Source organism: Panthera pardus, unplaced genomic scaffold (genome assembly GCF_024362965.1).
Source record: "Panthera pardus isolate Hobbes unplaced genomic scaffold, ASM2436296v1 HiC_scaffold_11, whole genome shotgun sequence".
NCBI lineage: Eukaryota > Metazoa > Chordata > Mammalia > Carnivora > Felidae > Panthera > Panthera pardus.
This window is the reverse complement of record NW_026526666.1, coordinates 37876195-38020373: the sequence shown is the minus strand read 5'-3', so window position 1 is coordinate 38020373 and position 144179 is coordinate 37876195. Positions and strand designations below refer to the sequence as shown.

The window sequence follows — 144179 nt, the reverse complement described above, 5'->3', positions numbered from 1 at the left end:
TTCTCAACAGTGGGCTTAACATTTTGAGTAAAGCATGTTGTAAACAGATGTGCTGTCATCCAGGCATTGTTGCTTCATTTATAGAGCATAAGAAGAGTAGATTTAGCATAGTTCTTAAGGATTCTAGGATTTTCAGAATGGTAAATGATCACTGGCTTCAATTTAAAGTCATCAGCTGCATTAGTCCTAACAAGAGAGTCAACCTGTCCTTATGAAGCTTTGAAGCCAGGCATTGACTTCTCCTCTCTGGGTATGAAAAGTCCTAGATGGCATCTTATTCCAGCATAAGGCTATTTTGTATACATTGAACATCTGTTGTTTAGTGTAGCCACCTTCATTAATTAGCTAGATCTTCTGGATAACTTACTGCAGCTTTGACATCAGCACTGGCTGCTTCTCTTTGCATTGCTTCACAGAGGAAGCTTCTTTCCTTAAACCTCATGACACAGCCTCTGCTGGCTTCCAACATTTTTTCTGCAGCTTCCTTACTTCTCTCAGCCTTCATGGAATCGAAGAGAGTTAGGCCCTTCCTTGCTCTGAATTAGGATTTGGCCTAAGGGAATGTTGTGGCTGGTTTCATCTATCTAGACCGCTAAAACTCTCTGCATATCAGCAGTACGGCTGTTTTTCAATTCATGTGTTTGCTGGAGTAGCACTTTTGATTTCCTTCAAGAACTTCTCCTTAGCATTTATAACTTGACTAACTGGTGCAAGAGGCCGAGCTTTCAGCCTACCTTGGCTTTAAACATGCCTTCCTCATTAAGCTTATTCATATCCAGCTTTTGATTGAAAGTGAAAGACATGCAATTCTTCCTCTCAGTTGAACACTTAGAGGCCATCGTAAAGGTATTACTTGGCTTAATTTCAGTATTATTGTGTCAAAAGGAATAGGAGGGCTTGAAGAGAGGGAGAGAGATAGGGCAACAGCCAGTTAGGAGAATAGTCAAAACATACACAGTATTTATCAGCTAAGTTTGCTGTCTTACATGGGATGGTTGTGGAGCCCAGAAGCAATTACAATAGTAACGTCAAAGATCACTGATCACAGATCGGCATAGCAAATATAATAATAATGAAAACATTAGAAATATCGTGAGAATTGCCAATCTGTGACATGAGACACAAAGTGAGCAAATCTGTTGGAAAAGTTGTTGCTAGTGGATTTGTTGGATGCATGGTTGCCACAAACCTTCAATTTGTAAAAAACGCAGTGTCTGCAAAGCACAATACAGTGGGGTCTGCTTCTACAAGCAGAGGTCAGGGTATGCAGGCTTTGACAAAGAGCAGGCCTAGTGGGAGGTGGACAGTATGAGAGGGAGGCTTCAGAAGCAGTAGAGGCAGACATTGAGGAGAATGTAAAGATGACCAATCACAGAGCACCAGTTCAAGACCCATTCTTTCTCTTCTTTCTCTCCTTTCTCCTTCCTTGCCTTCCCCTTATCCTCCCTCCTTCCCTCCTTTCCTCCATACCCTTCCTCCTTCCCTCTCCCCTCCATACCTGTTTTTCTCTCCCTTCCAGCTTCCTTTTCTTGGCCTTCCATTCTCCTTACTCCTGTTCTCAGCAGGTGATTGTACTTGGGATTTTACTTGGGAAATGTTGACAAACATTTTGACCATGTCTTCTAGTGGGCCAGGCATTTTTGAGATCTCAGTAACTTTCAAACTGCTTTCTGTGAAACCTGCATTTTCTACAAGATGCTTCTATTGAGTTTCACGTTTAATTCATCTAAAATTATACTTCATTATTTTAAAAGCTGTAGCCAAAACCACAGCAAAAACCCAAAACAAAAACAACAGACTCTACCACGTATTTGCCAATTTTTAGCACTTTAGAGACTATCAATTTTTAGCGTTTTAGAGACTATCAAACCATGTACACAGGGTTTAACTTGTTTTCATGAAGATTTTGTGCTCTGGTTCCTTTTGTTTATTTACACATATATTGGACCTTCCTCCAAACATGTAATTTACCAGGAAGGCTGGAGCTTTTCTCTGGTCTTTCCTTGAATTCAAGCCTGTACATGCCTGCTCATGTAAAATGATATGAGTGAGTTCACTAGTTCAGCACATGTGTGCTGTGCTCCAGTAAATGCCAGGCGAAGCTCAGGCACATCTGCTCCCTCACGCTCTTATCGTGGCTTATTAGACAATTGTGCAGTAACAGGTGAACTCTACACACTGCATCATGACCATATTTTACTAACAAAGTGTCAGATGTTACCTGCCTAAATTAAATATACACACAAGTGTAATTATTAAAATTGGGGTGGGATAATTGCTGTTCAAACTAGACATCACTAATTAAAAACAGGAAGTTTCAAAAGAAAATAGAATTTCATGGTTAATTCCATGAAAATTATAAGGATCAGATGACACAAGTCAAGTTATACCAGCCCCAAATCTAGTGCCCTCTATACAAAGTCCTCATTGTGTTTGTGAAATTAAATTTTGCAAAGTTCTTTATTCTGTGAATTCTGACATGTTCTGAAGTTCTGGAATAAAGGTTGACTATAAACATAAGTCTTCCAACATCTTTTAGTACGATTTGAACCACCATTTAATGTTCTTGAAAAAGTATGCTTGAAAATGTAAATCGGTCAATAAAAAAGTATTTATAGCACCATTTGAAGTCATCACGTAAGTAAGAGGAAAGGCACAAGATATCAGGAAAACACTCATTCAACCCTCTGCTATTGATTTTGCTACAGTCATGGTGAATGAGCAAGCAGTGAATATACACTTATTGCCATTCCTTTAAAATACTGTGTGAAAAAGATACTAAGAAGCTGCTCATGAAGAATTGTTTATTTCAAAAAGTGAATTATGTGAAACCATTGCAATTCAACTGTTTCAAGGTATGAACACTATGCATTATACCAATTTTTTTTTTTTTTTCAGTAAGATAGGACCAAATGAGTAAACACAAATGGTATATATTTACTGAGTAAAATCCTTGAAGGACATACAACAGGGAAAAGTGTTTAAGTTTTATTTTAATTTAAAAATGTTCTATCAAATCAGTTGTCAAAAATGGATCAGTGTTGCAATTAGCATTGAGAAAGTAAGGGCGGGAAAAACTATAGGATTTGCAGTATAGGAGCAGTTGCCAAAATGAGTTCAAATAATTGTGGTGTATTGAGTAGACAGTCATTTGCTATTAAGCAGATTAATGAGCATCTTTTAAAACAATCTTTCATTTTCTGATAGAAATCGCCAAATTTTAGAGGTGTACTCTCTGCAATGCAGAATTTTTGGTATTATGTGTGGAGATATATATATGTATATATATCTCCACACATATCCACACATATATATACATACATACATATACATATATGTGTATATATATAGTATATATAGTATATATAATATACACATATATATAATATATATATACATATATACATATATATATGTGTATATATAATATACACATATATATAATATATATATACACATATACATATACATACATATACATATATATACTATATACATGTATATATACTATATACATATACATATATATACTATATATAATATATATAGTATATATATATATATAAAATTGAAATTACTTGGTTCTGCCAAGGCCAAGCGCTGATACAAATCTTTCAAATGAGACAAGAAGTCTTTTTTTTTTCCTCCCTGGTAATAGCACCATTAATAAAGCCTCTCTTAAAATATGGTTTTGCTTGCTGTGTCTCTTGTTGTCGACATTTTTAATAAGCTGAAGAAACCCAAAATGACAATGCTAGCCTGCTATGTTATTCTCATTTACAACTACCTATAAAGTTTGTAATAAAATTGAAACTTAAAATTTGGATTCAACATAAAAAAAAGTAAATTTGCTTCTTATAAAACTCTGAGTAAATATGTGATAGAAATGGGCATTGAAATATATGAAATTAGTAACATTATTGAATGTCTCATATTTCAAGATATGTATATATGTATATATGCACATATTTTCATATATGTCAATGAAATTTTAAACTTGTTGAGAAAACCATTCATCAAATGTTATTCTGAGATTTTACTAGTTATTCAAATTGCAAACACAAATTTCGTACTACTCTTTCAAGATTCTGTATGTATTTAATTGAAGATTTCTGAGTTTACAAAGAGAGATGTTAAAATAATTCATTCGTCATCTGTGTAAATCAGGATTTTCTGTAGCCTGTGCAACCAAAACAAATGCAGAAATAAATTGGATACTCATGCTGAAATCAGATTACAACCATCAATTGTGGTGCCTGGTTTCAAAGGTTCATGTATAGTCCAGTAATCTTATTTTCTTATCGATTGGCTTCCTGAGTTAGTATTATGGATTCAAACTTATAAAATAAATTCATACTGGAACATCATTTGTATATTTTTTATGTTGGAGTGATTTGCCCAATATTTCATTTTGTTTCACTTTTTTATTTCTTTTCACTTCCATGGCTATGCTGTCTTTCATTTATATTCATTGAACATCTATTCTATGCCAGACAGTGTTCTAGGTTCTGGAGATTTAAGGGTGAACAAACCAGAAAAGATCCCTCATTATGTGGAGACTACATTTCTTTAGGAAAATAATAAAACTGCTATTGAAATTTTGAAAACTAGGTCCTTAGAGTTTCATTTCTGCAGCAAGGAGGATCCAACCTGAATCTGCAAGTTCTTCTTTTCCTATACATGCTGTATGGAGCAGACTTCCTAGAGCAGTTTGGAACTAAGCAGTGAGCAGACTTTAGAATAAAGGCAGGAAGAGCCCTGGATACATTTGGTTCAGAGTGAGTTGCTCAGAACCTCAGCTTTAAAGTCTGAGGTCTTCTGTGTGGGGCCAGAAGGAAATAACAAAATAAAACTGTATTATTTGCAAGCTCTGTAAGTTCCCAAAGCACACACACAGGTGCTGCTATTTGTAGTCTGTAGTAGCTTAAAAGTTCTGAACATGACCTAGAAGAACCAATCAACAAGTATTTATTAACCACCAGCACATTCCTAGGTATTCAATGAGAAATAAATAAGAAATATTAGATATTTTCTCTATCCTTTAAGAAGTTTGACAACTAACTCTAAAAGAAAACTAACCATTCATCATACCAGGCACAAATAGACAAAACTATCTGTGAAGCCACACTTAGAATGGAAAAATGAATCTGATGTTCCCTATCCTAGGGCTGGATGTAATCAGGATTACTGTAATACAACCTAGAATATTATATGGCCATAAAATAAAGACTTTCAATCAGTGTGCCATTGACTTTAAAGCCATAGGTATTTCAAAAACAGAAGAAAATGAGGTATAAAGTGTAAGAAAATTCAGGAGAGGTAGAAGGACACCATTTGAGTCAGTGGTATGTTAGAGCTGGCTCATGCAATCTCCCAAAGGTATTTTTTTTCCCAATTCTGCATTAAGGATTGACATGTTGATTGCTGAATACTGGTCATGATGGAAAATATTTATACTGTGGAAAATGGCAAATACTACAAATCATGGTTTTCTGTTCTTTCTTGATGTGCGTGTTTGTGTGTATGTGTGTATGTTTCTTTTAGTGGAGAGTTGCCTGATGAACATACCTCTGGTCTGTTTGCTTGCATAGTAGAAGGATAGGTAGTGACTGAGGAGTGGGGTTCCGTTTGCTGAATAGGATCATGGATCCGTGTTTGCCACTGTTGCCTAATAAGCTTAGGAAATGTTTGTGCATGAAATGAATAACTTAGAAAAGTAATAGGAAAAGAAAGTCTTAAGGCCAGACCCACTCTGAGGAATTCGGTTTCCCATGGAGATATGCCATTGTGCTTTTGTGTCCGTATAGTGCCTAAGAATAATCAAGAGCCATCTGCTCCCAATCTATGCGTCACTCAGAGGTGCCTTCCCTTCACTCTCCCTCATCAGTTGACCCTTTCTGAGTCTCTTTCCCTAAAACATTTGTTTCATCACATCTTATCAACATGTCAGTAGCTTGTAGGGGCTCAATGTGGAAAGCATTTCCTTGGATTATACTTTAGGATCCAACAGATTTGGGCTCAATCCTGGCTCTCCTTCTCATTTACTCTAGGACTATGGGCAACTCGATAAGGTGACTTGGCTTCAGTTTCCTCCTTTGTTAAGTAGAGTTAATAATATCTTCTTCATAAGATAAAGAGATATAAATGAAATAATATATGGGTGTAGAGGACCTAATGGTATTCCTGGAGGAATGCAGGAACTCTCATTATTTTATTATATATAAGTATAAACATATAAACACGTATTTCTAGCTCTTCTGGCTCCCTAGCTTTTTTCTTTTTTAGAATTGAGATATCATTAACATATAATATCAGTTTCAGGTGTAATGAATCAATATTTGTATATATTTTGAAATGATCACCAAGTAAATCTAGTTAAGATTTATTACCACACATAGTTACAGTTTTTTTTCTTGTACTGAGAACTTTTAAGATTTACCCTCTTAGCAGCTTTCAAATATATATAATGCAATATTATTAGATAGTCACTATGCTGAACATGACATCCCCAGGACTTATTTATTTTATAACTGGAAGTTTGTACCTTTTGACCCCTTCACCCATTTTGCCCACTACCCAACCATGCCTCAGGCAACTACCAATCTGCTCTCCGTATCTGAGTTTGGTGGTTTTGTTTGCTTGCTTGTTTTAGAGTACACATATAAATGGAATCATGTAGTATTTGTCTTTCTCAGTGTGACATTTCATTGAGCCTAACAGCTTTAAGGTCTATCCATGTTGTTACAAATAGCAAGATTTCCTTCTTTTTTATGGCTAAACAATATATTGTTTTTCACAGTGGGTGCACCAAGTTACATTTCCACCAACAGTGCACAAGTGTTTCCTTTTCTCTGCATTCTTGCCAACACTTATTATCTCTTGTCTTTTTAAAAAATTATTGAGAAAGAGAGAGAGAGAGAGCGCACATGAATGGGGGAGAGGGGCAGAGAGAGAGAGAGAGAGAGGGAGAGAGAGAGAATCTTAAGCAGGCTCCATGCCCAGCATGGAACTCTAAGCAGGGCTCAATCCCATGACCCTGGGAACATGACCTGAGCTGAAATCAAGAGTCAGATGCTCAACAGACTGAGATACCTAGGCACCCTTTTGTCTTTTTGATATTAGCAATTCTACAGTGACAGGTGATATTTTATTGTGGTTTTGATTTGCAGTGCCCTGATGATTAGTGATACTGAGCATCTTTTCATGTACCCGTTGGGCATCTGTATGTCTTCTTTAGAAAAATGTCTATTTAGATTCTCTGCCCATTTTAAAATTGGGTTATCTTTTTTTTTTTGCTATTGTGTTGTATGAATTCTTCATATATTTTGGGTATTAACGATATAGATATAGATATAGATATAGATATAGATATAGATATAGATATAGATATATAGTTTGCAAATATCTCCCACTTGGTAGGTTGGCTAGCTCCCCAACTTTTAAGGAAGTGTTTATGCAATTTTGTTATCTGGCTAAAGATTTCTTCTGTGTTATAAATATGACACAATGCCCTGTTTACCTCCATAGACTTTTGGAACAGCAGGAACAGTCTCATTTTTATTGAGATATATGTAGAAGGGGAGGCTGGTTGACAAAACATTTGCTTGACCAAAAAAAAAAAAAAAAAAAGTAAAGAAGTTTAAAGGATAGTTTTTGAAATAGTTTTTCCAAGTTTGTGAGATAATATCTAGATAATGCCAAAGTGAGATAATATCCAGAATGAATGCGGTACTGATGTAAGAGGGTGCTGTAGTTTCTATTTTTGTATACAGTCAGATTTATATAGATGCTTATCCTTTGATGCTAGAGTTTAAGAGTGGTGCATGCACTGTAATCTGGCATCACTCAGAGCAGTAAAACATCATCATGCACATTAATGTAACTGTGATAGTACTTTTGTGATATTAAACCAATGTATTTGTCAGCCTAAATCATGTTTCCTTTTAGCATTCTATTCCTAAGCCTTTAGGGAATGAGAGAGAATGGTTCATTCCTGGAACCCATAAGGTCATTGATGTGCTTTGAATCTCAAGGCTGGCTGTTTTGAGTACAAGGCAGTAATAGTGATATCCAGACAATCTCAAAAGAGAAAAGCATTTTCCAAACTCCTTTGGCCCTTTTATTTACAAGATTCAGACATGGATTACTAGATAGTAGAGGGTTTTTTTTGTTTGTTTCTTTGTTTTGAATATGTCTGGAGTAGATAAAATAATAGGATATAATAAGGAAATAGAAGATCTACCCTTTCCTGTGCTCAAGAGTTATGGGAAAAGTAAGACCAAGGTAAAGCAAAGAATTACACTTTGTGTTTTCTTTTCCTTGTTTTGGAGAGGAAATTCAAAGAAGGAGTATCAAAGAAGGATCTACATGTTGTTAAGGAGTCCAGGAACATGGCTGTGAGTTTATGTTTGTGTGTGTGTAGTAGCATAACTTTCTTGGGCATACAACTAAAGATTACAAACATTTAGAACAGGGATTAGCAAACTTTTCTTGTTAAAACTCAGGTAATAAATATATTAGGCTTTGTGGGCCATGTGATTTGTTGCAACTACTCAACTCTGCTGTTGTAGTACAAAAGCTGCCATAGACAATACATAAATGGATGGGTGTGGCTGTGTTTCAGCAAAACTTTATTTATAAAATCAAGTAGTAGGCTGGATTTGGCTTTCAGACTATAGATCACCAATTTCCACTCCAGGAGATACTGCATATGTGGATATTTCCAACATGTCACAGGGTTTCTGTGAGGTTATGTAGGGGTGCTATGAGAACCGGTAGACCACCAGGGGACTGGAAATCAAGACAGAGAGGCTACTGTTTTTGAGGGAATGATGACTGGAAATTAATGGCTGGGACCAGCATGCAACCCTCCAAAATGCCAGAATATGTCTTAGTCATCAGTAGTCAAAAGACAAGCAAAAGGGTCCAGAGGACACCAGGGTATCTGAGGTCTCCTCCATCTACAGAACCTTGAGATCGTATAAACTTCATCACAGCCTTGGCCACCCAAAGTATTCAGACATCATCCTGGCAAGAGGCAGGGGGAGAGGATGCAATTTGAAAAACTGAACTGTTACTGAACAGACTAAGTGGTCCAAATGGAATCAGACACAATTTACTGGGTTGCATTATATTTAGTTCTGTACCCTTTGCTACCCAGCAGAGAGAAAGTAATTATGAGAATTTGGTGATTTATGAGAAAGTTGATGTTAATAACAGAGAACTTAGGAGTCTATTCTCTTTGCATGTCTGAGTATAGTGCTAGTAAATTCTTGTCTTGCTTATGGTGTCTTGGTGCTGAAAGAGGCCTGCTCCCCTTGATAGACATGGTCATCTTCTTCTTACCCTACTCCCATTCCCAAACCATACTTTAATACCCCCAGAGGAAGAGCATGGACAAGGAAGTACTAAAAATATCTTTCACTTATTCCCACCAATAATACTTTGATGAGGTTTACTTTTTATATTTAATATTGGAACATTTTTTTTTCATATTTCAAATATGAACACAGTTTTTTAAAACACACTTAGTTTTGATTCTGATACTCATCTGTAGGTATGTCTTTCTTCCATGATATGTAGTCACTGCTCCCGACCACCTACTCTCCTCAGTGCTCAACTCATGGAGAATCACTGAGCTATCTGTATATTACTCAGTCAAGGGGAGGTGATGTTGCCTAGTGGAAAAAGTAATTTTTCTGGGAAACATACTTCTGTATGAATAGATTCTTAGTGTTTTTGAAAATAGTGTAATCCCTGTTATGGGTTGAACGTGCCCCCCACAAAAGATGTTTAAGTCTTAACCCCTAGTATTTCTGAATATGACCTTATTTGGAAATAGGGTCTTTGCCGATGATCAAATTAAGATGAGATTATGAGGGTGGGTTCTAATCCAATATGGTTGGTGTTCATATAAAGTGGGGAAGTTTTGACACAGGCAAATAGCTACAGAAGGAAGACTGTGTTGATACAGGGAATGCATCCCCCATAAGCCAAGGAATATATAAGATCATCAAAAGCTAGCAGGGAGGCATGGAGTAGATTCTTCCTCACAGTCCTCAAAGGGACTCAGCCCTTCTGGCAACTTGATTTTGGACTTCTAGACTCCACAACTGTGAGAGAATACATTTCTCTTCTTTAAGCCAACCCGATATGTGGTACTTTGTTAAGGCAGCCCCAGGAAACTAATATGGTCCCCTTCAATGTTTACCTTTGGAGAATATTCAAAAATTAAAGAGCCAGTGCTTCCAAATGAGCACACATGGTTAAGATGTCACCCTAACTCACCCTGTAATTTCCAGTTAGTTCTTGCCAAGTATCTTATTGAACACACTGAACTAATTCTATAGATTTCCATCTACCTCTAGATAAAAATACCTTTTTTTTAATCGGACTCTTATGCAAGTGTATACAAATCACAATAGAACAGTGTCATCAAATGCCTTCTGGTGTTTTTCAAGCCAGGACCCCTGGTCCTCAATCTGGCCTTTTTTTTTTTTTTTTTTTTTTCTTTTCTGGCTAGATCTGGCTTTTTGATGCTGGCACCCAGGGTAATGCAGGAAGGTCCCAATCCTGATACTTTTTTTTTTTTTCTCTATTAAGTTCTTAGAATTTTTTCCTGGAAGCCATAGAACAAAGACTTTTTGTCTTTAGAGTAAAAGAGAAATACAAAGTAGGTAATTATCCTGTTAATTTTAAGGGCATAATTTTAAACCCCAAGGTGAATACTTTTTATTGGAATTATCCACTTTGGCTGGGTGGAGAAAGCCAAAGAAAACAAGCATGACAGACTTTACTTTGGTTTCAAATCTGTGGCTTCTGCCCTCTCAGAGAATGATTTGAGTTTTGAGGCTGAATTTCTTGTGTTGCCAGGTATCCTGTTGGTGTACAGGATATTTTTGTGCTGTTCTTTAGCTTGTGTGCAATAGTATTATGTAAGCTGTACCATAGGGAGAAAGACATGATTAAAAACATTTGTGGCTCATCGTTAAATATAGAAATCATTATAATTGGATTAATTTAGGAAATACACAATGATGCCTGAGTTTCCCCTTGAGAACAAAATATACATTGAGAGCTACATTTTCAAGAAAGCAATTGACTTTCTTGCATAAAAATTACAGATTCTTAACTCAGACTCCCTTAATCCCAGGCCTCACTTAAAGAAAATGTAACATCTGCATGCCATGTTAGGTGATATTTTTGCTTGAGTCAAATCCATTTCTTGAAATGGTGAATCTGGATTTTTGCAGGTGAATGTAGCACTGCTGCATGAAAATTTGGTCCTAGAGGTACAACCGGAATTTAGCAAATGCCACTGGAAGCAGTTACATCAATCCAAGTAGGAGAAAGGAGAGTAGCAGATGCAGAAAATGTAAGTGATGGAATAGTCATATAACAAAATACTTCCAGCATATCTTTTGTTATGTAATGTTACCCATGACATGCCTATCAGTAATATTGTCAGAGGCTGTAATTGAAGAGATATATTAATTATTATCAGTCACCTCCAGCACTCTTATGGCTGGTGGAGTGATGTCTTCATAAAATAATGACACTGATATTGTCTGGTGTGCGGGAGGCTGTGGAGAAATTTTTTTTTTTTTTTTCTCTGTAGCGAAAGGTGCCTTGGGCTGGATTTCCTTTTCGCACCATTCCTAAACTCCTGGAGAGAAAAACTACTGGAGATGCAATGTCCCATTTTCCTCTCTCTTCTCCCTCCTTTTGGTTCTGCTCTGGGAAGAGAAAAATTAAGAGCACAGCGTGGTTAACAAGCCTGGTGACATAGGCTGGAAGAACTAATGTAGGCTCCAGCTCTTGAGCTGGGACCCCCTTCAGTTTGTTTGAGGGGTTTAGCTGCCTGCTTGTCAGTCTTCTGCCGCTCTCCAGTTGTGTGTCAGTACAACACCTCGTTGTGAATCGTAAAGGCAGTTCGAAGCCCCTGTTGTTACCATGTTCCCACTGAGAAGCTGCAATTTTGTAGACGAAGGTGGGGGGTTGCTACCAGAAAGCAATAGATTTCTCACAAGTTGGAAAAGGCATATATGTTTATGTCTGTGTCTATGTTTATTAGTATATATGTTAGTCTGTTAGTATATACTACTATCATCAATATCATCTATATAATGTTTTTTGTGTTTAAAAAATTTTTAAAAACATTTTTCAATGCTTATTTATTTTTGAGAGAGGGAGAGAGAGAGAGAGAGCATGGGGGGGAAGGGAAGAGAGGGGGAGACACAGAATCCGAAGCAGGCTCCAGGTTCTGAGCTGTCGGCACAGAGCCCGATGTGGGGCTCGAACTCGAGGACTGAGAGATCATGACCTGAGCAGAAGCCAGACGCTCAAACAGCTGAGCCACCCAGATGCCCCTATCTATATCTGTTTTTTGAATGTTTATTTATTTTTGAGACAGAGAGAGACAGAGCATGAATGGGGGAGGGTCAGAGAGAGGGAGACACAGAATCTGAAACAGGCTCCAGGCTCTGAGCTGTCAGCACAGAACCTGACGCGGAGCTTGAACTCACGGACCACAAGATCATGACCTGAGCCGAAGTCGGCCGCTTAACCTACTGAGCCACCCAGGCGCCCCCTATATCTGTTTTTAATTGGAATTGGCAGAATATGTTCAGAATAAAACCTGATTATTTTCAACTTCATTTTTACCCCAACAATTTGAGAGAGTGCCTGGAGTTATAATAAACTCTCGCATCCCCTGTATGGGTCAGCGTCTATTTGGCCAAAGTGGGAGTCAAAACAATTCTTTCAAACCTGCAGCAACAGTGTGACATGAGCACTGCTAGAACCATTTCCCAAAATTATGTGAAATGATTCTAGCAGGGTGGGATGAAAAACAGAAAAGACCTGCTTCTAGAAGGAGCGATCCCTGGAGCAAGGAGTGGGAGGGCAGGTTGATGGGAAAAATCTGTAAGTTTTCTTTAGCAGATCCTTTCTCTTTAAGTAGAAGTGGATTTTTCTGGAACCACATTTATGTCATTTTCTTGGGGTTGCTCCTGAAAATTTTCAGTTATTGAAAAATCAGATAAATACAATAAATAGATTGGAAGGTAAGTATTTACTTTTATCATATGAAAGGAGACTGGAGCCCCCTCCCCCCGCCCTCCCAAAAAATCAACTAACAGTTAGCTCATGACTAGTTCTTGATAACAACTTTGTCCTGTTAGATATTATCTGATTTCCCACTAATGGTACTTTTATTTTATTTGGTTATCACAATTACTAGTCTAAGTTGTTAATCTAATTATAAGATTATTATATCATTAAAATTTGATCTTCAACATTTCAGGCTATTTTGAACTGTCTGTCAGAACTGTATTTCGAAAAACTCCAATTTCATTTATTTTTGAAGGAGTAATTTTTATACTGAAGATTATGTGTAAATGTTGGAGATTCACAGATATCTTAGCAGTCATCTGTGTGTCCGCAGGTGGTCTTTGCCTAGAAATGTCATTCCCCTCAGACAGCTTTCTCTTTCCTGTGTCTCTGCTATCCCCCCCACACTTGCATGCAAGAACATATTACCTACAAGGCATTGGCATGTTTTGCTAATTTTGGCCTATAAATTTGGCTTATAGTCTCCCTGGCTGTAAAATGTTTTCATGTTAAAGTTCATCATCAGAGAATGGAGAGTTTGAGATTTTCCCAAGTATTTAGTATTGAGAAGTGTCTTTTGTACAGTCTTTAAATGTTCTAGTGAGATCTGTTCAGTATCATTAGAAATATTAATCCAGTACTATCTTTCATGTCTTCCAGAGGAATTTGAAAAGTACTTCTGGTCTTCAAAACTGCAGAACATTGCATGTTATAACTTTTATTTAAATCTTCACTGTAAAACTCAAGGAATTGAAAAATTAAGTTGCCTACGCTATTTTTTAAAACTTGTTTCCCCACATGAATGCCTCTTCTTTTCCACAGTACTCTTGCCTTTTATGGACTAATTTCTTCCAACACACAATTTGTCTTCACTTTATGTAACATGCCATTTGAAAAATTTTGAGCAATCAGAAATAGATGATTATAGGGATTCCTTCATTCTTCACTCTCAGCTCCTGGTTTCAGAATGTCACTGCCTTTCCACCTTCAAATTACATTATGACAATTCAGGAGGGCCAAGAGGGAGTATAGTGTAATGGTTAAGAAAATGGATTTTGAAGTTTTAAAGACCAATTTAGAAATGCTGCTCAGTTCATCTTAGGCAAATTATTTAATGTCTCTCTCTTTTTTTGTCATCTGTAAAAATGAGGATTCTAATACCCATCTCGTTGCCATGAGGTTTAAGTGAATATCATGAGTAAAGTGTATCACGCACCAGCTGCACTCACCAATTGTAAAACATTAACAAGATAATGGTTTATCACTAAAAAGGTGCTAGAGATTCTGTCCAAAACTAGAGATTTCTTTGTTGGACACAGTATTTTACTTTCCTACTATAGTTTACCATTTTATAACTATCATTCTAAATTATTCCACAGTTAATCTTGATTCCTGATACGTAACGGTGTTTTCCAACTATAATGGGGGAAATTACAATGTGCCCAAAGGAAACTGAATTACAGGAGACATGAGAGATCTCTGAGGGAATATAAACATGTTTGTGTGTGTGTGTGTGTGTGTGTGTGTGTGTGTGTACGTGTGTATGTGTGTGTGTGTGTTTTAAGATTCTAACTTCAAATTCTGCTGTTAGCCTTTCATTCTTGAAGTGGGTGAGCAGAGACTTCTGAGACTGTTGGCACATGAGTCCGTACTAAGCCATCTTGCAGAAATGGGAGAGACCTCTGGAGCAGTGCAAGGCATACTGAGCTTAATTCAAATCCTAACCAGTCACTTACTCCATGTATGGGGACTTTGGGACAAGTTATTTGACCTCTCAGAGTTTTCAGTTCCTAAATTTATAGATCAAGTAACAATTCGTACCTCATGGTTCTTTTTAGAATTAAATTAAGTAATATGCAAAACTGGTCAGAACCATATTTGGCATCAACAAGAACTCAATTGATAATAGTTAAAAAAAAGAGTCTACTCCACAGGATCCATTGGTGAATTGCCTTATCTAAGATTTTACTAGTGAGAAGTGAAACTTGTAGCACTTCGTTGTGTGCAAACGCTTTGCAGCTCATCTTTTTGGAACTCAGACTTGCCGTGTGTCATTCTGTGGGCACGGGCCTGCTTTGAATAAAGGGTTTTCATATTTGGGTAGCTATTCAGAGAGTTCTTGTGTTAGGACTCTCTGCTGCTCACTCTGCCTTTGTCAGAGCCTGCAGATCTGTTTGGAAGATGTGGAGAAAGAATTTGACCCATGTGTGAATTGCTGTGCCAAGCTAAATTGATTAAAATTCATTTAATGGTTTAGTGGTGCCTGGGTGGTGCAGTCTGTTGAGCATCCGACTCTTTTTAAAAAAAAAAAAATTTTATGGGGTGCCTGGGTTGCTCAGTTGGTTAAGCGTCCGACTTCAGCTCAGGTCACCATCTGACTCCGTGAGTTCAGGCCCCGCGTCGGGCTCTGGGCTGATGGCTCAGAGCCTGGAGCCTGCTTCCAATTCTGTGTCTCCCTCTCTCTCTGCCCCTCCCCTGTTCATGCTCTGTCTCTCTCTGTTTCAAAAATAAATAAACGTTAAAAAAAAAAATTAAAAAAAAATTTTTTTTACATTTGTTTATTTTTGAGAGACAGAGAACAAGCTGGGTAGGGGCAGAGAGAGAGGGAGATGCAGAATCTGAAGCAGGCTTCAGGCTTTGAGCTGTCAGCACAGAGCCCGACATGGGGCTCAAACTCACAAACCCTGAGATCATGACCTGAGCTGAAGTGGGACACTTAACCTACTGAGCCACCCAGGTGCCCCAAGTGTCTGACTCTTGATTTCAGCTCAGTTCATGATCTCACATTTATGGGATCCAGTCCCGCATCGGGCTCTGCACAGAGTGGAGCCTCCTTGGGATTCTCTCTCTCCTACTCTCTCTCTCTCTCTCTCTCCTTCTCTTTCTCTGCCTCTCCTCCACTCTTTCTAAAAAATAAATAAATAAACTTAAAAAAATTCATTTAATCATTTGACACATTTTATCAAATCTAGGATGACTTTCATTTTAAAAAGACACCCTGATTTCAGAGAATATATATTGTAGACTCCATGAAATATGGTCAGTATCAGTTTTCAAGGATTTATTCTCTCTGGGAACTGAATATGCTTTGTAATTCAAGTTCTTCCTCTCTCCTCATCACCAGCCTAATGGGCTGATTGGCACTTACAAGGATGGGAGAGCCTAGGAAACAGCTTTGACAAATATTTGCTGATGCCTCTGTTGGCCGAGCCAAAAAAATTCGCATTATTTTCAAGGCAGCTATTTTAATACTACATTGAGATAATTTTACTTTTTAAAAAAGGACAGTATAGTAACCCCTTCTATTAAATGTAACTGGGTGTAGTAATTTTTGTGTGTGTTAGAGTGTAGAATGACTCAAAATAATTGATAATACACTTAATAAAACTATATTTGATAAAAATGGACACATTGTTTATATACAAAAATTGTTATGAATATAATAAGCTATTTGTATAATCTTTGGAGTGCTTTATTGCTTTTTATATTACCATTAAAACCTATTATTTATTATAATTTTAATAAAACATATAATGAATTTAATATATATGGTATCTCTTAGCTAGCCTCATAAATGTATGAAAGTACATATATTTTTAAATTTTTTTTTTTTTAACGTTTTATTTATTTTTGAGACAGAGAGAGACAGAGCATGAACGGGGGAGGGGCAGAGAGAGAGGGAGACACAGAATCGGAAGCAGGCTCCAGGCTCTGAGCCACCAGCCCAGAGCCCGATGCGGGGCTCGAACCCACAGACCGTGAGATCATGACCTGAGCTGAAGTCGGACGCTTAACCGACTGAGCCACCCAGGCGCCCCGAAAGTACATATATTTTTAACAGCTTAGTTTGATATGGATGAAAAATGCATAGCTTGTATGGAATCTGGGCCTTTGGTTTTCCCACTGCTTATTGGTTCCAGACCTGAAGCTCTTGTCATACAGAGTTCCTTTCCAATTCATGATAGAAATCTGAGCTGTGGATGCTTTGGCCCTCAAATTCTCTATTCAGCCTTCTCTGATCTGCTGCTACATTTATAAATGAATCTGACAAATTGGCTAAAATCTGAAAAACAAATGCATAATGCGTAGGGAATTAAACTTTCTTTGTAGAATTATAAGTTAATTTATTGAAAATTATCAAAAAGGATAATACTTGGCTATATATAACTACATATATAATTATATAACTATAATTATATATACATATATGTGTTTTCACACATAGCAAAAATATATTTAATATCATACATCAAATATATAACTATTTTCAGAAAAATAAAATATTAAAACAACCTTCATAGAGAGGAATCCTGTCAGATGGGTGTTAAGACGTAGCATAGAGAACCTTGTGCAGGCTTTAAGTCAGAGAGACCTACTGAAGAATCCTACCTCTTGTTGAGAATTAGCTATGATCTTAGACAAGTCACTTGATCTTTCTGAATATCAGTTTTCTCACATGTAGAAAATTAGTAAATACCCTTCTTACAAATTTGTTAAGAAGTTGATTGAGATGAAGCATGCGAAAACAACAGCACATCTCAGACTACTCAAAACATTGCTTTGGGGCACCTGGGTGGCTCAGTCGGTTGAACGTCCGACTTCGGCTCAGGTCATGATCTCGCGGTCCATGAGTTCAAGCCCCGCGTCGGGCTCTGTGCTGACAGCTCAGAGCCTGGAGCCTATTTCAGATTCTGTGTCTTCCTCTCTCTCTGACCCTCCCCCGGTCATGCTCTGTCTCTCTCTGTCTCAAAAATAAATAAACGTTAAAAAAAAAAAAATTAAAAACATTGCTTTTGCTTCCTTCCTTTCAGAATCACATTGATGATTGTGTAAAAACATCCACGTACGTAAAAATGAAATGTACTTACTAGGATTCTCTCATCAAGAACATCAAACTGTAATTTTATGTACATAATGTGAGCCTTCCGTGCCCCTCCCATGTTTTATGTCTCCAACAACTGTAGTGAAGAGGGGACCACAGACCCCACCCATTCTCCAACTCTCGGTCACTCCAGTCTCACCACCATTACCTGCTCTGAGATCACAGATCAGATCAGGTTATACCTTTCATTTGTGTTAGGTTTGTCTCCGTAAAAAGCCCCAGAATCCAAGGCTACCCTTCATCTCCTGTACTTTAACACCCTGTATTAATTAGTTCAGGAAATCCAGCCACAGGGTCCTGGGGAAATCATGGATAACCATCCACAGAATCCCCTGTACATTCAGCACCTTCTTGAATGATGACCTCACCTTCTTCCTCTCCCTGGACACCTGATTCTTGACAGGGCTGCTTCTGCAACTCTAAGTGGATGTTCATTTTTCTCCCACTCCACTCATATATCTGTATGGTAGGTATCCACCCTGTTCCTCAAGACTGTTTCCTTTTCTCCTTCCAGCTTTGAATCCCATGTTATCTGTCATTTACCACCTTTCCTTGTTGAAGTCACCTACCAATCTCGCATTCACTCTCCTTCATTACTTAAAGACTTTTGCTTCTGGCTCATTACTTCTCAACCTAATGCCATCCTAAGTCTCAGTGACTTTAGTATTCTTATAGGTGGTCTTTCCCATAACATGGCCTCTCATTTTCTTAACCTCTTCCTTTACTGATTTTGTCTCCCACCTGACTGCAGCTATTCATTCACTCCCAGGGTCACATCCTAAACCTTCTTGTTAGCAAAAGCCTTTCCATAATCCCAACTTCATGTACCCCACACAGTAGGCATCACCTCCCATATTCTCAGCTCAATTCTTCTAGTATCTTTACTCCAACAGTCTTTAAGTCCTGATAGAATTTATATCCACTGATTCTCCTGTCTTTACTGTCCATTACATATCTCATGTTTTCACTTCCCTCCCTAGACAGCTTAAATTTCATGTTCAATTAATAAAATTATCTCCTTTCATTCACCCTCAGCCTTTTCACTTTATGAAAGATTGAAAAGACTGGTCTGGTAGGCTTGAAGAGATATGTTGCTCAGATCCTCCTTTGAGAAAGAAATTGTCAAACAGTGGGGAATATGGTTGACTGATGGTCTCCAGCTTTTTACACTTTGGGGTCTTCTGTGAGTGAACTCCTTGGAGAGGTCCAGTGACTTCAGCCAATGACTGAGTAAATGGTGCTGTCAAGGTCTAGCCATTTGCATTTAATGCAAGACTCCTCTAATGGGTTTCCTATCCCACTAGTGGAGTTTGTCAGTCTGTATCAGGGTCTGCCGGCTGCCTCTTTCCAATCTTGCTTCCTCCTCTTTAATTTCAGAGGCATTATTTCCCAATAAACCTTTGCACTCCAAATTCTGTCTCAACATATGGCACAGCTGGAAAAAGTATAGCCATAGTTAAGCAGGTTTCTCAGCTGATTATACACCTACACCTGGACTTTGCTCTCCGTCTCACTTTCAGTTGATGATCAGGTAGATAAGTGAGTGCTTTGTGTTGTTAGGCAGTTGTAGTAAATTTCCTTAGTCCATTTACTATTTAACTCTCTTACATCATTTCTTCATATTCTCTATTTTTCTCCCACTGTCTATATATTGACAGCTCTCAAATTTGTATCTCTATCTCAATTCTCATTCCCAAATTCTGGACTCCTTTATCTAACAGTCCACCTATCATCTCTACTGGAACTTTTTTTTTTTTTAATTTTTTTTTTTAACGTTTATTTATTTTTGAGACAGAGAGAGACAGAGCATGAACGGGGGAGGGGCAGAGAGAGAGGGAGACACAGAACTGGAAGCAGGCTTCAGGCTCTGGGCCATCAGCCCAGAGCCCGACGCGGGGCTCGAACTCACGGACCGCGAGATCGTGACCTGAGCTGAAGTCGGACGCTTAACCGACTGAGCCACCCAGGCGCCCCTCTACTGGAACTTTTAACAAGCACCTCAGTAGACCCAAAGTAGAACTGATTGCTCTTACTATCTGCTCCAAACTGCTGCTCCTGTAGTATTTCCCAGCTCAGCTAATGGCAACTTGACTATTCCAGTTGATTTACCAAAAATGTTATAGTCGTTCTCAGTGCTTCATTTTTTTCTTATAATTTACATTCAAGCTGTTACTAAATGCTATACGGTTTTAGCTTCAAATAAATCCCGAATCTGTCTACTTCCTACCGTATCTTCTGCTGCCACCCTAGCACAAACCACCATACCTCTTTTCTGGATTATTGTTTCAATCCTTCTGCCTCTGCTGTGTACTTTTAGCACAGATGCCATAGTGATGCTCTAGAAGTGGGGGAAAGAATAGGTTAGATTATGACACTTCTCTGCTCAATTCCCTTCAGTGGCTCCCACTCAGAATAAAAGCTCATAAAACCAATGGTCTAGGTGTTTGGCCTGATGGGGCACCCATTACCTATCTGACTACTTTCCCCTTGCTTTCTTGACTCTCACACTAGGTCTTTTTGCTGTTCTTTGGGCACCCCTCTAATCTTTCCACTTTACAGTTTTGGCTTCTGCCCAGAATTTTCTTCCCTCAAAAGTTTACAGTGCTCACTCTTGAACTTCCTCCAGATTGTTGTTAAAATGTGTAGCTTTGTTGTCCACCATATTTCAAATTAATTGTCCCAGCCTGGCATTTCAAATTCCCCTTTTCTTTTTCACTTTACTTCATATGACTCATCACCGTCTAGCATTCTTTCTATTTTATTTATTTATCTTATTACGTGTCTTCCCCCTAAACTATCAGCTCAAAAAGAAAAGGAATTTTTGCCTATATTCTTTACTACTCAATTTTCACTGCGCAGAACAGTGATGACATATAGCCAGTACTCAAAACATTTGATGAATATTAAAAAATAAGTGAATCATATATATATATATATATATATATATATATATATAATTCATTGCCCATTATATGTCTATTAGAGGTTCCCGTCATCCTATTCATAGTTCTAGGGTTTAAAAAACAAATGCATATCTAGTTTATGCCTTTGATCTTTTTATTACCTAGCCAGACAATTTTTTTTTATGAAGACATTAATTACATTTATTTTTTTTTCCAATATATGAAATTTATTGTCAAATTGGTTTCCATACAACACCCAGTGCTCATCCCAAAAGGTGCCCTCCTCAATACCCATCCCTCACCCTCCCCTCCCTCCCACCCCCCATCAACCCTCAGTTTGTTCTCAGTTTTTAACAGTCTCTTATGCTTTGGCTCTCTCCCACTCTAACCTCTTTTTTTTTTTTTTTTCCTTCCCCTCCCCCATGGGTTTCTGTTAAGTTTCTCAGGATCCACATAAGAGTGAAACCATATGGTATCTGTCTTTCTCTGTATGGCTTATTTCACTTAGCATCACACTCTCCAGTTCCATCCACGTTGCTACAAAAGGCCATATTTCATTCTTTCTCATTGCCACGTAGTATTCCATTGTGTATAGAAACCACAATTTCTTTATCCATTCATCAGTTGATGGACATTTAGGCTCTTTCCATAATTTGGCTATTGTTGAGAGTGCTGCTATAAACATTGGGATACAAGTGCCCCTATGCATCAGTACTCCTGTATCCCTTGGGTAAATTCCTAGCAGTGCTATTGCTGGATCATAGGGTAGGTCTATTTTTAATTTTCTGAGGAACCTCCACACTGTTTTCCAGAGTGGCTGCACCAATTTGCATTCCCACTAACAGTGCAAGAGGGTTCCCGTTTCTCCACATCCTCTCCAGCATCTATGGTCTCCTGATTTGTTCATTTTGGCCACTCTGACTTAGCCAGACAATTTTATATTGCCTTTGCATATACAAGTGAATTCATATTTTATTATAGCCCCTATTAACATGGGTTTGGAAGTCATGAGTATGTTAGACTTACAGGCATATTGTCCACTTTTTATACCACAAAGCAACACTTATTCTTTATTGTCATGACTATTAGAACTCAGTAATGTTTAATTCAGCCTTTCAATTTATATGTTTTGTCATGATTATTTAATAGCTTCATGTGGGTAATTCTCAATTCCAAAACAATAGCATAATAGTCTAGTTGAAATCTAAACTGTGTGTCTTAATCTAGACCAAAGGATATTGCAGTTATCCAGATTCTTGAGTATTTGAGTTAATTAAAATGATTTTCTGTAGTAGCAACTCTGATTAAAGCAGAAGGTCTAAATAATTAGCTTTCAGCATGGAAGTTTACACAGAAAACAATTCACGAACTTCCTTATTGAGCTATTGCCATTTATATAATTATGACTTTGTAACCTTTCTCTCTAGCCCAGATCCCTCCTAAATGCCTGACTCAGACTCATATACTCTTCTACCTACTATATATTTTCATCTGAATGTCCTTTAACATCTCAAACACGTAGTCTAGCTCCACATGCCTGTGGCTCCCTTTATTTTAGTTTCACTGAATAGCATCATCATCTACTCAGTAGCCCACGACAGAAATCGGGTGTCTTCATAGAATCATCTCCATGCATATAGTACTATGCTAGGTGCTGACAGTGCAAAGTTGATTAAGATACAGATCCTGTCCTTGGTTAGGTTGTATCTAGTAGGGGAAATTGACATAAAATTATAATTTCACTTTTATTGTGGTCAGTGCTAAGAATGATATAGAAAAAAATCTTTTTAAATTGGGTTAGAAATTTATTGAAAAATTCTTTTTGCTGAGTATTGAAGAATGGATCTGGAAGTTGAAAAGTAGGAAGAATATATCAAGCAGAGAGAGCAATCAAAGCAAAGACACAGATGAATCACAAAGCTTAAAGTTGAAGTGTGGTATAAGCTAATTGTATAATAAGATCGTGTCACACAACAAATACAATTTTTATGGCAGTAAGGGTGGACTGCGAAGTTGTGTGGGTAGATATGGACATACCATGCCAAGAAGCCATGGACATGGGGAACCACTGGAAGAGTTTAAGTAGAGGAATAGATAGTCAGACTTGATTTTAGATCTATCACTTCATTGTTGTGGAGAGGATGCAGCACCAAGTAGGAAAAACCAGAGGGAGTTGAATTAGAAGGCTATTACTTTAGTCCGGGAAAACAGGAGGGACCGATCTAGATCAGTGAAAAGAAAAATAGAAAGCAGGTAGTATATACAAGAAATAATCAGGAGAAAATTGTAAGTATTAGGTGATTAACCACATGGTGAGTGATGAAGAGAGAGGCAGGTTTCTGCTTTGGAAATTGAAGAAGATTTTATGTTAATATCTAAGAGGAGATTGGAGACTTACTGGAGATTTTATATGTATTTTATATATATATATATATATATGTATTATATATATGTATTATATATATGTATTATATATATTTATATATGTAAAGTTAATATGCAAATCTGAAACAGAGGTAAGGGGAAATAATTGTTGAGATGGAAACCTGAGGACAAACCTGGATTTGAATAAAATAGAAGCCCATGAAGGATATAAGGAAAGAACAGTCGAACAGATATGGAGAACGAGGAAAGGAACTAGAATGTTTGATTACTCACTAATCAAACTAATAGAGCTAAATTGCAAGAATAGGTTCACTAAGATGTGGGCTAAAATATGTCCACTGAGTCTGGGGTTAGAGTTTGACTTGGCCAAGAGTAGTTTTAGTTGTGGGGGTAGAAATGAAACTAGATTTTTCATACGATGGATTGATTATATGAAAGTATAGAAAAAAATGAATGTAGACTATTCATTCAAGAGGCTTGGTTGACTAGAAATTATATGAAATTGAGTTTGGGTTAAGAGGGATTCCAATTCTACAGATGAAGAAACCGCTGCTTATTAAGGTCAAATAATTTGTCCAAGAATACCTGATTGTGTGTGTTACATCCAAAATCATAACTTGGATTCCAAAGCCTGTTCTTGTTTTGACCTGAATAGATGGAGCAGCAGCATAAATGACATAAATAACAAGGTGCTGAATACTATCATCCTAGTGTCCTCTCCTTTTCGACCATACCACGTTTTCTTGCAGCTGTATTTGAACCTCATTTTAGAACGATGATTATGGCAACAAAGGAGTGGATGGATCGAAGAGGAGAAGTACTGCAGGCAGCAAAATGGAAGCTAGGGAGGAAGAGTTGTCAAAGATGACTTTGGGGTTTGTGTCTTGGTTGGCTGAATTAATAATGCTACTGTTGAGAGCAAAAGGCAGACCCACCAAATGTTGGGAAAGGAAGGCAGAAGCAGGTGCAGCGGAGAAGTTGTGAGTTTGTACAGTTCCTTGGCACCTGCCAGTCTCAATGTACTGAACATTCACAACAATGCATTTGAGAGCTCTGCAGCAATTGACCAATTTCTCATTAATGAAGTGAATTTCTGTATTCAGTGTTGTATCAACTAAAATATGAACAAAAACATTAAGACTTACCAGGAGCTAACTAATTTGAGACCAACTTAGCTGATTGTTGGTCTCACTTGTTAGCTAAAATTTTAAGCGGGAGGTGGTCCCGAAGAGAAAAAAAAAAGTTAAATGAAGTGGTTTTTGTCTGCATTTATCTAAAGTGATATTTGTACAAAGTAACAAATGACTTGGTTGAAATCACTGGGGAAAATTGTATGTTGCCTAGTCATATGAAAACCCTGTTTTTCCCTCTAGAGAGAGGACCTTGATACTTTAATTGTCATGTTTATCAGAGTCCAACTATGACATGAAACTCCTTACCTGGAATTAGGCTAGGTGGCGGTAGGAAATTTGCAAAAAATAATTTAAAAAGAATGACAGAGAACTGAAACCAGGTAATTCGAATCCACTATTCCAGCAATACAATTGGAAGACAATTTTAGAGTTTATACCCATTTCTTTTGAATCTTGAACCTTGAAAAATAGTTATACATTCAAACGCTTTCAACTAAAAGGCTAAGGAGAGGAAGGCAAAGAATATACACTGCCATTAAATTTAAAAATAATTTAAAACTTACCATCTCAGACTTCACATCAACAACTCTGTTAATAGGTGCTTCAGAAATCACAAAGTAACAAACAACCAAAAAATACAACATTAAAATTAAGAATATTTGATGAGTGTACTTTTTGCACTACTAACTTTAATCAAGGAAATGGCATTTGACTACCTAGTTCAAACATCTTATCAATTAGTTTGAATAAGTCTTGATGTTTCCCTTATGTTTGTAAAGTGTTTATATATCCTGATAGCAACATCTGTACTCATGACCTTTATTTCTACTGCCCTAAACGATCAAGGTCAGAACAGCGGCAGAAATCCTTTGTAAGGCAAAAGCCTGGGTTTTTACAACTTTAAGTATGCATTTGTTCTTCTGATATTCTTTCCTAAAAATTGGTATGAGAGCTACCAGTAAAGGAAGGGTCAGTATTAATTACAGAAGGTTTAGCTTTCCTGCATATTGCATGAGACACGAGGATAATAATAGTCTCCTATCTTCGTACTTTTGCATTATGTTAATGATCGTCAGGAAGGCAATGTGCCAGGAAGACTACCAGCCTTCTACTTCTGCCCGAGGTATCTGCGTTTTAATCCAAAATATCTATGTTTAAATTCAAATCCCAGAAGAGACTCAAATGAGTCTACTCTGTCTTATGAAACACTTACTTGTGCCAGTGAGTGGATTTTCATGCTGTGGTGCAGTCAGACGTACTTCAGTTTTACAGCAAGTGTTTCTTAAAGAGATGCTTCTGCTCTTTGCTTCCTCACTGGAGATAGCTTTGGCAGTGGTCCAGTGAGACTGAGAAAATACTCTCAAATTAGGCACGGACTGGTGATAATTGCTAATTATTGAATGTCAATGGGTGAGAAAAGAAAAATCCATGAAATAGCAGAGATGGCATGTAAAAGTGCCAAGCACACTGTCATAGTATTCGATCCATCAGTCTTTATTAAAAAAGGGGGGGGGGTAAATTCAATTAGGCTAAATAGATGGTTATTTAACAACAGTCAATAAAATATTTCTTTACCGTATAGTAAATAGGCTTATATTTAACCACAGCTTAGTGTATTCCAATGTTAATACCAGGGCAGTTTGTTTTCATAGCTTGATCTAAACAGCACTCTATGTTGACACTTCTATTGCGTATTTAATGAACTCATATCAAATATGCATGGCAAATAAATACTATGTTCCTGGTAAACCTTTATTCCTTCCCCACTCTCTTGATCTTTTCAAGTGAAGTAACGTGCTTTTCACAATATATTTCTTCTCTCATAAAAATGCGTATCACAACAGTGTAACTAAATCTTATTTCAATATTTTTGCAAGGCAGAAAAGAAAAATCTAGATCATTTTAAGTGCAGACTTGCTGCTGTTTTAAAATGCAGCTCAGAACTCTACCTCAGTTGGCCTCTGAGCAACCAGTCTGCTGAGAAGTACCCTTCTGAAAGAAAGGATTAAGGCTCCCTGAAAGTCCTTAATCGGCCGCCTCTATGAAAAAAACACTGTAGCAATGTGTGTGATGCTGCTGATCAGAATCAAGGCTGGCAGTGATGGCTGCCCTTAGCACTGTATGTGTGAGAGCATAGAGAAAATGGAGCTGCAGTGGGGCTCTGCATCGGGCATGGGAGCAAAGTATTGGTAATTTCCCCCAAGAACAAAGTCAGGAATGTTGGAAGCAAGAAATTAGGGTGGTTGGGGGTGCGTCTTTACTGTTATGAGATTGATACAAAATAGTATTGAAGTGACTGGGATTTCAAAGATTTGAAAGTGTCACATAACTGGCAGGTCCTGAGTCTCCTATTTAACCTATGCATAAAACACAGATAAAGTCTGCATGCTGGAAAGAAATAGATGAATACATGCACAACCTTCTGCCTCCTGATTTCTGACCAAGTCATGTTTAGATTGTGATGCTGCCATGAGCATCCCTTTCACTGAGGGAAGAGAGGAGGGCAATTTGCTCCCCCGGTTTTTAGAGATGTCATGTGGTTCAGCTCAACAGAGAGCAAACTAGTGATTTCTTCCTTTTTCTGTAGACACATATGAAGATAGAAACTGCTTTGCAGTGTTTGTCTGGCCCAGAGTGTGCAATCTGTAAAGGGTTTCCTGGTAATTAAATTTTGAAAAGGATATGAATCCCTTTATTTATATTGGGTAACTTTGAGACCAGAAATAACAAATGTTTGATTCTTTAGCTCAATGGACTTTGAAATAAATGCTTATTTTTGTTCATCTCTAGCTTTGGGTATTTTTTGAAATGCAGCTTTAAAGCTAGCCTTCCTTGTAATTCACTATGGGATGTCTTTATACACTGCTGACAGTAATACAACTCATTTTGGGTGATTAACTTAACCCCCAGTATTGCAAGTGTCGTGCTGCATTAGCATATCTTTCAAGGAATAGTTGCAGTGTGAGAAAATTGCCTGTAGGATTATTTGCAACTAGGAACCTGTGAAATGTAAAATAAAATTGAAGACTATAAAGTAAAACATCAAAGCTACCTAAAATATTAATAGCCAGCACTCTAAAAAGTAATTTAGAAGATTGCATGAGGTAGTGAAAATTACTAATTTAAAAACAGACTTAAAAAAAAAAGCAGGCAGGAGTTTAGAACAAACAACAGACAATAGAAATTCATTTTGTTCATACGATAAAAGGAGTTCAAGAGATACTGAAACCTTATCAGTTGAGAGGGTCTAAAGTTCAATATTTGACCATCCTGAACTTAAAGAAATATGAAAGCAAGGCTGACATTTTCTCCACTTCAAGATTGAAGAGAAAATATACTGTACCCTTAGTAAAATATTGTAGTGTATCGAAAGAGCATTTTCAGTCCCTCTTGGAAATTTTGTTTCACTGAAGCATTTCTTTTTTTAACTTGTTCTGTGATATCTCCCTGTGGTTCAGAGGTCATGTGATTGGCTATTTCTTAGGCATTTTCCAGGTTCGAAGCCAATTCTTCAGTACTCTGTCATTCACACTAGGTGTTTTGTTTTGAGAGGAAAAATGTCAAGTGACATGGTGAATGTACTTCCTTTTCTTAAAGGGTAGGATCGGGGTTAGGAGCAGAATGCATGGATTGTGGAGTCATATGTGTCTGGGTTCAACTGTGCCTGCCACCTTCCAGCTCTATGACCTTGGGGTAACTTACTTAACATCTCCAAGTCTGTGCAAGTAGGTCATAATATCTATCTGAATGTGTTGTCAAAGATTCTATGAGACAACACTCATAAAACTTGTAGAATATTGCTTGGTGAGTAGCAAACATCCAATAAATGGTAGTTTACTTTGATGATTCATTATTCAAGATGATAGTTTCAGAAGTGGCAGGTAAGGCCCTGTGAAAAGTGGCAAGAAGCTCCACATTACGCTTGTGACATGGCAGACCTGAGGTGCCTTTTTATGGTACTTTTTTACACTGGGAACAATTTTCCCCGCTTAGTTCTGTGATGGAGCTATGGGGAGAAAGGGGAATGTGTAAGGGAAGGAGTGCATGGTGGAGGAGAAGAGGGTTGCATCTCCTGCATCTGGAGAATGGGCACTCAGTGCTCATGCTGGGTGCTTATATTTGTTGAGCATCTTTGAAGTAATACTTACCTAATACAGGTAAAAATAAATTAAAACTGGGCATTTAAGTAGAGCCCATCATGTTACCAAATATTTCAAGATGTCTGATGAAGTGAGGAATTGTACTCACAGTAGAAGCATGAAGTTAACACAAGATTGGAGCAAGTGAGCATATTAAAGAAAAAACAATAGGAATAATAAAAAAAGGGAAGAAAGGTAGAAAAAAAGGAAAGGAATCACACATGTGAAAGATGATAAAAAAACTGAAAGAAAGAACATGGAACAAAGATGAAGAGATACTCATAATGATGATAATAACATTTTATGAACATTGGCTATATGCCAGGCTGTGTACTAGCATTTTAGTTTCAGGGTTTTTTTTTCTTTCTTCTTTTTCTTCTTCACTTCTTAATTCTTGAATTGTGAACAAAGATCTTATTATTTCCATGTATAGCTAGGGGAATGGGTTCAGGAAATTAATTTGCCTAAGATATACAATATTTAGAAAATCAGGAGTTCAAGAAATATGATGAAAATTATTTTTTAAACCATAGGCATCAAATAAGATTGTGTCATACCTTGAAGAAATTAGAATATCATCATAGGAAAAGTCACTGTTGAAGTCATTGTGAAGTTGAAATTAAACCATGTAAAGTCCATTGAATTATGGCAAGAATACTGTTGTTATAAATTGTATATTTATCATTCCATATTATACATATGTCAAATGTATATGCTATTAGATTTTTTAAATTATTGTAGCACAAAGAAAGCACATTTTTAATTGTTAAACAGATAGCCACTTTTTCTAAAATTATTAATTGAGCAATGATTAGAAGTACGCCGCTTAAAAAATGCTGAGGAATTAATAAGATGGAGAACACAATACCTTCCTTTACACCTTGGCATCAACAACTATTCTTTGGCAGGTTATAGTCTGTGTTTAGCACTGTACTAGGACTTTGTGTTCATGAAGAAAGACAATTTGTGATCCGTGTTGTCACTGAGCTCATAGTTTAGCCTGGGACCATGACAAACATGAAACACCATAATACAAAAATACTAAGAACGCAAATAATAAATGAGGTGAGCCAATCATTGCTGGAAGAATTCAAAAACAATCCATCATGGCTGGAATAGTTGGGGAAAATTGTTAACAAATTGTAGAAACTAATAAAAGAAAACAGTAAGCATGTAAGAAAACAATAAAGAAAAAAAACAATAGAAGTACTAAAATAAGACATTGGAAATCCTTCATAGGAATATGAAGTCTAACTATGATGGAAAATGTAGAAGTCAAAAAAGAAAAGGTTTCCTATATAAAAATGAAGATCATCTGCTATAAATAAATAAATAAATAAATAAATAAATAAATAAATGTCTTAACCCAAGGTAAAACTTAATGAGCAAGCAATTAGTCAATGTAACTAGTATACGAGACAAATGGGTTAATCTCTCAACTACAGAGAGTGCTTATAGAAAATGTTAAGAAGTTTGGACCCAGAATATGAACTGACAGTTCATTGAAAGGGAAATACAAATGGTTCTTAAGCAAATGAAGATTTACTTAACCTCATTTTTATAATACACACACACATAAATGTAAAATACACTGAAATACTATTTTTCAGTTATTGAATTATTGAAACTAGGAATGGAGTCCCAAATAAACCACATGGACTAGTCAGAAAGGCAGAATCTCCAAAGAAGTTTTGATGTAATGTCATAGGAAAAAGGGAATGGATATTGAGTAGAAGAAAAAAAAAAAACAACAATCTCAGCCATCTAGTGTAAATGCTAAAACTACACCATATCACTATTTTACCAGGAGCACTTTATGCCATGGTTGTTTCTAATGAGGAAGTTCTGTATTCTGTAAGAGTTCAGCATATTTTGTGTATTAAAATATGTTTTAAGACTGTTGCTTTCAATCAAGATGGAGTAATAGGACATCAGATTTATCCTCTCCACTTGAAATAGCTGAGAAAGTAGACAAAATACAGAGTTTTCAAGAACGTGAACATTAGAGAATGAAGGGCAGTGATTCCTAAGAATCAGGTTACATATGGGGTGAGTTTTATAATTATCCCAGCTTATTGGTACCAGAGGATTTCCAGGCTGCAGTACCTGGATGGGGACTCTAGGCAATGTATGGTAGACTTCTTGATTTGGGGGTAAAGGAGCTGTTTGGGAGTGTTGGGAGACTGAGGTGCCCAAAAACTCACCAACCAACCAAATAAAAAAAAACCTGTAGGTATCTGTAGGTAGTCTTTCTTGAGTAATTAGGAAGGCACTGTTCAGCAAATATGTGTGAGGAAACTACTGGAGGCCAAGCGAAGAACTAGCTGATAGCATTAAAAGCAACAGTAGTCAGAGCTCACACTAGGCCAAGAATATTGCTTATTTCCCAGACAGACTGGAAAATCATGTAATTCAGAGAATTGGGTAAATACTCAGAAGGGTCTCGCCTCAGCAGAGGGGAAAAATGAGACATCGACTACTGTTTTTACTTCAGCCTAACAAATCTTAGGAGCAAGACCCAGAAGGATCAAACAGTTTCCAAGTTACTTAACTAGATCCCAGAAGAAAGCTCAAGAAGTTTAGAGGAAAATAGAAATATCCAGTGCTTAACAAAGTATGATTTACAATTTCTGGCATGTAATCAACAAATTACCAGTTATGAGAAGGATCAGGGAAATGAAATACATAATGAGGAGAAAAATTAATCAATGAAAAGCAGCCCAACTCCGAAACAGAGGTTAGAATTAGCAGACAAGGACATTAAAACAATTATTATAATCGTACTCCATATATTCAAAAAGCCAGAGGAAAATTGAAAATGTTATATAGAGACATGGAAGATGCAAAAAAGACCCAAATCAAACTTCTGGAGATGAAAACTCTAATGTCTGACATGAAACGATACGCTGGATAGGATTAATGATAGATAAGACATTGCAGAAGAAATGATTAGTGAACTTTCAGATCTAGTAGCAGAAGCTATCCAAAATGAAAAACAGAAATGGAGAAGACTCAAAGAAAACAACAAAAAAATCAGATCGTTAGGAAACTGGGGACAGCTTCTCTGGCAACCTCACACATATGTAATTGGAATCCTGAAAGACAGGAGGACAGAAAATGTTTGAAGAAATAATGGCAAAACTTTCCAGAGTTGCTGAAAACTACAAACCCACAGATCCGTGATGCTCAATGAACTCCAAGTAGAAAACTGTACTAAGGAACAAAATAACCTGTTTACTCAAAATGAGTGATAAAATGAAAATCTTAAGGACAGCCAGATGATTTCTGTGATCTACAGAGGAACAAAAAAGGAAATATTGAGGCAGATTTCTCTTTAGAAACAATGCAAGTGAGAAGATAGTGGAGTGACATTTTGAAAGAAAAATAACTGCCAAGGAAGAATTTTATAACCAGGTCAGCTTCTATTTCAGCTTAGAGATGGAGAGACTTGGAAATAATAGGGACATGTAACATGCAACAGGAAAATACAAACTGCAAATTAATGATGCTTCTTGAATTTGCCAGAGAATTGAAATGTGAATTATTGGGAGTAGTGAGGCAGCTAGAGAGAGAAATAGGATCCAAGCATTTGTTTACCTGGGGCAGACACCACTGGCTGTTTAAAAGGTGGTAAGAGGATATAGCTAAAAATTGTTAACAAATTGCTAAAGATGGAATGAGCACTGGAATAAGAGTGAAAAAGCTCCTGAGGACTTCAGATAATACAACATTCTCACACTCTTGGAAGAAAAGCCTTAGCCCCACAAGGCACTAAGATGGATGATGGGAAGAGGCCTGAGATAGGTTTTCTCATGGTTCTCTTTGGGAGAAAGGAAAGACAGTCACTGCCATAACTCTACCCAGAACTATTTTTCCTATTTCCCTTTCTGATCAAAAGCCTTAATTAACCTTTGAGGGTGGGCATTGGTGGTAAAGAACAACACAAATGTGTTGCTTTAGGGCACTGGTGGGAACCCACTGCAATTTGGAAAAGGGAGTTTTTTAAAAAACACCACTTGAGGAGGAACAGAATAAGTTCCAGTTTCAACATTACAATAAGAAGAGAGGCAGTGTCCTTTCTTATGAAGGACACTAGCTGGGCTCATAGACACTGTCCACCCAGAATTAAGGCAAACAAGTGTTGAGTAAAAATAACAGTGGAATATAGCTGAGAGAGCTGCAAAGAATAGATTCTATCTGGGGAGAAGTGCAATAAGAAAACACAGCACTAATACCAAGGGGAGAGCAAACACTTTAAAACCTTCCTTGGCAACCATCCCATCTCTAAACCCAAGGTATCACTCAGGGAATTTGAATCCTGTGGTGAACCGAGACCCATCATAGCAACAACAAATCTCAAACACAGTTCAACTCCTGACTAGACCATCATAAACCCTTCACTAATTGGCAATAATAATAATAATAATAATGATAATAACAAACAAACAAACAAACAAAAACTCTGCTTATTTCCAAGCTTAAAAATATTTATTTCAATATCTCCTGTCCTACACAAGATGTCTGGCTTTCAACAATAACAACAAAAAACTGTGAGGCATCCAAAAAGACATGGGAAAACATTCTGAAGACACAAATCAATCACTAGGACTAGACTCAGTTGTGACACAGATGTTGAAACTCTTTGACAAGAATTTTTTTTTTTAATATTCAAGTTAGTTAACATACAGTGTAGTCTTGTCTTCAGGAGTAGAACCCAGTGATTCCTCTCTTACATGTGACACTCAGTGCTCATCCCAAAAAGTGCCCTCCTTAATGCCCTCATTGACAAGAATTTTAAATATGATTAATATATTAAGAATTTTAATGGAAAAAATTAGATTGCAGTGCAAGATCAGATGGGTAATATCCACAAAGAAATAGGAAGTAGGAAAAATCAAATGGAAGCACAAGAAGTGAGAAACATGGCTAATAGAGATGAAGAATGTGTTTCATGGGCTCATCAGTAGACTTGATACAGCCAAGAAAAGAATTAGTGAACTTGAAGAGAAGGCAACAGATAACACAAATTGAAACAGAAAGTACAAAGAGTTGGGGGATTAAGAAGTCAAACACCATAGAGCATACAAGAGCTGTGGGACAATATCAAATGGTATAATAGAGGCATAGTTGGAATTCCAGAAGGAAAAGAGAGAGAATGGGGCAGTAGAAATATTTGAAGAAAGTTTTCTAATATTATTGACAGATATGCAAACCAGTCCAAGAAGATGAGAGAACATGAAGTAGAATAAATATCATAAGACCACACCAGACATTTTATATTTAAGCCACTGTAAATGAAATACAAAAGATGACTTGAAGGCAGCCAGCGGGAAAAAGATACATTACGTATGGTAGAATGAGATAATAAATACACCAGACTTCTCATCAGAAATCGCGGAAGCAAGAGGACAAGTAATATCTTTAGAATGCTGACAGAAGAAAAACAAAAACCTGTTAAAACGAAGAAACAAACAAACAATAACAACAAAAAACCCCGTTAGCCCAGAATTCTATGCCCAGCAGAGGTATTTTCTATAAGTGGAGGAAAAATACTTTCTCAGACACACAAAAGTGGAGGGCATTCGTTTCTAGTAGACCTATTCTACATAGTCTATCAAAGGAGGCAGGTTATTATGTTTTTTTTAGGAGGGTTTTCAGGTGGAAGTATTATGATATCAATCAGAAAAACTGAGGAATATTGAAAAATGAATAAACTAAGGTAAAATGAAATTTCTATTTTTCTTATAGCTTAATGTCTCTAAGAGATCCTGGTTGTTAAGTCAGAAAGAGTAACAATATAATGTGTGCTTAGTGTATATGTTTTAAAAATAACAGTGGTGCAAAAAATATCAGGGAGCGATTTGGGATGTATTTTTATAAATCATAACATTACAACTTAAGTGGTATATTATTTGAAAATAGATTCAGATAGTTTAAAAGTGCATATTGAAAAACCCTATAGCACCCACAAAAATGGTTAAAAGAGACACAAATAATAATTCAATAGAAGAGATATAACAGAATCATAAAAACCGATCAACTAACCTAAAAGAAGGCAGAAAAAGTAGAAAGAAGAACCAGAGGACAATACGATCCAGGCATTCCAGCTTCAGGTATTTACTCAAGCAAAATGAAAACATATCCCCATACGAATATTTGTGTACACATGTTCATAGCTGCTTTATTTGTAATAGCAAAAACCTGGAAAAAATCCAAATATCCACCAACAGGTAAATGGATAGGCAAATCGTGTTATATACATACAGTGGAATATTCAACAATCAAAAGGAAAGAACCGTTGATATATACAACAATATGGATAAATCCCCAAAACAATTATGATAGATGAAAGAAGTCGGTCAAAAAAAGAGTTTGTTTTTATTTGTGTAAAATTCTGGAAAAGGCAAACTAATCTAAAGTGACAAAAAATAGATTAGTGGTTGCCTAGAAATGGGGCATGGATGGATAGGGTATGGAAGATAGCAATGTAGCAAGAGAAAACTTTTGGGGGTGTAGGATATGTTTCTCTCGATGTGATGCTTTTATGTGTGTGTGTGTGTGTGTGTATGTGTGTGTGTTTGTGAAAACTTAACCTGTATCCATTAAACACATGAAGTGTGTTGTATGTCAATTATATGTCAATAAAGCTGTTAAGGAAGTATGTTTTGTTTTGTTTTAAAGCTTATTTTTTTACTTATTTTAAGAGAGAGAGAGAGAGAGAGAGGACACGCACATGTGTGAGCAGGGGAGGGGCAGAGAGAGAGACTCCGTGCTGTCAGTGTGGGGCCTGACGCGAGGCTTGATCCCAGGATCTCAATGCCTGAGATCATGATGTCAGTCAAAACCAAGAGTCAGATGCTTAACCGACTAAGCCACCCAGGTACCCTGATAAGGTATGTTTTAAGCAGATTTATGATAGCATTTTCCAGTTTGCAGCAACTATATTTTAATTTCCACCTAACTTCACTGTGCTTCCATAAATTTATTCTTATACTTTCCTGGTGCAGGATCAGAATATCATGCCTAACTAACTAATTTATGCAAACATTATGGCCCCAAACTATCAAAACATTATCCTACGTCACACACTACTACTAAGTGCTGCAAAGTCTAAAATTCTGCCTTTTGATTTCCACCCACTGTTCTTTCTATGAAGTCATTTTGTGGCTAGCTGCTCATCAAATCCTTTCCTTCATCTTCCTGGGCACACAGCTATATTACATTTTCTGTCCTTCTCTTGCAGTGAGATGTGGCCATGTAACCCAATTCTATCTAAGGGCAAGTAAGCAGCAGAAGTGATAGGCACAACTTTCAGACCTGATCCTTAAACTTCTCTTGTACATGATCTTTCTCGCCTTTCCCCATCATCTGGCTGCCTGAGGACCCTTCCAAGACCCTACAAGAAGGCACAGCTACAATATGAAATGCCTTTGTGTGTAAATGAAAATGTAGAAAGCTGCATGCTCACCAGGGACAGCGGAATTAGACTGTTATGTGAGTCATGAAATAAATTTTATTGGGTTAAGCCATGAAATTTGGCATTTGGTTTGCTACAGCATCCATATTATAATAACTAATATACATTGCTTATTTTTACCAGCATTAGTGGAGATGATAAAGGTGACCCTTAACATAAATGTGTCTTTGCCTGCACAATTCTTTTTTTTAAGGCTGTCTTTGTACGTTTACTCTGGTGCCAGATTCACAGTGGATATTTAATAAATGCTTTTTAACTTTCTTGGACTTACTTTTTCCATTGTCATTTTGGAATATAGAAACAACAAAAAAGAAAATACATTTATTTGTTTCAATTAGCATGTCTTTATGAAAAAATTTAAAATGTAAGTTTTAGAAGTTTTGTCAAGACAGATATTTCACAACCGTACTGCTACACAGTAGCTTTCTCTATTATCTGTAAGAATATGAATCATAAAACATTGTGATTGAGAGAAATAATTACCGTTGAAATAGAGTGCATGTAAGGGTTTGTAGTTACTTGCAGAAAACTTATTCACACTTTTGATCAAAATTCCATTATACAATTCCAAATTACGTTTTCAAAAACAAGTTAGAAAGCAAAACACTTTTCTTTAGTACAAAATCATCTTGTAAAAGGATTGTGTTCATGAACAGTGATATTTCATTTCAGCTTGTGGGTGTTATTTCTAAAGAAACTAAGTGGCTCTATTTCTCTATAGGATTTACTAAAACAAACTTGACTACATGAGTAGGGAAGGAATATGGCCATTTGTCTCTACTGTTCAACTAACTGGTGATTGTTAAAAAGTGCTACCCATGTCATTCCTTTTCTGAGTAGCTTCAGAGGATGTGATACCACCTGCACAAGCCACTCACTCCACCTCGCTCGTGGCATAACCACTGGCTCTGAAGTGCACATAGCCCAGAGGAGGGAAAAAGGGGCTCTCTTCTCAAATTGCAAGAAATAACCTTTCTAGAGAAATTACTACAATCATAGAAGAATTGCTGTTTCTTTGAGGAATAAGAAAAGAAATATGTGGGCAGTTGGGCGTCTGAGGGGTTCAGAGTGGGAGATGTGAAATGGCTACTCTACGATGTAGAAAAGCCCTTTCTTGCAGCACATTTTTGAACCAGGCTCTTACTTGACAAGTACAGATGGGCCAGGAAAAAAAATTTGAGCTCACTCGGTTCAGAGGGTAGTGTTACCTGGGGGCTATGTACTTTACACACTGAGATCACAGATGTTCAGTGAACATGGAGGTGTTCTTGATGAAGTTCTGTCCTTACTGCTTTATTTGCTTATTTATTAGAGATAGCTGTTAATTAGTGAAGTAGGCACATATTTACTAACGGATAGACTTTATCCCATAAATACTGAAAATAAAATCTTCATCCAAAGAGTGGAGAGCTTAAGAAAGAGCTTGAAAAGGTTGGGAATACCCCAAAGAGAGGTTGAAGAGAGAGCCTTGAGGCAGTTCACGGGTCACAGACCTTCAGATGAGTGAGGAGTCACTCAAAACCCTCCTCTCTACCTTATTCAAAATATATCAATGGACTTAATGTGAATAAATCAACTCTATTCCTCTGCCCTGGAAGATCATAAATAGAAAATCAAAGAACTAAAATCAGAGGGCTAAGAAGGACTTAGAGAAGTCACAGAGTTCACCAGTTTGCCTCCCAGCATAGGATGGCATCTAAGTCTAACAAGGCAGGTGATGAATATTCTTAAAGGTGGCTGGTGGTTCACACTGTTCAAATGGATGTCCAACTACCATTTATTAAAGGAAAGAGCTTTTGTTCCCCCGCTGATATCAGTGGCAGGGCTGTTCTAACTAAAATATGTGTTAAATATCAGAAGCCATCAATGCACTTATACAGGATTATATTTCTTGGACTTCAAAGTAACGTTAGGCAGTGTGATTTAAAATTGTAACTTTTAAATTAAAAAAAATACAAGTTTTCACCACTGATAAAATTGTGATTTTATTTTATTTTATTTTATTTTATTTTATTTTATTTTACTTTACTTTACTTTATTTTATTTTATTTTACTTTACTTTACTTTACTTTATTTTATTTTATTTTATTTTATTTTATTTTATTTTATTTTATTTTATTTATTAGCTGCTCAGTTTGTGTCTTCTTGGCTCATCTACACTCAGGCAGAGGGTGCACAGGGGGTGGGTCTGTTGCTCCCTCAGTCCCGCCTCCCTGCTCCCTTGGGTCCCTCCTTGGACCCCAGCACCTATAGTAGCCTAAAATTGTGACTTCTTAATCATTGTTCTGTGCACTTATGGTACAATTTTTTTTTTTTAATGTTTTGCCTTTACTTTTCTCCCTGTCCTCAAGTAGTTGTAGCTGGATTGTTTCTAAAATTTTCCTATTTCCCTTACTTCTCCCTCTATCTTAATCCTAGGGTGTATGATTTGGATTTCGAAAAATCTGGCATAATGGAGAGAACCCTGGACTCCTGAGAGTTGTCTGAGTACAGGATGGGAGCGAAAGCAGTTTTAGGATAGTGTGGTAGAGGCTCTGGTGGAGTCATGGCAGCAAGCAAATCACCACTGGGCCAGTTAACTCTTAACTGGAGAGTCAGGGAAAGCTTCTTCGAAGTGATTTGGCTGGGAGGAGGGATGGGGGGCAAGGGGTGGTGGTGTTCCACTGAGGAAACAGCATATACAAAGTTGCAATGTTGCAAAGCTGTTAAGTAGCATAGTCCATTCACTCTATTTGTAGTAATCAGTTACTCATTACTGAAGTCTAGAATGAATAGCATGGAGAATCAGGAGATAGGCATAAATAGGCCAGGTCATAGAGAGGCTAACATCATTAAGGAGAAATTTCTGGATACTACCATTGACATGTTATTAGATTTTCATCTTTATGGATGTTCCTTCTTCCCATGAGAGTAATGAAGTAATTTACTAGCAGGAGGCCCACAATGGCTAAGAACAGCTACTACGGATATAGCTGGAACCAGAGTGGTAAGGCTACTGAGAAAGGAGCCTAAGAAATAAAGACTCTTTTATAACCCAGCCCAGCTGCTTTTTCTTGCAGCGATGCATTCTGATGAACCATCCTGCTGCCCAGAACCACCATTATATCTGTAAGGCTTAAATAGCTATGTTTATAATTTATATTTTGGTGGTAAGGCCTACTTTAATTCAAGTCAAAGACTGACCTGAATTTAAGAGGAGGAAGCAAGGTTGTTAGGTAACCAGAAGACAAGCTGGCACAGTTCTGTTGTCATGCAAGGAAATGTCCATTGCTTTAGATCCTCAGCCTTTCAAGAGACTGTGTTCTCCTTCTACTCCCTTCCAATCCAATGTGGCTTAGTGTTGCACCACTTCCTTAATTTGCTGACAACGGTCCCATAGCCCTGATGTATTGTCTGAACTGTGCTTTTTTAAAGCTGATCTGAGCTACACAGTAAGTTCCAACATTACTGGATCTCATCTCATGTTGCAAACTCAGTCTCCCTTTAATTATGGTGAATTTGGACAGCATTTATTCCATAGATAAGAATAAAGAAAGTTGAAAATGAGTTTCTGAGAGTTCATGTAGCAAAGAAGTGGAAACCCAGATGGATTCCTTCATTGTTATTACAGCAGCAAACATGCTGAAAGTTCAGGTCACTCTGTGAGTTGGTTTCCACTTTGTATTCATTCATTCATTCCTTCATCTTGTATTCCAGGATGGTGTAAGATGGAGGGCTCTCTTGCAGGCTAAGCAAGAACCTTGAAGAGCAGTGCAATGTCAAGGCACATCTGAATCTTCCCAAGATTTGCATTTTTATAAAGGTGTGTCAGGTCAGTCTGGTTTCAAGCATAATAGTAAGAATAAGACTAACTCTTTGTCCTAAAATACAAATAAGTAAATAAATAAATTTTAAAAAGAGGGAAAGAAATAAAGGGGGGAACCAGTCTCCATGCTGGATCCCAGCTTCTCAGAATTGTGCGAGCCCCAGTTTAGGCCTGAGTTTGTGCTTTACCACTCATCCCAAAGTTGCTGTTGTCAGTGCCATCTTCTGCTACGTGTTGAGGGAGCACTTTTTCTTCATCTTGTACTGTCCATAAATGTCTAAATCATGACTGAACAGAAATGAACTTTAAGGCCAATGGAGTTAGCTGGTGTAGTGAAATGTTTATTGCCAACTGACCTATTAACATTATTCTTGCTCAAGTAGTACCCAACTATGGACTCTTCCTCCCTATATATAAAGCCCTTTCTGTGAATATCTTCCAAATACCTTTGAGTCTCTAGAAATAACGTGTGCAGCGGTGCATCTGAGAAAGGGAAAGGTCTGGTTTGCATGGGAAGGTGCTCTAGATTAAGAGCCAGGTCAAGAAGGCTCGGTTTTACTTTTGGCCATGTGAACACCAGGTCAATGAATTTTTTTTTTTTGAAATAAAAATTTATGGTCTGAAATCTATTCCATACAAAATGATTCCATTTGAGATTCTATTTTAGAGTTCGTATTATCAACTTTAATAATTTTCTTTAAACTTTAAACTTTTTTAATGTTTATTTATCTTTCAGAGAGAGAGAGAGAGAGCTCACATGCAAGCAAGTAGGGGAGGGGCAGAGAGAGGGAGACAGGATCTGAGGCAGGCTCTGCGCTGTCAGCACAGAGCCTGATACGGGGCTAAAACTTACGAATCATGAAATCATGACCTCAGCTGAAGTCGGATGTGTAACTGACCGAGTCACCCAGATGCCCCTTAAATTAATAATTTGGAGATGATTTTTTAGCACTGTAGTTTAAGAAACACATCCTCTTAGCTTTTAATGGGTATGTTGTCTTCTATGATATTTGATTTGTAAGAGGTAAGTTATTTCCCATATCATTGTAGTTTTCTTCTTCTGACATAGGATCAAAGTAAGATCCGTTAATTTTTAAGATTGTGGTTGGTGTCATAAAGATTTATTCAGTTAGCTTTCGGGTTTTCATTTTTGTTAATATGAATTCTCACAGACTAAGTGGTATGAAAATAACTAATTATATAGTGTGACAAAGTAGGTTTGTACATTTCTCACCAAAAGTATTGTGCTGAAAACACAATTTTCATTTTGTTTTTCATATGTAAAAATTAAAGGAAGATTTTAGGACAAATAACTGCCTTGACTTCAGATAGCTTTCTTCTGTGTTTGGGACTCTCATTGCCTATGACAGATGAAGCGATTTCAGTGGGACGATTCTATTGTTTAATTTGATATCCTGACATTCTAATGGTTGCATCATGACATCTAGTTGTCCCAGATCTCTTTATGCTGTTTTGTGGGAGTGACAGTGTAAAAAAAAAAAAAAAAAAATACGCATCTTTAAGCTGCCATTCTGCTTAACTCCTCCTCTGCAATAACATTTGCATGCATAATACATCATAACAAATTAGATGTCGCAAAGACACACAACAGGAGTTATGTGAGTGTGCGGTAAGAGCTTGGCTGATGTAGCAGGAGAGGAGGAGACTGGAGGGTGAGGGAAAAGAGAAGAAGAAGAAAAAGACTCATGAATGAAAATGCCCATAGAAGATGGCAGCTGAAATTTATCTTCTCATCTTTTTAAGGCCAGTAATCAATTGCGGAAAAGGAAAGGAAAAGGGAAAATTCCAAACCAATCTGGTTACCACCAGTCTGATAGAAGATTGGAATTAAACAATGCTATTTTGTTCTAGAGGGGAACATATTCACTGGTTTGAAGGCAGTTAAAGTAACTATGACACCGAGGAAATCTCTTTATTTCACATGTTAACCTGGAAAAAAAAAAAAGGAAGATATTGAGGTTGTAATTCAAGCTTATTGGAAGTGTTTTCTAGTAGACTGGAAACAATCTTCTTGACTGAATGAGCCTAGGCTGGAATTACAGCTGTACCCATAAAGACCTCAGCCACTCTGCTTGGCTTCTACCTTATAATGACTGGATTAAAGTGTTTTTCTTATGTGATTGTATGTCTTCTGGCCTTCTGACACACAAAATTGGTCAATTTAGAAGCACTGCTACCTGGTGGTCATTGAAAGGCCATTGTCCCTGACGTGCTATTAGTACATGTCATACCTTGGCCAATAAATGGCACGAGGACCGGGTCCTTTTCTAAAAGGTTGGAATAGCAACTTCCAAAATGATGAGAATCAGTCAATATCTGCTGATGATTTTAAATGTTTTGTTTAGTCTGACAAAAGCACAAGAAAGAGGAATTGGACTCCTGGTTCCCTTTATTTTTGTCCCCCCCCCCCCCCCGCCATCTCTTTCCATTTTTCTTACTCATTTTGTGTCTGTTTTCCACAAATACATAAGGGAAATAATAAATTTTCAGTATCATGGAAGTTGGATTAAATTCAGGAGAAGCCCCAGATATTAGTGTGGTTACGATACATGCTGTAAATCTTTGCTTTCTGTCCTGCTCACCTTGGCTTCTATTTCCTTAGCTTGCCCCCTCCCAGCCCTCTTCCTTCTCCTCTGATCTCAGGCCAGGCGTCCCACTCTGCAAGGAGGCACGTAACAGATTGCTTCAGTGAAGCATTTGCCATTCTCCAGGTTTTTTCTCATCATTCTCTTGCAGCCTTTTTCCAATGCTCCTGACAATGTGGAAGAGCTCCCCAGCCAATCATTTTCTGGCATTCCATTGGTTCCATGGCGAGATCCGAGGAAGCCCATCAGCCTCTGCTAGGCTGATAACCATCATTGCTTCTAATGTGTGCTTCGGCATTTCTCATCACAGCATGCATCTGTTGGGCAGATAAAAGGAGAGATTTACAAATATATAATCAGCAGATGTATGAAGGCTGTTGAAGCAAAGTAGACTAAGAAGGAAGCATATCCACATTTTCTTGGGGGCAAGAGTAGATAAATATGCTGGCTTTTGTATGATTAGGTCATTACTAACACCTGGAGGCTGTCTCGGTCCTTGGAGGGAAACCATGGAGAATATTTGGTAACGAACACATTTGGTTCACAGAGGGGGTTATTCTAAGCCAGATTGGAAAACATTTTAAAATGGAATATTGCCTGCATAAAAGAGGCAGATATTTCAGCTTTGCTTCATAACAGGAGTTCTCTAGTGGATCCTTCTGCATAATGGAGCCGTATGGTGGGTCTATGGAATATCACGCTCTGATATCAGAAAAGCACACATATCTTCAGCCAAATGTTTGCATGTGCGTTAGAGCACATATAGTATTATTTAATCACTTTCGCCCAGGCCCTTGTGTATTAGCTCCCCAGCACCAATTGTATAAGGAGCCTCACTTAAAACCAGTGGGGTTTTTGAATACCAGTGAAGAGATTTCAAAACTATAGTCCTTGAAATATTATTTCAAGTCTGTCTCTTATTGATCTTTAGTATTCTCTTCCCCTACCCCCTAAATTTCCTACATAAGAAACATGGAAAATATTGGAAACTTAAAATAAATATTAAGATAATTTCATATTTGAGGCTTTCCTTTCACCTTAACTAGTATAAAACTGATAGATACCATCGTCTCGCTTCATAACACACACTTTGTGGATGAATTTCTCCAGCACATCTGTTAGAAGCCCTAATTTTTTAAAAAGAGAAAAAGGACACATCATAAACTTGTGGGAAAGGAAATAAATACCAAGAAATTAATTACTTAGCCTTTGCTTGACAACAAGAAAACCTTGGTGTAGTGATTTCTCACCATGGACCCAGATTTCTAGAAAACTGTACATAACCAAGAGAAGCTCTGTGGGTCACACTAAGTCATCAGGATATTGGGAAGTTGCATTAGGATGACACTGTCCGACAGAGAGGAATTGCTTGCTCTGGTAAGAGATTAAAAATTTAATACTGTAGGATATTATATCATTCTAGGCCTCTCTATTCCTTCTCAGTTTCTTTCTCACACTGTCTAGTTTTTTTTTTCTCCTTTCTGCTCTATCTATGGTGAATACCTCATGCTTCAAAAAATTTTTTTAAGGGGATCTTTCAACTTTTTCCTCTGTAAACTTTAATTTGTGGGTTACATTTTCTTAAACATGAAGCTTTCCTTTTCTGTGCCGGAATTAGAGGAAAGAAGTAACATGGGTGCTGTATGCTGTGTCTTCAATAAAGGTAAATGGTAGTGGTTTTTGGATAGAATTAAATGAATAGTTAGAGACACTAAATTAAGAGAGGCACAGGGGTGCCTGGGTGGCTCAGTCGGTTGAGCGTCCAGCTCTTGGTTTCGGCTCAGGTCATGATCTCATGGTTTGTGGGATCGAACCCTGCCTCAGCTGACAGTAGGGAGCCTGCTTGGGATTCTGTCTCTTCCTCTCTCTCTGCCCCTGACCTGCTTGCGTGTGCATGCTCTCTCTCTCTCTCAAAATAAATAAATGAACATTAAAAAAAAATGGTACAGAAAAATGTCAATGCCAGCCTCACACATGCAGGCTTCCTTGGCTGAACATCACCTAAGCTATTTTAGAACACAGATACATGCCTTTAATGATTACAAATCTTCTTCCATCTCCAAGTGAGATGAAAAAGAAATTGTATCTGTTTTTCTTCATTGTCTAAAAGATATATGCATAATCTGTATGATAAACATGTGGCAAGCAACTGGCGCATAAATAATTCAGTGATGTTGAACAGGGGATTTATTACAGAATGCCATTCCACATATCCCACCTCACCCTTCCCCCTTTCTGTGCTACTCAGTACCCACATGACCTCCATCGAGTAGGTATGTTCCGTTAAATCTAGGAACTTCTCAATTTCTGTTATAACTCCAGAAACAAAACAAAAGAGAAAGAAACAAAACTTGGTATTTTAAGGTACTAAAATACTAAAATGTATTCCTTTTTTAAGAGATAAGTTTACCCCCTCTCCTAGTGAAATGATTTTGAAATTCAGATAAAGCTGAAATTGGAGAGGATTTCTCTCCCCCCACTTACATCCTACTTCATAGAATTTCCATGAGTCATATTGTTTTAAGGGTTCATAAAAGAACGTACTTGGTATTGTACCAATTTAATGTTCCAAAGGAAACATTTGCCCTTGAGATTCTTCTAATATGCTGCATTTGGATTCAATGAAAGAGTTTATGTGCACAACTTTTGCTGTCTAATGGGAATTTTTTTGTGTGGTCTGTCTGATGGCAATTTGGGGATGAGAGAGGAAATGAGAATCAATATTATATTATCAATTTCTGTTCATCACCGTCAGCTTTCTGTCCCTCCCCCTAACACATTCTCACCCACCTGCACAGTGTTCTCCTTTTATGGTATTAGTATATGATAAAACTTTATTTCACAGCCTTAACATAATATTGTGGAAAAAAAGAAAAAAAGGAAGCCATTTCAGAACAACTATTGGTTTTGTAGCCAAACTTTTCTTCAATTCTTGATGTAAAAATACAAATTGTAACAATTCTAGTTTTCCCATACAGTCAATAGCTAATCACATTACTATTTTATGTGATAGATATGCCTATTCTGTGTGATCAAATGACTTTTCAATTCTTAATATGGACATATCTTTTGAACACTGAGAATAAAATATTAAAAATATTCAGAAGTTTATAGTATTGTAACATCTTCCATGCATGCAGCTTTCCCTCTGTGTTGGTATGGTGAGCAGATACTAACAATAACACTTGGAGAACTTTATTATCCAATTTTGTGTGCATTCAATAGGATTATGAGTTTTTGATCATACAAATGCAAAAGAGATTTGGCAGTAGCAGGAAGCAACATAGTTCTAGAAGCAAATTTCCATTTTATTAATCTGAGATAGAACTACTTTTTCCAAATTGCTACACAGCTTGAATTATCCGTTCAGCTTTCTCTGTTTATTCTTTGCACCACTAACCTCAGAATGTTAGTGGTTTACATAAATTCACAATCCTATGAAATCTGGGGGACTAGAAATCTTTGGATGCTATCCACACGACTAAGATGCAGCCAATAAAATTTTTAGCTTTCTTTGTAGGTGGTCTTTGTTAGTCTTGGTTAGTGACCTGTGTAAGTTAGAAGCAATGAAGAAGGCTCTCGAGATTTATTTAAGGTAAATAATTTTAGCAGCTCACAAATTTACTAGAAATTTCTCTAATGTGCCTTTGAAATCTATGCTGAAATCCTCCTTCTATATGAGAAACTCTTAAAGTGTGGTGTCTCAGTTGCTTCAGAAACCCATCCAAAATTTTTTTAATTATTTTATTTTATTGTTTTTTAATATTTGAAATTTATTGTCAAATTGGTTTCCATACAACACCCAGTGCTCATCCCAAAAGGTGCCCTCCTCAATACCCATCACCCACCCTCCCCTCCCTCCCACCCCCCATCAACCCTCAGTTTGTTCTCAGTTTTTAACAGTCTCTTATGCTTTGGCTCTCTCCCTCTAACCTTTTTTTTTTTCCTTCCCCTCCCCCATGGGTTTCTGTTAAGTTTCTCAGGATCCACATAAGAGTGAACACATATGGTATCTGTCTTTCTCTGTATGGCTTATTTCACTTAGCATAACACTGTCCATTTCCATCCAGGTTGCTACAAAGGGCCATATTTCATTCTTTCTCATTGCCACGTAGTACTCCATTGTGTATATAAACCACAGTTTCTTTATCCATTCATCAGTTGCCCATCCAAATTTTAATCTTTTTACCCCACATTAGTTACATGGCTGGCTAGGTTCCAGTAGTAGCCGTTACAAAAAGGTGAAGATCCAGAGTTCTTCCACCTTCTCCTGGCTTTCCCATCGCCTCTTTCACACCAAGCCACCTTTCCACGAAATACCCTAAGGCTCATGCTGCCTGGATGAGACTCTGATTGTCACCTTCTGTGTTCCTGTTGCCACATCTTATTGAGGAAGGTGGCATCATCTCACAGTTCCTCTCTACACCCCCACCACCGATAACTTCAGCCTCCATGTGGATAATGCACCTGACAACTAATTTCAATATTAAAAAAAACCAAACACTTTTTTGGCCTTTTAACAGTCCTCTCCCATGGCTACAACTGGTCTTTATCAGTACCCATGACTCTTGTACTTCATGAACCTACTCATTGGCTACAACAGAACAACCTGTGAGCCTCCCCAGTTCCTTTGATCCCTAATCTCACTAAATTTTCTCTTCCATCTCATTAATGTTTTTCAAGAGTCTATCATTAGCTCTTTGGCTGCAACCTCATGGTGCAACAATCTGTTTTTGGTGCAGGCCTGTTTTGCTAAACCCTCAAGTTTTGCTCATCTTGATCTTTTGCCAGATCCATTCTATACTTCTTCAACCTGAGGCAGGGGTTGTATCTGTTTGACAGCAACATTGCTGATTGTAGTGTGCTTGCTTAGTTACTCTTTTACTAAGATGAACTGGAATGAAGATACGAGCAGGAGATTTCAATGAATGAAGCTTAATCGTAGGCTTAATCGTAGGCTTCAATCGTGACTGGGAAAGTTTCTGGTAAAAATAGAAACTTTGGGAGTGGGGTGGAAGGTTGTGGCGGAGTGGGGTGGAGAATTGTTAATTCAGTTATTAGAATTCAAGGTGAATGTGAAGGTTCTGTTTGAAATGTCCCTTGGAAATTAAGAAGACTGGGCATTGCTGGGCACTGAGGACTGTGGACAGTGATCTGAAGTTGTTTGAATAGTTGTCACTTCACAACAACAGCAATAAAGGAGATTGACTCCACAACTCCTATGGTTTATGTTTTGTCACCGATTCCTTTATAAACACGATCTCATTTCATCTTCATAGCAATTGATTGTCATTCCTATTTTAAAGATTAGGAAGCCAAAGCTTAATCTATGGATGGAGCTACAAGATAACTCAATGGGAAAGTAGAGAGGGAAGAGAGTCCAAGTGACACAGATAGTTTTAGGGTATTGCTTGACAGACACTTGTTGTTTAATCTAACAGAGTTACAAATATATAGGGAAATGAGAATTTAAAGAAAAACAAGGTGGTCTTCATTGCTGAATGGCAAATGTTCCGAGGAGATTAAAAGATGATGACTAAGAAGAAATTGTTAGTTTGATATTCCCAGACCACTTACTGGTCATCCTGAGGAAGCAGGCTCAGAAGAGTGATGAGGACTGAAGTCAGTCACTTGACACAGAATGACAACTTGGAGAAATATGGCAGTGAGTGGATGGAGAGCTTGAAGGGTCAGAAAAGGTTTAAGGGAAGTTTTGCCTTAAATTAGTTTTGTGGATTATTATTATTATTATTATTATTTTAACGTTTATTCATTTTTGAGAGACAGAGAGAGACAAAGCATGCGTGGGGAAGGGATAGAGAGAAGGAGACACAGAATCCGAAGCAGGCTCTAGGCTGCGAGCTGTCAGCACAGAGCCCGACGCAGGGCTCGAACCCACGAACTGTGAGATCAGGACCTGAGTCGAATTCAGTCGCTCAACTGACTGAGCCACCCGGGCGCCCCAGGTGGATTATATTATATTGTGGATTATATTAGTTGGTGCAGAAAAGTAGACTTGGTGAAATCTTATTGGGTATCACAGAAAAGTGACCCTTTCAAGAAGTCACTTCAGATGGTGACACCAGGCCAGGCTTCATCCTTGCAGCCTCTCAGCAGGCCAACCAGCTTCCTGGTTGCTCAGGAAGCAGAACAGAGATTGTGAGGAACTCATATCTCATCATAAGTGCATCAGACCACAGTATGTCTTCAGCTCCCAGCCTCATGCCCTGAAGAGTCAGTGGCCCTAATGTACATTCAAGGGAGGCTGAAAAATACCGGGGAGCGTGTGCTGTATTTGGTGAGCTTGCCTCTCTTTACCACTTGAGTGAAGAAGGCCATGTTGCCTATTGAGATATTAAAACAACAGCATGCAGGTTAGACTTTACAGCTAGACTGTTTTGTTAGAACCTGGTGATCCTGGTTCGCAAGTTCCATGTGTTAGTTTCTCCAAGTTAGCCATTCGTACAACCTTCTCCCCATGCTTTCCTCCTTTAACAGGTTAAAACTAGGAATAGTAATTTTGAAAGAGTTTTCTCCACCAAATATATGGTAGCATTTAGCAGCTTTGTAGATGCATGATTTGGCCTGGGATTTCCAGCTTGCTTACTGTGTAGGGAGAGGTTAAAAGGTTGCATTCCACCAGGAGCAAGAAAGGCAAGTAGAAAATAACAAATGGACAGCAACAGTGGCTCCCTCTGAAGATTCAGGGATAGAATCCTCTGGCAATGAAGGCTTTCCTTTACCCTACTTGATTACCTTGTACAGGTTTGCCGAGCCCTGTATCCATTTTGTATCAAGGTCAGCCTTCATTCAACTAAGCTAAAGGACAGAACATGAGGTCGGTGGGGGAGGGCAAAGCCCTGCCCTTCCCACTTCCGGTGAGCCAGTGGGCAGGCGCTCACACTGTTTTTTGTCTGAAGACGGAGCGCAGTATCCAGAGTTCTCTGGTGGGTACTGTGGTTGCTACTCCTCTCTCCTCAGATTTCGGAACACCATGAACCATCCTGAACAAAGCCCTGGAAGCTGCAATAAATAAAAAGTTTTAAAACCTCAGAAAGGAGAGCCTGAGGAAGTACCGCCACAGTCAAGGTAAATTAGTATCACCCAGTGGAAAAAGAAGACTCTGTCTTCCATAAAAAAGGTTCTCATAGCCTGCCTCCTGAGGCATCAAAAATATCCTGAAGCCCTGTGGACTAGTGAGTTAGGCCCCATTTTAAAACAAATGATCTGATACAATATGATGGTCCATGTACAAAAAGTCAGCGGAGAAAACAATGATAGGCTTTCAGAAAACAAAACACAAACTGCTGGCTGGGGGAGAAGAAAATGTGGATGAAGGCCGCATAAAATAACCTTACTGCTCATATAAGATGGTAACTCTTTCTCTTTCTGTCCCCTTGCCTCCCTGCCTTTCTTGACTTTAGAACCCTTCCTACAATGATTCTTGTGTAGAAGCCAATATGTACACCAAGAGTGTGCCTGCTCTGGCTTAGTGGCAGGGTGGTTTGTGGGTGGAGCGATGTGATGCTCTTGGCAGGGACCCTCCTCCCAGCCTTCCTTCCTGTACCTAGCTCACCTCAGGTTCCTGCTCAAGCAGCTCTGGAGAAGTCTAGGCCTCCAGAGAGCATGGTGCAAACATCACTGATGCAGAGCGAAAGAGTCTAATATTAAATAACACATTTTTCATTTTGCTGCAATGACACATTTTTAATTTTGTACTCAGATAAAAAGAAATCATAAGTTTATGTTTATAATCTGGATTGCTTTCTGTCCATGTTAAAGGTTTGTCTCTCTATCCCAAATCCCCGATGTCTCAGTTCCTGTGTGATCCTACCTCTGCCTTCATTTTTGATGTTACTCAGCTCTTTTCTGCTCCTTATATTCTGTGTGTCAGTGTCTCATCTGCTCTGCTTTCTGACTGCAGTCCTATGTTTTGCATTTATCTGGATAACTCTTACTTGTCCTTGTCATCTCTTTAGAGAACTTCACCAAACCCCAAAATACACTTTAGGCCTTGTTTTACACTCTCGAGATGTACTCTTCTCTCGTAACGCTTTATCATGACTTCAGTTATCTGATTATTCATGAGATTATCTGCTTAATATCCAGCCCCCCCACCTCCCCGCATTAGACTCCAAGCTCCGTGTAGGAAAGTTTATATATGACTTATTCATCATTTTGTAACTGGCAACTAACAAAATAATTGAGAAATGACTGAGTGGCCAGTAAAGATTTGTTGAATGAATAAATGTTACAGCCAGAAGAGGCTTCCCATTAACTTCTCTCTCTCTCTCTTCTTAATTTGAGAGAGAGAGAGAGAGAGAGAGAGAGAGAGCAAGTGGGGAAGAGGGACAGAGGGAGATAGAGAGAATCTCAAGCAGGCTCCATGCTCAGCATAGAGCCCAACACGGGGCTTGATCCCATGACCCTGGGATCATGACCTGAGCCAAAATCAAGAATCGGACACTCAACCCACTGAGACACCCAGGTGCCCCATCTATCTCTCTTTTTTTCATTGAGGTATAGTTGACACACCATGGTACATTAGTTTCAAGGATACAACAAAGTGATTCTATAAGTTTATGTGTTATGCTATGCTTACCAAAAGTGTAGCTATCATTTGTCACCATGCAGTGCCCACCAGCTTCTTGTTAAGGTCAAATACAAAGGCTGCATTTCAAACATGCTAGTATATGTTTCCAGTTCAAACCTCATGAACACTGGGTTGATGGTCTAACAACCAGATTTTTTGGGGGGGGGGGGGGGCGGGGTCATATATAATGGTCCTAGGAACTTGGATGGTGCTTTTATTAAAGTAACTTTCCTTGTATGGCAACATTTAATCCTTACACCAACCCTGTGAAGAACGTAAGAATGAATAATGGTATCATTAGTATCTTGCGCATGAGGAAACGAATAAATCACTGAGAAGCTCTATCTTGCCTTGGCTTCTCAAGCTAACTCGTGACAGAACTAGAACAAAACCCACAATTTCTAGCCCAGTGGTAAGGTTTTTTTGGTTTGTTTTTTGTGTTTTTTTAAAAATTACATATATTGGAGTAGCTCAACTGGGAGCTTATTCTATGGACAGTTCCAAGAAACCAAATACATATAATACATTTAAATTAAAGTCTGCACTGTTGATTCATATCTCCACTTTAGCTTCTGGCTTATCTGAGTGAACAAATGCTTACTCTTCAGGAGGGTCTCTGGATATCCAGTGAAGCTGTCATTGTATAGACATCTTTACGTATATAGAAGTAGATTGTTATCTCTTCACAAACTTCACTGTGGCTATGCCAAACTGGCCTACGTGACAATAACAATTGGGAAATCTCATTAAACAGCTGCATTCCAAACTCTTGGACAGAAATAAGATTGAGGTGCCTCCTGTAAAACTACTCTGTTAAATGGAATTTCAGTAACCAAAAGGGTTAAAAGGAAAATTATTCAGAGGAAACCTCGTTAAAGGAATTAGTAATGGGATATGGGAGCATGTTATCTTTAATTTGCGGGCGTGAATCCAAACTCAGTTATTAGTAACCAAAAATCTATTTCATGTGGGAATTTTAGAAGCTCTGGTGGAATAATTTAGGATGGAATCCGTCTGTTTAATGGATCATTGTGCACTGACATTTTTATTTTAAAAACAACATTTCCATGTGCATGTGGTTTTTTTTACTCCTTTTGCTTATTGCTGAACAGGTGCTTCTCATGACTTACTCTTCTGACATTGTTTCATGCTAAAGATCATCTGTTCGCAGTACATTGAAACTCCACTTTAAGACTGTTTGCTTCTGAAAATACTTTCATAATTAAAGCAAATCCTTTTTGGATCCCACCCAAGAGAATTTAATTGCTAAGACAGCAATTACTTATTATTTCACACAGTCTTATTTCAAGAAGATTCCAAAGTCTTGGGACTCCAAAGAGAGTTTTGTAAGAAAGTGCCATCAAACTCTCATAATGTTCTGGAAAGGCTGTATCATGTCAAGATAGAGGTGACTTTGAGCTCTCTTGTATCACTGGTCCATCCCCCAAAACATTCACTGTGAGGTGGGAAAAGGGTGCATTCCGCCAAAGTGAAGGTCAGAAAGAGCCTGGAGAAAAGTAAGGTAAGACCAAGAGAGTGCTGTTGGCATTGGCCTTGCCCTTGCCATCCTCAACAATCTCTGTTTTAGTTGGAAGGCATTGAGGAATCCCTATACTGATGGCTCTGGGCCAAGTACAGAAGGAAATGAGTCAAAATTGTATGAGGTAATACATTAGAAAAATAATATGTTTATTTCCAGGCGTAGCTGATTCTGAAAAATTACCATTGTAATTGGTTGTTTTACGAGTAATGTCAAAGAATAGACCAAGACAGGTTACAGGGGCTCAATGTTATTAATCCTTAAAAAAAATAGAGCATCTAGATTAAGCTGAAGGCATACTTGTGGAATTTGGAGCAGTTTGTAATGCCTTAAAAGCCACTCCCTCTGGTGCACCTGTTCACTGGTGAAATAGAGGACTTCACTTAGGAAAACAAGCACCTTCCACCAGCACTCAATATAGTTGTTTGAAAAAGTAATTGGAGAAAAACAAAGAGATTCTTGTTCAATCTGAAATTCAGAAGAAACTCTTGCCAGCTTTATGAATGATGGGAGTTCTACTCTCCATGTCAAAATCACTGGTCCTGTTGCTGATATCCATAAATTAAGCAGCTGGGTTTTTTTTTTTTTTTCCTTTCCTTTTTGCAATTAAGCACACAGTGCTCACAATGCACAATAGATCCCTTAGAAGTGCGTCTAATCTGTCTACTCCTATTAAAAAAAAATACTGGATACAGGATCATAAACAAAGAGTCCGTTACAGTACATCTGTACAAAGCTGGAGAGTTGAGTTCCAAGAGGATTTACATTGGGAAAATCCCCAAAGCAATAAAAAGAGACAAGCCGAAACGTGTCCACACTCCAAATAGTGAGGTAAAGCCTGCTCCCAAGCCAACATGCTCATTCAAAGGATTGGAAAGCTTGTGTTTAATAAAACACAATTCAAATAGCCGTGTTCACAATATCAAGGGTTGCTTATAACAACTATGCCAATGAGGAGGCGGGACTACTTAAAACTATTTTCTAAAGCAACTTGCTAATTTAAAATGTTCACCTTCTTGATCTACTGGCATCATGATCTGAAGACCATGTCAACCAGCTGAATGTTGATTTCCCCCACTCCACGAAAGTCTCTGAACAGACCTTCAACTAAAGCTGTGAGACTCTGGCTCCTTCGTGATAATGATAGGCCTTAATCACCAAATTATTCCTTTAAATTTTAGAGTAGCAGGCACCATTAATATCCTCCTGCAGGTCTAACCACGTATTTAGGAAAGAACTTTACAGCAGTTGGAGTCGTCCGGGCTGGGACTTGTGGCACACTCTGGTTCACCTTCACCTCCGCATGACAGAACAGGCAGCAACCTGGAGCATTCACTGGGGGATGAGGCTTGGCTGTGTTTATAAGTAACACCTGTGTTTATCTGCGCTTAGAGGTGCCAGATACCCCTTTGTCAAAAATAGCAAAGCTTCCACCAACATACTAGTCGTTTCTGAGGAGGGCTTATGGTATCATTTTATTTTCCAAAGAATCTTTCTTTCTCCAGCTTTCTACATTTAGTTGGATCTGAATAGAATTAGAAGTGTTTAGAAATCATTCAGACTAGGGCTGAGTTTCTAAACCTAAGTGATAGAAATAACAATTTAAGAATGATAATCCTCTTAATTTATTATGGAAAGCGATTCCTTTCTTCTTTATCCTCATTTTCTCTCTTTCTTTATTTTTCCCTGAGCAATCATGCACATATTTTTGGAGGGCATTACAGCTCTAACCCATCCAGAAGCAGACACATTGAAATGCTTCACCATTGTGATTGCAGTTCAGGGTTTACTTTGGACCTTGAGCTCATTAGGGAAATATTTGACATCTCAACTCCAATTATTTAGTAGTCACCAAGCTGCAAAGGCCACACATAACTGCCTGCAACTGGTTATAATTGGAGAGGATCAGAAGAATGATAGCATAGGACTGCATTTCTCTTAATCTCCAAAGACAACAATACCTCAGGTCATGGTTCCTTTCCAAAGTATACTGAAAGGCTGGAAAACAATAGAGGCCCTTTCAGATGAGAAGCAACCAAAATATTTCTTTCTGCATAATAGAAATATAGAATCCTCTCAGAAAAGTTGTATAGATCTACAGTTGTCTTTTTCTTCCTCCCTCCCTCCCTCTCTTTCTTTCCTTCCTTCCTTCCTTTCTCTTTCTTTCTTTCTTTCTTTCTTTCTTTCTTTCTTTCTTTCTTTCTTTCTCTTTGTGTAGAAAGCATTCTTTTTTTTTTTTTTCTGAAACATTCGGTTATTGAATAGCTCTCTGGTTCTTCCTCTCCTTTGTTCTCCCCTATCTCTTCCTTGTCCACGTTCCAGTCTTGATTCTGAGTCAGTCTGTCAAGGTGTTTCATTGTCAGTGGCAGATATCTGTTTCCCAAGGGTTTTGTTTGTGAAAAGAAACCATTTCTTCACTTATAATATTTCTCTAGAAAATTATTCTTTTCTTCTAGTGTCCTCAGTTGAACTATTGTTATCAACATATCAGCCTTCTTTATCTTCCTGGAGGTTTTATTTGATCAATACCTGCTTTACTTTCATGGAGGAATCCTCATGGTTTCTAAATATTTATTTTTGAGAGTGACAGAGAGAGAGAGAGACTGGAAGAGGGGCAGAGAGAGAGGGAGACACAGAATGCAAAGCAGGATCCAGGCTCTGAGCTGTCAGCCCAGAGCCTGACATGGGCCTTGAACTCACGAACCTCAAGATTATGAACAAAGCTGAAATTGACCCTTAACGAACTGAGCCACCCAAGCACCCCCCCCCCCCCGCCCTTCATGGTTTCTATAGGTCTTGTGCAAAGGGTAATATTTATGTACAAAGAAATAGTTTTTCGTTATAAATATAGATCCTAATGAAAAAAAAATTGATGTTTATTATTGAAAGAGAGAGAGAGAGTGCGTGCAGGGGAGAGGCAGAGAGAGACAGAAACACAGAATCCAAGGCAGGCTCTAGGCCCTGAGCTGTCATACAGAGCCCGATGTGTGGCTCGAACTCATGAGCCCTGAAATCATGACCTGAGCCAAAGTCAGACACTCAACTGACTGAGCTACCCAGGCGCCCCTAGATCTTAATTTTTTTTAAAAAAAGTATTCATTCTATATGATTTCAACTATATGGTATTTTGGAAAAGGCAAAAGTATGGATACAATAAAAATATCATGGCTGCCAGAGGTCAGCGGGTTGAAAGATGAATATACGGAGCACAGAGGATATTTAGGGCAGTGAAAATACTCCTCATGATATTGTAATGGTGGATCTATGTCATTATACATTTGTCTAAACCCATTGGATATACAACACCAAGAGTGAACTTTTAGGTAAACTCTGGGCTTTGGGGGTGAGTATGATGTGTCAGTGTGGATTTGTCTTTGGTAAAAAAAAAAAAAATACAATAGCGAATAGTGTTGATAATGAGGTAGACTATACAAGTGTGGGGGCAGGAGGTTACTGGAAAATCTCTGTACTTTTCTCATAATTTTATTGTAAACCTAAAACTGCTTTAAAAAATTAAGGCTTTAAGAAATTATTCACTACCAGTGTTTTGCTGTGTTTCTGTACTTTTTTCCTCCCAGCACAAAGATGTGTTTCCTTTCTTTTAAAACTGTAGTTTAAGAATTTCCCTAATTCTTTTTTTTTTTTTTAATTTTTTAATGTTTATTTACGTTTAAGATAGAGAGAGAGAGACAGAGACAGAGACAGAGACAGAGTGTGAGTGGGTGAGGGGCAGAGAGAGAGGGAGACACAGAATCCGAAGCAGGTTTCAGGCTCTGAGCTGTCAGCACAGAGCCTGACATGGGGCTTGAACTCATGGAGCAGAGCACAAGATCATGACCTGAGCCGAAGTCAGACACTTAACCAACTGAGCCACCCAGGTGCCCCTCCCTAATTCTTTTAAAAGAGAGTATATTGAACTCATATATATCACTCTACTTCTACAGTTAACCCCATTTGGCCAATCTATTTTCATCTCCTCATTTTGAAACCTTATAATACAATGTAGTCGCTATAACGCCACTTATATACCTCTTCCCCTACTGTTGGATGTTCGGTTATTTCTGGTTTCCCAATATTAGGACAAATGCTGTGATAAACCAATTTTTAAACATGTTTTGCCTCTCACATTTAGGTGTATTTCCTTGAGTTCAAAGGCTACTTTCCCTAGCCTTGACACATATTACTAAATTACTTTTCAAAGCTCTGGGAAACTTATGCTATCAACCATGGTTTCATTTTCCATAATTGAAAGTGATTGGTTAAAGATAGTTTTGCTTTGGTTTACTTGATTTTTTTTTATTATTATCAATGGAAATCCCAAACAGTTTTAGACAGCTTTGCTTTGTTTTCATTCTAGCTGTGTTTCCTCATTTCTGAGATGTTTTTACTCTCTGCTCATCTGTTTTTTGGGTTCTCAGTACTTCTCAGGTTTTTCATATGAGATATTTAGAGGATGATAACTATTTGAGAGGAATGATTTTTTAAAGAACAAAACCACATTTTTTTTAAGTGAAACATTTTTAAACCTGTAGAAACTTGACCTGTCATGGTTTGAGCAGACGTGGGTGAACACAGTGGATGGTTTCATGGCCTCAGCAGTGTTCTTAGAGGGAATAATTCTTAGGACTGTTGATAAATCTCCTATTTCTTGACATTGGAATGCAGATATATGAGAATATGTGGACAAACTTAGAGAAAACTATATAAATTTAACCCCCCCATCTTGAAATTGTTATTAAAATGCATTTTAAAATAATGCATGTTCCAAATAACTATCCTCTATTTTTTTCATACTCTATTTAAATATAGGGTGGTTCAGAAGGAGGTTCCAGAGAAGAGTCTGTGATAGGTGGTTTGTGGTTGCAGGAGCTGTTTCAGGATGAGCTATGCTATTATGCTGGCATCAGTCCTAGACCTGCCTTTGATATTTAGGTGATTGTTTACCCACAGATATACAATTATTGTTTATAAATGAATGATGTACCTTTAGCTGCCATTTCTGCTTCATTTGCTCCCTGTTAGAAGAATAATGGAGAATGGAACCTGAAGGAAGGAAAGGACACGTGCTCTGTAAAATCATGTATGGTTGGCACCACGAGAAAGAGCCCCATAGGACTGAAAAGTCTAGTGCCGTTGTGAGAAGGCAGGGCTCCGCTGAGGACAAGCTGTTCCATACATTGCAAAAAGTGAAGATATCTTCTTGATTGCAGTGTTTGTGCATTAATGTGTTCAGTAGCCATTTCCACGAACTCTGAGAAGAACCTGGTAGAATAAATTCAAATGTGTGTTTTAGGAATACGAAACTTAATGAAAGCTCTTAACCTTTCCCTCCTCCATCTTCTAGGATCAAACTAACCTGTTCTTGTTCTGGGCGATCTAGTTCTTCAAGAACCTGCTAGATGATTATAGTTAATTAGTTGAACAGGATTGTAGAATGGTATTAATGACTTATAATGACTGAATGTGATACACCCCCAGTCTCACCCAATAGCATAGTAGGTTTAACAAGAGTCTTTGATGCCTCAACTCAAGAATATGACTCATGGTGAAAATTTAAGGAACTGTGAAATACTGGTGATAGAGTATAGCGATGGTGGCAGTGTGGTCAGAATTTTGACAGGATTTATTCTAGTCTTTGAGAGTTTCTACAGAGGAAGTCACCTACTTATCTATTAAGCAATGATTTGCTTAATGTATACACATTTATATAGAGTTTCTCAGATCCCCTCCCCCTATATATATGCAAAAACTTACGTAGGCTAAAAATGCCTGTAAGAAAATTTAGTTTTAGCTTTTTTATTCCAGTACATATAATTTTTAAAAAAGATTCTATTGTTAATTTACATTACAATAGAACAATTCATTTATTCTCACTTCCATTCTAAGGCCAATTCTCCATCTCTATGGAAAAATAGATTTTTATTGAAGTGGGAAAAAATTGGTCATTCTGCCAATACCTAGCTGTATAATCTAGGCATGTCCTGTAATGTCTCAGCTTCAGTTGACCTATCTGCAAAAAAAGGATCAGTAGTACCTATCATAGAGGATTGTTTTGAGAATTATCAACGTAGTAAATGTTATTACACTATCTACATTTTAATAGGCTGCTGATGACATAATTGATGGTAGAACTGGAATGTGAGAATTGCAATTTAAAACAGAATAATTTGGAAGTTCTCACACATTGAATTCTTTTTTACTATTTGCTAGAAATAGTTACATTGAAGGTGCTAAGAACCATGAGGTTAGATTTGTTAAACATACTTAGTTGATGACCTCTAAAAGGTACATTTACTAAGTTTAAAGGATTGAAGGAATAGTTTTTGAGGGGATTTCATTTCTTGTATTGTGTTCACTGGAATATTACGAGTTTTTTTTTCCTACTATCTCCCTGTCAAGAGAACTGACTTGTTAACAAATTTCAGGGGCAGCTGTGAAGACGAAAGCTGTCAGTAACTTCCCATTAAGTTCCAAGCTTCAGTCTAGCATGGAGAATGTGCTAGTCTCTGTGATGGATGATCCTTCCCAAATGCTGCATTTGAAATGGCTTTCTATTGTGAATGGTTAATCTTATTGAGTTTAAATTGAGACTTTCTCAGAATTCGCATATCATTTCAGTTTTGAAAGCTTATCCAACTATAGCTGAGATATTTAGGACTCAATTTTTAAAATCATACTTTTTACACTATTATGGGAAGAGGTGTTTGTATAAGGCAGTATTTTCTCATTTCTCATTTTGCAGAAAAATAAATTATTAATGGGATTTTAGATGAGGGCTCTCTACCAGATCAGTGAATCGACTTTGAGGACAGAATTATTTCATTGTAAACCCTTGAAATAATGCCCCAAATAAGTGGAAATTTAATATTCCACTTTAATTGATTATTGTAGGTGTGGGCCTCCTTAATTGTTTTGGTTGACCATTTGGCATTAAAAACAATCTCTGCAAAGAGCTGGTTTTTTTTTTCAGGGAATTGGTCCTCATTTGAAATTACATCAGTGGGATATTCCTGACATAAAATTGTGAAGTTTTTCTGTCATAGCTGTGGTTTAAAGAGTGAAACTTTTCATATACTGGATGGTTTGCTGTGGTCTGATTCTGTTCACCAGGTCCATGGAGTTACAGTCTTTTTATTTGAGTGCAACGAGCTCATCATTCGGGTCTTTTAGAACTTAACTGGTAGAAGAGGTGGGTACAGCTCTGGTAGTGAGTGCCCTTTATAGGCAAGTTCTTAATAACCACCTAGAGGTCAGCTATTTCCCTATAGCATACATACGGTGGAATTCAAGGTTTTCTAGATAATATTTGCTTAAGTGGGTAGATGAAATGATAGAACTTACTGGAGATGATCCCACAACTCTTGAGATTTAATACTGGGTAGAAATACATGATGTTTGAAGTGTGGGGCTTTGCACTCATCAGGTTTTGGTACAACCTTGCCTCCATCAGTCAGTCACTGAATGTCTTTGGGCAAATGGCTTACCATTCTCCATCTTTGTTTTCATGTTTACAAAATAGAAACGATAATTCCTACCAATGAATATTTTAGAATTAAATAAATTCACATAAAGTGCCTAGTAGAATCCTAAACTATATTGGCATGCAATAAACTGAAGTTTCTTTTTGTATATATTTTCTTAGGTAAACTTTTTTCCTCGTTTAATAATTCTCTTCCTTTTCCCCACTATTACGGACTGCTAGAAAGAATGCTATTTGGGGTATAATAGAAAATCTTTCTCAGATTTTCCTCCCACAGAGAACAAAGAATATAGCAAAAGGACCTCTATTCTTGGGCCATCATTATCCTCAGTGCCTGACTGACGTGGAGCAAATGCATGGCCATATTTGAATGCCCCGCTATTTCCTACAGCAGCAGTCAAGGTCAGAATGATACTATTGGCCATCAAAAAGTATAATCTGTTGGATCTTGAAAGGCTTTAGCTAGAAATTCTTCCCCTTCTCATATGCACCATCCTAAAGGCCAGTCTCAAAGCTTTTTAGTTTCTCTTTAGACTTTTATTTTTGGTCCTGCATGCTGTAAGTGTGCCTTGCCTTGAACTATTTGAGTTTCATTGTTTACTTTCTTCTTCTTTGGAGTGTATTTCAAGCATGTTATTCTTAGTGGTCCTTTGTTAAAGCTCTCAGAGGCCTTCACACTCTAAGACAACAATGAATTAAAAGTTAATGTGTTATTATTTTTTGCTTGCTGTAATTCCATCTTAGTATTTGAAATGGCTTCACCCAGGAGTGCAAGGCTTTCAAATACCTGACTCTAAACCTGCCATAACACTTCAAATGTCTCTCAAAATTTACAAAGATCCCTAAAGGAACCAGCAGAATGATTTCCCCAATGTTACAGAGTTTGAACCCTAAAGCTTTTAACCCCTGAAAAGTTGTACAGGTAAAGCATAGACAGAATGGTAAATGTTGAACTTTCCTGGCACAATAATGTCATTTGACAAATGATGACTTCTCCTAGATTACTTACATACCTCCTTCATTTTAGTTTTAGTAAACTTTAACTTCCTTATCCTTCTTTCTTAAGAAAAAATAAATATCCCTTCTTTAAAATTTATCTCCAGCTACATGTGACACTAAAGAATGACTAATTTTTAAAAACTTATAAAAAGTAATGATTATCATTTTCCTTCTAGTCTGTATATAGCCAGTAGCCAAATAATTGGTGTTGAAGAGATATCTAAACTCAATGTGATACACTAGGTATAATCAGAGCTAAAACAATATAACTCAGTCTTAAATTATTTATTTATATATTTTTTAATTTATAAGTTAAATTAATGCCCTTAATAATGCTACCTCTTGATTCAGTTTCTTGGATGATTGCTACTTATTACTGATCAGTTACATTGTCTACTCAATATTTAAAACCTGTGCTTGGGACACCTGGGTGGCTTACTGGGTTGAGTGTCTGACTTCGGCTCGGGTCCTGATCTTGTGTTTCGTGGGTTTGAGCCCTACCTCGGGTTCTCTGCTGTTGGCGTGGAGCCTGCTTCAGGTCCTCTGTTGCCCACTCTCTCTGTCCCTCCCCTACTCACATGTGTGTGCTCTCTCTCTCTCTTAAAAAATTAAAACCCGTGCTCAAAATTCTGTTGATGGATTTATCCTGTGTTGTTATGGATTGACAGAAGGGACGATGAGACCCAGGGTATCCAGTTACCACAATGTTCTTGGCAAGGCAGGAACTGTATGCATGGCCATGCATGAGAGCATGCCTTTTGTGTATCAGTTTCACTGATGGATATTTCGATTTCATTCTCAGGGCTTTCATATTGAAATTTAGATCTTGAGTACCAGAAGGAGTTTCAAAGGTACATTTGTGAAATACTTAGGAATTATTGGATTAAGTTAATTTCTGGATTCAATATTGTGCATTTTGCTAAAAGAATCTATATCCACAACATTGACTACTTCACAACGAAGGGATTGTAAATTATGAATAAATCAATTTCATCTCATAGCATTTTACCTTACAGAAAACTATTCCAGGTTGGACTATTATAGCATGTTTACATTATAGGGCTTTCAATTCTAATGGAAGATGGTTCAGATATTGTGGATAATTAATTCTAGATACTACAAAGTTAGAGATTTTTTTTTTTTTTTTTGAGAGGGAGAGAGAGAGAGAGAGAGCGTGCAGAAGAGGGGCAGAGGGAGAGGGAGAGAGAGAATCTCAAGCAGGCTCCACACCCAGCAAAGAGCCCGAGGAGGGGCTTGATTTCATAAGCGTGAGATCATGACCTGAGCTGAAATCAAGAGTCAGTCTCTTAACACTCTTAACATCCAGTCACCCCAAGATTTGTTTCAATGTTAAAAAAAAAACTCAGAAAAGGGGAAGAAGAGAATTTGTTGTGACTGTGGAGGAGGGTGAAGAGTTGGATTAAATTGTAACTGGTTATAATTGTAACTAATTGTAACTGATCTATTTGTGTTCAGTGCAAGGCAACTGTGATTAATTCTTTGCTCTCTTCTATAATTGGGTGCCTTCCCCACTCCACTTTATTTCCAGATCTAGACCAAAATGTTCTAATGAATCTTCTTTTTATATTATGTAACTATTAGCATACAACCTTTCAATGGAGTTTTATAAAGGTCTATAAATTGCAACCATCGGTATTGGAATATTAATTATTCATTCACTTAAGTAGTTACCTTAAATGCATCCCCCTCCTAGTTTTCTTTATTGAAGTGTTCAGGTCTATCTTGGTATGGAAATTTAAGTGGTAATTTTGCTTAATTTTGTACAATAGAATACGGTATAGGTAGAGTCAGTAGACCAGAGACCAAGAATCTTTGAACAAAGAAATTTGCAAATAATGTTTCGTTTTGTTTAGGTTGTTTTAGAGAGCAAAGAAAGGGAATAGTGATACTTGAAAACATTACTAAATAATAGTTTTATGCAATCTTATGAAGAGTTGGGAAAACAGTTGTATACTCCAAAGGGTTGTTTACATAAGATTGTTAGTTGGTCTGTTTTTTTTTTTTTTCCTTCAGTGGTTATATATTGCACTACACTTTATAAATGAAACAAAACACTTAGAGACAGACATAAGGGAAAAAGCATCGCTCTCAGCTTTTACAGCACTTTCTAGTTTGAGACTTTTTTCTCTACTCAGACATTGGTCATTTGAGATCTCTGCCAGGTAAGTAAATTAATTGACTGAGTATAAATGTATAAAGCTTTTCTATCACCTCTTGAAAATAATGAAACTCTAGAAGACAATAGAACTTGCAGCAGTAACAGCAAAATGGCTTACTAAAGTGAATTAGAAGGTTGCACCAGATTTCATCTAGCTCTTTAACATATGTTTATCTATCCAGCTATCTATTTATCTATCTAATGTGTGTGTTTACACACAATGCATAAATGTTATGCAAAATGTATATAGAAGCAGATGCCTTACGAAGATTAAATGTTATTTTTTATATGTCTCTAAAGTCTGTGTCTCATATTAATACAATGGATTGTCAGATTTTTCCATTGTTCCACTTCAAAGCATGCAATTATATTGCCTTAATTGGAAGCACTGATGTGTTTTCACCAAGGATGTTTATTTGTATTCTGACTACTGAGATATAAATATGGGACCATTTGCTATTTTTAGTTTTCCACTAACATTTTTTTTTTAACTTTTTATCTTTATAAACAGACACGTTGAGTTTATTGTCAGTTCAAAACTCTGAATTTGTAGTGGATTCACATAAAGAAAATCTTACTGTTTGTCATACTGAAATGAATCTTTATTCAAGGGTCGTGATAATACATAGCAGAAAGTATAACAGACAAATCCAGGGACTTGCTGACTTATGTATTACCATAAATCCAACTGGCATGGATTTTATCCAAGAAGATTTGGTGTCCATTTGACCAGAATATCCTTAAATATGTTGTTATCTCTCATCAGTTTGGTCAGCATGGATTTAAAACACTTTTTGATGTCACATGTTGCTAGTGAAAATAGTTTCCTCCAGAACTTTTTGAGGATATAATCTCTGCAGGGATTTGAGTGGAACAAAATTTTCATTTTGTCAGGTAATATAAGTATTAAATTACACTAATTCTTACTAAATAGAAAGTACAGATTTTCTTTAACCTTGGGTATGACAGCAGGGCTCTGTTGATCAATGCTGCATAGATTCTGCCTTTTCCTATATCTGTGGCCTTATGGAGCCTGAACTTATTAATTAGTTGGCCTGAAATTATCTTTGCTGTAGACTAAAGTATCAAGTCTGGAAATGCCATTTTTAGCGCTGTGTTCCAGATGCCATTTCAAGTACTTTGTAGGTATAAACCTATTTAATCTTCGTAATTTACACAATGCACATTTGATTGGTTTCCTTATTTTACAGTCGAGGTAGCTGAGGCAAAGGGAGGTGAAGGTACTATGTGCTCTTATAGTATTGAGGCTACTGTTCTTTAATGAAAATATTACCACAAATTATTAATATATATTGACAACTCATTAAGAGACCATGCCAGTGCTAACATTTCATTTATTTTTTCACAATATTTTTTTCAAAGCTAAGAAAAGAATCAATGCCTACCAGTACATCATCTAAATGGGAGTGCAGCCAAAAGAGCTTCTTAAAAACATAGATAATAATGAAACGATAATAATTTGTTCACATATTTGTTCATTCATTCAACAAATATTCAACAAATATATTTAAAAAAACAAATATAAATTATTTATTTTGGGGCGCCTGGGTGGCTCAGTCGGTTAAGCATCCGACTTTGGCTCAGGTCATGACCTCACAGTTTATGGGTTCGAGCCCCATGTCAGGCTCTGTGCTGACAGCTCAGAGCCTGGAACCTGCTTCAGATTCTGTGTCTCCCTCTCTCTCTGCCCCTCCCTGATCACACTGTATCTCTCTCTCTATCTCTCTCTTAAATATAAATAAGCGTTAAAAATTCTTGAAAAAAATATTTATTTTGTATCTACTGTGCACCAGCTACTTTTCTGGATGTATACAAAAGATACAAAGATCTTCAGGTAGACTATATTATAATACCAAATAAATAAGAAATGGTGTCACCTAAGAACCTGGGGAAAATGGGGAATCTCAGGCCCCAACCCAAACCAACTGACTCAATTGTTGTTGTTGTTGTTGTTTCTATGAAGAAAAAGCTACTCTAAGGGGATAACATTTCAATGAGACCTAAGGACAAGATAGTCATAAGAAGAGCCAAGAGAAACATATCAGCAAACGTTTGGGGAAAGTAAGAACTCAGAATGTTCCACTTAGGGAAGGCCAATATGGCAGGAACACAGCCGTGAGCAAAGGTTCTACATCTACAAGGAAGCTCAGAGGGTGAAGCAGCTGTATCTTGCAACAGTAGTGGAGGCAGCTTGATTCAGTACTCGGTCAACTATGTGACTGGATCCATCAGCACAACAAAACCTCAATGGCATTGATTTTGTTCTTGGTTCTTGTCAGTGGCAGGAATGAAGACTTACCAGATACGTCTTCTGTGGTAGTCCCAGTTCTGGATATTTTACGTATTTTTTTTCCTCATTTGATTCTTACAATCCTATAAATACAGTGCACCTAGTGGTGCCTGGATGATTAAGCGTCCAACTTCGGCTCAGGTCATGATCTCACGGTTTGTGAGTTGGAGCCTCACATTAGGCTCTGTGCTAATAACTGAGAGCCTGGAACCTATTTGGATTCTGTGTCTCACTCTCTCTGCCCCTCCCCTGCTCATGCTCTCTCTCTCTCTCTCTCTCAAAGAATAAATAAAACATAGAAAAAATTTTTAAAAAATAAATAAAATGCACCTATAGTTACTTAGGTAAACAAACAAACAAAAACCATCCAGCATAGTTAAGTAACTTACCTAAGGTTACATGGCCATGAGAGAGTAATAGAGTCTAGACTGACTCAACCTCAAACTTGAAGTCCTTCTACTATGCTGAGTTTCTTCCCTGTGATAGTGACAAGGCAGAATGGAGAGGATGATCAAATGATCCCCCCAAAAGTATCTGATACAGAGGAGCCAGAAAGTTCCAAGAGGCTGTGTTGGCTCCCTACCAGAGATTTGTTGGACACTGGAGAGGTGGGGACTGTATTAGACATTTGTGGAAAGGAGACACCGAGACTTAGAAAGCAGGAGTCAGAACTTATTTGGATGCAAGTGGAGGTTTGGAGAGGACAGTCCCTTTGCTTATTTCCCTGGGGCATATGTCCCTGGACAGTGTTTGTTAGCAACCATGGGGAGGAGTGACAGGTAGAAATGGGGTATTATCAGTGCAGTTTCAATCAGACTAGTCTAGGTCTCAGCCTGAATTTCATGTGTCTACTTTTGACCATGCAAAGCTATGACTGACATGGATATAGCACAAGGCTCAGAGCATGGTATAAGACTATGACATTGGTCTGTGTGTAATGATATTCTGAATAGATCTAAAGAATTAAATGGGGATTTCTACTTGCTTTGGGACTAAAATGATGGAAGCTTTGTAGTTTCCCCTTGGTATTAACATAATCTCCCCTTTTGTATTCAAGTTACATATTCATTATTATTTTTTAAAAGTAGGACCACTGCTTTCTCTCTCCTGAAATCTGAGCACCGATATCATATTGTACTAGTTGTTTCATGGGAAAAGATGGATTACAAGACTGTGAATTCAAATGGTGGCCGGTTGCCGTTTTTTAAATCACCAGGATCCCAAATATTAATTTCACATGTGCACATCTTAAGCCATAATTAAGTTGAACAGCAGTCTGGTGGGAGATTCCAACTTGTAGTGCACAGACCTTATTCTCAGACTCCTCAGGGATGCTATATTTTACTTTTCCTATTCAACATTTTTTATTTGATATATTTCTTTTGGATTATATTTTCCCATGAAGTTATTCTAATTCAGGAGCTTTGTTCTTTATGGAAATAGGTTATGCACTTTTGGGCCAGTCTAATAGGAAGAAAAAAGTTGTGTAGAGAAGCAGAGTAAGAGGTACAACGAGACTTTTGTTTGTTTGTTTTTTGTTTTGTTTTGTTTTGTTTTGTTTTGTTTTTTAAACGAAGTTCCTGGCTGGTGGAATACTGTGTGGGTTTATTTTCTTGATTCTTGTTAACTGATGGAGTCCTAATAGAAGAAAAGAGAGAACTAGAAAGAGAAAGAAAATTTGTGTCATATTTCTATATTTTTTTTAAAAAACAAGTGTTTGTGGAGCTGTGAAGTGAAAAAGCTCTTCAGGCAACTACAGTTTCCTGGGGCATTGGCAAAGGAAGACAGCAGGTGAAGATGGTTTAGGATTTGGGATGAGCATGTCATCAAAACCTTCAAGTAGCCCAGCCACATCTAGTAACATCTGAGAGATTTTTAAATACAAAGTCATGAGATCTGCATGCAAAAATCAGATTCAATAGGAACGATAGCTGGCGGGGCGGGGGGTGCACAACATAGAAATCCATTCAATTTTTAAAGCTTTCCTCCAGATTCTGAGGCAGAGAAGGTTTATGAATTACTGAGTGGAGGACTACAGTGTCTTTCCCTAATGAGGGAATCCTCTGTTGTTGTCCCTCAGCTCTCCCATAAAAGACAGAGACCATGGTCCACCTTGTAGATGAGAGGTTGTTCAGGCACCGAAGAGGGTAAATCCTTTTTTCTACTAGGACTTCTTTGTGGATTTCTCTTTCTTCTCCTCCTTCATTTTTCTTCTTTTTGCCTTCCTGACTTCATCCTGGTTATTTTTGAAGACCGTAAAAGGGATTTTGTTCTATGGGAGATTATAGAAATATTGTGAAATTTGGGTAGAAAATGTACCATGTAGACCAACCTAAGACTTATTTTTAAAAATAAAAATGTATTCTTGTGAGGTGATTCTTTTATTCCCTCACCGAATTTATCCCACAAAAGCCTGGTCTGTTCATATCCTTTTTGGCCTAGGTGGGTAGAGTGAGCCTGTCCCTTGTCTCTAGTTGACAGATAATATACCACGAGCCAACTCCTGTCACTCTGCTTCTCTTCACTTGAAGCCCAACATTTCTGGACCTTCCAAATCCTAAATACTAATGTCTACTGCTTTCAGAGAGCCACTGCACTGAGGTTGATAATTTTAGCACCAGCCTAATACCTTTCCTGTCTATACCATCTCCTACTGTGGATCTCACCAATTCTACCATCACTTGTCCACCTGACACTACCCTTGTGTTTCAGTCCCTTCCAAGAGTCTACTCTTTTCTGTTTAGTCCCTGTGGTTATAATCACATTCTGGACTTCATTATCTCATTGATATGGAAGCTTTTGCCATCTCTAAATACAGCCTATTCACAGATTGTTTCCCTTTATTTTGATAAATCTACTGATATCTTTTTTTATTAGGGCTCCTGGGCATTAAAGATCTTTCAATAACCTCAATTTAGCAGTCTGCATGTGCTATACTTGAGTATCTATTTAATTTGGGTAACTTAGTTGAATTTATTTAGTTCAACAAACACCAATGAAAGGCTGTTTGTGCAGTGCATTATGCTGGGTGCCGTGAATCAAAGATAAATGCCACACTGTCCTTGTATTTGAGTATTTAAATTCTAGTTGGAGAAACATATAGGTGGTTTTAATACAACACAAACTATACCATGACATAATTACACACAGAGAGCTATGGAAACACACACACACACACACACACACACACACACACACACACACACACACACATTTAGTCCAGCCTATGCATCTAAGGGAAGGATTCCTATAGAAGAATGGTGATTAAAATGAGTCCTTAAGGATATGAAAGAATTAGATGCAAAAGAGGTTAGAATGTACTATTGGCAGAATTTAGTGCATCAATATTTGTGTGGAGATGTGGAGGGTAGGTTATGGAGGAAACTATGGGAGGGCTGTGGCAGATGACATTAAGAAATGGGTGGGAGTACCATGAAGAACACCATAAGCACCATGCCAAAGTGCTTGGATTTTTCCCTTGAGTTGATAGGATTCTGTTGAGGGGTATATGCAGGGGAATTGTTTGGTTAGGTTTGTGTTTTAGGTCAGTCAGTATGGCTGTCTATAGTTAATGGATTTCATAATTTCATAACAGCAGAGCTGGAAGCAGTGAGACCAGTTGGAACCCAATAGTGACAGTCTGGGTCCTTGATTAGAGCAGGAGTTATTAGGGTAGAAAAAAGTCAGTTTGAGAAGTGTTTGGGAGGTAAGTTTGTGAAGTTTAGATCGCTTATGCATTAGGTTTTTTAATTAATATTCATGGAGTACCTGTGTGCCAGACATCAGTCTGGGTACTTGGATACAGGAGGAAACCACACAGGCAAACGTCCCTGCCATCATGGAGCTTACATTCTGGTGGGAATGATAGGCAATAAGAAAAAGGTAAATGTGTAGTGTATTACATGATGATAAGTGCTAGGAAGTGGGGTAAGGGGAGAGAAAGTACGGGGATAGTTACCAGATTTAACCATAAAATATATATATATATAGGACACCTGGTTGCATTTAGATTTCAGATGAACAATGTATATATTTTTTACTATAAGTGTACTCCATGCATTTGGGGAGACATATTTATGTTAAAAAATTACTCACTGTTCATCTGAAATTTAAGTGTCACCAGGTTTCCTGTATTTTATCTAACTACTCTACATATGGGTGGAGGTACTCTTTATAGAGGATGGTGAGTGAAGTCTCTCTAATATGTAATCTTTGAGTATTGCCCAGAAGGAAGTGCAGAGGGAGTCCTGTTGCTATGTCTGGAAAGAACATGCTGACAGGGGAACAGCAAGGGCAAAGGCCTGAACAAGGAGCATGATGTCTCCAAAGACAGAAAGGAGGCCAGTTTTCAGGAAAGGAGAAGTAATCATATCTGGGGAAAATTCCAGGTTTACTAGGGGCTGAAGTGAATACAATTATGAGTATCGTCTTTCAAAAAAATAACAAAGTTGCAAAAATTAGTTGTGATAAAATAGTCTACAGAAAATCACAGAATTAAAAACACACAAAATACTGCAGACATCACAAAATCCAGAGAAATAAAACATTACTTATATTAACTAACTGCCTGACACAAACCTCTGTAATACATTTTTCCTACCCTTTTGGCTATGTATTAGGGTATTTTCTTCTTGTGAACATAATATTGTAATATCATTTTCTGTAGAGAGAGGAAAGAAAGATTTTTCAGTCTCTCCTCAAAAATTGGTGCTTTATGGGGCACCTGGGTGGCTCAGTCAGTTAAGCATCGGACTTTGCCTCAGGTTGTGATCTTAGTTCGTGAGTTCAAGCCCCATGTTGGGCTCTGTGCTGACAGCTTAGAACCTGGACCCTGCTTCAGATTCTCTCTCTCTCTCTCTCTCTCTCTCTCTCTCTCTCTCTCTCTTTCTCTCTGTGTCCCTGCCCCACTTGTGCTTTCTCTTTCTCTTTCAAAAGTAAATTAATAAACATCAAAAAATCTTATTCATTAAAAAATAGTTGCTTTATTATTGATAATTGATAAAATCTTTTATTTAAGCAACTTACTAACGATGACGTTAAGTTTAAGATTTTTGTCAAATTTGGGAAAAAATTTGTATCAATCTTCATATATTAACAGTAATATCTCAGGACATTTCAAATTTTCTGAGGCAGAGACTGGTCTTCAGTACATTGATTCAACAATTCCTAAGCAGTTTGTCAATGATGTCCTTACTGTAGTAGCATATTATAAATTATGTGTTATATTTGTGAACACCAGGATTGTACTGCATTATAGGGTATGTTTCTAAAATTTTTTTTAACATTTATTTATTTTTGAGACAGAGCATGAACGGGGGAGGGTCAGAGAGAGAGGGAGACACAGAACCTGAAACAGGCTCCAGGCTCTGAGCTGTCAGCACAGAGCCCGACACGGGGCTCGAACTCACAGACCGTGAGATCATGACCTGAGCTGAAGTCAGCCGCTTAACCTACTGAGCCACCCAGGTGCCCCTATAGGGTATGTTTCTAAAAGAAGAATAGTATTGGGCTGCCTGGGTGGCTCAGTTAGTTAAGTGGTCGATTCTCGATTTAGGCTCAGATCATGATCTCAAGGTTCATGAGATTGAGACCCGCATTGGGCTCTGCGCTGAGGGCGTGGAGTCTGCTTGGCATTCTCTCTCTCTCCCTCTCTCTGCTCTTCCTCCGCTCATGTTCTCTCCCTCTCTCTCAAAAAAAAAAAAAAAAAAGAAGAAGAATAGTATTTTGAGTGGGCTTTAATGAGAACTGAATCCTCCATGTGTGATTTACTAATTTCAGGCTCCATACATTTCAAACTCTCTCCACCATATATTCTCAGTGGTTGGTGCCCTAAAGCCTATTTCTACAGCAATAGGACTTTACCCTGCATTTCAGGTCATGATGCCTGGTGAATTAAGGCAGTAAGCAGCACCAATAACAACTTAACAGGGTGGCTAGCACATGGAAGTGGCAGCAAACTACATAAAGATATTCCTCAAAACCCAAACTCAAATTATCTTCATGTCAGTTTCTCTTACAGATATGATTATGCCTAACCGATCACGAGGAGTAATGTAATAGATGATACATGTAAACTCAGAGTGGAAAAGCCCTGTGAACTTAACTGGTTTCATTAAAATACCTTACTTTTGCAATTGTTACAAAAACAAAACAAAACAAAACAAAACAAAACAACAACAACAAAACATCATCATGCAAACCCATTTCTGGGTCTCCTCCCCCAGACTTGAAAGTACTCATCCCAGTGAAGGATCCTTTACTAACTTCACAGTAAATTCACCTATGCAGTGATTAACATCTATATGGATCTAATAAGTAAACATTATATATATATATATATATATATATATATATATATATATAATACATACATACATACGTTATATATACATTATATATATAATACGTACATACATACATACATATATATGTGTATATATATATGTGCGTGTGTGTGTGTGTGTATCTGTATATAACCAAATGATAACATTTTAAAATTTATTAATTCAAACCTGTAAATTTTAGCATATCTAAAAATTAGGAGCATTTTACAATAAATGGTGTTTTATAAATGTTATTGGTCAAGGAGTAATTCATAATAAGATTGTCATTACCTCATTTTAACCTAATTAGCTTTTGAAAGACCTTGCCTGTAAATGCAAACTCGTCCTGAGGTACTAGGAGTTCAGGCTTCAGCATATGAATGTCACCCATGAATTATACTCATAACATACCAAACAACTCACCTAAATGAATTAAAATTTCTTTTGACTCAGGAAGAGCATATAGGCTAGCATTGTTTTCTTAACAAATTTTACTTATCATGTAAAACTTTGATAAAAAATAAATACAAAAATAGGCATAGAGGAAGAGAATCCAAAAAACAGAAATTAGAGACAGTGATTAGACTATCCTTTGAGGAAGGATTGTTTTAAAGGGGATGGAGAAACAGCAGTAACTGGAGAGGTATGCAGGGAGAAGCCGCAATTATTTCTTAATAGTAGAGCGTATGTTTATGGGAATAATCTGAGAGAGAAAGAGAGAGAAAATGGATGATGTAGGTGACTGAGCCCTCCTCTTAAAAAAGGAATGGAGGCTGGATGGGTACAGAGTGACTGGCTTCAGAAGACACAATGAAGGTGAGTTTGATGCAGAGGGCAGATGTGGAGGCAGATGTAGAACGTGGTTGGAACTGGAGGGTATTATGCTAAGTGAAATAAGTCAGTCAGACAAAGAGAGGTATCATATGTTTTTACTCATAGTGAAACTTGAGAAACTTAACAGAAGACCATGGAGGAAGGGAAGGGGAAAAAATAGTTTCAAACAGAGAGGGAGGCAAACCATAAGAGACTCTTGAATACAGAGAACAAACTGAGGGTTGAAGGGGGTCGGGGGAGAGGGAAAAATGGGTGATGGGCATTGAGGAGGGCACTTGTTGAGATGAGCTCTGGATGTTGTAAGCAATGAATCACGGGAATCTACCCCCAAAACCAAGAGCACAGTGTATACACTGTATGTTAGCCATCTTGACAATAAATTATATTTAAAAAAAAAAAAGTCTTTTCAATTGCTTCTATTTCTTAGTGACATAATATGCAGTTACCAGCTGAAAATGAAGACCAGAGATGGATATTAGTAGTTTGAGGAGAAGGAGAAATAGTGAAATAGTCATTTAGGAGAGAGAGTGAACTGACTGGCTAGGTGCTGTAGGGTTGCTAAGAGCACACTAGAGTTTAGTGGTCATAAATCTAAAATGAAGCCAGTCAGTATGTGGTAATTAATTAATGCAGGGGATGAGAAATGTGGAGTGAGGAAAGGAAAGCACCTAGAATAGCTCCCGAGTCTTGCCTTGAGCAATGGTTATATATTGGTGCATTGAATCAGGGGATGCAGGTGAAACAGGCATAGAGTAGGGAGTAGAGATAGTGTGACTTCAGTTTTTAAGATGTTAACTAAAAAGTGCTTATAGGATATGTATATGGACTGGTATTCGGCCATATTTTAAATATGTAAGTTCTCAAAAGCAAAGGAAAATTTTAGGGTTGGTGATATCAATTCACATCACCTCCACATGTAAACATGAATTAATTGAATGCCATTGGTTAGATGTAGGGTTTAGAATGAGCCTCATTGTGATGTTTGTTAGTTGTAGAATGTTTGTGGGGGGCTGAGTTATTAAGGAAGAAGACATGAGGAATGGGGAGGCACAGAGAACTTCACTGTGGAAGATGCAAACATAGAGGTTTGTATACTACCCACTAATGAGCTATGCCCAAATGTTGGACTGAGGGCACCATGCCATTGATTGGGCCCATTGATCTGACAACTACTCTGTACTTGTGCTGCTTTATTATTTTTTTGAAAGAAAACTACTTTCATTTATTTAGAAATTTTTTGTTGGAGTCAGATGTCATTTGAACTGAACTGAATATAACTGAAACATAACTGAATATTCTTCTAGCTTTCAATGCATATAGAAATATTTTATTACAGAGAAGGAACTTTATATACATGCGGTAATTGATTGTTTGAAAGTACAAATAAAAATGTAAACCAAATCTATTATGTTAAAAGCCTCTGACTTTGTTATTATTTTATTTTAAATTAACTATCTCTTTTGAATGTTCCACTATAGATGTTTAAAACCTGATTCCTAAATATACCATTTTCTTTAAATTTCTCAGATTTTTAAACTTATTTTCATCTCATTTTTTTAAAAACATCTGATTTAGAATAAATTACTTCTTTGGTTTAATTGTAGGGACATTCTAAGATCTCTAACATCTTACTAGTTGTGTACCACATACTTCTTAAAACTAATATCTTGAAATGTTTCATAGTTAAATAATCCAAAAAACAGTTACAGAAATCAATAGTGTCAAGATAATGTTTAGGGAATAAATTAAAGCATTTGGTCATATGCCCAACAGCAGAGAAAAAAATGCTTTTAAGGGAACTATGTTAATACATTTTTAATGATATTCTACATCATAATATGTAGTATTATGAAATTGATCAGATTGACTTCATATGGTAATGCATTTTGCATACTTTTATTAAATTGTATTCAAATTCAATGCCTTGTAATCATTTAAAACAGAAGTGTCATTTTAAATTTTATAATACGCTAAATAGTTAAATAATTTAACATGAAAAATTTAATGTACCATTTTGATAATGTATCAGGATTTATAGAGAATTGGTTTCTTTTATCTTTTATTCCTGAATCCCTAAAATAAAGAGTGTCAGCATATGAAATTCAATTTGTATTTTCTCCTATAAAAATTTATCTACACTAGATTTAGAATACAATGCTTTGGGGAATTAAATAAATTTTTCAAATTTGAAAATTAAAATGTGTGCACCTAATTATGGTTTTCTGATCAATATATGCATTTATCTTTTTGTGCCATCTTGAGAGAAGGACTTTATTCAACCTCCAGGATGGGTCGTGCACAACAAACACAGTATTGGAATAAACTGAAATTTCTTGCTTACTTGTTATGTGTTTGCTTGCATATAGTTTGTTTTTTTTTTTTTGAGTTTTTATTTTTAAGTAATCTCTACACCCAGCATGGGCCTCGAACTCACAACTCCCAAGATCAAAAGTTGCATGCTCCACCCACTGAGCCAGCCAGCCACCCCTGCTTGTGTGTTTGTGTGTGCATAAGTATGGTTAATACAGCTTCACATAATCTTATTTACATTTACCCCTTCACTATTATTAGACAGAGATAACCCCCACTGTATTTTGTAGACATCTTTTTCTTCCTCCTCACATGCTACCTTTGTACACACTCGGGGATTAATTACTGGGCAGATTCTGTCCTTTGTGTTTGTGTCCTGATAACAGCTAATCATCTAGTAAATTTTGGCTCACTTTCTATACACAAATAGCTTTGCTATTAACAAGGCAGGATTTTTAGCAGATCAGAACACAAAACCAACTTTAGAGTTAGACAATTTTGAGTTCATTTTGCATTTTCTAGCTATGTGATTCTGAGTGAATGGCTTAAGCTCCCTAAGCCTTAATTTCTCATTTGCGAAATGGGATAATGATACATATAAGGATCCTTACCTCGCAAGATTATCATCAATATGAATTGAATACCATAAGCAAAATATCTAGCCATGATTTGCTTATAGTACTTGGTTATTATATTATCATCATTTTAATTCAGTTCATTTGGACTAGTTTCTGAGACCTAGTCATGTATATCTACTTAGATGTTGTGGTGGATATGATAGAGTGTCTTCTTAACAAAGGGTAATGTTCCCCTTTCTCAGAATGGTCCAGATAGTCAGAAGTGCATCATGATATGGCTTCTTTTTTTTTTTTTTTCAACATTTTTTATTTATTTTTGGGACAGAGAGAGACAGAGCATGAACGGGGGAGGGGCAGAGAGAGAGGGAGACACAGAATCAGAAACAGGCTCCAGGCTCCGAGCCATCAGCCCAGAGCCTGACGCGGGGCTCGAACTCACGGACCGCGAGATCGTGACCTGGCTGAAGTCGGACGCTTAACCGACTGCGCCACCCAGGCGCCCCGTGATATGGCTTCTTTGATCAGAATCAATCAGAGTATGAATAGGACCTGATTCAAGTCATGCCAAACAAGATCCCAACCTAGACATTTTCAAAGTAAAGCAGGAGAAAGAGCTTTATGGAATCTGTCTCTGAGGGCAGAGCTAAAAGATGTGATGCTCAAAAAGTACCAGCAGTTTGCACAGTTTGCACAGTACCACGTGATGGGATCAGGTTGTTAATTAGAATACAGTTGAAAGTAGGAAGAAACTACTTTGTTTTTTATTGTTTGTTGAGCACCTGCTTGCTGGATAGTGATAAGCACTAAGGGCTCACAAAAGTGAGCAGAACCAGTCAAGTCTCCTGCTTCTTGGAGTGTATGAGCTAATGAAATGTCCAGTGTTGAAGACAAGGCACTGAAGGAGTAAATATAACCATGAGTGACTGATTAGACACTAAGTGCTGTGAAGGAAGGAATAGGGTCCAGGGACAGGATGGACTAGAGAGTTAGGAAAATCTTCTGTGAATAAGTCACACTTAAGCCAATACAGTGAATCCTAGAAGTGGCTATCTAGGCAGAGATGGAGAGGAGGGTGGCTCAGGTAGGGGGAAAAAAGATGTGCAAAGAAAATGAAGAGGAACAGGAAGCATTTAAAAAACTAAATGAAAGCTCAGTTATGGAGTGGTGATTCACAGTGTAGACTATGGACCCATACTGCTTGGTTTTGAACAAAGAGCTACTAGTAATTAGCTGTTGCTCTTTGAGCAAATTATTTAACCACGTTCTGTATCAACTTTATCAAATGTTTAAGGGAATCACACAAGTTACATAGTAACCTCGGAGTGGTCTGTGAGGGGACTAAGGGAAATGATATATGTAAAGCACTTGACACAATGTGTTCAGCATGCGCTAAGAATTCAACCTATAAAGGGTAAATCTTAGAGGGTAAAAACTCAAGAAGAGGCTGAGAAGTAGCGAAGAGCATGAGAAATTATCTGGTTTCCATTTTGGAAAGCTCTCCAAGTCTGTAGAGTAGAAAATATATTTGACACGTAGGATTAGATGTGAGGAAGCAATTCCTATGCTGCAGGGTTAGGTGATGAAGCTTTGATGCAGCTGGTGGCAGTTGTGGGGACAGATTTTAGCGTGTTTGGGAAATAAGATCTATAGGACTTGGACAAAAATTGAAAATGAATGTAAAGGAGAAAAGGTATCAGGAGTAGCAAGGAACTTCTGAGATTAGAAGCTAGAGGGACAGGAAATACACCTAAGAACAAAAAACAATGCAAGGTATTAAGTCTTATTGCCAGGATAGGAACAAATTGCAAACTGAGCTCAGAGGAGGGGATGTATTTGTAAACAATCTGAGGATCTTTGGGAATTTCCATTTATAGAGTTTGGAAATTTGTTGCTTTATTTATTTATTATTATTATTATTATTATTATTATTATTATTATTATTATTATTTTTACACAACCAAAATAGGGAGACTGAAAATAATGGTGAGATTATTTTTCCTATGCTTCCCTCTGAAAAAAATCAGGTGGTTACTCACCAAAAACACAAATTTTAAATAGCTGTTGAATGATCTTTATGTTTTATTATTTTATCAAAACTCCCGTATACATTGAAATCCATTATTCAGTGCTGATTTCCAAATACAAAAACAGAATTAGAAAAGTGAATATTTTTTATAGGCACACCATAGATATTGGACCCTCTGATCTCACCATGCAGAGAAAACTTCTCTCTTCTGTGGGGGATGTGTGCTGATGGGGAGAGGGAGAATAGTGTTCACTCCATGCTCTTTGTTTTCTTTAGGGAGAGAAGAATTTCCTCTCTGTCTATGGAAGCTTGAGAAATAGGGATGAGCTTGCTGTGGGGGCACAGCTGAATGATGCAGCAAGTTGAAACTGAATAATTGATTGAAGTTTCTGGAAATTGAACTTATGGGTATGTGGGTGCCATATTTTATTTTGAATAAAACAACAAAGATATCTGGTATAAAAATACTTTCTTCTTTAAGGATTAGAGTCTACTCCTGCAACCAAAATGACACTGTATGTTAACTAACTTGAATTTAAATAAATAAATTAAAAAAAAGAATTAGAGTATGCCAACAAAAATCAATGATCAATGCAAAGTTCTAAAATAAAATTTTTTTTTGGTAATAATTCCACAGTTTTAGGTAAGGCTAAAAAAACAGATAGAAGTAAAGTTGAAGATCAAAACAGAACAAATTTATGGTAAGTATATTAAAAGACAGAACATTTTAGTTTTATTATCCAAAAAGAAATTGTCAGATGGATAAAAGCCATGCTATTTAACTATCATGGCTCTAGTGGCATTAGCCATATATATATTTTTGTTTGTTTGTTTGTTTGTTTTTAAATTTGAGAACCTACTAGGTATTGGGCGAATGCTTATAGACTCCAGTCGGACAAGAAGTTCTTTGCATGTTATAAGACAAAGAACACACTAGGAAAGATTTTCATTTTTTATTTAATCAAGTTAATAAACACCCCTGAACCTATGTCTCCTTCTGTAAAATGGAGTATTAATACCTAACTGTAGAGTATTAAAAGTAATTGAGATAATATATATTAGATATTATGCTTTTAATAAATAGTGGTTATTATTATTATCTGATCTTCATATTTTATTTTCTAGAAGATTGGATTACAGTCATAAAGCCAAATCATATTTTTGGTTCAGAGTAAGCCTAAAATTAATTAAAATTAGAGCATCTTTCACATGAGCTGATTCAAATATTTCTTGAAATTTCTTAAAATTTGTTTATAAAACTCAATATAAATGTATTTATTTATAAAATTTTAGGATTTCAAAATTCGAGTTCATATTGATACCATGAGGTTCTGTGAAAGTGAATTCTGATCATTTTAACATCCACTTACTAATAAGTATTTATGTTGTAGATGTAAATGCAACGAGGTATCCGTTGTTTATTGATGCCTTAACAAATTATCACATACTTGGTAGCTTAAAACAACATACATTTCTTGTCTCACAGTTTTGTAGGTTAGAAAGCCAGCATGGTGTCATTGGGCTAAAACTATGGTGGCAGTTCAATTGCCTTCTATATAGGCTGCCCCAGGGGGAGAATCTGCTCTTTCCAGGCTCATCTGGGTTCTTGGTAGAATTCAGTTCCAAGCAGTTGTGGGACTGAGATCACCACTGTATTGCTGGCTTTTGGCCAAGAGCCCTTCACAGTTTCAGGAAGCCACCCAAACAACCTTCATCTTGAAAGCCAGCAAAGGTGGTTGGGGCCCTTTTGGACTTCCCAATTACCTCCTCTGTGGCTTCATGTCTTTGGCTTATTCTTCTACATCTCTTTGACTTCATCTGGAGAAAGTTTTCTGCTTTTAAAGGCTCATATGATTACACTGGGCACACCTGGATGATCCAGGATTATGAGAATCTTCTTGTTTTAAGGTCCACAACCTTAATTACATCCGTAAAGCCCCTTTTGCAGTGTTCTGTGTTCACAGGTTCTAGGGACTCAGGTGTACAAATTTTGAGTGGAGGCATTATTCTGCCTACCACAAATAGTATTCTCAAATAGTAATCTGTGTGAATTTTTGGTGTGCCCATAGAGTCTTAAATTTTTTACTAGTAAAGAATTAAGAAAGATATGTAACATATGTACTGCATTTTCATAAGGAAATTTGTAAATCATACTTATATTAGCTAACATTGTTTTATTTCTTCAATTACCATCAAATTACACATGTTTGGTAACTCCCTTTGAAGTAAATGAGCAACATTTATTCTCAATAAAGCTTCCATTTTAACTAGGCACATTAAATATCATTAGCACAAATTCATTATAAATTACATTCCAGATTTCATACAGGGTTTATTTACCCAGCACTTGTTATATAGGAAAAGTTAACTAAGATAATATTAATATTAGTTTTAGCAGATGCCCTACAGTTAACTAGAATCTATTTAATACAAGAAGAAATTCTTGCTTTCTTTTGTAACGGACAAAAATCAAATCCATGTTTAGATTATGCTTATTAATCTCACCTTTCTACTTTTATTTTTATTCTAATGATACATGTAAATTCAGAGGCATATTTACAATAGATGGACTTTAAATGTAAACTTCACTGTTTTGTATCACTAATTATGTTAAAAGATACATAAATTCTCTATAATTACCCTAAGCTTATTGCTATTTTAATGTAACATCTTTTTTTTTTTTTAAATGTAACTTGGATTTTTGACATTAGTCCTTGATTTGTATTTTATCCAAGCACCACAGTCTTGGATATCCCCTGCAGAGATAGATCCATTCCTAACAAGGGTCTTTTTTTTTGGAACTTGGTAATGATTATAATACAGATGACAATCCCTGCCACTCTTTTTAGGCTGTAGCTTTTCAAGACAGAGTGGTGCTCCCTGATCCTTCTTAAGCCCCTGTTTAAATGTAAATTAGAAGAGACCAGTTTATATTACTTATTCCCGGCATCCATATGCAACACCAGATTGCAAAAAAATATATATATATATATATATATATTTGTAAGAAGCTATCCCTATATTATCTTATGACACTCATCACTGACACTTTAGTGCTTAAGCCGCCAGACTAGAAGCATTTCAATTATCTACCTAAGGGAAAAACCATCCCAAACAGACAGACCTTTGTCTGTTTTAGAGCTGGATTGAGTAAGTGGAGAGCAAGTGACTTTTTAGTGCTCTTGGTCTAATTAGATAGCAGTTTGGTCAAAGGGGTTATTTGCATCTTTTCCTGAATAAGAGAAATTAAATGCCCTTAACCAGATTTTGAAAGGCAGATGGGACCTTAGACGGCCTAATATCACCTTTTCTACTGAAGGTTTTAATTTAAAAAAAAGTTCCATCTTTAGGTACATGAGAGGACAGTATCGTGGACAGAAGGTAATTATTAGCAGCATTCAAGGGCGAAGAAGAAAGAAAAGTAGCAAGACCCTTCCCTTAGCCTTTTAATAGAAGGTGAAAGTGGGGGGTGGGGGGGGTGGGAAAGAGCTTTACCTATGAAAGGAGAAACTTCCTTTCTCTGAATTTTCATCGAGTTTTTTAACTTAAACTTTGGTGATTTGGTGTCCTGTTTATTTAGCACTTGACTGTGGAAATTTTTTATCAGAAGTACAGTTACTATCACTAAATGTCATTATCATATGAAAACAAAGAGGCTAGAGGAACAGAACAGTCTCCTTGTTGGTATTCAATGAATAGATAAAGTCTCATTCATATCACCTACATAAGATGTCACTTAAAATCCTTGGGATCAGGGGCGCCTGGGTGGCTCAGTCAGTTTAACATACGACTTTGGCTCAGGTCACGGTTTCGTGGTTCATGAGTTGGACCCTCACATTGGGCTGTGTGCTGACAGCTCAGAGCCTGGAGTCTGCTTCAGATTCTGTGTCTCCCTCTTGCTCTGCTCTTCCCCAGCTTGGGCTCTGTCTGTCTCTGTCTCTCAAAAATGAATAAGTGCTTAAAAAAAATAAAATAAACTCCTTGGTATGAAATCTCTCTGCTTCCATTTATAATCTGTAGGATTTTAATTCCTTTGGGCCTAACTATTCTCAACTGCAAAACTGGATCAATATTGCTCATTTCATTGGTTTGTTTTAACGGCTAATTGAGATAATGCTTGTGAAATCTTTTGCATGTTTATTATCTAAGTGTTCAATAAATAAAGATGCTGTTATTTATTTTATTTCATGCTCATGGCAAACCTGTGAAGCAGGCAAGGAAGGTATTATTATTATCATTTCGCAGTTGAAGAAACTGAGACAGGACCAGTTGGAGGCTTTCTTGTCCGTAATGGAATGTTGATGATTCTTTCCACTACTCAGTGCTGCTTCTCAGCCCTGCAGTTGCCTGTCTAGATGTGAAGGAGACCTAATTTAGAGTATCTTCTTGATTTGAAGATGTGCAGTAACCTATCATGTGCACAGCACACTGCAACAGATGCTGAAGGAAACAGAGAAGTATGATTGCTGTACACGCTTCCTGTTCAGTAGACAAGAGGTCCATCCTACTTGGTTCTGGTCCTTCTTGGCTCAGAGAGTTGACTCAAAAGCACATAATCATAGAGTTGAGGTCACCAGAAATATAATGCTGCCCGTAGCATATAGTATCCCTGTACATGTTAAGGACTTGGTATTAAAGCTAGCTTCCTTCTCTATTTGATAATCACTTCTCCTTGCCCATTATTTCCCTCCCCTCCTTTCTTTCCTCATCTAATAGACTTTTATTAGAAGACAAGCAGTTAGGGGCGCCTGGGTGGCTCAGTCGGTTGAGTGTCCAACTTCAGCTCAGGTCATCATCTCGCAGTCTGTGAGTTCGAGCCCCACGTCGGGCTCTGTGCTGACAGCTCAGAGCCTGGAGCCTGCTTCAGAGTCTGTGTCTCCCTCTCTCTCTGCCCCTCCCCCACTCATGCTCTGTCTCTCTCTCTCTCTGTCAAAAATAAATAAACATTTAAAAAAATTTAAAAAAAAGAAGACAAGCAGTTAAGCCTGACCTCTCTAGTAGATAAATGCATTATTTCCTCCATGTGTTTAGTGTCTCTAAAAAACAGATTTTGCTTTAATGATGGATTAAATTAAGGGGACTGTAGATGGCTTTCTGATAAAATTTTCCTTGTATATAGTTTTTACCACACTTAAAAGAAGCCTAGTATGATCTTTTGAGTGACACAGGGAGGTAACTGGAAGTTCCCTGCAACCTGAGTATGTTGTCTTGGATCACATAGCATGCTGCGATGTGATGACTGGTTTCAACAACATAAGGATGTAAGGAAACAACAGGCGGATTGAATTAAATGTTTGTGTGTTGGAGTATTTCATGTGTGAGTGCGTGTGTGAATTAGGTGAATTAGAGCAGAAGGGATTAAGAGGCGGGGAGAGAAGAAAATCAAGATGACATGACTCACACAAAGAGTCCAAATGCTTCCAAACCCTAAGCCCTGATTGTGGTCAGGATCCAAAGGAGCTCACACTTTTTATGTCTCTTGCTGTGCTTTTTCTTGCCCTGCTTGTCATTCTCCTGCCATTCCATTAGATCTGGTTTAAATCTGTTGGGTAATAAGACAACTCTACTCAGCTGTATTTTTTCCTCCAGTTTTATTTCAATATAAGGTCTATGTAACTGGAAAAATCTGTTTGGAGGCAAATAGCATGACCCATAGTATGAGAATATTTCTGAATGATGGAGAACCAGATTTGTTAGAGCATATTCCAACAGCTGTCTTTTCTGAGTTGATTCCTTATAGCTCAGTCTTAAAACATTTATCTATCTTGCCAAAGGGGCAAGGTCTAGTTGTCTTCTTGTTCTCTCTTTTTTCTAAATTGAAATTATATACGAATGAGACAGGAAATGGCTAGAATGCCCATCCAGCATGTAAAAATGGGACCAGAAAACTAAAACTTTTTGCGATACACCTCTGCAAAGTATTGTGAAAGTCACATGAGATTGTCTTTATTCCTAACGCTAGCTGTTTTACAATCCAAAAAATATGACAGAACACAATGTGATAGTTTGTCAAGGTATCTCCATGGGATCATGGGGCACATTTTCCTCTTGTGATACACTGTGGCTGTATATCTGTGTTTTAGAGCTGGAGGATGTCTTATAGACCACCTAGTTTAACCTCCATTTAATAGGCACAGTAACTAAATCATAGACATGGGAATTTGCCTAATTTTACACAGCAGGTTACTGAAAAGTTCTGAATAAAGACAAATTTAAACTTCCAGGCAATCTCCTATATTTGAGAACTCTAGGTATTTTGAGGGGGAAAAACATGATAAACAATCCTAAAGTCATCATTGAATGAATGACAACGCAGATGCTCTAATTTGACTCATGTAACAACAGAAGCAATCCAACTACTCTTTTCAGACCTGAGTGTGAGTGGCTTTCTGATAATCCAGTTCTTTCAGCTGTACCTACCCAACATGCCTCTTTATGGTGAATGTCACCTCACAGCTGAAGCAAGTTTATGGGGCACTGCAGTTCCCCGGGCGTTCTTTGTTCAGTGGAGAACCAGAGAACTTCAGTCTCGGGGACTGTGAATCCACCAGCTTTCATCAGTCTGAAATGCATTTTAAATCCGTGTCAGGCTGGCTGCAAAATTTATTTCTCCAACTTGATAGTGAGTCCAGCTGCCCCACACTCCTGTGAGTACCTATACTAATTACATACGATGAAACATAAGAAATGAGCAAAAACAATGATTTGGAGCTGTGTTTGAAAGGAGAGGTGAAAATGCAGACTCAAAAACAATAATCCTAATCAGTGCCGTAGAGAAAGCAAGCTTCTGGGTACGTTATCATGGCTGTAAGGAAAATGTATACATAGAGAAGCTTTATGTTACTGTATAGACCAAAATGAGACTATTAATGTTGGTGTCTTCCCTTGAGAATGCTGACAGACTTTCATTTTCTTTTGTCTGGTATTTCTGAAGCTGTCTTTTCTCACATCTGAGTTTGGTTAGTCACTATTTCAAACATTATTATACTGAAAACGTTATTATACTGAAAATTCAAATAAAATGATTTTGCCTTTAGGTCTCAGATTCCACACAGGATTCTTTAATTATTAGTGAAGCAGGTTTGATTTTTTCCATATTGAAACCAGTCTCCTCAGTGCTTCTAGGACTGAAGTATTTTTGGTTTTAATTTCATGTCACTAATGTAGTCATCAGAATTGGCACATTTGTTTTTCTTCACAATTTCCCTGATTGGTAATTACCTGACCAGAAGTGGTCAAGCACTTCATGAAGTAGTGCTTATCAACAATTTGTCTGAACGTACCATTTTGCAAAATGTAGTTTTGCTATATTGACAAATTTGAACATGACTTGATGGCCTGATAATGTCCGTTGCCTAATTGGCGTTGCTGGGAAAGTTGTAGACAGCTGGGTGTGTTGGGAGATGCTTTAATATTGGGCTAAGTGTAGGGGAAAATAAATGCTGTTTGTAACCAGAAAGGGAATGAGGGGAAAGTGATAAGTAAATAAATCAAGAGGAAAAAGAAAATGTGACTATCTGAGAAAGGGAATAGAAGCCAAGTTTCACAGCCTTCTGTCAGTTGCTTGGGAGACAAAGGGAGGGGAAGTGGGGAATGGAGTTTTGTTTAAAACATCAGGAAGCAAGAGAGGGCACTGATTAAACATGCAGGTTGTGGAGCCAGAATTCCTGGGTTTAAAACTTATTTTTAGCACTTCCTGCTGTGAGAATAATGTCGGACTGCTTAATCTAAGCCTCAGTTACTTAGTTCTGCAATGGGGCTATATAATAACACCTACCTCATAAATCCATGGGGAAGATTCCATGAGATAAACCATGTCTTGATCCTTAGTCCAGGGCATGACCCACTTTAAATGTTAGCTGTTACTGTTATTAAACCTCAGAAGTTTGTTGTGGTTATGTATGGGGGAATGCTGAGGAAAACTGTAAAGCCAGAGCCAAAGAATATAAAATTCGTTTTGTTGATAAAAGGGATTTGATAAGACATATATGCTACCATAGCTACAATGTAAACTTGCTGGAAATAGCTTTGAAAGAGTGTGGAATTGCGACAGCCGATTTTATGTTGGAAGAAAAGCAGCGTTATTATTTTTAGGTCCAAATAGAATTGCCTAATGGATTCCATACATTAGTAATGTAAGACTATATGCCTGACTTACTTTCCCTGGCTCCATTTGAAGGGAGGGGAATGAGAGATCTAGTAGAAGGTGACTTGGCATACAGAGCAGTACAATCTTATGCTCATTGTCTCCAGAGATCCTGGTGAGACAAGGAGATGCGGAAGTTGTTGGAAAGGAGACAAGTTTTTATTCATTACTCTTAGGCCAGAAGAATCATGAGGGCATGATTCATCACCAGACTAGGCTTAATTTAAAGGCAACTTTGGATCTCTTTGCTTTGGTAGTTAAACTGTTTTGTGGCGACTAAGTGGTAATATACAGGGGCATGTATAATAGAGATACATGGGCAAATTTCCTTATGGGTTATAGTTTCCATTTCTTTACAACTGTTAGACTTTTTCACTGTCTGTTGTGAGAATTAAAAGATACCACTTATTAAAAAAAAAACTACCTAACAAAATGTTTGAGGCACAGTAGTTGTGCTACAATTGTTAATTTCCTTTCCTTTATCTATTTCTTTAGAATTTCTTCTATTATTCCTTTAGATACTTTCTTGCTTATACCCTACTATGACATCCAGTTGAGAGCATGATGACTTCTCATTCATTTTTCTTGCGTATTTACTTGGTAACCCATTGCTTTCCTTTGGGCATTTTACTTTCTTGACCCTCTGACACATGTCCTTTTCAGTTCTCTTTTGTGCTCAATATCTTCTGTTGGCTCCTGTAGATTCACTTGCCTTCTCCTCTCCTCTGCTCTGCCTTAATAATGGGCTACATCAATGATCCCCATGTTTTCTGGCTTCTGGATGGGTTTGGCCAGTGGAGAAAGGGTGCTGGGGAAGATCCTTGAGAGCATGTGATGACTGGCTGACCTGTGAACTGGACCCCAGCAATCAGAAGCTCCTTACCCCCTCCTCTGCCCTTGGAATGTGTGTTCCATTTGCTTTCCCTTTTCCCGGAAGCTGCCCCAAGGACATAGCCTTTGAGATAATGATGTGGTATTGAGACCACCCAGGTGGTATATGTGACTGAACCTAGGTAAGGGCTGTACATAAACTTTCAAGAGTTGGTAGGTGGGTGTGAAGATCTATCAGCTGCCCAAGACAAGCATCATAGAGAAGTCCCCTTACTTATTAAACCTGCCACCTACCAGTCTGGTGCGGTCTGCCTCTCATTTTTTCCGGTCTCTCTTACCTTCTGCAAACAGGGGCTGGTTTTCGAGTATATTAGGAGAGCATCTGAGGAGTTGTGACCAACAAAGGAAAAAGTGAATATGAGGAGTTTATTTCCTCAACTCCCTTCCTATGGGGTCACCAGGACTGGATGCATGAAGCTAGGTGGTTCTCTCCACATGGCTCTGTCTCTTCATTCAGGCTAATACTTTCTTTCCACTTCCCATCAGACCAAGGAATAGCTCCTCACTGTTACTAGGCCAAGATCTTTATAAATATCTCCCTTTAAAACTCTTCTTTAATTACCCAATTTCAACGTGCTATCTCTTTCAAGCTAGGATGCTTGGAAGGATATACTGCCTCTGCTCTTGGATTCTACCACTCTTGATCTTTTTTCCTCTGTATTAATATAAGCACCTATCTTACATCTAGAAAGTTTCAAATTTATAAGAAAATCAAAGCACATTTAAATAATACATATCTCAGTATAGATCACTCAGATTTCTAGGTTTCAATCATCTAATTATTAGGAGTTCTAGTGGGTGAGTAATCTGCAAATACATTTTTCATGTCTTAATATGTAAGCTGGAATCTGGCTAGTGAAATAATATATATTTTGGAATTTGATACATAATGGTTTTTTTTAAGATCTCTTATTTAGAAAGTAGTGGCTGATTGTCAATGGATTTTATAAATAAGATGCTCTCAGTTATGGACCTCCAAGATAGAATTATGGTGAGGTTTCATGTTCGATGTGTATTTGTTTAACTATATAATTATATCACTAACCCAAACATTAGATAAAAGGGTAGGTTATTTTAGTAAATTGTAAATGGAATTTGTTACTGTTTTAATTTTTGCATCACTTAAAATTCCAAAGATCTGAAATCAACACCTGAGCAGAAATATATTCAAGAACATAAAACATACAAAGAAAGGAGGTTTATTAGAAATTAAATGTACTCTTTAATTAGGTCTGGTGTTCACATCTGAGTGAAATCAAATGGCCTTTAGCAAATATTTTACAAGCATGGTTTTTGTATAAGGAAAGGTAGGTGACATAATGATCAATTATGAGACTGACATGCTATTTTCTTTTATCTTTGGCTGCTCTGCTAAAATTCAAAGTACTGGGTTATACTACAGCATATCTTTTAGGAGCCCTATTAGATGTGTATTTTATTTGCTAATTAGTGTTGGTAGTTCCTCAGTTTGCAGCCAAAAGGGCACTAGGCATTGGATCAGAAAGATACCTGATATGCAATGACATGTAATTTTGTAATGCAAAAAATTATCATATTTTATATTTTTATAGAGAGTAAAAATTTTTTTTCTTTGATTTCTATGTGTTCTCTGTGAAAGATAAATTTTAAAACAGTCTGACACTCTGGTATACAAAGAACTGTATGTCCTTGCTTGTATGATCTCAAATAACATCGACATAATAAACTTTGGTAACATTGCACAGAGTTTGTCCGAATGCTATCTTTTTTCTGAGTGCACTACTGTGTATGTGATATGATATTTGTGTAAATCAGTTATATATTAAATTAGCATATCCATGATATGTCATACACACCTATTTATCCTATTTAATGATTTTCAGCAAATATGTATTGAGAATCTCTGATGTTGTGGACGCTAGAGCTGCAGCAGTGAGCTCAACATGGTCTCTCTACCCTCGTGAACAGTACACACGCTTAAGCATTTGCTGTAGATGTGAACAGTTTTCTCCACAAAGAATGCAACCATTTAGGACAATTTAGACAGAAATGGAAAAATAGAACTCCTGTTAATCAAGGTCTTTTTAAAACAGTGGACTGCCTCTTTAGTTTAGAAAGAAACTAATCTCAAATAAATTTAAATACCATGCCTGGGCATCTTTTTTTCATTCCTATTTTGAATCAGTATTGTTCCCTACTGTTAACAAAAGTTAAACTTCTCCTTTCCTCTGATCCTTAATTTATAATTTTAAAAATAGACCTCAGCTGCACTGTTAATGTTATTACCACCAATGGGTTAGCTGTTATGTGGTTTAACGTTCTTTAGATGTCATTAAGTAATATCTTTGAGGTATCTAGTTTTCACACATATCTTTATTTTTCCTAGAAACAATAGCCTTTTTTAGGTTGCCAGGAAAAATGGTTTCACTTTATAAATACCATCACCTGGCTGTTAGATTTATATAGTATGTACAATTTACAGATGAAAAAAATAGTAAATTGAGTGAGTAACCCATTGTTCACTGTTAAACATACAGGAGATGCCCACATAAGACCTAAGCAAGGTATGCAAAATGGCAAGCTTGCAGAGGGCAATTCATGGACTACTGACCTCCCAAGACAATGTCAAAGATTTTATTAATCTTACAACCATTATAAAAAGAAATGAGAAAACAATAATGGAAATGTAACAATTATCATAATGTGATGATGAAAATAAAAAATAAATTTTTAATGGCACAATAAAAGGAAAACATGGTAGAAAAATGTAATAGAACTACATACAATATAACCCATAACCATACATTTAAAAAGGCATTAAATTGCAACTCTTCCCAGCATGGTCACCCAAGTTGAATATCATGAAATGGCTAATGGTTCACTTGATACTTCCCAAAGTTTAGAGAGCAGCAGGGGTAGAAAAATTCATTTGTCATTTGAGCCTTTATGAACGACTAAGAGAATTACGTTCTCCACATTCACCGTACAATGGCAGGAAGAGTGGGAGGCACCGGGTAGAGCCTGTGACATCCAACGCAAGAATTGAAAGATGTACAGCTGTTGGTGAAGGAAGGGAATGTTGTCATTTCGTGTTGGCGGAGAAACACTATCTTCTGGAAGGAAAGACAGGATCCTGGCAGGAAAGAATTTTAGATCACACAATATTGAAATCACTGATGCTGAAAATAGTACCGAAGTAGCCTTGAGTCTGTTCAGCAATAACCAGCCCAACATTGGTTCTCCCCATTCCTCATGTGTATATTCGCAAAACCACAGTACCACAAGTAGGAATTGGTTATCAAACGTGGCTGTGTGTAACCACTCACAACTATGGGAGATTTCCTCTAAAATAATTTTGCTTCACTCACATGAAAGGCTGTTTTTGAAAAGCTTTACATGCAAAAAAAAGTTACAGGATATGATTGATGAAAACTTTAACAGAATTTTCATAAAGCCCTTAGAGATCAAGTAGTGAAAGAAGATCAGAAATTGAAGGTACTATTAGGGATTTAAAAACCACTTATTGAAGAAAAAACAAGATGCTTTGGGCCACTGTGTATGTGATACAAGGTAAATGGATACTCTGAAGGCTGCGGTGTGAGTAAAGTGGTTCAGGATATTTATGACCTGGGGGCAGGGGGCGGGGGTGGAGAGAGAAGGAGGGAAGAGAGGGAGGGGTGAATTGCAAAATCTGCTAGTGATACAAGACTATTTAGATTGAGTATTGGTAGAAGCCCAGAACCCAATTTCAGATTTAAAATACATATTTTTAAATTCCTAAGATATGTAAGGAGTTTAAAAATTATTGAGAGCGCATACACATAAGAATAATTTTACTGCTTACCTCATTTAGTAGATACTATATTCAGTCTCAAATAAGCCAGGGTTTTAGTCACTGGCCAAGAAATTTCTGTAAAGTTTGTGAGGTACTGAAATCCTTGGATGTATTTTACCGGGTGCTTTAAATGTAATATATAAAGCATTACTGAGGAGAAATTATAAAAATTATAACCCTATAACCCTTTCAATTTTAAAATGAGTTATCTGTATATTAAGTGCTGATGGTATAAGTTAAAAGTACATAGAGAGAGTTTAAATATATGAGTAGGGCACAGAATGAGTACCCTTATTTTTCATTTTCTCTGGCCACTTTCAGGCATAATACAGATCAATTAACTTTCTAATCCATTAATAAGGATGGGTTCTCATCTGAATGTGCTCAAATGAAAGCCTAAAAATATCCCAGTTCAAGACTGCAGTGGTTTCTTTTTTTTGCCTATTTGTGTCGACTGACATTTGATTGCTGAAATCAAGTCATACTCTATCTAGGTGTAGCCTTTCTGTACTGTATGCAAGGGTGTAAACTTTGTATGTCTTACTGAAAAAAAATGTTGTTTTTGTGATTGTGTACTTTGTGACATTGGCTAATTTATCCAGAAAGTTTATAGTAAAAAAGCTGCTTAGGTTACTGGGTGTCTGATGGAGATGTGACCCGATGTGGAGCGTTAAATGTGCTGGTATATAGAAGAATCTGAAAATAAAATACTTGTCTCCATTAGAAAAACAAAACAGGTGATAATGTGCTAAAATCATGGAATTGTCAAATTAAACAGTGTTAGTAGGAACAAATGATAAAAGGATTCTCTAATATGCAACTACTAGGGCATTTCTGCTAGCTGTTATGGGAGAGATACTTGAAGAAATCATCTGATCCTCTTTGAAAATATAAATAAATTTTTTAAAAGGAAAAAAAGAAGAAAGCTAGGAGAAAAAAAAAGCTAGGGACTAGTACTTTTTAAGATTTAAGTTTAGGAGCTAAGCCTTGTCAGTTTTTATTGGTTAATAAGATGGAGGAAATAGGTGCCAAGGATAGGTGGTAAGGAGACTATATTCTGGATACAGCCCTAACGGCCTTCCAAGCGTATATCTTTTTCATGATATCCTTTTTCTCCCCCTTACTTGACATTCTCTCAGAGGATTTAGTCCAATGTTTCCAGTTTAACTTGCACCTAGGTCCTGATGACATCTAAATAAATATTTCCAGCCTCAATATCTCTCAGAAACTCCAGCTCTGAATTTGACTGGACATATGTACTTAGATGTTTTAAAGGCATCTCAGACCTAACCTATTTGTTACATTCCTATTCCCTCTATTTCAAAGCTTCCTGTGTTCATTACTGTAATTAATGCACCTGCCATATACCTAATCGCCCAAGCTAAGAGTATCAAAGTGAAGCTTAACTCTTCTCTTTTCATAGTTTGCTAAATCCAATTTATCAACAAATCTTTTCAATTATATATTTTCATTAAAAATTACCAAGCCAAACTCTTTCTGGGTTTTTTTTTTTTTTATGACATTGCTCTAGAGACCTTTGCCATTTATTTTCTAGACACTTGCCACAGTTTCTTTTTTCTTTTTTTTAAATGCTTACTTATTTTTGAGAGAGACAGAGACAGAATGCAAGTGGATTAGGAGCAGAGAGAGAGAGAGAGACAGAATCTGAAACAGGCTCCAGACTCTGAGCTCAGTATAGAGTCCGACATGGGGCTTGCACTCATGAGCTGTGACATCATGACCTGAGCTGAAGTCAGATGCTCAACCGACTGAGCCACCCAGGTGTCCCGCCACAGTTTCCAGTATTCCAGTTCCAGTAACTGTATTGAGTCTCTTTCCTTCTTATGTCTGTGTTCCACATTTCTCCCAGGAATATTTCCTAAACAGACATACACATCTCTACTCATTCTTTGCAAAAACTTTTCATGGTTCTTACATTATTAAAGAAGTAGTCCAAAATCCTTAGCTTGTACTGCACACTCCAGGAACATTGAAGTTAGTGGTTATTTCATGAGAAAGGCATGATTTTATGCCTCATTTTCTTGCTCTAGAAATTCCTTCCTCTTAGAATTACCTTCTGTCCAATCTCTTCATATGGAACTTGTAAAACATATGGTTATCTTTTAACTCCCAAACCAAATACCATGTCTTCTGTCAGACTTCTCTTCTTCTCTTACAGAGTTCTTTTTTCTTCTACATTGATTTAATTTGCTTAATGCCTTTGTTAAAACATGAACCAGTTTGTATTAGATGTTTTTGTTTATTTGATTCTGTTTATTCTTTTCTCTTCCATTATTTCTCTTTGACTTTTTCTTTTAATCCTGTTCTCTTCCTTTTGATCCTGTAAGATCTTTGAAGTCAAGGACCTTTGTATAACTAGTGCCAAGCACCAAATTGAAAATGTAGCAGGGCCTCTGTAATGGTAAAATGAGTGAACCAAATAATCTTAGAATGAGAGAGAGACATGAAAATGGAAACCTAAGAGATTTGAGCAGTCACTGCAGACTATGGGGGAAAAATGTTGAATAGGAATAAGTTCAACTGAGATTGGAGACCTTTCTTATGGGTATAACCAGTGCTGGAGGTAAGTGTGACCTAATAAAAAGGGGAGAAAAGAGAATTTAAACTTTTGGTAACAATGATTTGGTCAAAGTGATTGTCCAAAGGGTCCCAGAGAGTAGTCAGATAAATGAATCAAGACTGACCAACTGATCAAGGTGAGCCTGAGACCATGAGCATTCTTCACTTGTGTAAATTTCTGGAGAAGAGGCACCATCTTGGGAAAATCAGTCTTCATGCAGAGTAAAGAGTAGAGGTAATGTTTTAGGAAAAGATTCTCATGATTTCCAAGTTTGTTAGCAAAAAATGGGAGTGCTTGTAAAATTGGTATGCCAATGCTTTGGCTTTGGACCTTTGATGATTGGACTGAATAAATTAATAGGTAGATAGGAGCAGCAGTAAAAGTGTAGTTCACAGGGATGGGATGGGCTCATTGATTCAATTGGAAGTAAATGTTACTGATCTCTTCCTTTCTTTCTTTCTTTCTTTTTCTGCTGGACCCTTCCCATTAGCAAAAAATTCTTTTGCACAAAAAAATTTAATTTTTCTTTGTTTACTTAACTCTCCATCTACCACCCCATTCCTTTCCTTACTTTTATAACAAACTCCTTGAAAAATTTATGTTCATTCTGTTTAATTTTTCTTTTCCATTGTCCCTTCATCCCAAGATTTTGTTTCCATGACTCCATTGCAAATTCATCTTTTCAAGTTCACCAAAGACCTTTTAGTTATTAATTCTAACTCATAATTCTTGGTCCTCTTTCTAACTAACCTATTTGATGAAGTTGATCACTTGATGATCACTTCCTCTTAAAATGATTTTTTTTTCACTTGACTTCTAGGACATCACATTTCCTTGGTTTTCCTTCAACTTCACTGACTGGTCCTTTCCAGTTTCCTATGTTTGTTGTCATTTCTATTGTAAACCTTTGAGCACTCCAGGGATCAATGCTTGGATATGTTCTTTCTCTATTTCATTAAATTATGCTCACTTCCTAGATTATCTTATCTATTCTTGTGGCTCTAATTGCTGTATATCACTGATAACTCCCAAGTATATATTTTCAGTCTAGTTATCCCTTTTAACTCTAGACTCAACTGTGTACTTTACATCTTAATTCAGAGAAACAGTTGGCATCTCACACTTAATATATCGAAAACCACATTCCCAATCTTCCTCCTCAACCTATGATTCTTATAATGGTTCTCATCTAATTTAATTGCAATTCTGTTTTCCAGTTGCTTAGGCTAAACTTCTTATAATCCCTGGTTCATCTCTTTGCCTCACACCTCACATTTATTCTGACAGCAGACTCTATGGACTTTCATTTAAAAACACATCTCAAATCTTACCCCTTGTTACCACTTTGCCATTCCCTGTCTGGTCATACCCATCAATGTCTATCATCTGATTATGTTGCAGTAGGCCTCGTAAGTAGTTTGTTGCCTCATTTCAAACTATTTTCAGTATCACAGCCAGAATGAACCTGTGTAATCATCAATCAAAAAGCCTAATAGGCCTGTGCCCCACCCCACTCTCATTTCCACTCTGATTTGTCTAATGGGACTCTTACCTTTTCACTGACCTGACCTCCTTAGAGTTCCTCAAACATAGCAGGCAAACTCCTGCCTCAGTTCTTTTGTACTTGCAGCTTTCTCCCCCTAGAATGTTTTTCCCTAAGACAGCAAAACAATTTGCTGTCTGACTTCTGTCAACTCTGCCCAAATTTCACCTTCCCAGTGAACCATTCCCTGGCTACCTGATCTGCAGTTCTAAAAACTACTGTCTTCCCATCTTCCCTGCTTTATTGTTTCACTTAGCACTTACCTAGATAACAAGTCCTTAGACAGGACTTTCCATGAGCAAGGCACTGTTCTAGGCTCTGCAGAAAATATTAGCTTATTTAATGATCATAATAACAACCCTTTGAGCTTGGCAATATCATTAGTCCCATTTTAGATATGAGAAAACTGGAAACTGGATTGGTTAAGTGACCCATCCACTGTCTAGATGGCTTTGTAAGTTGTGCTCCTTACCACCCTATTAGGCAGCCTCTCGCCATGTCCACATTCTACATCTGTTACTTATTAATCTTTTAGATTCTCTGTCTCACAAAGTATTGGCCAAAATGATGTAGGCTCAATGTGATGAGTAAAACTTGTAGGGTGTGTCCAAAACGAAAACAGAACCAAAACACAAGGAAATATAAAATTCCTACTCAGACTTTATATTCTTTCCTTTCTCACAGAGGATCTAGTGAAGAACTCTGAGATCTTTATGGATGGAATGGGAAAATTGTGGGAGAAATGACTCAGTGACTGACCAGGACACCTTCATGGGATCATTGCATGAACAGTCCAAAAATTTAGGGGTTGGCCTTCCATGAATAACACAAGAATCGTTCATATAGAGGGGATAGTTGAAGATAGTGATTAAAATCAGTGAAAGATTCAAAAAAAGATTGAAGAATAAAGAACTCAGGGCAGGGTCCTGAGAAACACAACTGAATGTAAGAGATTGAAAAGCCAATCAAAGAGATAAAAGTAGACAATAACTTAAGATTGTTTATTGTCACTGAAATCAAAGCACAAAAAAATCTCCATAAAAAGTATGTTAAGATCAGTCAGAAAATGCCATTTAGAATTACTGGAAAGAGGTTACTGCTAAATTAATGGAACATAATTGCTAGAAGTTTATTTAAAACCACAGTAACCTTTTAAAATTAGATTATTTATGTGGGGTTTTTTTGGTGTTAAGTTGTATGAGTTCTTTATATATTTTGGATATTAATTCCTTATCAGCTATATCATTTGCAAATATCTTTTCCCATTTCGTAGGTTGCCTTTTCATTTTGTTGATGATTTCTTCCATGTGCAAAAGCCTTTTAGTCTGATTTAGTTGCAGTTGTTTATTTTTGCTTTTGTTTCCCTTGCTTGGGGAGACAGATCCAGAAAAATATTGCTAAGGACAACATTCAAGAATTTACTGCCTATGTTTTCTTTTAAGAGTTTCATGGCTTCAGATTTTACATTTAGGTCTTTAATCCAGTTTTAGTTTATTTTTTTGTGTTTGATGTAAAAGAATAGTCCAGTTTCATTCTTTTGCATGTAGCTTTCTAGTTTTTCCCAATACTTTTTATTGAAAAGACTGTCTTTTCCCCGTTGTATATCCTTGCCTTGCCTTGCCTTGCCTTGCCTTCTTTGTTGTAGATTAATTGACCATATATGTGTGTGTGTATTTCTGGCTAGAGGACATCTTTCCAAAGAAGATATATAGATGGCCAACAGATACACAAAATGCTCAAAAATCATTAATCTTAGGGAAATGTGAATCAAAACCACAATGAAATATCACCTCACATTAGTCAGGATGGCTAGTATCAAAAAGAAATAACAAATGTTGGCAAGGCTTTAAAGAAAGGGAACCCTTGTGTACCATTGATGGGAATGTAAATTGTGTAGCCACTATGGAAAATAGTATGGAGGTTCCTTAAAATAATTAAAAATAGAAATATCATATGATCTAGTAATTCCACTTCTGGGTATTTACATGAAGAAAATGAAAGCATTAATTCAAAAAGATGCATGCACTCCTATGTTTATTGCAACATTATTTACAGTAGTCAAGATACGGAAATAACCTAAGTGTCCATTGATAGATGAATGGAAAAAGATGTGGTATATACAATGGAATATTATTCAGCCATAAAAAAGATTGAAATTTTGCCATTTGTGACTACAGGGATGGACCGAGAGAATATTATACTAACTGAAATAAGCCAGACAAAGACAAATACCATCGGATTTTACTTATATGTGGAATCTAAAAAACAAAACAAAGAGTCGTAAATATAGAGAACGAACTGATAGTTCTGGGGCAGGGTGGGAGGTAGGTGAAATAGGTAAAAGAAATGAAAAGGTACAAACATCTAGTTACTAAAAAACAAACTTTTGAAAATGGAAACACAAGAGCCAATATGGAGAGGTTAACTGAACAAACAAGGGAGAGAACTGTGATATTAAATCATCATAAAAAATGCAAAGGAATAATGTTTATAGTACAGGTAAAAAGTATAAATTAGGAAGAGAGAAACTTTGAAGAGAAAGATAAGAAAAAAGAGAACCATCTTGATGCAGAACATGTTTTATGTTCCTTTTTTTTTTTTCAAGATAATAAAGAGGCAGTGTTCTGACTGAATTTGGGAATGGAAAATAACACATTGGTCAGTATGGATTAGAGCTCTTCTGTGAAAGGGTCACGAGGGAATTCTAAAACCTTCTTGATGTGAACTGTGACCATTTCCAATTACAAATAGAAATGTAGAATCAAAGAAGAAAATTTATATGTACCATAATGTATTTTGGAGCCATTTAAAATACATCCATCTCTTCAGTTCTAATTAGACAGCTAATTTGACTTGGGTAGCTATATTGGTGTGAAGAATTGTGGACAAATAGCATAAAGACATATTTTCTTTTATCAAGTAAAATGTCCAGTAAATGGCAATGATAAGCAATTCTTAAACATTTTTTTTTCATTTTTTCCCCACATATTTGATGTTTATTTATTTTTGAGAGAGAGAGAGAGAGAGAGAGACAGAGTGCAAGCAGGGGAGGGGCAGAGAGAGAGGGAGACACAGAATCCAAAGCGGGCTCCAGGCTCCGAGCTGTCAGCACAGAGCCAATACAGGGCTTGAACTCATGAACCATGAGATCATGACCTGAGCTGAAGTCGGATGCTTAACTGACTGAGCCACCCATGCGCCACCCCCCACCCCCTTTTTTAAAACACTGTCTTTGATTTTTTTTTTTTTTTTGAGAGAGACAGAGTGTGAGCAGGGGATTCAATTTTTTTTTTAATGTTTATTTTTGAGAGAGACAGAGCATGCAGGGGGAGGGGCAGAGAGAGAGGGAGACACAGAATTTGAAGCAGGCTCCATGCTCTGAGCTATCAGCATAGAGCCCAATGTGGGGCTCGAACTCATGGCCGCAAGATCATGACCTGAGCCAAAGTTGGATGCTTAATTCACTGAGCCACCCAGGAGCCCTAAGGAAAGCAATTCTCTTAACCTAATGTGTTCTTATTCAGCCATAGTAAGTTGGTGAACAATAATTGACCATGTTTATCACTTCTTGTTTTTTTGTTTGTTTTGTTGTTGTTGTTGTTTTCTTGGAAAACCTCTTCATTAAGCTGCTAGTGAGATTAGGAAAATCATGTATTTGGTAAAATAAAGGCAGAATCAGACATATTTGCCCTCTGGATCTTAGTTTTCCAATGTAGATTCACTAATCACCAAGGTCCACTCAAGGTATGAAAAGAACTCTCTAATTCCACAGGTATAGCACTTTTCATTTATTTTAAACTTACAGAGAAGATTACTCAATCAGACAAAAACAGGTAAGCAGGTGACCATTCTCTGATGTTAGAGGAAAGAAGTATAATACAGATTTTCTAGACTAAGATAAGCATGAGCATTGGTAAAGTCTCCTTCTCTTCTCTTCCCCCAGACAAGGACTAAAGGCTACTTCCGTCATATCTTAAAATGTCCAGCAACAACCTAAATGCTAATCCTGATTTTGAAAATGTTATTATTTTGTTTCTCTGGTTAATGCTGAATGACATTTAGGAAAATGCTGTTGTGAGGAAAGATACAAGTTCTTTGTTTATAGACAAGGATCAATATGATAAATGATGTCACATTTGTTTTCTAAGTAACCCCTGTAGTGTCTTGAGTGATTATACAATTTGTGTGCAAACTTGGGGAATAATAGTATTGGTATTCATAATACAGCACAGTGTCTTCTTAAAGCCTAATAGAATTTCCAGTAATATTCTGCCTGGCATAAGGACTGTCTCAGAAACTGACTCGTCTTTTACCGTAAGCTAGCTATGTCAACTCCAAGACTCTTGAGTATGTTGAGATAGAGGTCAAACCATGTTACTACAAGGTAGAATTTTAATTGTAGTCAGTTAACGTAACTGCTGCAACGGGTTTAAGAAAAACATTGTTTAGCCGAAATAAAGGAGCATTTTGTTAAGAGATTTTGTGACAATCAGCAGCAATAACCCTGTGGTTTATTAAACAGAAATCTTCCATGATTAAGCCGGGAAAAACTGCAAAGGGGGTGACTTCAGCCTTGATCACCTCATTTTACTCTTTTTTGCGGTTTTGAGGAAATGAAACAAACCTTGGCAGGGAGCAGATCAAAGGTTAGCAAGAGGAGATAGCATCATTTTCTTTCCTGATTAGTCCATGAGGGCAATTAAGCAAGAGCCATAAAGTAGAATTATTCTTTTGCTCATTTTTTGGGGGGAAAAATTTGGTATGTTATATAATCACAATCCTTCTGAATGCTATTTTACATGTTCACATGCCTAAGGTCTCTTACTAATTGGGATACCTTTGCGTGGGACTCCTGTAGGGATGACATATCTTGCTGAGGGGACCATGTTGGGTATAAGACAGGCGGGAAAATACTTTTTACACTTTAATAATTTCTCTGCGCTTTTTAAGTTTTGCATAGGTCAATTAACTCCTCCATCTATTATTAAGCATTGGCCAGATCTGCTTTTGTTTGTTAATTGTGCTTCATATCTGACATTATAGATCATGTGCAAGGGGGTGGCTGCCTGTCAGATTCCTGAGTCTGTCTTTTGGTCTGGTGCCGTGGGCGAGGGACTCACATGGGCAGGACACAGGAATTTTTTATTCAGCTGAAAATTACTAAATCAAGCCACGGGAGAAAACCACCTCTGTTTCAAAAGGTGTTAAAGCCTGGGCTGAGTGATTCCATCTCAATATCATAAGGCAGAAGAACACTGGTTTGTATTCAGGAGACCCTAGATTCAAATCGTGGCTCCATTATGTAAAAGCTAGACAAGTCCCTTAATCTGCCCGTGTCTCGGTTTTCTCATTTGTAGAGTAAGAATCGATTGCTTAGAATTGTTATGAAAGTTAAGGGAGGAAATTTGTAGAAATTTATTTAACACCATACTCATCCAGAAGATGCTCGGTCTGAATCCTGAAGCAGTTCAGACTGAACTTCCACTTTCTAAAGGCTGTATAATCATCTAGTTCTGCTAAGACAAATGCAGAGAGTTAATGTGCCAGCAGAGGACCTGTTTATACTGTTGGAGACACTGGGGTCTGTGGCAAATGGATGGGAAAGGCTGAGGCCAAAGTGGAAGCCATAAACAGATTTTGGTTTAACTTGGTGGGGTTTGTTCAGTAAGCACAAGTTCAAGCCAGGGAGAAGGGTGTAGTTAATAAGAAACAAGAGGATTTTGACTAGGAGCCTGGATACAGATATAACTAGGACTTACCTATTTAGTGGATCTATAAAGATGCAGAGATGTCACTTGGGATGACGATAGGGGCTTTCTAACCTTTGTTCTGGTTATGAACAGCTTTCTTGGTATGAGAGGTTAAAGGCTGTGGGTTTAGGCTGTGCGGAGAGAGATGGGATCCTGCCAGCACCAATAATAACAATAAAGGGCTGTGTACTCTGAGTGGTTTTCCCAGTTGACACAGCTTAGCTAGGTTCTCCTAGCTGAGGGAGATCTCTTTTTTTTGTTTGTTTGTTTTCATGGGATCTTATGTGATAGAGATTTCTGAATTAGGGGTACTAATTCTGAATTAGAAGCCAGTGACTTCTAGAGTTGTCTCACTAGAACATCCTTTTATCCCTGCTGTTAAGTGGTTATTGGCCACATCTCAGGAAACAGTCTGACCTAAAGCTTAAACAATAAGCATTAACTTAATGAACTAAAATCAGTAAGTATAAACTAGTACAATTTGGGAAGTGGAGCAGACATTAAGAAAAATGACTATCCATTTAGTATCATCTCTTCCTTTGGATTCTACAGATTATGTCAAGTTAAGATATAGGCATTCCAAGAGATAGAAGATGCTTTCTCACATTGTTCAGTGTTTATTATTTAATGATGCATAATATGTCATCTCAACTGTATTTCCATTTGCCTTCGATAACTCTGTGTACTACATACAAACATACCCATAGAGCTAAATTGTACTTGTCAGTATTGACGTTATTTAAATATTTTTTCAATGCAATTAATATTGTTTATCAATGAAAAAATGGATTGGAAGGGTGAGAATTACTGACATATTTTCTCTCCTCTTTTCCTTTCTTCCCTCAGAAGTTTCGTAAGCATTCCTATCAGCACGAAACAGGTGAGGATCCCACTGGGCACAGGGTAATCCTTGTGGATAAATGGTACATATCGAAAAATCTGTTGACTTATCATTTAGCGACAGCTGCCCAACTACCTTTCTCCCTACTGCGAGAGTCCCTGGCTGAATCATCAGAAGTTGATTAATAATCAAACAAGTAGAATCTGCTAGGGTGTAGGAAATAGGCGCTCACTTACACAGTACAGCTGAGAACAAAATTGGCACAATTTTTTTCTGGACAAGAGTTGGCCTATATATTAGCAGCCTTTAAATGTGGTTACTCTTTGACCTTGCAGTTTCACATTTGTGAAATTATTCAGAAGAAATAATCAGATAAATGTGCAAATATAGAAGTCCAAGGATGTTCACTGTAGCATTGTTTATAATAATGGAAAATTGGAAACCTACCTAAATGGTCAGTAAAAAGGACCTTATTATGATACTTTTCCATGACAGAGTAATATGTACACATTACAAAATTTTATAAAAAAATGCATAATCATATAGGAAAATATTCATGAACTAGTATCAAGTGAAAAAAGCAAAATGGAAAACTGTATGTTTAGGTAGCATTCTATTTTTGTAACAAATATGCAGATTTAGATACTTAAAAAAACCCCACAGTACCATGTGTCAAAAAGCACAAGAGTTACATTAGTGCTATAATAGGTGATTTTTTTTCTTATGCTTTTCTGTCATAAACAGGTGTTAATTTTGTCATCACTTAAAGGTAATTGTGATATTGAGCACATCCCTTTTTTCTAGAATTGTAATGCCATCAGCAGTGATTTTTATCTCTTTTGTTCATTGCTGTGTGTTCAACACCTAGAAGAATGTGTAACTATAATTAGGGGCTTAATAAATATCTGTTTAATGAATGAATTCTCACTCTGTTCTATTATTCTCAAACATTACCATACCAGAGAGCCAGCACCTTCTTAGGACAGTTGTGTTGAAATGAACAGAAGCTCAAAATGATCCAGCCCCCCAAAATAGTCTTAATTTCTAGAACAGTCCTAGAGACTGAAGGTCATATTTTAATGCTCTAAGATTCCCCAATTTATGCTCTAATACCCCAGTTTAGTTTATATTATTATTATTTTTAACATCTATTCTATTTTTGAAAGAGGGAGGGCATGTGAGCAGGGCGGGGCAGAGAGAGAGAGGGAGAGAGAGAATCCCAAGCGGGCTCCATGCTGACAGCAGCGAGCCCAATGTGGGGCTTGAACTCACAAACTGTGAGATCATGACCTGAGCCGAAGTCAGACACTTGACCAACTGAGCCACCCAGGTGCCCCTAGTTTATATTATTTGTATAATTTGGGGTGGGAACCAGGATTTAAAGAAATAACAAATGGCCGTGCATAAAAATGAAGTTCCTCATTTCATTTATCTTTTTTTATGCAACAAAAATTATCACATGCTTATTTTTATTGTGTGTTGAAAACATTTGGGGTGGGGGGGTATAACAGCAAATATGTAAACACTTGTAGTTTAAGTTTGTTGTATTTTTGGTTGCCCACCGTCTTCTGGGTACCCTTTTTATGCATGGGGAGTCTCTCCCTTTATGAGATCTCAATCTCCAAGGCAGACACCAGAAACTTAAATTTTAAACTTCGTTTACAGCTATAGCTCAAGAATTTTTTGTAGATTTCTCCCATCAAATGTTCCCAAGCAAGGTTTTGATTAGGAAACATACTGCAGGAAGAAAGAAGCACGGTGCAGTATCTATTTTTCTGGTGAAGGTGACTGAGAAGTAGCCAGTGTTATATGTCCCAGTTCTAACAGTTAGGCCTGGGGATTTATAGGCAGGAAAATCTGGGGTTCCCAGCAGCGGAAAACTGTTCTGTGAGCAATTATGTCATTGTAATTTGGATATTGTCCTAGTTAGATCACCTCCAGTGATTCTCTGACCTTCCCCAAAATCCTGTGAATTGCCTACTATTGTTCCATAGTATGTTTCTCCTTCTAAGAGTAACAGAACACCCAATAAAAGGCTTCTTACGATCTTTTCTTCTCTCTCCTCTCTTCTCCTCGTCTACAGGATGGCTATATAGTTATACCACAAAGTCTACTACCCCACTGGCACTGCACTCAAGTATTCTGCATCTCTGTCCACTACAGTAGTTGAACTATATGTCCCTGGCCCACAAAGGCCATCTCGGTTTTTTTTCATCCTGGATCCCACCCTCTCTCTCCTACTAAAGGACATGGCAGTTAGCCCCTCTCAACTCCACATCACCAGCATTCTTTCCCATTGGCATAATGTATGTTGTAATATATTGTAACAATAATTATCCATTGCCCTCACTGCCCTCTCCAGTGAATTAACCATTTCCCTTCTCTCTGCTAAAACAAACTCCCTCAAGAGTTGCCAGTATTCATAGTTTTCACATCCCTGCCTGTGCAGCCATCCCAGGACAAGCTGCCACCACCAGTTTCCATCTGGACCACCGCGGTAGCCTCTTGTATGTCTCTTTGCTTTCTCACTGACAAATACGTGCTCTACTCAAAGCAGCTGTGGTGAGATTTTAGAAATAAGGTCAAGTCACATCTTGCTCAGAATTTCCCAATGCTTTTATCTTAACTAACATACAAGTTGCAAGTCCTTGCCATTTGGCACCAGGCTACTTTTTTGACCTTATCTCCCATTTCTCTCACCCTCTTCCACTACCTCTGTTCCTTCTTTTTTCTCTAAACTTCCACGAATGCCTTTACATCCAAGCCTGTGTGTTCACTGCCCCTTCTTCCTCGGATACTCTTCTTCTAGGTAGTCACTTAATTTTGAGATTTGCTCAAATGCTCTGCTCTCTTGGAGGATTTTTCTCCTTACCTTACCTGCAATGGTTGTCTTCTGCCCCTAACACCCTTTCTTACCCTGATTTCTTTTTCCTCAGAGAATTTATTACCTCTTCTGTTTTATGTGTTTATTTGCATATTATCTATCTACTCCCACTACAATATTATCTCTATGAGAACAAGAATGTCGCTTGATCACTGCTGTGTTCCCAGTGCTTAGAGGCATTAGGTAAATATTTGTTGAATGAGTGCCTGGGATCTTATGAGAGCAAAGAGCAGGGAGTGCCATATATTCCCTAGGAGATTCTTTTCAGCGGAGGTGGTTCTGAAACAAGTACTGAATAATGGGACATATGGCAGGCAACAGGTAAAGAAGAGAGGAGAGGACATTGTAGAAGAGGGAATGGTATGTTCAGGTGCACAGAGAAATGGAAGTTTTAATTCTAGGGGGAAGAGCACTTTCTTTATAGCTAGTGCCCAAGTATGGATGGAGTAGGGAGTGTGATGGAGTTTTCAGAGATAAACCTTGAATGGTAGACACCATGATAAATGTGTTAGGTTTATTCTTGCAAAGTTTAGCAGTATAACTGTATGAATACTGTACCATTCCAAGGATTTTTTCTACATTTTTCATATGCTTATTTTATTGAGAAAGAAATTTTATTGGAAAGAAAATTAAACCACTCTATATTGCTGTGGACGAAATGATGCAGAACCAAAAATCCAATTGCCTAATTTATGTCTTCCTTTCTTAAAAAGCGTCGAATGCTTTTAGTAGTATTTTTCAGACTCTACCAAGTGGTATAGCCTCCTATATAATCTATGTATATGAGCTATGCTCATATGAAGTGGCAAATCAGAGATCAAATCCTTCTCTATTTGAATGAATGGTTGTTGGCTTGTGTCAATCTGATTCAAAAATAGTAAAGGAAAAGATTAATTTTCTCATACATAGTGGCTCTTAATCCTTTGAGACTGATAAATGCTATGGACCGTCTACCTAGAGAAATATGTGTAAACACACATAAACAGTTTTGAATAAAATTTTAAAAAGTGTTAGATGCACCCTGCGGCCATTCGTGTCTCTTTTATGTCCATTGGCTCGGTTACACATATATCATGTTTCTCACACATATACCACGTTACTCAAAGGGTAGTAAGTCAAAGTAGTATGAAATGAGTCAACTAAATATTTTCAAAATTACACACTTCGGTGATATTATTAGCATATGAATGCGTTTTATACATTGGATGCCATTATTTATCCAGTGTGTCTCTGAATGATTTATAAAAACATTGGATTCCCTGAATATATAAAAAATCTTGGAAAATAGTCCCTCAATAAATAAACATAATAGGTGTAGAATAGTATTTTAGATTAACTGGATTAAAAAAAAACATAGGCAAAATTAGAATATTCCTAACTTACTGTTAAAGTGGTAAACAAAAATCAGTTAGGTGGAAACTTAAAGTATTTAATCTCAAAAGTTTGCCAAATGGATGGGGACTTTTAGTGATTAGATGTGTTTGGCTGCCAGTACCAAAAACATATCTCAAAATGTTTAACTCTAGAGAAAGTTTATCACTTCACATGTAAGTCACTGGCATGCAAGATGACTCCAAAGTCAAGTAGTTAAGCAGTTCAACAATGCCAGCAGAGATTAAGGTTCTCTGCATCTTCCCACTCCCACGATTTCAGGGAATTGCCTTGGTTGTCAGGCCAGCTGCTCCTGTGGTCCCAGTATGGATGCTACAGTTCCAGGAGGCATTCAGATATGTGACCATCCAGAGGAATAAAATGACAGTCTCTTCTCTGTGTTTCTTACTCTAAGTCCCTCCCCTTTGATGTAGGAGACCTCTCTTCGCAGCCCATTGTCCCGAATGGGTCATATCCATTTGTAAGCCAATCATTGTTAAGGAGAATTGTATAAACTTGATAGAGTTAAATTGTTCATGATTTGCTCTTGAGCTGAGAACAGAAATATATTTTCTGAGGTATAGGTACATGCATAAAACTGGGGTCTCCTTAGCAAATAAGAATGAGGAAATTATGGGTAGGCAACTATTAATCTATCTTGTAAGAGTTGAACAAAAATATGAAGGAAAAATATTTTCTTAGCAAAATAGGGTTAGATTATGTGTCTACAATATTGGCTTCTGTGGGTGATGGAGGAAAAATGTCATGAGATCATTAGCTTTGTAGGCGTTGATTAATGTGATTATTGAATACAAATGGAAGCAATTTTTTTTCAGAAATATCTATTAATATTTGAGAAGTGTTAATGTTATGATTACCTAGGTACATTTAACGTCTCTGTGATTGATTTCCTCATTTGTAAAATGTGGATAAAGCAACCTTTCCTAGCTATCTCATAGACTTCCTTTGTGAGCCAAAATGATTACATCTGTGAAGGTTCATTGTAAACAATAAAATGAAATTCAAAAGTTGTTAGTCTATTTCTCTCAGATTTCAAAGCACTTGACATAAGTGGTCTTATTAAGTTAATGTTAGTGAGGTGGTTTACAAGTGCTATGGTATTTCTTGTTTACAAATAAAGCCATTTGGAAATCTTGATTTTCATGGAACCAACATTGTATAGGTAACCAAGCTAGAAATAGAATCACACCTCATACCTGGCTCAGTTTTCTTCATAAGATTTGACTACCTTGACATTAAAAATAAATTGTAACATTTAGCTATAATTCCTTTTGTCATGGATAACAGTGGCTTTACAACTTTTTGATTGTGAAAGAAAAAATAATAATTTTACATTATAAGCCAGTACATGCGTGCAGGTGCCTGTACACACAGACTACATATACATCTACACAAATAGAAATATAGAAAACAGATAAAAAACTATTAAACGTACTTATTCTATGTGCAATTAGTTCTGACATTTTTTTGTTAAGTTTGACTAAAACCTTTGTTGCAACTTATTAAGTTGATTTTATGACCAATAGTTTGTGACCCATAGTTTCTAACACACTACTACGTTCTACCAGTGCTACTCCTTCTACTAGTATAAAAGCAGTGAGGGCATCTGGGTGGCTCAGTCAGTTAAGCATCTGACTTCAGCTCAGGTCGTGATCTCATAGCTTGTGAGTTTGAGCCCCACATCGGGCTCTCTGCCTCACGCTAGGTTCTCTGCTGTCATCACGGAACCCACTTTGGATCCTCTGTCTCCCTCGCTCTCTGCTCCTCTCCCACTCTCTCTCATTCTGTCTCTCTCTCTCTCTCTCAAAAATAAACATTAAAAAAAACCACAGTGAAACAGGGATAGCCTAGAGACTTTGGGGCTCTATCCAGTGGAAATCCTACAGATGTGTTTTGTTAGGGCTGGGCAGTGTTTTGTTGCTGTTGTTGTTATTATTATTGGTTTGTTTTTATTAGCCTAAGCTTTACCTCAGAAATACTGAATCATGATATCTAAGAAAAGGCATGGGCATACATATTTTAGAAAATCCTCACAATTGAGAGCACAATGTTTTAAATATTTCGTGAGTAATTGCAGTCAATCCTGTGATCTTCCAACCATCAGTATTCTACTGGACTATCCATCAGACTCAACATGTACCAAATTGACCTTAAAATCTCCAAACAAACTCGTCCAGTCCATCTTTTCCTTTCCCTTCAATGTCCCCACCCCCATATGTATATGTTTTGTTCTGTAAGAGTTTCTAGGTTCTACATTTGTATCAGTAGAGGCTGTCACCATATACTCAGCAATAAGCTGGTTTGTCTTCACTCATTTCCCCTCCACAAATGAATTAACATTACTCATTATTTCTGCTATCAAAGTCCCTGCCTTAATGCAAGGCTTCCTCATTCTTTACCTGGACTATTGCATAATCACTGTTATTCTCATCTCTCCTTATTCTCTTCAAATCAGTTCTTGATGCTACCAGTCAGGAGTCTTTGCTTAAGGTGTTTAATGGCTCTGTTTCCCAATAAGATAACTCTAAACTCTTTTTAGCAGCAAAGAGCAAGGTCTTTCTACCCAAGCTTCCATTTATTTATTTCTCCCACTGTAATCACTGCAGCTCCCATTCATACCTATCTTTAATTTATCATGTTCCCAATATGTACCAGGCTGCCTCATGCTTCTGCACCACTGTGGCCCACGGACAGAGCTCCCTCATTTGACGCCTAGCTCCAATCTTTTCTTTTAATTGACATTCTGTACACTCTGCCTGATTTAGGGAGACACAACTGCATTCAAATTCTGTCTGTGTCTCCTAATCTTTCTAGTGATCTTAGGCAAGTTACCTTCCTGTACCTTGGTTTGCTGCTTTGACTTGTAGGGCTCTTGCAAGGTTTAGACTTAATACATGTAAATTGAACAGCACAATTTCTGGACATCTACACAGGCATCTTCAAACCCCGATTTCATGTTTGTGAAGTTATGACTAAGTTTTTGTATGGCAAAATGAACACACTTGGAATTATTTGGCTCTGAACAAATAATGGACTTATTTAAAAATACACATTTAATTTTGTGTGTATTTATTGAATAACTACCTTGTGCCAGATCTGGAGGTAAAAAGTGAATAAACTATTGGCATTTAATCTATATTTTTTGCATCACTGACACACTCTAAAACATTTACTAGAAATTTATATACTTTTGATAATAATAATGACTTCTGTAAAGTATTTTGTAGCATGATATCTTCTTTTTTTTCCTTTTTATGAGTGGCCTCAAAGCCAACAACTTGAAAACTGGCTTAGCTTTGCAAACAAAACATCACAATGCTTTAAAATGGCATGAATTGATCAATTTGAAGAGGTAGTTAGTAAACTGTAGCATTAACTTCACTCGCAGTGAGAAAATCTTTAATGATCTATAAAGGGGAGCAGATAGCATTTTAATGGAATTTGAAGACGATGCCAATATTTGCAAGAAAAGGAGACTCTTAAACATGGACCACACTGCCTTAGACCAGGAACGGGGCTTACCACTAGGTAAGTTTTAAATGCAAAGTGGGACAAATTCATCAGAAACCTAGATGTGCAACAGGCAGAAATGGCTTCTGGGGAGAAGAGAGTTAGCTGCAGGGGCTCGTGGCCAAATCTCTCCCTAGTTTTGTAAGTGCTGGAGTCAGGGTGGCTGAGAAGAGGCATTGCCTTTCACAAAGATCTTCTGGACATTGTCCTAATCTCACCTCCCACCCTTTTGGGAAAACAGTACACACAGATCAGTAGGCATGAAGGGTGATATATACTTGCTATATATAACCAGCCACTGGATTTATCTTGGATAAGTAATAAGAACCAGGGAATAATCCAAGGCATATTAGAAGAGTACAAATACACACAACAGAGAAAATTTTTATACAGATTGCGGGGAATTCGAATGAGAGAGGGAGAGAAAATTAGGAAAGTCAAAGTTAAGTTCAGGCTTTAAGGGAAAACAACTAGAGTCTAAGAACTCTGCTTTCTCAGAAATAAGCTGCTAGGAAAAGCAGTTGAAAGCTAAGACACAGAGAAGGCCCTCATTTCCAGATGACAAAACCTAAGATGTATTATTGCTCTAGACTGATCCTCTGTCGGAGCAAGATTGAATGGATAACCAATTTGGTCTTTCCATCTCTAGCTCTTGTTCATTTCCACTTCCATTATTCTATGAATATACAAGAAAGGGAAATATAATATTGTTAAAGCTCAGGTATGATTTATTGACTCACTGTATCTTTAAGATAACACATGTACATTGTGTTGTTATACTTGATAGCACGTTTTTTTTTTTTTTTCATGAATAGTCGTGAATAGAGTAAACAGACTCATAAAGCCTGTTTAAAGTGTCAGCATGTAAGTTACTGCCGATGGTGTCTTGGGGCTGCGTTAACTTAGACATGTAATTTTTCTTTCTTCCTCTTCCCTCTCGCCTCCCCTTTTTAATTAATAGATCTTCTCATTCATGAGCATTTAGCATCACCTTGTTTGCTTGATGCAATTCCCTTTGGGGGTTTCCTCTGTGGATGTAGTAGAAGGACATAGGGGAAACAGTTTGATGAATCACAATTTGTTGAAGGCAGTAATGGTAGCAGCGATAGAAAAATGGAATATTTGCAAAATGCCAGAGGTGAAGGAATAGGACACACATGATTAAAGTTGCCATAAAATCAAAGCTGTCAAAGCAACAAAAGCCGTAAAAAAGAAATATTCTGGCAACGTCAGTCTCCCCACACATCCAGGGGTGCCATGAAGCATATTACTAAAGAAAGTCCATTAGGAGTAGAGGAAGACATTTTTCCCACTGACTATGAAAACATATGCTGAACTATAAATGTTCTCTGCCCCAGGAATTTTAGCTTGAGCGTCTTGGGACTGCAACCTTAAAACACCATTTGGAAAGCAAACACTAGCAACACTATTTCAAGGGGCTGAAAAAAGAAGGGAGGAGGGGATGTAGTAGGAAAGGTGATTTGGGGAAGCATATTCAAAGGCTGAGGCTGACTTTGGGGAACCACGGTAGAGGATCTAGAATCTTGCATTCAATAGTACCTGTGTTGTCTTTTCATAAAGATAGTGTTACTGTGGAGCTGGAAGCATGGAAAATGCCTCCATTTCCTTCCCAGAATTCACAACTAGGGGGCAGGTGGAGTCTGCTGAGTGATATGCAAAGTGTATGTCTAGAACCAAATGGTAATTATTCCCTACCTGATGAGATCCAAGCTACTTTGGCATATGTGATTGGTTAGAAAGGGAAATGATCTGGAAACGTCCTAGAGTAGCCTAAAAACCTAAAGGTATACCATGAAGGGATTGCACTGCTTGCTTTTGCTGCCCTTGATGGAAATCTCTGCCTGACTGGAAGGTAGACTCTTAACATTAGAAATAAATTCTAAAGTTATGGGCAGGGGTGCCTGGGTGGCTCAGTCGGTTAAGCATCCAACTTTGGCTCAGGTCACCGTCTCACAGTTCGTGGGTTTGAGACAGCTCAGAGCCTGGAGCCTGCTTCGGATTCTGTCTCCCTCTCTCTCTGTCCTTCCCCCACTCGCACTCTGTCTGTCTCTCTCAAAAATAAATAACCATTAAAAAATTAAAAAATAAAGTTATGGTCTGGGTTTGAGTGAGACAACAGATTTGGAGTTTGGTTTTAGACAGAAGCAAGTTGTTACATAGCTCCTTGTATGGAAAATATATGCATATTTTTTTTAAAAAATCACACTATTTCTGCCAGGCTATTAGTGGTATAGTTTAAAATACTTTTGTGAATACATAAAAGTACAGTAGTCCCCATATATCTGTTCCAAGACCTCCTATAGATGCCTGAAACTGTAGATAATACTAAACAGTATATATACTGTCTTTTTCTTACATATACATACCTCTGACAAAGTTTAATTTATAAATCAGGCACAGTAAGAGATTAGCAACAAGTACTAATAAAAGAGAATGATCACAATAATACTATAAAAAAGTTAAATGAACATGGTCTCCCTCTCCCCCCGCCCCCCCCCCAAGATATTGTACTTCTCACTCTTCTTCTTGTGATAACGTGAGATGCCTCTGTGATGATGTGAAGTGAGGTGAATGAGGTAGGCATTGTGCTACTATTGACCTTCAGGCCATCCATCAGAAGGATGATCTGCTTCCTGGCTGCAACTGACCACAAGTGACTGAAACCAAGGAAAGTGAAACCATGGATAAGGGGGAACTACTGTATTCCTTGGAGGCTTGCTAAACTTGATTGCATTCAGAAAGCTTTCAGAAACCATGAACCCATGACCATTTTCTAATGAGGAGCTCATTTTCCTTTCCTACAAACTTTTTTGAAACCTCCAGTAGGAGTGGTAATAAGGGAGTGAGGGTGAAAATGCAAAGCTGGAAGAAATTGAAGAACCCACCTGCAGTTCATGTGCTCTCCTCCCAGAGGGGCATTCCAGAAGACTCAGGAAACACTGTGCTGAAAACCAGTTATTGGGACACAAGATCTGCGTCAAAAGACCCTCAAAGGCTTTAATCGTCTATAGATTCTTTTTGTTAATTGCTGTCTATACTTTCCAGGAAGATTTCTTTTACTGACACTCATGGCTACTTGGGGCCACTTGGCTGCTTCAGATCTTATAAATAGTGGCCAAGACATAATAAACATACCTTTCCTAAGACTGGCTTTATTCCTGGTGTGGAGCTTATGTACCGGAAGAGCCCAGCTGCCTACACAGCTCTCTGTACACAGCAGTCAGGAGAGAGGCTCACCACTTACTAGATGTTTCATCGTGGGAAAGTTACTTATATCAGATTGAAGGTACTGGCACCAGACATTTCTATAATGCCTCTTCTGATTGGAAAACTTAAAAATTTTAAGTAAATCAACTTCTCTGAATCTGTTTTCTTATCCACAAAATAGGGATATTGAAATTAATCCATCTTTCTTCCTAGGGGTGTTGTAAACCATCCTGTTGCCAACTTTCCTACATTATATAATTAAAAGGAAACATTATCATCAGTATCGTACTTATCATCACCATTGAAACTTTGTTTTTAACATCTTCCTATAAATATAAAAAGTTCCATTTGGAAAACCGTTCAGTTTCTTTGAATGGATTAAAAGAGAGACGCACAATGAATGAAAAAAAATTGTCAGAGTTTGCTTTAATTTTTTTCTTTATAAATATCTGAGCTCATCTTGCAATAAAATATGTACTCGTGTGATTGTAATCATTTCCAGGGTAGCAGATCGGGGATGACACACAAAGGTCTGAGACTTGAATATAGGTTCAAGCAGCAGGAGAAACTGGTTTGGGACCAAATAAGCTCTTATTCAAGTAAAACTGTTGAAAAACACTGCCAAGGGAATACAGAAAATAACTGAGGAAGGAAATTGCTTTTGGGATAAATGTTCTGTTCTTTCAAGTTTGCTCTGGTACAAAAGTGCCCCTTTGAAGAGACTTAATAGAACCATTAGAAGGACCAAACATGAAATATCTCATGAAATCTTAACAGGTTTATTTTATAACCATTTTTCCTAAAGGTGTATATAGAGGAAAAAGAAACCAAGGAGATAAAATTTGCACTCTTGTACAAATGCACGACGCTATTTGATGTAGAACAATTACTTATGTCTAAATCGATTCCAAATTTGCTGTCTGATCTCTGCTTTGCTGTTACTTATGCATTCTGTGCTACCTGTATGTCTGGACACCAAACTGAAGTGCTTGATTTTTCCTTCACTTGCTCATTTTACTGAACTTTTGCAGGTACTTGTAGCTCTTTAACAACAACAGTCCGTTGACGCTCTCTTTAGTTTTGATGAAAGTTTTGATATCCTTGTCTTCCTCTTACTTTTTAGTTATTGGGCATCCACTGTGTGCTGGGATGCTGTACAGATATGAGGAGTTGCCTGTTCTAGGCCCTGAGGATAAAAGAATGTATCAAATACATTCCCTGCTTGCAAATAACTTGCAGTTAGAATTTTAAATTTAGACCGTTGAAATACAACAATATGGAGCTACAGTGTCTGTAATCTACAAAGAACAACTAATTCAGTGTTGCCTAGAGTCGCCTGGGTGGCTCAGTCGGTTGAACATCCGACTTTGGCTCAGGTCATGATCTCGTGGTTTGTGAGTTCCAGCCCCGCGTCGGGCTCTGTGCTGACAGCTCAGAGCCTGGAGCCTGCTTCAGATTCTGTCTCTCTCTCTGTCTCTCTCTCTCTCTGCCCCTCCCCCACTCACATTCTGTCTCTCTCTCCTTCAAAAATAAATAAACATTAAAAAATTAAAATCAGTGTTGCCTTACAGGGGGGGGTCAAAATTGTTAAGTGTATTAGTAGTTTCACTGAGGCATGGAAGACCAGTAGGAATTAGCCTGTCCAGTGGAGGGGGGAGGGGAGGCCATAGGGGATTCAGAAAAGGGGAAGTGGGGTATTTCTAGGGTCAGAATAGAGGAAGGGTGTATTAGTTTGCTAGGGTGACCATAAAAGAATACCACAAACTAGTGGCTTAAATGGCAAAAATTTGTGTTTTTTTTTGTAGTTATGGAGACTGGAAGTCCAAGTTCAAGGCATCGCCAGTATTGGTTTCTGTGAGGCCTCTCTCTCTGGCTTGCAAATGTGTCCTCACATAACCTAAACTCTGTCTGCATGGACTTCCTAGTGTCTCTTCCTCTTATAAGGACACCAGTCCTACTGGATTAGAGCCCTACCCTTATGATATTATTTTAGCTTGATTATCTTGCTTAAGTTACATTGGGAGTTAGGGCTTCAGCATATGAATTTTGGTGGAAGTAGGGGTGACACAGTTCATCCATAACAGAGAGTAAAGGACTCAAGTCTAGTGAATGAAGTAAAGGAATGAGAAAGATCATATAATGCTTGAATGTCAGACTGTGTGTCTAAGTTAATAAATTTTAGGGCACTGGGGAACCACTGAGGATTTTGTCAAATGGGCTACTGTGATCAGATTTGCCCTTTTTAAGGATCGTTCTTGCTGCAGGATGAGAGAGCAATGAAGGCGGGGCCAGTGGCAGAGACAAGCTCAGATGCAGAGAGACAGGTTAACAGAGCAGGGAAGCCTGCCAGGCCAGGGACAATGATGGCCTGAGTCAGCAGTGGATAAATTAAGGAGACCTTTAGGGAGTAGAATTGATAGGAAGTGATGGTTAAATTGTGTATAGAGAGTGAGGAAAGGAAAGTGGTTGCTGTTGGCTTTGCAGTATTTGGAGTAACTAAGTAGATAACGAGATAAATACAGTAAAGGTACTGGGATCTAGGGGTTGGGCAGGAGATGACATGATAAGTTTTGACATGAAGACTTTAAAGCCTGTAGAACATCCAGATGGAGATGTCTAGGTAGATATATAAGCCTGAATGTCTCAAAAGAGTTCTTGGACAAGAACAGTTTGAAGTTATTCAGGAATATGGGCAAGAGTTAGAGCTGTGAGAGAAGTTACCTAATTAATGTAAACTGTGAAGATAGCAAAAAACGCCTCATACAAATAAAAGGTAGGAAGCATTGTCATTTAAAGTATGAGTAGAAGAAGACAGCCCTTCCTTCTTATTGATGTATATAAAAATATAATTCAAATAATACACTAGTTGTGAGTTTGACTCAATTCTCTAAATAAATAGTAAATTATGTTTGTATTGTGATTTACCAAATAAATCTCATTGCAAAGATTTATCCCCATTGTACGTAAATATTTTATTCTCTTTGATTTCAATTTCAATCTGTGATTTGATTTTCGGCTTAAAGTCTTCTAAAAACTAATCATTATTTTGGTTGCAATAATTTCCCAAGTCTTCCAAGTAGTGTTAAGATTGAAACCTAAATCCCTGTTAACTAGTAATGGAGTTTTGAAAAATGTAAATAATTCCAATAATACCTTTAAATCGGGGAAAATCTGACTTAATTCTAAATATGGCATCGTTCTGTGCTTTTAATTTCAAGTTGCATAACTTTAACAGCTGTATCTTAAAGCATTATCAACAGATGCTAATTCATATTCTTGCTAATTCATATATCACTGCTGTGTCCCATTCATAATAGTCACATGCACGCAGTATATCTACCTGAGAATATTTACTGTGGTTGTATGCTTGGCTTCAGGAAATTGACCTGGAGAATTGGAATTCATTGGAATTTTTCCCATGAGGAAAGAAGGGACCCAAACAGCTGGTAACAGAAATTCTTGAGCCTTGCTGCATTTTTTTTCTTTGAACGTCTATTTAGTGTCTCAGGCACTGTTCTAGGAGCAGTGATTACAGAGGATAGCAGTAAACAGAACTTAGCTGAGACCTCCTTGTTTCAGAGCTTACAGCATATCTTCTTTTGAATTCACCTGAATATATTGCTGTAAAACCCTATCCCTGCATATAAGAATGGGATGGTGTAGCGCTGTTGCTGCAGCTGTTTATGGAGCAGTTCATTATAAGTTGGCTCTTCAATTCCATCACCTGTTCTTGGAGATAGCTATTCTGTATTCCAGAGCTTCCCTCACAGTGATGGAAGTAATGACTTGGACCAAGATGAGCAGCCACGAAATCATTTGCTATTGGGCCCAATAGGGTAGGAAAAAAGATAGTCCTTGGTCTCGGTTTTCTTTGAATCATCATTGCTTCCTAATTTCTGTTCATGGCTCTTCTTCTCCAGCTTGAATATTCAAGAATATAGGAGGTTAATTAGTTGAAGCAGAAGAAGTATGAGGTTGGTTTTAGTTAAGTAAAAGTGACAGACTTTTGAACTCTGCAAACCGTGACAAGAATTCCAAGGCATTCACTACCACTTGGTTATTGATTTCCACAGATTTTTGCATCATTTAAAAAAACCAGACTAACTTAAGGTAAGCAACATTATCTATACGACAAACTTGTCTTTAAGGAAATCTAATGGTGTTGACACATAAAGTGGAAAAGACTATTTAAAAATGTGTATTTTAACACTGTGGTTGAGTTATTAAATAACATTTATTGTGCTTCCATTTAGAACATTTGAATAAAGAAAAGCCTATACAATTTCGTATGTTTTTCTTTCTTAACATGTGAAAAGAGAGAACCATTAAGTAAACATACAGTCACTTTAATGAGAAGTATTTCCAAATATCAAATGCAATAATATTTTAATTTCTCATTATTTTTCATATTTACCATGCAGTAGATTAAAAAAACACAGAAAATTTAGAAATGATTGAAATTTGAAATGAATATTATTATTATACTGGCCTAACAATGTCATGATTCTTCCGCAGGGGCTCAGTATCACACTTCAGTATCTTGATAGATATCATAGATGTTAGGTTATTATCAAATCTGACAGGAAAGGCTGTGATTTGAAAGCTTCCTTAAGAATTCTATCTGTAATTTCTGTTAACATTTGACAGAGTTTCATGACATTAGAACCACTAAGCTCATTGAAATTCAACATTGGCTGAGTTTCTTGCATACGCTTCTCATTTACAGATAACACTTCTATTTCCTGACACAGAGATTCAAAATGAATACCTCAAGCAGGAAAACAAAACAAAACAAACTACAAAAAAATTCATTTCAAAATAAAATCAAACACACCAGAACAAGTACCATACTGAGAAACATTTTAAGGAGACAGGGGGTGGGGGGGTGGGGGGGCGGCGATGGAAAGGAGCAGATTTAATTGATAGAAAACAGACTTTTATACTCAAGTTCAAACAACTCATCTTTTCTGTCCTGTCAAGACAGTACCAAATAAATTTAGAAAGTAAATAGTAATAACTCACATTGCCCTAAGACTGTTTTGTCAATCTCAGTAGTTCTAAAATTTGTGATTAAAACTATATCTCACAAATATTAACCTTTCGATAGCTTTTGCAACTTGTTTCAAGATACATATATGTAGGAATTTTCCAATCTATTGACTTTTTTCCCCTTTCTATCTCTATGTGGACATATTTATTCAATTTGTATAAACAGCCACTTTAAGGTAAACTGGGAAAGTTGATTCAATTTGACAACTTCTAAGTATGATCTTATGTACCTTTGATATCAGACTGAAAAATAATCAGAAAGCTTTTCCCTACTCCATAGGGGTTTTGGGGGAAAAAAGAAAAAAGAAAGAAAAAATATATTTGTAGTTCCTTCATCTTCTGAACTAGTCACATGGCCATAAAATAACACAAAAACTCACTGGACCAAGATATGAAGTAGACACTCAATGTGCTTGTTGATTTTTGGAAATTATATTTTGTTAAACAAAGATAGACAATATTATCCAAAAAGCTAGGCAAATATTTATTTGATGGAGCTTATGAAGAATAAAACATCAATAGTTAAATAAGGTCCTCTTAATGAGATTCTACCCCTTAAAATTGCTCAGAACATGTAAAGCATGTTAATTAGTAACATTTTTTTTATACTTCCTAAAAAATGATAGGGTTTTCTCTGCTTTTTCTCTCTTGAAAATTTATGCAACAAATACATATCGCACACCTATAATGTGCCAGGCATAATTGTCATAGTGTGTCAACATAATTGCTGTTTTTCTAAGTAAAAATTTTAAACCGGACACATAGTCTGGAAGTAGAATTTTTTGTACTTTCCATGGTCTTGCAGTTTCCTGTATATCATCTGTAATCTCCAACCTCTAAATATGCAGTGAATGGTAAGTTAATTTTCAGGTCACAGATACCAACCGATACTTGTATTCTGAATGTCGAACTTGGAATTTCCAGATGAAATAATGGATTATGCTCTGGGAACAAAAGGATAGAACACTTGGAGTTGTGATTGTCCTACACAAACTGAAATTCACAGACCTCATCCCATTAAACCCCCAGAAAAAAAAATGCCTTTTAATTAGTGTGCGTCCCCCCACCCCCATCCTTTATGAATGTTAGAATTGTAACAAAAAGGCCACTGCACCTTTGAAATGTTTCACGTGAAAGAGCCCAGTTTCTGGTTTCTATTTTGCACTTCTAAGTGTTTTCTAGATCCTTTGGAATGCTTTGCCTGCAATGGCTGTGCCATTCTTACAGCTTAATGCGTGTGCCTTTCTTGCAACTTTATTTCTAATTAGTTGTTGCCTTCTTAGAGATGAAAGCCCTTTTGCACCTTGAAGGGCGATGTGAACTTAATGAAAATATGCTGATACAAGTTAAAGATGTTTCTTTATGCGAGTAAGGGCGTTGAAGGTTAACCCTGACCTTCTCAGAGGAAAATTGCTGTACTATGTTTCAGTTAAGATTATGTATTACCATATTTCTTTCAGCTAAACCAGGCACATAATTTCAGGGTGAAAAGAGTTGTTTTCTTTAGAATCACCTAAACACAAGTTGGCTTAAATGGATAGCTGCAAAAATAAATCCTTGGCAGCAATAACAATACCAGGAGAGAATGTGGAGTGTTATCAAGAGTCGCATCAGGGCAGAGGATCCGCCTTCCCATTTGTTTTTCTTTGGCTGGGGAAATAACGTCCCCTCTGGCAATAACTTCTGAAGTTTCTTTGTGTATTTTGAAGTATTCAGAGTGGACACTGTGATGTGCTGCCCAGATGCCCCTATAAGGGGCACTTGTTAGCCCAGCTGCTGGGAGTGCTGCCGACAGAAAGCTTTCAGGAATCCCCTTCCGGGACTGCCTCAGGTGGAGAGTGACCCTGCTCACACCAAGCTTTTTTTAGGTCAGCCCCCATCAGATGACTGATGATATGGGTGGAGGGACATAAAAGCCTGGATACCTTAGCCCAGCTTGGAATTTTGAAGGGCCATTCTAGTCTTAGAGTTGCCTGTGAAAAGATGAAAGAGAAGTACAACGAACAGGCATATAAGCATCTCTTAAATTCGCCCATTTGCCACGTTTATCTTCATATAGATACGTACACGTGCAAATTGCTAAACTTTGAGAAGAATGTTTCAGAAATTACGATACATCACCCTGAAATATGTCAGCAGTTATTTTCCAAGAATAAGGACACTCCGCTGCATAGCCGTAATAATATTGTCACTCTCAAGGGATGTAACGTTGATACTATACAACTGCCTGATATACAGTCCGTATTCGAATTTCCCCAGTGTCCTAGTAATGTCTTTGATAGCTGTTTTTTTCTCACTGGGAATCCGTCAAGGATCACAGATTGTATTTGTGTCTTTAGTCTTCTCTAATTTACAATAGCTCTCCCACTTTCCTCTTTCTTAATCATATTTTTTAAGAGTTCAGAAAATTGTTTTGTGGAATGCCACACAACCTGGGTTTGTGTGAGTGTTTCCTCATGAGTATGTTCATATTCAACATTTTTGTAAATAATACTAAAAATGTGATATTGTGTCCTCAGTGCATCTAGGTGATATTTAGTTGATGACTTAGTTAAGGTAGTGTCAATGAGACTTCTTCACTGGTAAGCTATCTATTATCCTTCATAATTAATACATAATCTGTAGGGAACTCTGTTTCACCAAGGCTTTAAAACTTTGGATTTTATGTTCTCAATAACCTTCTCTAATGGTTTTAACATCCACTGAAAATCCTTGCCTAAATCTATTTTTATCCTAGAGTTTGCAAAATCGTTGTTTAATTTTTTCCTTCTATGTTTATTAGCTGGAAGTCTTCTGTAAAGATGTAATGATGGGCCTTCCTTCTTTCCTTTTTTCTTCTCTGCCTTTTTTGGGGAGAGGGGCAGCAAAGGGTAGAAATCAGGGATTTTAAAAATTTGATGTGTAATTTATTAAAATTATTTTAGTTTTATATGTTTATGATTCCCCCAATTTAGTCAGTGGAAACCTCTTAAATCCTTTGATCGTTTGCTTTCAGGCATAAAAAGGTATTTTATTTCTTTGTCCACATTTGTGATCAGTTATGTCCTTCAAATGGTATTTACAAACCAAAATGGCATTTACAGGCCAAGATCTGGTGCCACTTTGTTCATTGTTCCTGGGATTCATTCCATTTCTAGGGCTTTTCTTTGAACAGATCCAGGAAACCAACAAAATATAAAAAATCACGTGTTCTTGCAGGGACCTCCAGTTTCTTCCCATCCTTCTCTCATATACTTCCTTCCTCAGTGAGAACTCTGGTTCCCAAGTAACATTCATCTGTTTACTCATTGGCCCTGTATCTATCTAGCTATCTAGCTGTCTGTCTGTCTGTCTATCTATCTATCTATCTATCTATCTATCTATCTATCTATTGTCTATCATCTGTCGATTTATCTATTGACTTATCTATCATCTATCTATCACTTATCCGTCATCATCTCTTCCTCCTCCTCCTCCCTCATCATCATGATCATGATCATCATCTTTCACTTATTAGGAGGCTTAAATAAAACCCTTCAAAACACACCCCTGCTGAGTAAAGATGAAGCTATTCTTGCTGTTTTTGTAGTTAGAATATATCCAGGGTGCACAGCTGAAATACTATGGTCAAAGATATTTAATTAGTTCTGTTATTCCTATGTAATTATATTTTCCATTTGATATGGTTGTCTCCATTTGTCTCTGTGTATAATTAATTTTGCTGGTTTTAGTACATCTTTGTTGATTTCTTTTTGAAACTATAAAATGTTTTCATTATTCAAAAAAATTTTTTTAATCCCTTCTCCTTTTCTTATTTTATATAAGAATAGTTGGCTTAGGTTACTTAATGTTCAAGTTTACTGTGATCGCCTTTGGGGGTAATTAACATTGTCCAGAAATGTATGTCTATACAATGAAGACTTTGTGTTTACCTTTTTAGGGGAGAAAGAGGGAAGATTCATATTTGAATGAAGGTTTAGGTACATAAAATTTTAATACATTTTATCAAGTTCATCAAAGCCTAAAATTATTACTTTGTTACATAGGATATCACATGTGTATAGAAATGTGTGTAAGGCTGTTGAGTAGCCAAAAACGTGGGCTGTGCCGGCTATTGTCTCTCAGTTCCAAATACCCCCTTCATGTTCTTCTCTATGATGCTGGCACTCTCTAAACTGTATTTCACCCTTGCCACCCCCCATTGTCCTGTTAGGTTCTACCATAGGGCATCACGGGAGACTAGAGAAAAGAAGGAAGATGGAGAAAGGACTTGCTTCTTCTCGTTTACTTGATCCTTTCTGAGTTTCTCCAGCAATAACCCTTTACCCAGACAGAGATCTTTCTAGTAGTAGTTGTTTCAGCTTATTACTTATTCCAATACTTTTAGACTACCACTAAGAACTCTATTTTTTCAGTGGTCTGAGTCCGGGTTTCATGATGCCCCTCCTCAGAGCTCCTGAAGTTCTAGCACCATCTGGGGAATGCTCTGTCTTCAGAAAAATGTGTTCCAACTTTGCGAATTTCCCCCTTCAGTTTCCTTCCTTTTATCCCAGCTTTTTGGGTAGGAGCTGCTTCAGGCAGTTATAATCTCTATGTTACCTAAGTGTTCCATGGTTGCCTTTTCATTCTTCCAACAATCTAGACAAGCTCCTAAATTGTATTGTGAATATAATTTATGTGGTTTCTGTTTTCCTGACAGGATGCTAACACATAGGTATACTAAGAATAGTCTTAGTCATTCCCTAACGTTTTTATATCCACACACACCTATGTAGGCACCTGTAGGTAACCAATTTACTATATTTCACCATATCCTTTCTATATTTCATTTCAAAAAAAAGATATTTATCTATATTTATAATTAAATCTAAACCTGTGTGTAAGAAGTGATGTCTTTTCATAAGGATTTTTTTTTTTTTTTTTTTACAAAATCTGTAATGTATTTCATCATGTGAGTTACCATAGTCATTCAGTCATTCTCCTATAACCAGACATTTGGGTTGTTTCCAGTATTCTTTATTACAAATAATGCAGCTATGAAAAACTGTGTACATAGTTTTATTCCCACATTTTTGGAGCTATACCTTCAAGAAAAAATTTCTAAAAGTGAGATTTCTAAGTTAAAAGGTAAACATATATAGAGTGTTGTTAGATATTGCCAAATTCTTTTTATAGCAATTGTCTCATTTTGCACATTTTCCAACAGTATAAAGAGAATCTGTTTACCCAAAGTTTGCAGAAATAGTGTATTCTCAAGCTTTTGAATATTTTGCTCAATCTGACAGATAAGAAACTGTATCTTTACAGCTTAGTTTTAATGTGAATTTCTCTCATTATGTTTGAATATTTTTTATATGTGTAAGGGTAAGCTTTACACCTTCCCCATGAACTATTTGTTTATTCTTTTCACTCTTTGGTTTTAACTATTTGTCTCCTCAATTTTTAGGAATTCTTTATATATCAGGAAGATTGTTTTATTTGTTATGTATATTCAAGTGTTCATTCCTTCTTGGTTATTTTTCTTTTGAATTTGCTTATAATGTTCTTTTGTGGTTGTTTTTGTTTTGTTTTGTTTTTTGCTATGCAAAATGTTGTAAGTATTCAAAATTATTAATATTTTACTTGTATTATATCTAGAGCCCAGATATTTGGTTAGACATTATTCTGGATGCTTCTATGAAGGTGTTTTGGGGATGAGATTAACATTTCAATCACTGGATTTTGAGTAAAGCAGATTGCTCCATAGTGTGGGTGTGTTTCATCCAGTCAGCTGAAGGCATTAATAGGACAAAGACTAAAAAACAAAACAAAACAAAACAAAACAAAACAAGACTAAAAAATAAAAACAAGCAAATAAATAAATAAAAGAACAAAGACTGACCTCCCCCAAACAAGAAGAAATACTCCCAGCTGACTGTCTTTGGTCCCAAACTGTAACTTTTCCCTGAGTCTCCAGCCTGCCAACCCACCCCATCATATCATCATATCATCATATCATCATATCATCATATCACTAAGCCTCCACAATTGCGAGAGTTAATTCCTTAAAATAAATCTCCCTCTATGTATATAGACATACCCGACTGATTCTGTTTCTCTGGAGAACCCTAACATACATACCTTATCCGTTTGGAATTTATTATGATGTTTGGTGACATGTTTCCTGTCTTATCTGTTACTCAAATGGTTATCTAGTATGTCAGCATCATTTGTTAAAATGTCTATCCTTTCTCAATGATTTGAGAGGTCACTTTTATCATATATATAAACTTTCATCTCTACTTAAGTCAATTTCTAGATAGCCTGTTCTATTCTACCGGCATATGTATTCTTGCAACAATAAGACCTTACTTGCTAAATTGTAGGAACATTATAATACGTTTTCATTTCTGATAGGGCTACTGCCCTTCACTTCTGTTCTCCCCTCGCCCCCAAATTTGGTCATCTTATCACTTAAAAACTTCAAATGTTTAGAAAATTTGGAAGAATTTTACAGTGAGCACTCATACAGCAGCGCACATAGTATAATATTAATTTTCTTTTAATCTTACTTTATTACATATATGTTCATTTATCCATCCCTCTGTGTATACATCAGCCCATCTTATTTTTGGGGTGCATTCCAAAGTAAATTATAGACATCACTATCATCCTCCCAAATACTTCAGTATCTATAATATCAAATAGAATTAAATATTGGTTAGAGTCTTATCTTTAAAATAAATTTTCATATAATGAAATGCATAAATCTTTAGTGCAGCATCCATTAAGTTCTCACAAATCCATATGCCTTGTGATACAGTAAAGTTCTCTCATTGTCTTTCCCAGCAAATGCCTAGTAATGTTCTAAAGATAATTGCTATTTAGATTTTTTCACACCATAGGTTAGTTTTGCCTGTTCTTGGACTTCATGCAATTGAGTCATACACTATGTAAACTTTTGTTTCAAATTTCTTTTGTTTGGCAGTATGTTTTGATAGTCATCCATGTTGTGTGCATGAGTAAATTATTTCTTTAAAAAAATTTTTTTTAATGTTTCTTTATTTTTGAGACAGAGAGACAGAGCATGAATGGGGGAGGGTCAGAGAGAGGGAGACACAGAATCTGAAACAGGCTCCAGGCTCTGAGCTGTCAGCACAGAGCCCGACGTGGGCCTTGAACTCACTGACCACGAGATCGTGACCTGAGTTGAAGTCGGCTGCTTAACCGACTGAGCCACCCAGGCGCCCCTAAATTATTTCTTTTAATTGCCAAGTAGTATTCCATTGTATAATTATACCAAACTTTGGTTATGTATCTTTTACTGATGGACACTTGGATTGTTTCTAATATTTGGCTATTATGTACAAAGCTGTAATGAACACTGTTAAATAACTATTTAGGGGATATATGTTTTTATTTCTCTTATGTAAGTACCTAGCAGTAAAATTGGGGGGGGGGGGGCATGAGACAGGTGAATGGTTAGTCGTATAATAAAGAACTGCCAATTCTTTTATCTAATGTATGTGAATTTCAATTGCTTAATTTTTGTTTTTGTTTCTAAATTTTGGTTAATCTGGTGAGAGTTCAGTAGCAGTAGGGTTTTCTTTTTTGCCAGTTTTTCTTGCATTTATTTTTCCCAAATGAACTTTGGAATAAACTTGTCTATCTTCAAAACAAAAGCCCAAACAAAACTGGTGACATGTTTTTGAGATAATTTTTAATCTATATTATTTGGGAAAAATACATTTGAAAAGTAATCTTTTTTTTTTAAGTTTATTTATTTTGACAGAGACAGAGACAGTGTGACTTGGGGTGGGGCAGAGAGAGAGAGAGAGAGAGAGAGAGAAGGAGAGAATCCCAAGCAGGCTCTGCACTGTCAGCACAGAGCCCCATTTGGGGCTTGAACTCATGTACTATGAGATCATGACCTGAGCCAAAACCAAGAGTTGGACACTTAACCAACTGAGCCACCCAGGTGCCCCCCAAAATAATCTTTTCTAATGGCGAGGAATGCTTTCTATTTGTTCTAGTCTACTTTTGTGTCTTCAGGAGTGTTTTTACAGTTTTCTCTTTTGTTCCACATTTCTTATTCAGCTTATTCCTAAATGTTTAATTTTTGTGCTATTATTATAAATGGTTTTCTCTTCAATTGGTTATTTTATATATCTCTATATAATTTTGTATAGTAACATATAGTAAGTATATATTAGTATATATATTTACATACTGATTTTAATCCTGTCATCTTAATGAATTCCTGTTCTGTAAGCTAGTTTTAGCATTAATTCTCTTTGATTTTCTAGTTATATTGTCATACCATTTGTATAGAGATAATCTAAAAGCCTTATTTCCCCAAGTCTTACGATTTTTAATAGTTTCCAGTTTTCTGATTTGCTTTGACTCTTTTTTCTTTTTGCCCTGAATGTAACCTTGTCTGGTTATTAAGATTGCTAATCCTGCCTTATTTTTCTTTGCGTTTACTTTATATGTCTCCCTATCATGTTATTTTCAATTTTTTTGACACATTGTGTTTTTGTTTGTGTTTCTGTAAGCTTTGTTCAACCTGAAATTCTTTTTCTTTTAATAGGAGTGCTTAGCCTATCTATATTTCTTGAGGTGACAGATTTGTTTGGGCTTAGTTCTTTCATAGTCTTTTATATGATACTTTCACTTCTTTCATAGTCTTTTATATGATACTTTCATTTTTTATGACGTCTTTGATTTTTTTTTTCCTGTATTATATGGTGGTTTTTCTCCTTGGCTTTGTCTTGTATGTAGATTCTCTCTGGTAAGTTGTAAGTTGTATCTGTATTGTCAGTTCTTTTAGTGATTACATTTATACCATCATTTTATATAACATACTTACTACTCTGCATCTTTAGGTGTAACTATTGAATCTCCATTTTGTGCAATAACAAAATTGCCATAATTCCCCAATCTCTTCTTTTTATTTCCATTTGAAATTATAGGTAAACAGCATTTTTTCTTAGTCTGTTCTATACCTTTATATACTTAAACACAATTGTATTTCTATTATATTTTTATCCATTTTAAAAAATATATTTTAGTTACCAGCTTAACAATGAAGAAATAAAATACTTATATTACCCCTTTTCTTATTTCTTCCTTTCGTGTTGAATTTTTTGCTCATATACATTTGCTTTATTTTTGTGGTTTGTTATATTTTCTTTTGATTTTATAACTGTAATTTTATCAAATATTTGGTCTTATTCTCAGTTGTTTGAATTCAATGTACTAACCAATCATTTCCCATAGTTTCTTTATTAATCTTTTCCTTGGCTCCATTGGTTTCCTTAAAGAAGGACTCATGGGAGTTGGAATTCTTGCACATGTAAAGATGCCTGTCTTCTGGCTTTGTTTTCATTCACAGTTTACTGGTTATCAAGTTTTTGTGTTATACTTTTTTTCCCTGAAAACACTGTACACGTTTGCCAATCTCAATTACCATTGGAGAATGCTGAGCAGAAGCCTCTAAGGCTGGCCTGAATCTTCACTTAATGTGGTGACTTTGTACTTTTGACTTTAAGCCCAATAGAATTTTCTGATTTGTTTTGTTTAGAGAAGACTGACACCTTTATGGTCTGTGTTTCAGCATTGATCATTCTGTATCCATGTTTTCCTGGAGAGTGGCTCTACCCTTTTACTCTGTAGGTTAGTCTTAGAATTCTAAAAAAATATTCTTGAATTACATTTTAAAATATTTTTCCGTCCCAATCATTGCTACTACTTTTGAAAGTCATCGTTTCTATATATAGCACATTCCTCCCCCCCCCCCCCCCCAATCTTGACCTCCATTTACTTCTTTTGTCTGGTTAGCGTGATGTTTTCCATTTGCGGTGTGATCAGTGACACTTTAGCAATTGTTGGTTGTTGTTTTTTTTTTAACTCAACTTTCCTGAGCTCTTTCTGCTCCTTTTTCTCTGTACCCATCATATATTTTCCTTAAGGCCTACGTTATACTTACCTTGAACTCTTTTGGCTATTTTGTTAATTTTGAAAAATTGTTTGGCATTGTGATTATTATTTTTTTCTAGTTGTTTCTAGCCTTCACTTATTACTTTTTTGTATTTGGGGGAGGGGAGATTCTGTACTGGTTCAGTTTGATTGTTTGAATGAATTCTTCTTGGCATGGCTTTTTGCAAGAAGCTTTTGTGAAAAAGGGATCATGGTAATACTATGGGGTGGTAAGAATTCACCTTGGTACACAAGGAAACCCAAGATGCTTTGTTGGATGTGTGAGAGATTTATTTTAGTCGTGACTCCAGAGCCAATAAAGATCAACAGCTATAGGAGACTCTTAAATCCCAAGTTTCTCTCCTCCAATCTGTCTCCAATCTCTCCAATCATGCCAAATATGTTTTTGTGTTTCCTTGAGGAGTTCCTGATACATCATGGTACCATATGGCATTTTCCCACTAGCCTGGGCATTCCGTTTCTTCTGTTTTAAAACAAATGATTTTAAAGAAGATCATTGCTTTCACTCCTCAGATGAAGTTTTTACTTATGAATAACTATGCTCTGCTGGCTGTGTTTGGGATCTGCAGACTTTCTCATTTGGTGTTTTCCCATACCTGTCCCTCCTTTGGTACATTTGGTGGTTCTTCAGCAAATATTAGAGTTTAGGGTTACAATGTTCTGTAATTTTGGAAAGATAAAAGTATTTTTAATTGTGTTTCCTCAGTTATGCTCATTGTTTTTTAGTGATTTCTAAGAGAAGATAAAGACAGGACTGTAAGTTCTCTGTTCATCGACTTTCAATCCTGGGGGGTACAATAAATGTATGAATCTTTACTTACATAAAGAATCCAATAAGGATGATGCTGGGATCCTGAGGTATCTGTAGCATATGAATCTGCTGTCAGCCTCAGAGTTGCTTAAGGTATGTAGCATAGACTTTGAGGAATAAATTCAGTTTTGGCCTCTTGTATGTGTTTAGGAGGTATAATTTACGTACGAGGAAATTCACCAAGTCTTAGTTTTTTTCTTAACTTTTGCTTTTCACAATTTTTCTTTATCTCTCTTATCTCATAATCCCCATTTATTTTTATCTTACTTGCTACTGGTGTTGTATCAAATAGGAAGTTTGGTCACAAATAACGGAAAACCCAACTCAAAATGATTTAAACCAGTAGTTATCAATCTTTAATATGCCATCAAGATCACTTACCCAGAGTTTCTGATTTAGTAGGTTTTGGGTGGTGTCTGGGAATTTGCATTTCTGACAAGTTCCCAGGTAATGTGGATGCTGCTAACTTGAGAATCATACTTTGAGAATCACTGAGGTAAACAATTGGATATATTATCTTGCAGTAAAGGATGGAAGGATGCCTCAATGGTTTGCTCATGCGATATTTCAACAATACAATTATTATTTCTTCACAAAAACATAGATGATCTACCCTCGTGGAGCAAGCTGGTCGTAGCATCTCAGAGCACAACAGCGTTCAGAATCGGGGGTGGGGGGGGTGGGGAATAAATACCTGATCCTCTTGTCTCTTCCAGAGCTACTTTTCCATGAAGCACTCTCATTGGTAAAATTAGGCAACACAATCTTTTTAATGCCTATTTACTACAAGGAGGTTGTAACTAGCATTCATTGTTAGATAAGACTAATCAGGACTTCCCTCCTATATCTAGCTCCATTCTGGATAGCCAAATCAGACCAGCGCTTGGGGCTGAAAACAGTGGGGGTTAAGTTGCTCGATGGGGAAAGTGGCTGTGCTGTTAATTACTGTATAGGAATGTTTCCTTAGGACTTTTACTGCAGTTTGGGCCCAGTCTTTCGTAGTTTATTTTCATCTGTTTAGGAGTTAAAATCTAAGTGTTAAATGCCACATTAACACCTCCTTGTTAATTAGTATGAACAACAATGTCTCAATTGATTCTTTTAAATTCTCTAGTTCTATTCTTCCTGTCTTTTAGAGTAATCAAACTCTGTACAGTTTTTATGGTATAGTTGTGCAAAATGTGTCCTTCAATATTTACCTTAGTTTTTATTTTTCTTCCCTGTTTCTTTAACAAATATAATTTTTTTTTCTGATTCTGGAACAAACTTGGAATAACCTTTCTTCCGCTGAGATTCTAAGCTGCTGTTTTTGTTACTGTTATAGATATTTCACTGCTTCATTTGCTGATGATTGATTCACAATGACCTGTTTTCTTCAGGTCATACAACTTGTTTGCTTTATAATAACAGGGTCAGAGAATTTTGTAATGGAACTTAACATATGTGAAATAACTATCATAGGTCATACTATTATTATTATATAGACATTTTATCAAAGTACACACACACACACACACACACACACTCAGAAATAATTAGCTTGACAAAAAGTGAACATTCTCATTTTACCACCAATCAGATCCATAAATTGAACAATCCATAGAAGCTTCTTACATATGCCCTCCTAACCGATATCCCTTCTTTTCCACACCAAAGGTGACATAGATTCGTGTTGCCTATTTTTGAACATAATATAAGTGAAATCACATAGTATGAACGTTTTGTGTCACGCTTCTTTTGTTCCATCTCATATGTGAGATTGATCCCCTGCCTTTTCATGTGGCTAAGTACTTGCACACATGTATACTCCTGGTGGTAAGGGGAAGTTGCAGTAGCTTCGTATCAGGCAAATACTTAACTATTTTCTCTTCTTAGCTTCAGCAGTTCTGGTGGGTGTGTATAGTGCTAGTTGTGGTTTTAATCTGCATTTTTCTCATGACTAATGAGGTGAGGATTTTCATTCCAAATTCATGTCTTTAGTACATATAAGACTATTCAGATTTCTGGGTTTTTGTCATCAGTTTTACTAACTTATGTTTTTATAGTTACCTTTCTTTTCATCCTAATTTTCATGTATATTGGCTTAAGGTTGTGCATAATAGCTTCCTCTTGTATTCTTAATCTCTTTAAGTTCTGTTTTTATGTCTGTTTTTCATTCCTGATATTATTTATATTATTTTATTATTTTCTGCTTATTTTTTCTTTGCTAGAATTTTGCTACTCTTATTTGTCCTCCAAAGAACATAATTTGGATTCATTTTTTTTTCTTTTGAGGTTTTTTTTTTTAAAACTTTTCACTCCTTTTTTCTTTATTCTCTTCTTTTCACTATCTTTGGGTTTAACCAGCTGCTTTTTTCCTACCTTTTTGTGGTGGATACATACATAGTTTATTATCAGCCTTTTTTTATCTCTTTCAATATGCGTATTTAAGTTTTAAATTAATTTTGGTTTTCATTTAGTTAAAAACAGTTCTAATATTGAGATTTATTCTTTGCCTATGAGTTCTCAGAAGTATAGTGCTTAATCTCCAAACATTTAGGGATTTTTTTGTTAACCATTTGATGTTATTTTCTAGCTTAATGCAATTTTATTCCAAAAGCAAATGATATATAATTTCAACCATTTGAAATTTGTTGAACTTGCTTTATGTCCCTGCATATGGTCGATTTTGTAAATGTTCTACTATTGTAGGATGCAATGTTCCATACAACAATTATATCATTTGCCATTCATGTTGTGCAGATTTCTCTATTTTTACTGATTTTTGTTTGCTTGTCTTATCAAGTATTGAAAGAGGTGTATTAAAATATTCTTTCCTGATTATATATATGCTTATATATTTTTTAATTTATTTAATTTTTTAAATTTATTTAATTAATTTAATTTAATTTATTTCATGATTATATATATGCTTATATATTTTTTAATTTATTTATTATTTTTTCTTAGAGAGAGCATGAGCAGGGAAAAGGGGCAGGGGGAGTGGGAGGGGTGAAAGAGAGAGAGAGAGAGAGAGAGAGAGAAAGAATGAATTCCAAGGAGGCTGCATGCTCAGCAAGGAGCTCTAAGCAGGGCTCCGTTCCACGACTCTGGGATCATGACCTGAGCTGAAATCAAGAGTCAGATGCTCAACCAACTGAGCCACCGAGGGGTCCCATGATTATATATTTTTGAGTTCTTCTTTTATGTATTTCAAGTTTTATTTTATATATTTTGAGATCATGCTCTTAGGTAAATACAAAGTAATATTTTATATCTTCCTGGTAATGTAACCTTTTATTATTAATAACTCCCTACTATTACTTTTTTCTATAAAAATTTGCATGCTACATGCCAAATAATTGGGCTATAAACGACTTTCATATTATATAACTTGGGTGACATTCCACAATTTGCCAGGATTATACACAAAAGAATTTCTGTGCTCCAGGTCTCTGGTGATATTCAGCTGTTTGCTGGATTTTCTGATTACAGAAGTACTTAAGTATTTCCTTTAGTAAAAACTTTATGATGAATATTTGCCCTTGGGACCTTCAATTTCAAATGAGTCTCATTATTTCGTAAGAATCTATCTTAGTCTCCTTGGGCTGCTATAGTGAAGTACCATAGACTTAAACAACGGAAGTTTATTTTCTCATAGTTCAGGAGGCTGGAAGTCCAAGATCAAGGTGTTAGTGTTTGATTTTTTCTGAGGCCTCTCTCCTTGGATTGCAGATGGCCATCTTCTCACTGTAGTCTCACATGATCTTTCCCTTGTGTGCATGTATCCCTACTTTCTTTGTGTGTCCAAATTTCTACTTCTTAGAAGGACACCAGTCCGAGGGGATTAGGGCCCATCCTAATGGCTCATTTAACCTAATCAAATCTTTGAAGGCACTGTCTCCAAATATTGTCACATTCTGAGATACTGGAGGTTAGGGCTTCAACATATGAATTTTGGGGGAGCACAGTTCAGCCCACGACAGCATCATGGCATACTATATCCATGACTTAAATTAGCAAGTAGAATGAAATTTCACTGTGCACTTTCTTTGTTGTTATACATCTTATAAGCTAGTTTATATGATATCCTTTCTTATGTAATACTTTTATGTAATTAAGAAATTTTTGTCTGTATTTTAGGTGCATTTTAAAATTTACAATATCTTATATCTGGATATTCCATGTATTTACTCTTTCATATTTAGCAGCAAATGTTTTCTTTAGCAATTCACATGTAAAATTCACTGATATATTGAAATAGTTCCTTGTATCAAGACATTAAGATAGACCTAACTAATTAGAATATATTTTTTTAATTTTACATAGTTTAGAATCCAGGCTATCACCCATCTTGATTCAGATCTACTTGTTAAAAAAATGAAAATTGTGGTGTTTTCTTACGAGGCTGATAAGTCAATTCTAAACAGAAATTATACCCGGATGAATATAGACATCAGTTTTCATCTTTTCTTGTTCATATGTTTATCAAAAGTTGAGTGCTATAAATTCCAGCCTGAACGAAAAAGACATCTTAGATGGTATGTCAGATTACTCTGTAGTTTTAAAAAAGAAAACATTTTTTTCTTTCTTCTCAGCCTCTCTTTCAATTGGACGAGGCCCATGTGATTGAATTCTGGCCAGTGGAGTTTAGACAAAAATGATGAACACTGCTTTCAGGATCAACCAATTAAAACCTTCTATAGTAATCTTCCTCTTTCTTTCCCTGTTTTTTGGCAAATAGAGAGTGCCCTATGGATCCACAGGAGGGCAAAACTGTAATTGATTGGCTCCATGATTGACAATATGGAAGGCTGTTCACTGACCAGGAACATATCACTTATGTGAATGAAAAATAAACTTGATTGTCCTAAGCCACTGGGATTTGGGGTCTGATTGTCACAGCAGCAACCATTTACTTAATAGGTACAGATGGTCAAAGTGCAACTTGATATAACTCATGTAACATTCATTGCTGAAAAGCTTTCTTTTTGAATATCTTATTATAAAGCACTTCAGAGCACTTTCCCTTAAATTCTTTCTACTTGATTAAAATGCCATCCATATTCTATGTGATGTTCATGAAAAACTCGATATTTCTCCAACCACCTTTTCTCCAGTCTTAACATTCTTCATTTTGTTTTACATTATTTTGCTTCTGGTTTGACTAATTTTCCATTTATTATTCCTCAGACATTCAAATAATTCCCTCCTCTGTACATTTACTTTCCTGATGTGTCTTCTCCCACATTCTTATTTAAGCTCTGCATTATTGGGAAAGCTTTTGTCGCTGCCTTAATCCTCAATGAATTTCTGCAATACTTATTTTTTGAATGATTATTTTGGCACTTACCAAATTGATGCATATGGTGTAAGGAGAAAGGAACCTAGTCTTTATCAAGGACACCTAATACACTACCAAGTATTTTAAATCTACTTAATGACTACAATTAGTTGAGTGCATAGCATATGCTAAATGCTTGATAGACTCTCATTTAAGCATCAGAATAACCTTATGAAGTAGATCTTTTTCACTCCCACTTTATACAGGAAAAACTGAGGGATTAAGGAGGGGAAGAAATTTACAAGCTGGTTGGAATCTAACTTCAAAGATTAAGCTTTCCCCACTCTACCCTGTGTTACTTACCTTTAATGAATAGTGTACGTTTTTTAAATTAAACTTAAAACACATCTTTTATTTTCTATAATCAGAAAGTGTACTGTGTACTAAAGTTACTTAATAAGTATTTGGTGATTAGTCACTACATGTCGGTTCATTTCAGAAGTGATCTTTATTTTAGGAAAATGTGCTTAAATTTATCCTTGACCTCTGGGTCTACCTAGGTGAACATCTGTGTTCAAATGCACAACACTGGTTCTTTAGTCTGGAATCCTGAGACTCCCACCAGGAATTTCCCTCCATTGTAACCCAAATTCTAGGTCAGACACTGAAACATAGATCTCCTGGGATTATTCCATTTTTAAGTAAAGGGGTCAGTGTGCACCCAGAGCAAATCTAGACCACGACTATACTGTTAATATTTGTTGAAGTTTGAAGTTCCTATGTTTACTGGTGGGAATCCATCTTGATATTCCAACCTCTATGAAATAATAAACGCTCAGAATTTGCCTGCTTGATTATATAATCTTACACCAATTTCAAATCTATGTTTTTTCTGTAAAAAGGAATTTAGAAGATGTTTAAATGAAGATCAAAATGGAGAGAATCTAATTAGGGCTATATCCAATTACAATCCTACTTTACTTATTTAACATTATTTGAAAGCTCATCTTATATATTTTGGTCGCTGAAAAATACTAAATTATTTTAATTCTTAATAATATCATTACACTCACAATCTGTTATCAGGTTTTCATGAATTTTACATATATTTATTATTTTATGACAATTTATATATTTTATGCATTCCAGTTTTCAGCAGAAAAATGGGTTGTAAATAAAGTAAGTTAATTGCTAATATATATTCCATGACTTTAATGGCCTTTTCTTCCCTGTGGACTATTATTAGTTTTCTCCTAAAACCCTTTTAATTAATCAAAAGAAAATGGGAGATTTCCATTAATATCTGAGCATCTTTTTTACCTTAATTTGTTCTGAAGTGCATATGTGTCGTGAATTGTGAGTTTCTGGGCAGATAGGGGGAAAAGGAACCTCCATGTTTTCTTACATAAGTGAAAAATGGCCACTTCATGATCTGACAGCTTATAGTGTTATTGGCCTTTTTTGTAATAAAATGTTTATCCAGGCTTCTTTGCTCTTTTGTTTGATAGTCCCTGGGAACAGAGTGCTCATAAATGTGGCAATATCAGATTCACTGACAGATTTTTAGAAATTATCTAAACCAAAGTTGTATCATTTGAACATTTCATTTGGGTGGAAGGAAGAAAGTAAGCATGTATCACCAAGAACTTCACTTCGCACTGTATACTCAGCCAGCAGAACTGCAAGTCAAAAGAAATACATGTCATTAACCTATGGATTTCAGAAAAAGAAAACAATAAATGGTCTCTGGGGATTTTGTTCATGGGAAGGATGCTCTATTTAAAATTAATATTCCTGATGCCAGGAATTACAAAAAAGATATAAAGAACCTATTGAGATACTTGAGAATACTGAAGAATCAAATTAAAACACTAACTTATGTGTGTTTTTTTTTCTTTCTGATTTTAACTTGTATCGTTCTCCACATATAAGAGATATTATCACTCAAAAACATAAGTTTTCAGGTGGAGCAGAATCCCAAATGAAGGGAGGCTACAGAAACATCAAGAGAGTAGAGTCCATTGTCACTGGGTATTGTGCAACCCACAAACGAAATTACTACTAACGGATCATATCCCAAACTGAATTCACTGGAATAGCAGAAGACAAGTGATAGTCTTTCTGATATCCTGACTGGAAAGATGAGTGTGAGTCTGTACCCAGAATCTAATTACAGGCAAGCCACTAATAAAACCACTAGATACTTGACAATATGAGAGGGAAAATTGTACAAACAGAAAATTTATGACAGTGATCCATAGCACCGCTGCAATAAAGGAATCTAGTTTGAGTGACACTTGCTGAATAGTAATAAAAAATTAGAAGCCCATTCAACCACCCGGGATACTATCAATATTTACTTCTTCTTTGGTTGTCAGTTTCGTGTCATGCCCCCAAACCTCCTTTAAGAGAGAGGGAAAAAAATGTAGGATCTCCTCCCTACATAAATTTAGAGCATAAGTCTTTTAGCTTTTAGGATTTTTTTTTATTTTTCTGCAGGCAAAGGCAAGGGATTCGCTTTTGTCACTCTTAAGAAAAGCTGCTCTGTAGTTAAGAACACAGTTTTAGAGCCAGAAGGCATAGATTTTTATTCCAAATTTTCCATATGATAGAATAATGTGGTCCTACCTGCTTATGTATTGATTCTCTCATTTTTAATATGAGGATGACCATAATTACTTGAGGAAGTACTAAGAGAATTAAAGTAGACATTAACTGTAAAGTACAATGTCTTACAAGTAGTGAACACTCAATACATGGTAGCTAAAAAAGAGAGAGACAGAGAGAAGCATTTAATTCTGGTTCTGTAGTAACTTTTAAACAATACGGTCAAAGCATTATCCAAAATATCAGGTCTATTTAAAGCAGAAGTAATAGATTACTTTATGAAAAGATATATGCAAAAAATTATTTTTTCTACATAGAATTCTAATTTACTACTGGTTTAATTGCATAGTTTTAATTTAACAACGCCATAATTGAAGATTGACCTTTACTTGTTATTGATCATCAAGGACAAGATTCCTAAGAACATTTCCTAATTCTCACTGTAACATATAAAAATAAAAAGTGAAATACACTGGATAAAATATGATGTAAAATACATGTGTTAAGCAACGAATAATAATTTCTTTAAGAGCAGTTAATCATTGGTTAACATTTTTGTTCTTGAAATAGTAACATTTTTTCCCCCAAGTGGATTTGTAAATATGTATCTTTTCCCATTCTTGGCCAAGGATTGAGACCAAAATCAAATTATTACAAGAAAATGGCACTGGTCTGGAACATTCCCATCATTTTAGGTATTGGTAGAATTTCAGAAGTCTTTACTGACTGCTTAATTTGAGAAAGTAATATCACTTTTGATGATTGATTCAATTTTAGAAGGCTTTACTGAGGACTAATATTATGGGGTGGGTAAGAAGCGCAAATCTCTGGTCAGTAGCAAAAATCTAAAATAATTCAAAAGTAGCCTAACTGCAGGCTGAAGCAAAGGTACTTCCTGAACATACATGGCATTTAGCATGTAAAAATCAAACAAAGCAAAAACAAAGTGACATAAATTTGACATCATGCTCCACTTAAATATAAAAGCCATTCCTACAAACTTTCACATGACAGATAGATATATACAATCAATTAGTAAGCAATCACAACTTGTTTTTCCTTTTATATGCATTGTGTTTTGCTAAGAGAAGGGAAGAAATATGAAGAGGAAGGAAAGACTTTGAAAGAGCAAAAATTCATAATTCCACCCTCTTACTTTTCCTTTTTTCTTGTCAATGGATGGAGAATGAGGCCCCAGAAAATCTCTCTCTCAAGGAATCTAGTTAAGACCTGACTTAGTTCTCATTGTTAGATATGAAGTTGGTTATAGACTATGTCCCTGGAGCTCTGTTTTCCTCCACACCATCCTTGAGTGCCAAGTGGGCCACTGTTATCTTTCCAATTGCATGGAAAAATGAAAGTAGTAAGTCATGTATTTAGTTCTTTTACTGAATGCCTTGCAATTCCATACACTATTATTCTAAAGGAAATTGGGCTATTTACTAATAAAGTATTGAGTTTTTAAGGAGCAGCAAAGTTTGACATCTTTAAGCAAATCTTCACATTACTGGAACAGGAAGACCCCAGTTCAGTGTTCCCATAAGAGATATGGCTTCCACACAATCCTTGATAACTCTGTAAATCTCTTATTCTATACATGTACATGAAACTCCTACAGTTTGGGGGAAAAATGCTACATCTTCAGAGTATCTTGATATGGTGATGACTTTCAGTTGCTCCTTTTTTTGGAGTCTTATATTAGTTGAATTATTTTTAGGTGTGTCTTTTAAAACTTTTATTCATTCTGCTGTTTTGACATTGATTTGATTTTTTTAAAATAATTTTTTTGATGTTTATTTATTTTTGAGACAGAGGGAGACAGAACATGAACGGGGGAGGGTCAGAGAGAGAGGGAGACACAGAATCTGAAACAGGCTCCAGGCTCCGAGCGGTCAGCACAGAGCCCGACGCGCGGCTCGAACTCACGGACCGCGAGATCATGACCTGAGCTGAAGTCGTTAACCGACTGAGCCACCCAGGCGCCCCTACATTGATTTGATTTTTATTTTACTTCTCTGTACATTCTTTATTAAAACTGAGAACCCCCCAACTTCCAAAATTGGAATGTGGGATGCAGGTTTGGAAACCACTTCTCTGAAATTTCTTGTTCTTCTTTTTAATGTTAGAGGAGAAAATGTTTCACAGTGTAGACTGACATAAACCAATCTCAAATTAGAGGGATTTCTAGAGATCGAATCTCTAACTAGACCTTCTTATACAAGATGGCCTTTCTCTGATGAGGGAAGGATTCTGGCCTTGCCCTCCTCGTCCTAGATTATTGAGCTGGGTGAAAATCTGACCTGGTTAGATCAATCAGATTTGACTGAGAAGACATTTGGAATTGGGATTCAGAGACTTTAGTTGGGCTCTGGTAGTGCGAGTTCAAAAAGATGGAAAGGGCAGCACGCTATTTTTCATTGGAACATAGGTTCTTTACCTTGCTTTTCTAAAATCAGAGAAAATAATCCTAAGAGTTTTGGAAGTATTTATATTTTGGTAAGAGCTCCCAAGTTCTTGCATGGATAAAACATGCTAAACAGAAAATGGGTCTGTATCTACGTAATAGCCATGATGTATGAACACTGGCAATGGCTAATGTCAATCCACAGGAAGGAGGGATGATCATTAAAGTGACAAACCAGAGTACTGTTTCTACTTGTATTCTTAACAGTCACATGTTAAAGAAGGGTCTTTTGCTTTTTTTAGTACCATTCACAATGCCCATGCAAAAATAAACTGATTTCTATTTACAAAGAGTCAATAATGGTATAAAAAGGCAGATAAAGCCTTCTAAGGACGGAAGTCCTCAAAGTCTTACTTTAGAAGTTTTATCTTGCTTATGCTCAATTTCCACAGATATGAATGTTAAATTAAATATGGCCCATGAATTTGATAACTATTCAGGTCATTTGCCTTTGTCTCTGATACAGCATAAGCTGATATAAACTCTGATATAGCATAGATGTTAGTAATAAACAGCCTGCATTATATTCGATACATATACCCCCCAAATAGCTGTAAAGATATATAGATGTGTATATAGATGTATAATATATGTATTTTAAAGTGATACATATATACATGAATATCGATAATATATCTAATAATCTGGATAAAACACATGAACATAGATAATATTTAAATATATTTCTAAGAACACCTGGGTGGCTCAGTGGGCCAAGTGTCCAACTTCGGCTCAGGTCATGATCTCACAGTGCGTGGGGTTTAAGCCCCGCGTCGGGCTCTGTGCTGACAGCTCGGAGCCTGGAGCCTGCTTCGGATTGTGTCTCCCTCTCTGTCTGTCCCTCCCCACTCGCGCTCTGTCTCTCTCTCTCTCTCTCTCAAAAAGTAAATAAACATTAAAAAAATAAACATAAATAAATATGTTTCAACTTTTTTTTCCTATTAAAGATATAAGAACTTGAGATTTTGGTGTTTATTCATAAAATAGGACTTGGGAAGTCTGTAGGGTAAAACAACAGAAGGTGAAACATGCTATCCTCCTTTCTTAAGAACTAGCAGACTAAACTGCGATAAGAAAAGTTCTCTGGCGTGGCCTGATTCAAACTGACTTAAGCAGATGGAGTCAAACAATTCAAGATACACCATGATAAAAATAAAGATGCCCCAGCACTGTGTTTTCTTCAAAAGTAGTTAAGCATACCCAGCTCTCCTCTTCAACACCTTTTGAAAATATGATAACTGAAAAAACATAGCCTGGTGGCAGATGAACAGAATTCACCAGTGGAATTCAAGGAGGTGATTAAAAAATATAAAGAAGAAATGGAAGCAACAAAGGGGAATTCTACTGGGAAATTGCCTCGTCGAGGATCCTGACAGAATCTGGAGGTTCTCTTCTGAGTTGGGGACTGATTACCAATCCATTTGATCACACCTTAATCCGCCACCGCTGGGTTGGACCTAGAGCAACACAGATTTTTCTGTACCCCCTGCCAAGAGTCTAATAATCCACATCCTTTCTTTTGAAGGGTAGAAATCTCAATAGGATTGGAAACAAGTCTTGGAAAAGGTGCCAGCAGGGGGCTTGTTTCATTATAATAACAAACCAGCTCCTGTTCAGAGAGAAATCACACTGAATTCCTTGCTGTCTTGTCCTAGTTGATTCTTTTTTTTTTTTAAATCCTAAATATTTACCTTAATCCCTTTAAACCAAGGCCCTCCCAAAGGAATAGCTACACTTCTTCCAGTATCTGGAGACCATTCTCTTTTGTGGCATTCCTTTCCTTGTTGCTATGGGTTCACTATTCTCTCTAGAGAGGATTTTTTTTTTTTTTTTTTTTTTTTGCTTCCTTACTTCCTGGCTCTACATTTCATTTTCATTCTAACCTGATAACTTGAATTTACTTTTCTTCTTCATGTGGGCTTTTTTTCAAAACCTGAATATGGAATCCTTTAGATATAGACAATCTGAAATAGCTAAGTAGGGTAAATATTTATCTATATTATTGATGTAGATTGTGGTCAAATCCTGACAGAATAAGACATTCATACTGGGCTTTCTGCTTACATCATCCTTGATTTAGCCACAGAATCACTGTCATCCTCACACCAATCAAGTAGCAACAAACTGATTCTAGTAGTTCTGAATATATAGCATTCTCTGGGCAACGCTGTTTAGACCAAATTGCCCTTCTCTGAAGATGAAGTGAACCCTGGCCTTGCCTTACTGGCCCCAGCTTATTGAAGTGGGTAGGCATCTGACCCAGGCTGGATCAACCAGATTTGATGGAGAAGACATTTGGGGTTCAGAGATGCTAGTTAGGTTCTGATGGTATTTGAACTGAGTGGGAATGCTGCCCTTAAGGACAGCTGTGTTCTGTGCCTGGTGAAGCAGTTGAGAACTGATGTGAAAGGAAAGAAAAATTAGGCTGATATTGAGGGACTAACAGGGAAGAATGCAGGGGTCCCTCAGAGACAGAGAAGAAATCAATTATAAACTTGTGATAGTATCAGTTTATAGTCCTAGTTCCTAGTGAAGCCCCCATACTTCTTTACTTTGGGATCTATCAGATAGCCTTGTGTCCCTATAATAAATCTACCTTTTTAATTACATTTGCTTGATTGGGCTTCTGTTACATGAAACAGAAATACCTAGGAACCAGTCAGTTGGTTTCACGATGGTCATTGAATCATACCATGTCTTAGCTAGATTAAAGATACCTAATTTGGGGCTCCTGGGTGGCTCAGCCAGTTAAGCCTCCAGCTTCAGCTCAGGTCATGATCTCACAGTTCATGGGTTTGAGCCCCACATCGGGCTTTGTGCTGACAGCTCAGAGCCTGGAGCCTGCTTTGGATTCTGTGTTTCCCTCTCTCTCTGCCCCTCCCCTGCTCACACTCTGTCTCTTTCTCTCAAAAATAATAAACATTAAAAAAAAAGATAGCTAATTCAGCTCACTCATTTTGCACAGAGAAAACTGAGACATATGAAAAATGTGCTTATGGTTGAAAAAAGGTAATTAATGGCAAAATGGAGGGTAGAAATATAATGAGTGCTAAGAAGGGTTGGCAACACGCAACGAAAAACATGATCAGGGAAGAGCCCTGGAACTCAAGTCAGAATGTGAACACTAGTCCCTTCTTAAAGACTAACTAGCTGTGTTAACTTGAGTTTGTTTTTTGGAGCTTTGGGTTTACATCTGTTAATAAGGAGTTGGGACATATGTTCTATCTGGTCCTTTTTTTTTTTTTTTTTAAATGTTTATTTTCGAGAGCGAGAGAAAGCATGAGTGAGGGTGGGGCAAACAGAGACGGGGGACTGAGGATCCCAGAGGGCTCTGCGCTGAGAGCCCAGTGTGGCATTGGAACTCATGAACCCAGTGGATCATGGAAGTCAGACACTCAACTGACTGAGCCACCCAGGCACCCCTATCTAGTCCGTTCTAACTCTAAAATCATATGATTCTTAGCAATGTCCCCAAACACAAAGTGAATTGAGTATCATAAGTAATTATCTAGAAAATGTGAATATGAACGTGGTTGCTTGGGGAGGAAATAAACTAGTTCACATAGGTGAGTGTCCAAGTGTTAAAATGGAAGCATTATTTTATAGTTCAAAACTTCCTGCTCAAGTCAATCAGGGGGCCACCAAGGTAGTAGTTTTACTTTGTGGGTTTTTTATTTTTCATATCAAATCAAGTAGTAAACTGACTAGATGTGCAGCCAGTGGGTTTGTATTGAGAATCTGTCTGGAAAGCATCCAGAATCAGCTGCATGCCAAAATGACATTCCTTCTTCCAGATAGTAGGGACATTGAAAGGTTAACTGTAAATGATTTTGGGCTCCTTGCTCTTTGAAGAAATAGAATAAATGAAAATAAACCAATCTCTCGCTCTCTCTCTCTCTCTCTCCCCTACCCTCCCTCCTTTCTTTCCTTTTTTATTTCTTCTTTCCTGGCTAATGATATGTTTGTAGAATGAGTGAAAGTATGAGGGCTTTTCTTATTTTTCCTTATGAAAGATAAAGAACAAAGAGATTGTCAATGGAGTGCAAATTTTCCATCTCCAAAATTTTAAACTCCTGACAACACATAAAATACATGCTTATCAGCATATACATGGGACCTGAAACAGCATAAAATTACCTCCATAATATATACCATATACCATCAAATCCCCTCTGCTAGCGTATTGAGATAATTTCCCAGTGGGTTACATCTCTGTCTGATTTCCTCTCCCTGCCCCTTCCCGAAGCCCTTCTCATCTGTCTCACGCTTTGACTAGTCTACTGAATTGTCTCATTTGTCAGTCGGTAATAAATCTCTGTTACCACATTCAGTAACCTTTCCTCAGGTTGAAATTCTCTTCATCACATTTGCCAGTTTTGTACATTTGCCACTTTTCCTTCTTAGAACTCTTTAGTTTGTGCTTCTTTGTAATTTCATACTTCAGTTAAATCTGACCACTCCTCCTTTCTGTGCTCGTTGATTTGTCCTCCTCTTCTTATTCCCTAAATATGGCCATTCTGAAATGTCTTACCTTGTTCTTTTCCACCCCTGATAAGCTTTGTGGGTGTTTCATCATCTCCTGTGATTTATCTTAAACTATCATTCAGTGAAGTGTGGAGGAGACTGGGTGTCCCTGGGAGAAAAAGTAGTGAGGAATCTAGGGGCCAAATATCTCGCTCTTGAATTTAAAGTCTTTGGGCATCTTTCTTCAGCTAAGTTTAAGTTGTATCTCCTGTTACCTATCCCCTATTTTAGAAATTTTATCTCCCCTTTTCATTTCTCTAATATGTCTTGTGTTTTTATACATATTGCTCTTCCTTAGAGTCCCCTCTGTGTCATCTGAAGTTGAGAAATCCTACCTGTTCTTGAAGATCAGGTCTTGAAGATCTACAAACTTTTTCAAAAATGCTTAATATGTTCCAGTCTTTGTACAGCGTGCTGAGGAAGCAAATTAATAACATAGTCCCTATTAAAATGGAAATATACTATGTGATGTAATATATAATATGTAATATATAGCTATATACTATAGAACATATCGTTGTAAGGAGATACAGTAGCACACATACTAATCCAGCCTGGGAAAGGTCCTCTGGAAGGGTTACTCTGAAGCCTGGTACTGAAGGAAAAGTAGAAATCTGCCAGGTTAGGAGCACCTGGGTGGCTCAGTTGGTTGAGTGTCCAACTCTTGGTTTCAGGTCAGGCCATGATCTCATAGTCATAGCTTAGGACGCTCTCTCTCCCTCTCTCTCTGCCCCTCCTCCGCTTGCATGTGCTTTCTCTCCCCCCACCCAAAAAAAAGTCTACCAGGTTAAAAAAATGATTGGGGTGTTGGAGTTTTTCCATGCAAAGAGACAGCAAGTTTATTAAAGCACACAGATTATGTGAGAGAGCACAGGATTCTAAGAGTATATTAAGCAGTTTGCTCTAGGCAGAAATGATCTTTTCCCTCTCCAAAGTATTATTCATGCTATACATAGGGCATTTTTAACGTGCTCCTTGCATTTTGGTTTTGTCTGTTTCTCTCTAATTCTTACAAAAAGCAACGATTATGTTGTATGTCATTATGCACGTTTCTCTTCCCAGCGAGGCAGTATAAACTTCATAGATGGTCAATATGAGACAAATGCCAGCTGAATGATGCAAAGGTGGCATTGACCGAGTATGTTAGTTCTCATTCACAGGTTTAGTCCTCTAGACTGAGGCAAATAAAAAACTGACCTTTCCAGGGGCACTGCATCACTCAAACAAAAGTGTGAAACTACAAGCAAACTTTATAAAAAGAAAGGTGGAGGTTTTTGATGGATTTTTTACTTAAACAAAAGGGCACATCAG

The 144179-nt window shown here is 37.0% G+C and overlaps 1 long non-coding RNA gene and 1 pseudogene across 1 annotated transcript; one reads left to right on the top strand and one right to left on the bottom strand.

Annotated features, from left to right (window-relative positions):
- LOC109246279 (tigger transposable element-derived protein 1-like) overlaps positions 1–839 on the bottom strand; it is a 21152-nt pseudogene extending 20313 nt beyond the window's left edge.
- A 77409-nt stretch (positions 840–78248) lies between these two features.
- Positions 78249–116303, top strand: LOC128772946 (uncharacterized). Its single transcript, XR_008417064.1, has 3 exons — positions 78249–78314; positions 101185–101218; positions 116267–116303. It is a non-coding gene; the product is annotated as an uncharacterized LOC128772946 (long non-coding RNA).
- Positions 116304–144179: the final 27876 nt, after the last annotated feature.